The sequence below is a fragment of the Apium graveolens genome, chromosome 9 (assembly GCF_009905375.1).
Source record: "Apium graveolens cultivar Ventura chromosome 9, ASM990537v1, whole genome shotgun sequence".
NCBI classification, from domain to species: domain Eukaryota; kingdom Viridiplantae; phylum Streptophyta; class Magnoliopsida; order Apiales; family Apiaceae; genus Apium; species Apium graveolens.
The window spans coordinates 189,101,320-189,245,498 of NC_133655.1; the positions used below are offsets into that span (position 1 = coordinate 189,101,320).

A 144,179-nucleotide genomic window follows, 5' to 3' on the forward strand; every position below is an offset into this window, starting at 1 on the left:
AAGTTGGAGAACACAAGATAATAGGACCCGAGTTAGTCCAGCAGACCAGAGAAATGGTGGAACTCATTAGAAAGAGACTGGTAGCAGCTCTGGACAGAAAAAAGAAATACGCCGACCAGACCAGGAAGGATAGGAAATATAAAGTAGGGGATTCAGTGTTATTGAAGGTATCTCCATGGAAAGGAGTGATGAGATTTGGGAAGAAAGGGAAGCTGAGTCCCAGGTTCATAGGACCCTTTGAAATTTTGAGGAGAATAGGACCTCTAGCTTACGAGCTCGCCTTGCCTCCTAATCTGCAACAAGTGCACAACGTGTTCCACGTGTCTATGTTAAGGAAGTACCATGTGGATGCGCGACATGTGATAAAATATGAGCACGTAGATTTACAACCAGACCTGACCTACATTGAGCAGCCAGTAAGGATAATGGACCAAAAAGAACAAGTGTTGAGGAACAAGACTGTGAAGCTGGTTAGGATCTTGTGGAGGAATCAAAATGTCGAAGAATCAACTTGGGAACTTGAAGACACAATGAGGAACAGATATCCCCACTTATTTTCTAATTGATTCCGGGACGGAATCCTTGGTACAGGGGAAGACTGTAATTACTCGAATTTTTAAGACTTTGTAAAAATGTTTAATGAATAGTAACCCTGACAGACGGGGAAAACTTTTTAGCCCACACTATGTTGCACATGAGAAAATGAGATTCGAAGTTATTATTATGATTATACGTACCAAATGAGTGTATATAAACGCTTTTAGTTTTCGAAGAAAATGAACTTTGAAAAACGATCATATTTACGGATCATCGAGGATTATGGGAATCACAATATAATTATGAATTTAAAACCCTACAGATTTATATCCAAGTACGATAATTCAAAACATAAGGAATGAATACGAAAGGATTTACGTCACGAACCGTTTACGAGAAATTATTACGAAAATGTTTAAGCGACCGAACAAACGCGTAAACGATTAAATAAACGTAACGCACTAACTAACCATGGTATAAAAGTAACCATGGTTACTTTATCAAATAGTAAGCTAGAGATATAGGATGATCAACCAAGGGCTAGAGAATAGTAAGCTAAAGGGCTAAGCTAATTAGCTTAGCTTATAAACTAGAAAGCCTAGCTAGATTTGTCCAAGGATTTGGTAACAAAAATCAATCCTAGGATATAAACTAGCGAATAAAAATCAATTACAAACTATCACTTGCATTATTTCCAAGAAGCGACCAAGGAAGCAACACAAAACTCTCTCTCTCTCTCCCAAGAACATCACCATTCGGCCCCTTCCCCTTAAACCAAGAATTCAAAATCAAAACACCAAGCTCTAGCCATGGATAAATCCTCCCATTAATTCTCAAGCTTAATACCACCTAAACTAAGGTAAGATAAATCTTTGAGCTCTTTTTATCAAGGTTTGATGGGTGAAATAAATTCAACAAAGATGATAGTGACTAGTGTGAATAGTAACTCTTCTTTGGTTTCTTGATTTTAATGGTTGTTTTAGGTTCCAAAAACCATACTAAGCACTCCAAAGACTTCACCATCATCAAGAAAACTTCTCAAGCTCTCAAGAAAGGTATAAATCTTTGACCCAACCTTACTTAAGATTTAAGTTCAAGATTCTTTTAGAATATAGTTGTAAACCTAGTTTTGATGGAAGTATTATTGTAATCTTGATATTTAGCTAAGTAGATTTAAGGTTGATTATTGTTGCCTCAAGAACATGATATTCTTGAGAGAAGTTAGTTTGATGATGATAATATGTTGATTGTTGGTGGTAGTATAAAGATTTAAGGCATAAACGAAACTCTGATCGTAACTGTAATCTCGCTAAAACGAACAAAACGTAACTTTAAGTTTCTGCAGAAAGTCCCGAAGATGTAAACTATATTATCTTTAAAAATAACCCTTGATTATGATAGACAATGTTATAAGGATATTTTAGGCGCTTGAATCGCTTGATTCCGATTTACGGATCAAAAGTTATGGCCGTTTTACTAAAAGTGATTTATGCGACAAAAACTACTACGAATTACGAACTTTGAAAATAAAAAGAATCAACTTAAAAATGTTCATAAATCATGAAATTTTTACAGAGAGTAGTATATTAACCTTCCTAACTTCCTTAAAAATTTCAAGTAAAAATATTGATTTTTCAATTTTATAAAAATACCGGAGCTGAGCCCGCGCGATTAGAGAAGCGTAGAATCCATAAGCGGAGCCGACGACGAAAATGAAAACGGATATAAGATACTTTGAAAAAGGAAGTGACCATAATGGGAATAAGGGCTTAAGGAAATAATAAGGGTAATATAAGTTGAGAGGGTGCATAATAAGTAGCGTGTAACACCCCCAGATCCGGGGTCGGGGATCCGGGTTGTCACGAGTTCTATTTCCCTTAATAACACTTAATCTTAATAAATAACGAACTACTACGTACTGTGACCCCACAACATACACACACACACCACAAGTTATAGTCTCAGAGATGAATACCAAAAATAACACAAGTCATTTTATTCCACAATTATAAGCCATTACACCTCAAATGGGTTTCTAAATAAATTTACATTTCTTTGCCATTATTACAATTCATAAATATACATAAATCTGGTACATCAGAAGTTGAAAGCCTAGCCTATTGGTAGATCCTACCTCGGCTATAACGGCATCAACGCCTACAGGAAACTGCGGAACGTTTCCTAACCGCTTGCGAACCGGGAGCTTGGTCATGTTCATCTTTTCTATCTGTTGTTGTGTGATGAAAGAAGAAAGCAAGGGTGAGCAACAAGCCCACCAAAATAATATGTATAATGATTAACAATATATGAGCATTCTCATAGTACTCATGAAAGTCTTGGTCAAGAGGAAATGAACCAAGCTGATATCTTAATGCGACCAAGTCGCAAAATATTCAGTATATATATATATATACTTTTCAAAATCTTTGAATACTCTGCCATGCATAATACACACATGGCTCCAGTTTATAACTGTATAAAAATATCATTGCAAGGTGATCTCATATATCTACCCTTGTCTCAACGTTTTTTTGAAACCTTTGTCATTCATAAGACAATCATTAACTAGATATAAGTTTAAAAGATGAAGTTACAAGATACTCCAATATACTTATATCTTTTCCGAATACTACTTGAACTACCACCGTTCAATGTATAAATAGTTCATCCCATAGATTAAGCTACAAGACAAAACTTGTACAGAATCAATCTTTAAAATATCATCAAAATAAAATGAAGTTACGAGATATTTCATTTGATGCAAACATCATTTTAAAAACCGTTCCCTGCCAACACTCAACAATCGCCCAACCGTAGCCTTCCTATCGAAGTGCTCTGGGTAGTGTTGCAGAAATATCCAATTGGATGATAAACTCATTACGGGAGTTTTGTCGCGCCAGGAAGACCACTTACGATGATCAGTCGCAGTAGTACAACCCCACCATTTTCTACATTTAGAGGAGAACATGTCGGATTTACTTGTCAACCGAACACTGGACTCCTAAGGAATGTACCGTCTTGCGGAACTTCCAGGCCATTTGGGCCCATAATATAAGGCTGGGCCGGCGCCACTCGACCACTTACACCACTCCTAGTTCAGATGAAATCCATGACTCTGAAACGTAAAGCTCGTCCCCACTTTCCCCAAGTAGAAACTTGTTGATACGGCTCCACCAAGAAGTCGTATCTAGTTTGAAAGGAAAACTCACCGATATTTCCCAGGCGATGCCTGTTATGGATTAACTTGTTCCAAGAATTTTACTTCCCGAGTATTGGGTAAGTAATCAAAACTCTTTTATCAAAATAGCAACCTGGTTGCGAATATAAAACACACCACAGAGCCGGATCCCTCAGGTTTTGAGCGAATATTTAAATCCCCTTTGAAAGGAAGATCTTAAATATATAAAAAAATGAGTTTTGGGGTCCGCTCTAACTTTTAAAATCATTTTGAAGGCTCGCAAACATTTTTAAGAATGTTTGGAGTATTGCTGATTTAATGGAATAAATCAGTCCCAAATTATTAGAAAATATCCGAATATTATTATTTAAATAATATTCTCATAATGAATAATCTTTATAATAATAATTGAAGTAGAAGTTTTAAAACTTATACTTGCAATGAATATTAAATGACCAAAGATATACTTATACGAAAGTACTATCTTTATTTGAATAATCAAAAGTAAGTTTGATTATCGACACATTATTCTTTAATAAAATTAAGAATAATAATTAGTAAATAATCGGAGTCATAAGTCCTCGAATGAATATTCAAAATAATATTCAATAATAAAATAAACGGGGTCATAAGCCCTCGAATGAATATTCAAAATAATATTCATTAATAAAATAAGGTTATCGAATAAACCTTATTTGATTCATAGTTTTTTTTAAAAACTATTCATATATATATATAAATATATATATTATACTCGGGAGCATCGACTCCCGATTTTAGAAAAATGTTCACCTTTGGGTCCCCTGTACTAAGGGTATATGCAAATTACCGCTTATCTCTAGCATAGGTATTATCAACTGAATCAACAGATATATGTATCAAGAATACGAAACAGGCATGCATATATACCATATCACATGCTATAATATATCGCAAGAATTTGCTAAATAACCATTATGCATCTATCACAAGATAATGCATGTACAAATGTATACATCACAACAACAGTATAACGGATAGAAAACTTGCCTGAGCGACTGGGGTTACAAATGGCTTGGGACGAGTCTGGTAACCTATAAACAACATATAAGTTGGAATTAAACCAAAGTCGCTTATGAATCTATACTTTAACCAATTAGACCCTAACGTTCGCTTTTGCGCTTAACGATTCACTTAAGTCGCTCGAGTACCCTCGGCTCCACCATTTTTAATAAATTAACCATTAGGGGTTTTAAGGAGATTCTTTCGCGAGTGTCTTACCAACTGCCTAATACACTTTACATAAATGTTTCATACTCCAATTAGTCCTTTAAGGTCTTTAACCTATGTTTCAAAGTAAGGCAAGGGGTAATGGTTCGTTTGCGAAATGCCGTTACTTAAAACGGTCGTTTCTCCTAAACCGTACATCGGAATCAAACGAACTACATATCAAAACGAAGCTCGTAACATGAACTATCTAATCATGGCAATGGTCAAAACCTAGAAGTGAGTTCACGGGTCCTAATGTTAAGAACAAAAACAGCCTAAAGTAACTCGGACATTACGACGGCTATGTTTACGCGATTACCCAAATTTAAACCACTCCAAATCATCTCACAATCAACTCACAATCGACAACAACTCAAGATACACATCAATGCTACTGATTTCAGTCATAATAAGCTCAAGGATCCTAATCCAATCATATATTATAACACCTCTAAATTCAACTAAACTACTTAACAATTAAGCTCGAATCATGCTTATCATTCAAATTACTACTCATCCATCCAAACCATCTCCAAACTTCAACATTCAACTTATTACTAAAGGGTGTGAAGATTTATACCTTTCTTGGAGGGTGGAAAGTTACTAGGGAGCCTCAAAGAACCTTGATCTATCCTTATATAACCTTGATCTTGCAAATGAAATCAAGAAACACAAAGTTAAAATTTGAAAACACTATTCACCCTAATCTTTGGTGAATTAATTAGCTATGAATCCATTTGAATAAAGAGCTTAAAATCATACCCAAGCTAAGTTATGAAATGTAGAATCCATAAAACAAACCATGGAATTTATGCTTGAGTGGAGCTTGGACTTTGGATTTTTCTTCCTTGCTTTTTCCTTGAAAGCCGAGAGCAAAGATGAAGAATGGTGAAATAACTTTGTGTTTTGGTGAAATGATTTGTTGGTTGGTTGATTTTGATTTATTTTGTTTTGTTTTATTACCTTTTTCCATGGTAACTTTTGTGTGGTTCTAATTCAACCAACAACACACTTGCTTTGGTCATGCTTATGTCACTAAGTGATGTCACCCTCCCACCTTTGTCCTCTTCTTATTGGTTTGATGACATAATCCCCACTAACCTCTTTGATTAGCTTCTAATTACTTGCCTAATGACCGCTGATCTGTTATACGGTTCGCTTAACTTTCGTTTTCGTTTATCGTTTGAGGGATCATACCTGGGATCTTATTACTTGGGTTTCCTTAACCTTTCTCAATACATTATATTCCTTTTATGATCCTCTCTTATAATCCTTGAATTTAAATCATTTTTATCATGTTACCTTATACTCAATTCTTTCTGTATCTGGTAGATTTCCGAGAAAAATCAAAGTGTTCGGATTTGGATTCTGACGATCTTTACATACACTTAAATACCACATAGAGTACTAATAATATCCCAGAAGATCACTAAAAGAACCCATAAATAGTGTGGCATGAAAAGTTTTCTTATTCAGCATAACACTATTCATAAGGGTTTCAAAAATTCCAAAATTTGGGGTTATTACATAGCGCATGAGTGCGAGTCGCCGTAAATTAGAACGGGACCTAACAAAACGAATTTTGTTTATGATTATAGATTTCAGAGCGGAACCTAAAGCATCCTTCACCTCGAGATACCCAGGAAAGTTTACGGACCCAACTCCATTTACTGTTGTGTTGTGAAAGGATTCTTTTATTATCATTGCATAAATACCATGCTTGCCATGATACGTAATAATTGACTTTTTCACATAATGTAACGATTTTATACGATAAGTATATATCGTAAAATGTTTAATTCCGCTTTAAGCGTGCCGTATAATTATAAGACCGAGAGTCAGTCGGGATTTTAAGATAAAAACTTGGGAATCATTCTGGTGATATTATAGGACAATTAAAAGTCCATATTAGTACATTTTAAGGGACTCAACGTCCACTTAAGAAATATTAAATACCTCGAACTTATATTAAAACGATTTCCAAAGACCGTATTCCCTTAACTATAATTTATCGTTCGAATAATAAATATTTATTAACTATTCATTTATTATGGAGGAAGTATTCTCCAGTGAATAATTATTTCAAACTCGATTAAATATTAAAGATTATTATATTACGTAAACATAAATTAGTTGAGAAATATTATTTTAAATATTCTTTTAAAGTAAACTCATTCGAGGTTTAATTGTTTATTGATAAATATTTAATTATTTATTATTTATTAAATAATTTATTTATGATTTAAAAATCATAAAACCTGATTAAAATACTTTCTGATTTTCGGAAAATCATTCGAATAATTTCAGAACGTCGGAGAATATTATCTCGACTTATTTTAAATATTTTGATCTTAGTTTCAAAAGAAACTCCCCCTTATTTACCTATCTGTTGACAACGGTCAACTCACATCCTTAGTACTTCCTCCGAAAACTTTCGGAAGTACATATATATATACATATGAGGTAAAGATGTGCCTATCAACAAGCAAAACGCTTTCGCAACAGAATGTTCGGGTAGAGAGAAAACATCAACACATACTTAATGTCGGCAAAGCATTAATGTTTCAGGCTAATTTACCTCTTACTTTTTGGGGGGAATGTGTATTTGCAGCAGTGCATTTAATAAATAGAACTCCATCAGCTATTTTAGAAAATAAAACACCATTTGAAGTTCTATTTGGGAAACCTCCTAATTTTGAATAAATGAGGGTGTTCGGTTCTTTTTATTTTGCATACAATCAGGAATCAAAAGGTAATAAATTTACACCTCGTGGCAGGAGATGTGTTTTTGTTGGATATCCCAACGGCAAGAAAGGGTGGAAACTATACGATCTTGACAAAAGGGAATTTTTTGTTTCTCGTGATGTGAAATGATACGAAAATGAATTTCCATTTGAGAAGAAAAAATGCGAAAATCTGGGTGAAAGTTCAATACAATATAATGATAATGTTGGGACAGATGCTGAATATTTTGAGGAGTTGGACAATAGGTATGTAATGCCTAATGCAGATGATAATCAGGTGCATATGGAAGAGGATGAGGCTGCTGACATGAACTGAACATATGCTGATTTAACTACAAAAACTACTGAATTGAGTAGGCAGCAACAAGAGGGCAACATTATTCCACCAGAAAACACACCAGCAGCAATTAATGTCCAGGCAACCCAAAATCAGCTTCTCAAACCGCTGATTTAGACAATGTGGAACCTGAATTAAGTCGGGGGTTACGTGATAAACGACCTTCAAGATGGCTTCAAGATTATGTGGCACATAATGTACGGAAATTGAGTCATATCCTAAGTCCATCCGCTTCTCCTGGATCCTGAAGTACACAATATCCTATAGCACATTTTGTGAATTCTGAAAAAATTTATGCACGACACCGTATATTTCCAGGCCCGATCCTTAGATTTTTGGGGCCCTACGCAAAATATTAAATTTGGGCCCTTTTAATAATAAGTACGATAAAAATTTTCTCGTATATAAAATAAAATTACACCCGAGTAGCAGCATACTGAGTTACACATATTAAAACATTATAAGAAATGGGTTCTACGAGCTTTTCGTGATGCAAAATCATTAATAATAACATCAACATCAATATTTTCTAGAATTTCCTTCTCGATTGATAAAATTGCAAGCCCATTCAACCGTTCTTGTGACATTGACGACCTCAAGTAGGTTTTTATCAACTTTAACTTTAAAAAGCTTCTTTCTGCTGATGCCACAGTCACCGGAACCGTTAGAAAAATTCTGTAAGCTATTGAAGCATTTGGATAGCAATCTGCAGATTTCACAAACTTAAGAATTTCAGTGGCTGACATTAGTTTATTTGGCAAAATAGATTGCAAAATTTTCAATTCAGAGTAAAGATCATGTTGATCAACATCTGATGAATCTCCGTGAGAAAAAGTAGAGTGAAAATTAGCACACCTTTCTCTCAATTATGTCTCATTCAATGACTTTAACTTGTCTGAGTTAAATAGAAATCGAAAAATACTTTCAAAATATTTTAGCTACTCAAATCTACTTTTCAGAGAAGTAATTGCCATATAAACAACCACCAAAAAATATTCAAGTCTAAATAATTCTTCAGGTGATTGACATTGTTCTTCCTCTTGATTATTTTCATCAAAATACTTTTTCCTAATGACACGACATTTTTTAGGAAGGGCAGGCTCCACATCCATTTCAAGTGCAATACTTTTAGCAATATTCATACTAGAATCATAACCTTCATCTCTAAACTTTTCAAAATATGACACCATTCCTTCAACTTGTTCTATAGTGGTGTCCAGACACATGGACTCAGATTGTAATTTCTTACTCACCTTATTTATAACAAATAGAATTTTATACCAGATAACCATTCTAAGCAAAAACTTAAAACTCCCAAGTGCATTGTACAAAGATTCCGCTTCACTTTTGGACTTTGCGTCATTACCACAAGAATCATATAACAATGTTAAAGCCAATCTTAATTTAGGAGCCTGAAATCTAATAGGTTTAACACTTTTAATTCGACTCTCCCAACGAGTATTTGACAAACATTTTAAAGTAAGTTCAGGAACATTGTCAAGCAAAATTTTCCATCTTTTTGTAGAACCATAAAATAATGTATATAAGCGTTGAACAATCCCAAAAAATGAAATTGCTCTGGTGCAAGAATGTGTCATGTCACTAAGAGCAAGATTCAAACTATGACAAGAACAAGGCATATATAATGCTCTAGGATTTATTGCGAGTAAGCGTTTTTGTACACCTTGGTGTTTCCCTTTCATATTAGAGCCATTATCATAGCCTTGACCTCTTACGTCATCAATATTAAGATCAAGAGACTCTAAAATATTTGTAATTCAATAAAAAGTCCTAATCCTGATGTATCATCCACCTTTAAGAATTCTAAAAAATACTCCTCAATTTTAATTTTTTTTGCTGACATATTCACACATCGAACTATTAGAGTCATATGTTCTTGATGAGCAATATCAGGAGTACAATCTAGAATTATGGAAAAATATTTTGCCTCTTTTATTATTTTAATTATAGAACTTTTCACACTATTGGCCAGGAGGGAAATCAATTCATTTTGAATTTTATATCCAAGATAATTATAATGAATTTCACGATTTTGAATGCGTCTAACATGGTCTTGCATTATAACATCAAATTCTGCAATCATTTCAATTAGTCCTAAAAAATTGCCATTACTATTTTGATATAATTTTTCATTAGATCCTCTAAATGCCAAGTTATGAGTAGCAAGACATTTCACAGCAGAAAAAATTCTAAATAATACTTGCCTTCATCGCTCTTTCTCCTTTGTAATCGCTTCCTGTAAATTTTTATTGTTTCATTTTTATGTAGCCTTGCTCTCATTTCATTCCATGTGAACATATTATTCATCTGTTCAGTACTGTTCTCATGTTGTTTAAGCCTCTCACTAATATGCTTCCAATCACGTAAACCCTCATTTGCTAGCAAACTTTTGTTAGTAGCAGATTTAAACAACTTGCAACAGAAACAGAACACTTTGTCAACATGTTTAGAATAAAGCAACCATTTTCTTTCGCTAATTTCACCATTATTTAACTTCCTAGAAAAGTAAGTATACGAGAAATGCCTATTATTATCATCAAGAGGATAATCAAGATTTGATTCTCTTACAGACCCTTTTTCAATTATAATGTCTCTTGTTTTATTATCAAGATTAGTCCAACTACTAGGATCGTAAACATTGACATAAGCTATTTCTTGTTCCTGATCACTAACATTATTAGGAGGAGCTTGCTCTATCTCTGGTCCTATATCCTTGTCAACATCAAAAAGATTGTTGGGAATCTTTGAAGCATCATTTCACAAACCAGGGTCATTTTCAACATTAGTGGCGTCATTTGAAATATTAGTTTCATCATTATCATTAATAGTATCACCTGAATCCTTAACTGGGTTATGAGTTGAATTTTTAACAACAAATCTATCAATAGCCCCTTGTTGTGATTTTACAAACTGTAAGGCATATGTCATAGCCTATTTGTATATTCGAGGATTCAACTCAACTCAAATAAGAATGTAATAAGTAAATAGTGGATCTACCGTCAAAGAGATCTCGCAAAGTAATATATGTCAAAGGATTCAGAAACAAGGTGCATCTACAGACTTGAGGAATTAATTCACTGGAAGAAGTTCAAGAAATTGATCAAGCCTCAGTGATATAAATCAATGTTGTGGATTTAATCAAGTGACAGAGATCTCGTCAGAGTATCAATTAATTACAAGGATTTAGTCTGAAGAAAATCAAGAGTATCAAGGTCAAGACTTGAAGAAACGTCACGGGAGTTAGTCACTCATGAACCAGACAGTACATCGAGTGTCAACAATGAAGTGGTGGAATTGATTCATAATTGACAGTGATTTTCAGAAGATTTTCAGAAGAATGGTTGCTGCTCAAGATTAGTATTAATTCTCTATTAATTAATTAAGTCATATATTTTAATTAAGAAAATAAATTATATCTGCAAAGATTAATTTATTGATTAATTGAATTAATTGATTAATTAATTCAGAATTAATATTAAGGATTTTCAGAATTTAAATTGGATTAAAATCTATTTAAATTCAACAAGACAATCTGATTGTACTAATATGACAATCGGTATGACAATTGATAGTCATACCGAAAGTCATGCTAGTACAAACAATTGTCTTGCCGAAAGTTACACTGGGAGGAGGATAGTCTTGCTAGTTCATTCTGATAGTCTTGCTAGTTCATTTGATAGTCCTACCGATTGTCTTGCTGAGCTCAGGATTGTCATTCCAGTTCATTCTATTCGGTTGTTTGATTAAAAAGAAGCAGAAGCAGAACACATTCACATATCCAGAACACAAGTCAAAACAAGAACACAGCAGAAAAGAAAAAGAAGCAAAATATTTCATCCTTCATCTGCAAATTTCAAGATCATAATTTCTAGTTTATAAAGTTAAATCCAAACCACTAGAAATCTTTATCTTGTTCTTGTGTAACAATCTAGCGGATCAAAATCCCTAAAACTTAATCTCAAATCGCGTTTAGCATTTGATTCTAATTATTGCAAAAATAGAAAAAGTTCATGTCGAATTTATTCTAAATTTGTGATAATTAATTTGAGATTAATTCCTTGTAATCGATACAGTTGTTGTAACACCTTTCAAGTTTAATAATATTTTTATTTAACTTGAATTTTGTTTCACATTTTTTATTCCGCATTTATTCGATTATTCGGTACTGTTTGTATTCAACCCCCCTTCTACAAACACATTGGGACCTAACACAAACTCTTCATCAAGTTTTCTCTTTTTTCTTTTTGCACTTCCAGATAAATGCTTTTTAGGCAACATTTCAAATTGATAAAACAAATAAATCAAACACTTAAATCAAGTAATACAAAAACTAGAGAAAGAGATGATAACACTTGGATTTAAGTTATAGTGTACACAGAGATTTGGAGATTTGGGAAGAACTGATGAAGCAGCCAATTACAAGATTGAAGTCTGAATCATCCCACAACCACCAGTCAATCACCGTCGGATAGAGCAACGCCAATACTAATTTGTTCGAGAAAAAAGAGCCTGAATTTTCCAATCTCAAAATCCTCCGTTAATTTCAACTGATTGAATGCACTACTCAAATGGGTGTTGTATCTATTTAAGTAACTGAGAAAATCACCCGTTGCCATAGTTAATAGAAATTAGGATATCAAGATTGATTGTAAACAACGGTTTGGTTTATCGGAACTATTGAAAAATTTTAATGGGTTTAATGCGGATGGTTGAGGTAAAAAAACCCTGGATCTTGGTTGGAGAGAAGGTGAAGAAACTGGGTTGTATTTTGTGTACTAGGAGACATACACTTTTTTTTTAACTATTACTAGTACTACAACACCTATAAAATTTTGGGTCACCATGTAGCTATGGGCCGTAGGCCATTGCCCCTCCTCTAAACTACCCTCAGGACCGGGCCTGTATATTTCTTGTAGCTGTGCTTCGTGGTCATGTGCCTCGCAATTTTAATGAAGCAATAAAAGACTCAGGGTGGCGTGATGCAATGTAAAAAGAATTTATTGCGTTAGAGGACAATGAAACTTGGGTTATGGAGGCATTATCACCTGGCAAAAAGGCTCTCGGTTGCAAATGGGTCATGCTGACGGACAAATTGAACGTCTAAAAGCCCGCCTTGTAGTCCTTGGTAATCATCAAGTTGAAGGTATAGACTATAATGAGACCTTCGCGCCGGTTGCTAAAATGGTCACCGTTCGTGCATTACTTGATGTAGCAGCTGCGAAAAATTGGGAACTTCATCAGATGGACGTGCATAATGCCTTTCTTCACGGTGAACTTGATGAAGAGATTTATATGAAATTGCCTCCAGGTTTTAGTGTCGATAAGCCTAGCATGGTATGTCGTTTAAAAAAATCTTTTTATGGCTTACGGCAATCCTCGAGGTGCTGGTTTGCTAAGCTAGCGGCTTCTTTAAAGAATTATGGTTTTCTTCAGTCATATGCAGATTACTCTCTTTTTACCCTTCAACAAGGAGATGTTCATCTTAATGTCCTTGTTTATGTCGAAGATTTGGTTATATCAGGCAATGGTTCTTCCGCCATTGCATCCTTAAAGAAATTACTTAAGTGAATGTTTTCATATGAAAGATTTGGGCCACTTAAAATATTTCCTTGAAATTGAAGTAGCTCGTAGTTCCAAAGGATTTTTTTTTGTCAACGCAAGTATGCACTTGACATTATTGCAGAAACAGGTCTACTTGGAGCACAACCATCTGGATTTCCTATTGAACAAAACCACAAGCTGGCCCTTGCTACTGGTCTGTTCCTTGATGATTCGGAGAGATATCGATGCCTAATTGGACGCCTAATCTATTTATCGTTCACAAGACCTGATTTGGCATACACGGTACACATTCTCTCTCAATTTATGGAAGCACCTCGTAAAGAACATTGGGATGCGGCTATTCGGGTCGTACGATACTTGAAAGGATGTCCGGGACAAGGAATTTTATTAAAGTCAGAATTTTATTAAAGTCAGATTGTGATCTCTGTCTAACCGGTTGGTGTGATTCCGATTGGGCCAGTTGTCCGTTGACGCGACGTTCCCTTACAGGTTGGATTATATTTCTTGGTTGTTCTCCTGTGTCTTGGAAAACAAAGAAGCGACAAACTGTATCTCGTTCATCTGCAGAAGTTGAATATCGTTCTATGGTTGCAATTACTTCCGAGTTGAAATGGTTGAAAGCTTTACTTGGCAGTTTGGGTGTCGAACATCCTCGGGCAATGAACCTCTTCTGTGATAGCAAGTGTTCCTTGCATATTGCCCAAAATCCGGTATTTCATGAGAGAACGAAACATATAAAGGTTGATTGTCATTATGTTAGAGATGCAATCCAAGATGGAATCATTAATACTGGTCATGTGTCTAGTAACGAGCAGCTCGCTCGCTGATATCTTGACCAAAGCATTGGGAAAGCAAAAAAAAGATTTACTTACTAAGCAAGCTGGGCATTTGTGATCCGCATGCTCCAACTTAGGGGTGTCAGGAAGGCCCATGTACATGTTATTTATACATATCGATTACTTATATTAGGCCCATGTCAGTAAACATAATGAGTTGGGCTTAGATCGACATTGCACAGGTATATGTACGATTGACTGATTAGAATGACAGATAAGGAAAACTAATTTTCCCTTCAAACTTCGTCACAGAGCTATTTGAAAATTTGAAGGCAGATGAAAGCATTGGGTGGGCAGTTGATCCAAGGGAACTCTCAGCCACAATGTTAAAGTAGTGAGTGAAGATTTTTTTGTATATCTGTGTTTCTATAACAATTTTCTGACATGGTTCCTCATTTGGTCTCATGACAGAAATAAGATTAACCTCAATGAGATATCACATAATTCTGCAATTGGTCTCGTTAAGAGGGCACTTAATACTGGAATTCTTCTTACAGATGTATAACATTTCAGGGCATTCACCTAAAGGAGAAGTCATGAAAATATGTGTGTATGCTAAATGAAAGAGTAGTATGTATGAGCTGTAGTATCTACCAAACTAATGAACATGGTAATAAAATTTTATATGCCACTGTATCTGTTGGATGATGATAGACATATCCCTGGATATAAAAGTTTCTTATGTCGCTTTTGTAGAGTTTGGTTACTCGTAATGAACTTATTATGTTTCTGCTTATTAAAAAAAATAGTTAAATATCCATATCTGTCCTGTTTGTTGTGATTCTGATGCATATATTAAGTTATGCTGATACATTTATCTCTTCATTTTACTGCATATCCATACTAGGATGAGTTTTAAATCATAGTTGGTGCAGTTTCACGCATCCTTAAAATGTTCTCTGCTGTTAAACTATTTAGCATCACTCTCAAATAAGTACACCTGCCAACTGTTTCCCTGTATATTGCTTAAGATATCAGCATACATGCACATGATTTACTGAATCTGTGATCACTTCTGCAATCTCTTCTCTCTTAAACCTACCATTCTCAGCTCTCTCAACCTCTTGTCCAACCCCAAACTCCTTCATCACTGAAGCATTGAATGGCTGGTCAGGCATGCCTATGACTGAACACCAAAGATCATGCTCTCCATTATCGAACCCCATCCACAATGCCTAACTAATTCTCCAGTGCTCGTAAGTTTTTGTTTGGAACCCATCCCCACCATGACAAGTCCTCTGTTCCCACCTTATCAAGAAACCTCAAGGGAACTCCCTCTTCAAGCTTCATGTTTTCTCCCAAAGGAAATCTTACAACCCATAAGCAATCTCTCGTATTTCATCCTTAGATAGAAATACTCGCTTCCAAAGGAAACAAAGAACTGAAGACTTATTCTTTTTGTCCAGATATTGGATTTTCTCTGTACGGTCATCTCTATCTTCTAGCTCTATCTTCTAACTCACTGCTGGAACATGTGCTGTGAAAATGAGGAAAAAATTGTTGAGCTCATAAGAAACTGAACTGCTGGAACATTATTAGACAGGGCAATATTATAATCTTTTAAAAACGACTTGTCGGTATGATTAAACAATACATTCTCCGGCCAAGTATTAATATCCTCTATCTGAAAAGACAAACATGAGAATTTTTAAGAGATTCTAATTCTTCGATTAAACTCGAACAAATTTTACACAACCAACATGTAATATTAATATTCTTGGATTGAACGCCTTGATCACAACCAGAGTTGAGAAAAAGCATTATGGAATTATTTTGCATGAAAAGATGTGGAATCAAAATTCAGCAACTTTAGTTTGATCAAAATAACAACCAGTAGTGTATCCATCAGGAAGAAGAGCCAGCAAAACTGAACCTTTAGCTCCTTCCTCTACTGTCAATGTTCCAGTGTGCCAATTTATGTCGGTATCCACATAACCTGGATGTACACAATTTATGCACATATCCGGATATTTCTTTGCAAGAACTCTGGTATACGCGTTGAGAGTTGCCTTTGAGATGCTGTAAGCTGGCAACATCATCGACCATCCATTCACTTCAAGCATGTCATTCTTCAGATCAAGGAAAAACCTATCTACTATCCCATCGATTTTCTGTTCAGTTAGAGTTTCAATATCACCAAGTTCTTTTCTTATCTGCTCACTCGGGATCCTCTGCACAAATCATTAAAATTTGTTAGAAATATCTCAAATGTTGGGTATTCTTGGTGTTAGCAAAGCCATACATTAGGCATTTGTCATGATGATAACCTAAATGCTTACCCATAATTCACCCCGGAGGGAAGAGACGTTAACTACCCTTGCTCCAGAAGGGGAAAGCTTTAGCAGTGGCAGAAGTCCTTCTGTAACTCTCTTCACCCCGTAGTAGTTAGTGTTCAGGCATTCTTTTGCCTTATCGTAGCTTGTTTTAATCACACCTTGAACCATGTTCTTTGCTTGGCCTGAGAGCTGTTTAAAAAAGCAACAGAGCAATCACAGATAAGTTCGTGTCTGTCAAATGTACTTAAATAGATTAATAATGATAGCAACATATTTACCCAAGATGCAGGATCTATTTTCATTGCTCTTAGGCTATCTTCATCAACAATCACTCCAGAAGCGCCAGCATTGTTTACCTGCAAAATCACGTATCATAAAAATACTAGACCAATAGTAAGGGGCATAATCTGTACTAGTTCACCGCTCTTTCTTGATGACACAATACAATTACAAGAATTTGGTTTCAAAATGTGTTCACCAATACGATTATCAAGTCAAGTTACACAAAGTACTGATCACACCGCGATGGAAAGCAGGGCGCGCTGGCCCTTATTGATGCCAAGACCAACAACCCCGTAAGGACTACATCCGTAAACGTGGAGTCATAATAACATTACTACTAACCACGACTTCTTGGACTCTTGATTTACTAAAAGGAAAAAAGTGAAAAAATGACAAAAATAGCCAATTTTATAAAAAAAATTACAAAAATGGTCATTCCGAAAAAAGTGGCCAATTTTATACTATTGAGTACTCCACTGAGTTGGGTATCCCAATTTGTATAAGATACTCCGCTAATAGTTGGGTTCCACATCGGCTAAAGTTGATTGGTCATTTTTGTTAATTTTATTAAAAAAATAGGCTAAATTTGTCACCCGAAAAAAGTATCATACCAAAATATCAAGTCTTCCGAATTTTGCACAGATGAAATCGGCCAAAGAGTGGACACTGCTGGGATCTTGAACATCAAGCTGATGAAAAATAACATTGGGCAAAGCCAGTGATGCCACAGCATCAGTTCCTCTCTTCTCATCTCTGGCTGTTAATATTACAGTTACCCCTGCTGCTGCTGCTAGCTGCCTCACTGTCTCAAGTCCAATCCCCTTGTTTGCTCCTGTCACTACTGCATACCTATGTGAACACATAATAATATATAAGTTGTTAGTATTATGGATCATGAGATTTGAACGCGGTCAGAGGTAATCGTAATGAAATTCCAATACAAAATGTATCAGTGTCTCGTTCTCATTCTAATTTCTTAGTAGTATTTAGATCTGGGCATTTGGAAGTAAAGTAGATTCTTTTGTGTACCTTTCAGTTGCCTCATTTGCATGAACCACCATTTTTGCTGCTGAACTTTGAAGGAGACTGAGATTTTTGTTTTTGCTTGTACCTTGGTCAATGAATTGATAAGTTGTTAAAGTGTCTTTATCAAGAATATGATATCCTTATCATTAATATATACTGAAGGCCTGTAAAGATTCCAGTTATTCAAATAAAAATTAAATTGCACAAGTAAATGGTAGTCTCAAAATGCATGCACATGTTCAAATCAGGCATCTTTTTCACGACAGGAACTTGTGCCCTACCATATTGTACTAAAAATGATATTTATTTGCAATTCAACGAGGTCTTGGTGCAACTTGTTACCCATTCACTTAGCACAATTGTAACTTAATTGCTTGATTTGATATGAAAATTTGATTTGTTAGTCCCCTAATTTCGTCACTGGAATTCAGTTTTTTATTCTAGTTAACACAGAAGATTTATTAGCAGAAGAATACATAAACAGAGACCTCTTTCAGTATATTAGCTAGAAGAATACTTACAATATCTGTTTTGTGCACACTGAAACCCGGTGGAGAAATTTCTTGTAGTATTGTTTTTCGTTTCAAAAAAAGTAGTTCGCTGCAACACATTGGCGAAATACGTGTGCGAGAGAGAGAGAGAGACATAAAGGGTAACACAAACAGAAAGCAAGATATATATATACCTAGGATGACAGTGATATTGCTTCGTAATAAGCTTCACCGACTGAAGTATATTCATCATCGATGCCAATGCGGCATATAGCATCAAGCATACATTACAGCCCATACAAAAATGACTGTTTGTAAAATAATATACATTGGAATATTCTGAATTTAAACAACTTTATTCAATTATAAATTATAATAGCATGTTTCGTAGATATTTACAACATCAGAGTCATTCTTTCACTAGAGTAATACATATTTAAGACAGCGGGGAATGGTAATTGGTTCTAATCAACAAGGTTTAGCATAAGATATGATGGGGTACTCCCAAGTAACACATTCTTTCACTTCTCTAAAGAGACCCAGGACGGTATTTTAGGTACACAGGCAGATCAAGTAAATGATCCAATGTCAATGTCTAGTAATCCCATAGATAAATACTAATAAAATCTCTCTTTTATGTTTACAAAATTTAATATTACCTCTATGAAGAACTAGAAGTTTTCTTTTTATGTAATGGTCTCAAGTTTTGCTGATGACATTAAATAACTTCAACTATTTATGACACTCCCTTGATGTTTAAAAATACTAAAAGTGATTCTAGTCAAGGAAACAAATCCTGCATATCAAGTATATCAGCAAGGACTCCAGCTGCTGTAGTGTCATCGCCTGCTCCAGCGCCTTGTAGAACTAATGGCTGTTGATTGTAGCATCGACTGTATATTTCCAACTGTAGTATATAAAAGAGATTCAAACAAATATCTCAGTTCAAACCTTTAATCACCAGTTCTTGGAAGATGCATATCTCAATCATCATCCAAGTCGGGAGAAGGGTAACTAAAATGTCAAAAGTTACATCATTAAGTTCCTGCTCAAAGAACTTAATGACACTCTTGATGAGGAATATCGAATATGAATAGAAAGAACTGAATGACCGTCCTTGTCAGGATGACCATTAAGATTAAAAAATTGCAGTCATAGCGAGAGAAAATGGAAGGAGAGATGCAAGTATCAAACATGAAAATATCTAAAGCTCACAAAGAGGGTTCATACCACATTGTCACTTCCTCTTAGCCTACCCAAAGCAGATTCTTTAGGAAGCTCTCGGATTCCGACTTCACACCTAATCAAAGTGAAACAGATTAACACATGCAAAAAAAAGGATATTTTCATAGTCACAAAAGTCACCCCTCTATTTCCATAAGCATATCATATAAACACCATTTTTGCTACAATGTAGTATACACCATAGACATATACATAGTGTTCAGCTAGTCTTTTAATTAACAAGTCATACTGTTACATAAAATAGGTTATATTCCTTCATAATACCAACTTTCCAACATTGTGTTTCTTTAGGGAAAAAAAATACCATCAGCATACACCTCGTAGAAGAAGACTTATCATATCAACTTTGTTTCATATTCATTTCTCTCATCTAATAAAACCGGTGTTCTACATTCCAGGTCACAAATATTCCTTGCTCCTGATTAGACAAAATAACTTTGATAATTCTTGAGCTGAAGCCACCTCCTTAACGAGCAAGCATCAGGTAGAGTTGAGCAAAAAGGCAGAAACATAACAATTAAGATGTTATGGTTCTCTCATAACATGTGAGTTGTAGCCATGAATTATATGGCATGTAGACTAACATAAAGGTTTAGCAAGTCTTCACATAAAGATGGCCAAGATATTGATTACTTGACCAAGGTAACCAGTTTACTGCTATGCTACTACTACATTAGAACATAATGCCACATATACCAAACATTTCTTAACAAAAAACAATGTGAATAAAAAATTCACCAAGTCTTATTGTATTAATCTAGCCGAGGGACGACTAGTCGAGATAGTGATTATAAATGGAAACAATGACCAAAATTAATGGATTTCAGAAATTTTACCTTCTTTTATTTAAGTGGCTACTGACTGTGTAATGGTACAAGCTTCTGTCTATATATATGAAGTTATCTGACAGGATTTTTTCTTTATTCTTACCCTTCTGCGAGATATATATACTATAGTGTCAAGGGTGTCAACCATGTTAATTGCATATGCTTTTGTAATGTAATAAGCATTGAAAAATGCAAAATATCAAACAGTGTTTATTGGGCCTAATTTAGGCAAGAAAAAAGTATAACAAACTTGGCATATGTATTTTATCTCTAGTCGACTGATAAAAGCTAACTCAGTCAGTATTTCATGCAAAATTGGGTTGTTACACGTTATTGTACACATTGTATAAGCTAGTTTTTTGACATCTGTAACAATTTTGCCACAAAAGTGCAAAAATACCTGGAGTCCTTAATCACACAAACATAACGCAGCGCATTCCCGTTTGAAGAAGCTTTTTTAATTTTATCTTCAATGTGCTTGTCAAGCAATGGAAGGCCATTTTCCAAGAAGTCATTCACGGGCATTACATTGGGTCCCATATCCTCAGGGAAAAAGCTCTCAATCTGCAAGACGCAATATACCACATTACAATACAGTAATTATTGTGATATGTGAGTAGAACGTAGAAAAAGTCAAGTTCACTTGGACATTAATCACCTTAATGCTGTCCATGTTAATACGAAACCCAAGAAGTCGAGCAAGGATCAACGCCTGTTTACAGTAGCAACAGAAGGATGTTATACGACAGTTCCTGAGATGTTAATGGGCTACAACTATATGGTAATTGCATATTTGAAATTTTTTAATAAATCGCATGTTACAAGTTAGCATTGGTATATCTGCACTGAAATTCAGATAATACTATCATTTGCTGGGGACTTCTCTGCACTATATCAGTATGAGAAAAATTAGGAGGGATAGTTGAATATTATAATATTTATAACACTCTCCCTCACATGAAAGCCATTTTTAGGGATTAAAGAGTAGATCACTGGGAGCCATCTATACGGAAATACTCAACCTTATTATCCATATTAAATTTTGTTGAAAATAGGCTGCCATTGAGGTTTGAACGCGAGACCTTTGCACTGATAGCATGTTCAGTTAAAAGCTCTCCCAAAGCCTCGAGGTTTTAGGAGGGCTTATCTGGAGCATATTAGAGCATCTACAATAGTGGTTGCCAAGGGGTTGCCAAATCTTATGTGGCATGGCACCCTTGGTTGCCAACCTATTGGAGTTGTATGGTTGCCAAGAGGTTGCCTACCAAGGTAGTCAAAACTTGGCAACTTCCTAAAATGGTTAAATTACATATACAAATGCAAAAAGTTTATATCAGTAATGCCTTTTTTAGTTTATGAGCCATTTACAATTTAATTTAAGGGACCACATAGGCAACAATTAAAGATTGCTAACTATTGGAGTAGAATGTTGTCAAGTTGATATAAAATTGAGTGAAAATAAAATATTAATATATATGATGATTTGGCAAAGTTGGCAACTAGCTTGGCAACCCCTTATTGGAGATGCTCTTATAGCTTGAACCATATTTTAGAAAAATTATACTATGCACCACAAATCACAAAGGACTGCATATGTACTCAGTATCATAACCAAGATATAACACCCTTTGCACATTACTACTATTAGGTTCCTCTACAACCATTTGGGGTTAAAGCCTAGTTGATGTGAATCTACAGGATCTGCTGCTGGATAGATACATGTGGGGATAAATCGTCCTGAATCCTGATAGTACTGGAGTACTATTCAAATGTTCAAACATCATCGCAACAGCGGGGTCTGTCAAATTGATTGCAGATACTTAAATTACTTGCATAGAAGTTATGAACCCCCTCTTCGTCAAAGTAATTCATACTAATAAAGCACTTAAGTTGCTACTAAGGGTAGGTTGATAGCATATGCTGTAAAGCTATGTTTACCGGACTCTTCAATTTTCCTCGAGTACCCGTGCCGGAAATTCAACAATCCGACATGGACACTTATTTTAGGCCAAAAAAATATAAAAATTTAAAAGTGTAGCCGAGTCTGACTATCTGACTCTTGGACATGTATCCATATTGGACACTTCTAGCCAGGTCTGGATAACAACGCTGCAAAGCCTTCTATCCAATAAGGCAATTGAAGATTTTGCAAATGTATTCTTCACCAACACCGCGGAATTATATACATATATTATTAGAGCATCTCCAATGGGGGTGTTAAACCAAGGTTGCCAATATTGTCAACTCATCAATAATATTAATATATTATTATCTCTTTTTTCAATTGTACTTTTGACACCATTCTTATCAAAATTTACTCCAACAATTAGCACTCAAAGTTGCAAAACTATTCATATACAAGTATAATTTAAAATAGATAGAAAGGTACATGTCTTTATTAGGACATATGACATTGTTTCCATTTTGGGAGGGTGCCAAAAGTTGGCTAATTTGGTTGGCACCCCTAAGCCTCCAATGGGTAGCCAACAAGGGTGTCATGCCACCTCATGCCACATGGCATTTTGGCACTCTTTTTGGCACCCCCATTGGAGATACTCTTAGTTTCTACAATAATGTATCCACGGATACTTCCTTGCCCTGGTTGTCAAAGATAAAGCTAGAAGTTCTGCAAATTATCTGCCATTGTCATTTATAACGGAAAGTATTGCATTGGTAAACACAATTGTTTATATAAATAATTAATAAAAGTTGAACTAAATCCACAACAGGTTAGGAATAATTCATTAGCTCTATAATTTTTGGGAGTCATTTCAAGGCTGGGCATAAATAAAGATAGATGTGTTACTATCTAAATTTTCCATCAAAACCAATCTAAAGGAACTGGAATGATTGCTTAATCTGATTTCCATCATAAAATAAATTCATGTGCATGAACCTACAAATTTGGAGAAGCATTTATACTGAAACCCAGAACTGAAAAAAATCAGGATAGTGCATCACAAACCTTTCTTGCAACATCCATCCCACTGAGGTCATCACGAGGATCTGAAAAGTAGAAATTAAAACAAGTGTCTCTATATAAATTCAAAAGGAGAATAATCATAATGATTTAATATGAACCAAACTATCCTACAGAGCGCATCTGACTTTTGACCAAAAGATGAGACTTTGGTCTCAGACCAGCTGTATTTATTCAATGTATGCCAAGGACTTCATAAAGGTATTTATCTAAAAACTGCACTACCACCTTGCATCCTGTCAAAACAAATCTGACAGCTACAACAAATTTGAAGCGAACCTACCAGAACATGCTAAAGGAGAATAAACCCCAATTACATTTAGTTTCAGAGTGTGCTTATTACATTCTTTTTCCCAATTAGACACTATAGTCTACATATCATAAATAATAAACACATCCAAGTGCAAACAAAACAGTAAAGAATAATAAAGCAATTCCGGATGATATAGAGCAGAAGCTTTATACAAGTGCGAATATATTCCTGACATCTAATTGATATTATAGAGAATACAAAGACATCTACAGACAAACATCATTTGCTTTTCCATCTATAGCTTCTTTTGTTGAGTAAACATCTTTTATTATCCACTAAGCCTTACTTAAAAGTGTCAGGTAAAACCTAGAGCTATCAAAAGGAGACACATCAACAATTGGATTTCAACACAAAGAAATCTACAATTTACATAAAAACATGTTTGTGTGTGTAGATATGCATATTCACAAGAAAACCTGAGTTGTAAAAAAGATCTCAAAGCTGTACTGCAAAATGTAATTTGACCTGGTTCAGTGTAGCCAAGATTTTTAGCAGTTCTAACGACTTCACTGAACAGCTTTCCGTCTTCTACCTCACTCATGACATATCCCAATGTACCTATTAGTTATAGTTATAACATAATTAGCTATTAGTATTTCAATATGTTAATACTAGTGGTGTTATACTGTTATAAAATGTATTTACATGTACATGACAATAAGTGCAAGATAATCTGGTGTAAAACATAATACAAATTTCAGTCTTAAGAATTGATACCACTCAAACTACCGATAATACGGTTAACTGGATCTCCAGACGAAAGAACACGGTTCAAGGATGCAATGACAGGAAGTCCTGCACCAACCTAAAAAATTATACATTCAGAATTTCCTTCACAGATATCGTCTATATTAGATATGTTAGGAAGAAAATGTGTTATTAGCAAAAAAAGGAAGAAAATGTGTTCCAAATTGAAATTTGATACTCCCAATTTTGTTGAGAGATGTAATACTTAAGCAAGTACGCGCAGAACTATTGTAACCATCAAATTAAGGGACAAACAAAAGAAAGGACCAAGAAGGTACTTATAACAGGTCAATAAAATACTCTATAGACTGCAAAGGCAGATTAACAAATATCTGCGCAAAACACACAAAATGGGAGAAGTAAATCTGAACTCCGCACAGAAAAAGAATGAACATATGATCTCAAGCAAGCAAATTTTGTATAGAACAAAAAAAAAGACTTAAAAAATTTGTGACTACGTGTAGTTATCTAATGAATCATCTAAAAAAAGCATGTACCAGACACATGTGCGGGATACCATATTGCAGTAAAAAGATTGGAGTAATTTATTTATTTATTTTTAATTTCGAAAAGAGTGCTCTTTGTAGAACAGAGGAAATATTTGCCATATATACAATCTTTACTGTAAGCAACTAATGATAAAAAATGATACTTGGCCGTTTACATAGGGCTCACCACAAGCTAGTGAAATCAAGTTCAATTTTTTAACAAAGACAAATTGGTCTCTGTACAGATGTCTTGATTTTTTGCATTAGACTTGTTAGTTTAATCTGACAGAACAACATATGACCTCTACTTCGAAAAAATTAACCTGTATGCGCTAGTACTAATGACACCTGAAATAATCAAAAACCGTCTTAATAGTAAGTGCATATGTTCTCCCTGTAGTCATTCCAGTGTGGTACAAAGGTCCGCTCACCGCTGTTCCATCTGCTTTCTTAAAACTATGATAAAAGTAGGCAATGGTCATTTAATTTTGAAAAGCCTTCTTTCTTTGAAAGGAAACTAGTAAGCAGGAACTTGAGAAAAAAATAAGTCTTGTTATGACTATGTACTTCCGAAAAGAAGTTAAACTGAAAGACACCTAGACGATGACAATGTGATAAATGTTATGTTATCTTAGTAAAAAAAATAGAAAATTAGTGAAGAAACCAGCAAGACAAAATTTTTCCGAAAGAGTAGACAACGGGGAGAAATTAAAATGTAGATACTTTTTACTGGGGATTGACCCTGATAACGGTATGTATTTGCAGTTACTAAAACCCTTCACCGAAACACTCCTAGACAGGGTAAAAGATATTTATATATATATATATGTGGGGGGGGGGTAGCACTCCATGGAGAACCCTTTTATATAGAGAACCGTGGAGAACACATTATTTAAAAAAATATATAATATATAATATATTTCATTTTTCATCATATATAGTTACAAATTTTAATTACCAAGTTAAAAAACGAAGTTACACACTTTTTTCATTTAAAAAATCATTAAAATTTAATGAAAAAGTTTAAAGTGGTTCTACAGTAGAATCACACTTATTCAAAATTATTTCAATGTAGAATCAAATTTAAAATCAAATTTTTTTTTCAAATTTTAATTGTTAAATTTTTTATTATATTCAAATATAATTATTATTCTAGATTAGCATCGAATTTTATATTTTTTGAAATAAAATTTTACAATTTGTGATGAAATTCTATAATAAAATCAATGTTCTCCACAGCTCTCCATATAAGAGGGTTCTCCATTTAGTAATGGCCTATATATATATATAAAGAGAGAGCTCAGAGAGAGCTACAGACTCCAGGTTTGATACTAATACCAAAACTTTTGCACTAATATCCATCTTGTAGCATTTTCGTAAACTGTTTCTTCAAGTATAAGTTATTAAACTAGATCAATACAAAAGATAACCTACAGTAGACTCAAGCTAGATCAATACAAAAGATAACCTACAGTCGACTCGTGCCGAATGCGACGTGGATCCCTAAAAATCTTGTCAAAATCTTCCTGCAAAAAACATAATACAACCATTATTAGTTAAACGCTAAGAAGCAGGGACACTTGGGTCGCTGCCGAGTCCCCGTGTCGGATTCTCGGACACGCGTATGCTCGTATCGAACACACATATTCTTCCATGATACTAATATGAAATTTTATCTTTAGAAATTGTAGTTAAAATCTATTTCAGTAAACTGCAGTTACAAAATTAAGTATCCATGTCTATTACTTACTACATAAGTATTGATTATCGTATTCATTTTTGCATAAACTAAAAGATTTTACTTGTATTTTTGTGTTTAGATTCATTTTTCAAGCAATTTCTGGTTTTCTTAGTAAGTTTTATTATGTTTAACAAGAAATATATACAAATTTTTTGTTTATTTTTCCCGTGTCCCGCCGCACCCGTATCCCCATATTTTTATATTTGTCGAATTCCCGTATCCCCGCACTACGCACTCCCGCACCCGTGTCCTTGCTTCCTAGGTTAAAGGTATATGCAGACTCGTGCAAAAATTTCAATGGTCTATTGTGCAAAAATTTCAATGGTCTATTGCAAAGCATATTTATATTCTGCACACATAATGGGTTCAAATAATTGTCTGAAATTCAGTGGTTGGTACCAGTGAAGAACTAAGAGGCCTTTTATTGGCAAGCACAATACAGCAACCCAAATCAACCACTTGCTTTAGTACTCCAATAGTCTCTAAGCTAGCAGAGCAATCAACTATTGTCAAACCTGTCATATTACAAACTCATGTTAGAATCTTCGTGTAATAGCATGCTAAAGTTAATATTAGTCTACATAAAATGATAATGTGCCAAAATTTCTATATTATACATCACTGATACATTAGTTTTATTTGCATGCCGAAAGAATTGATAGGTAGAGAAATTGTCCACAGACCTTTTGATTTACCCAATGAAGAAGCAACTTCAATGATTTTGATGGTAGCTTCTGGACTGGAATATACTTGATGTTCACCTACAACAACTAACCAGTTTAGAAAGCACTAAAGAAAAATGAAAAACGAAATTGCTAAGCAATTACAGTTGGTCAGCTATCCATCTAGATGTTTAGTTTATTATGGTTTGGTGTGATACACTTGAAACCGATAAAATTTTGAAATAAATAAAATAAAAAAGCAAAGATCCATACATAAACAAACATGATTTTTGCTTATAACATGCGTCCAAGTGTGATGGATGGCAACTTATAACATATATTCCCTCCGTCCCTCCCAATTGTTATCGTTTCTGGGAGAGTGTCTGACACGCATTTTAAGATGAATAAAAAGTATAGTTCTATAACTTTTTTTAAAAAATTTATTTTTCTGAATAAAAGTTTAAACATTCTATTTTTATTCAGAAAAAAAAAAATTAAAAGTTATAGAACTATATTTTTTTATTCATCTTAAAATGCGTTCCGGACACTCTCCGAGAAACGATAACAATTAGGAGGGACGGAGGTAGTAGTAAGAAAAAAAAGAGAAAAGGAGCATCATAATTACCAGAAGAACTAAGTGTCACCAGAGAAGAACTATTCGATTTGATCCAGCAAACTTCTAACAATTTAGCATCATCCAGCTCCATGGTGCAGACATCTGATGCAAGAAGTAAGGATTTACTATCACATACCCCCACAACTCGCAAGCGCACTCCCTGTAACTCCAGTATAATATGTTGATAAAGCAATATTCTTTTGAACTATAACCTAACTTAAAAACTAAGAGGGAAAAAGATAAATCGAAATCCAAGACATACTTTCACGGCACATTAGCTGAAGTGGTAATTTGTTTAAATAATTTTTTTTAATTTCAAATATATCTTTTTAAAATATTGCACTTGAGCAATATAAATTTCAAATTAGTTAAAGGAGATGGTGTTTCCACGTCTTACATGGTGGGAGTAATGATAGGGGGAAACCATTGAAAGTTGGTAATTTTTTTGGAAGAAAAAAAATGTTCTCAACCTCTGTTCTCTCTGATCAGTAAACTTCATATTCCTCCTAAATTTATTATACGACCTCCTAAATTTTAGATAGTAGGAGTACAATGTCTCACAACCAAAAAACAAACCCTGAAATGAGATGAATTGATTAATTAATCCTATTATTATCTAAAAAAACTTGTTAATTTATATATAATTCCATTAAGAAAATACTTATATTATTTTAATCAAATATCAGCCAACTCTAAAACAGCACTAATGGTTACAACCACCGAAATTTCCATCCCTAGTTAAAAACATCATTTTCACTCAATTGTGCTTGATCAAACTGGTTGCAATAGTGGAGCTGAGTAAAACAGCTAAGTATTTTGCTGAGTAAAAAATTACGAAATGTGCAAATGAGGTATCTTCAAACCCTTGGGCTATAATACAAGTGGAAGTAGCTGAATAATAATAATAATAATAATAACAATAATAGGAATACAGAAACATGAATTATACCTTATTGGCATGAAGAGATCTGCAAGAAACAATGTGATGGATTAATTCGACACCAACCCCACCGCAACCCAATAAAATCAAAGGTATTAGCTTCTTCATCCTTGTTGCCCTTTCTCACTCCACTCCACTGCCCCCTCCCCCGTCTTCAAACTTCAATACTTTCAAACCAGTCCACCCACCTCTGTTCACAGACTATTTGGGCTTTCACCGTCTGGGATTTCGATAAGCCCTGAATTCAAATGGACAGACTCAAAAACTAGGCTGCTAAGAAACAAACAAATGGGTCGGTCCAAGATTAGTAAAAGGGTAAAAGTAGAATTAACCAATAGAATTAGGGGATCCAGGAAAGTTGGGTCGGTTCGATAATTTTAACAACCCGGTCTATTTAATAAGAGTTATAAAAATTTCAACCCATTAATCTCGAAAAAATTATAAAACTCAATCCTAATAATTGTGTGACGGTTGGGTTGCTTAGGGTTGGGTTGATCTGGTTGTAAGAACAATATAATGTCAGAATCATATAATTAAAAGTGTCATGATACATAATTTTTAGAGAGATGGACCTAAATATCATCTTTTTAGAGGAAAATGCCTAAATTGTCATTTTTGAGAAATAAGGCCCAAATTGTCATTTTGTAACTGTACATAATATTGCGTTTTGTTTACTACCTAAACGTTATACGAACTCACGTTTTATTGTTCTTTTAAAATAGAAAATTTTAAACATGCCCAACATCATCATATAGGAGCCCCGAAACTCAACTCATTTAATTTGTCGTGCTTCAGACGATTTCTCCTTACTGTTTCCTTCGTGTTCTTCTCATCTTCATCCCTCGTGCTTCAGACAATTTCTGATATGTTGGATTCTTCTGCTATGTATTGGAATTGAGACGAATTAGGGTTTATTTTTGTTGATCCTCATAAATCATGGAATTACATGTATAATTCCTTTTGATGTTCTATGTATTTTCTTGTTTATTTTTTGTTTATCTGCTTTCAATATGTTTGGATTATTAGATACAATTAGTTATTCTGTGTTATTATATGCAATTAGTTAATCTGTGTTTTCCCCTTTTTAATATATTTTCTTACTAAATATTTTAGAGTGAACAGTAAATACATACTACTGCAAATCTAATGGCATTAGTTGTTAAGGGGTTTGTGAAGCCCCAGTATAATACTTGATTTTGGTGTCTAGTACCCAATGACAATCCCGCTTAAATGATTTTGCAATGACTAATCATACTAAAACTGTAGCAATGTATAAAAAAATTGTAAGACCAGTGCCCAAAAAGAGGAGCAAGTAATCATGTGAAAAATTCTGAAAACTCGAAGTTGTATAGAAGCCTAGTTGCTTTCTGACCAAACTATATTTGCTACTCCCATGGAGTCTGATGCATTTTCTGGCAGCACGATTGTAATATCTGGGACATAGCGTGTAATTATTTTTATTGATAAATAATTATTTCATGATTATATTGTGATTTTTGGTGAATTATCTGATGATTGGTGTCGTTATGTGGATGTTTATATGTGGTAAAGTATAAGTATGTTAATTTCATTATGTTCAGAATAAAATATAGATAATTAAGGTATTTTTCTGGTAATTTTTGGAGTATTATATGATTTTATATTGATTTTTGAATTTATTAATTATTTTCTGAATAATTACAAAAATATTTTCTAAAGCCGGGAATCGTCCAACCTCAACCGTTTTTACAACCCGAAACTCTTCCGAAAACTCCTTCCTAACCTAATCTGGTAATTCCAGACATTTTCCATGTTTTGACTTTTTCGATCCGGATTACAGTTTGACCCGTGAGCGGCCCAGCGCAAAATTTTCGATACGGTAATCCTTTTCGATAACATATCTTCGTACAAAGCGTTTTATAAAAACCCGATTTTGATAATTATCCAAAACAGGATAATGCTTATCTGAAACAGAATAATTCTTATCCAAAACATGATAATGTTTATCCAAAACGTTATCCGATAGGATCGTTTTTATAGTTAATTAGTGGCTAGAAAACGTATTTATCGATCCAACACGATCCAGAACGTACCAATATTCCGTAAATATAAATAGCCCTTTTCTTATTTCATTTCACTCGTATAATCATAATCAGACAGTACAAACCAGTAAAACATGGAGAAACCCCTAATAAAATGTCGCGTTCTTGAAAATCAATCGCACAAACGAAGGCGTTATCGAACTTCGATTCGGGCGTGCAATATATCAAAACGAAGCTCTTGAAAAACTCTTTCTGAATCAACCATCCATTTTTGTGCAGAAATCAAGAGTAAGTGAGGCATAGAAAAGAAAGCCAGTGATCGGTATATAGAACTGAAATGTAGAAAAAGAAAGCAATTGATTGATGAATAGAAGTAAGGCATGGAAAAAGAAGGAAAGTAATTGAAAAGTAAAACTGTTAGATGAGTACAAGTAAAGTTGGAAGTCATCTGTGACAAGGCAATTACTTCTGAACCTTTCTTCGAGATATATTACAGATGTTTCTGAAATTTCTCATAACATGTTGCTAGTATTCAAAATAAATCTTTTTTATACTGCAGGCGCTTTAAACTGTTCAACCTTGAACCCTGATCATATCATTGAACTTGAGTTGTAAGCTTTATTTCTTGTAAACCACCAACGGTTGATTTCCCAGATATTAAACCATACAAATACAATACTACTCCACAAATACTTACATACCATAAACCAAGTATTTCAACAGAATTTCTTGAGCATACGGAAACTTATACACCCTGGAATACCCTATCACATCAAAGATCAATACCATGTAGTATCATTGAACCATTATTCTTCAGATACTTAATTCTTCATCAGGCTTGAAGTCGTTCTTCATATTTACATCTTGATACACCCTGGTGATACCTGTGAAATATTTTATGCTCTGAGATAAATGTTTTATCAATGTTAATCATAATTCTATTTTTATTGAATTGCAATGATTATTATATTGAATTGGTTTAGAATTGGATGGTTTTATAAATGTGGACCAGATTCGTGGTCAGACCATATTCGTGGTCATATTAGGCCAATGCGTGCCTTGGATCCAGTATATAGAGCAAATATGGGAGTCTTACTCGGGGTTAGTGCGTGACTGATCAGCAGCCTAACCTTGGTTTTTAAAAATGAAAAGAGAATATCCAATTCTATTCATTGCTTATCAAGAAACTTGATTCTTCTGAATCATTTCAATTGATCATTGTTGAACCTCATTTATTGCTATTATGACTTGCTGAGCTAGTTAGCTCACTCTTGCAAATCTGTTTATGTTATTTTATAGTTGAAAAGGAAATTGTTGGTAACAGGATTCTCAATCCAGTATGCAAGCTAGGATTCCAGGATAAGATGGACCGAGTTAGCAGGAGCTTTATAATGTAGATGAGTTATGTAAGATTGTCAGAATGATATCATTATCAGTTATAAGCGGAACTAGTTGGGATTTGGTACGATGTAATAAAAGTTAAGGTTGTGGCTTGTTTTCATACTTTAACCTGTTGCGATCCATGGTTATGGTAATTAGGGTCTTTACATATATTACTTTCATAAGCAGGTATATATATTGAGTGTGTATGTGTTGTGAAACCCAAACTTCTGACCCGGGTTTGGAGGGCGTCACAACGATCCAAGACTCTGACTCAAACTTCATGTAAAGACAACTATGTAATTTACATATCAGCTAATTATTAATAAGTTTTGTAAATATTATTAATACAAGGTATGGATCTCAATATGGTATAATTCGAAATTAACAGACTAAGAGCAATTGTAAAGATCAGAGCTATAAAACAATCTTGTTAGCTCAAGGAAACTACGTGATTTTAAGCACATTTATTGACTCGAGATCTTTTCCATATTCTTTTTATATTCCTACTAGCTTAGGATCTTTATCTACTTGTAATACTCTTGTTTACTCAGACTCTTTAAATAATCTTGTTGATTCAAAATAGTTCATATGTTAGGTCCATGCAGAGGGTAAGAACTATCCCAAGTTCAACAAGATAATCTCAAGTTCAAAAATATGAACATTAAGAATTTTTAGTAAAGAATTATGAACTATCGCTATAATGACAAAATTTTTAAAAAATAAAGATTAAAAAAGGATATCGTGTGCCATCATAACTCATCGAGAGGACAAGCTTTGGCTGCTAAAATTATAGCGCATGTCATACTAAGCACTCATAGTAATACTAGAAGCCCATGCTTGAGATTCTTCGCCATCACCTCAAAGTACCTTGCCTGCTAGAACTATTATGGTAATCAAACAAGTTTAAGTTGATTATGATGATCTCTCTTCCTTTCTGGGAGTCTCAATATATACCGTGTGCATAAAATCTGAATATATTATATGAAGCTAATCTTGACCAAAAATAGAAGGTAATCTGTTTGTTTGTAAATTCATAATTGTAACTTGTAAATTTGCCCCCACTCCAGCAAATTAATATGTTTTTCTATATTAACTTGTAACTTGTTTCTTGGTTTGGCATTATAATCTGTTTTCTGGTTTTCCTAGTTCAATGGATTCTAAATTATGAAATTTGCATTGATGTATAGCTATCAATGGCACAATAGTTTTTGTACTGATTATTTAATATGGTCATTTATCACAGTATAATGATTTAATATGCTTGCAAAATTAGAGTAGTTAGTATTTTATATTTTCATTTTTGTTGGTTTATTTAGTTTATAGTCTATATTGTGCAAAGTTTTGTGAATTTTTCAAGATTTACTAATATCGTAAATGTTTGCACGATGTGCATCCGGGCCTTGTTAACCCTACCCTTCTTCATCTTCAGGCTTCACATAGATCTTCAGATATTTGGAGGTTAGGTGGTGGTGATATGTTGAAGTGTCGGTGTAAAAATCCTAATAATCAAATGATCTTTCACCGCTGGATCTTCATATGGTCCCTTTACTTCAGTCTTGGTTTCTATGGTATGGCTCGGGTGGCATTTTTACAGCTTGATTGGAGTCTCATATCAGCTCTTGTTGAGAGATGGCGGCCATAGACTAATACTTTTCACTTGCCTATGGGAGAGGTCACTATTACTTTACAGGATGTAGGTATTCTTTCAAGGCTTCATGTTGATGGTGATGTTGTTATTTCTGATGTCACCCCTGGCCCTGGTATGAGTTGGCCTACTTATGTTGGTGAGATTTTTGGTAGCACTCCCGATCCGAAGAAAGACATGAATGGATCAAGAGTTCGATTGACCTTTATTTCTTCATGTGCTCCACCACATTTACCACATGACGCATCAGCATGTGATATTCGGTTTCAGGTGTTGTGTTATCTTGTTCATTTGTGTGGTGGTGTACTTTTTACTGATTATTCGGGAGGTCTCTTCCATTCCATATTTCTGCATTTTCTTCGTGACCTAGATATATGTGGAGATTATGCTTGTGGGCTGCAGTTCTTGCATATTTGTATAGGGAGTTATGCAAGACAAGCAAAAAGGACGTTGATGAGGTAGCTGGTTGTCTGATATTGTTGCAGTTATGGGCATGGGAGAGATTGCCCACTCTTGCTCCCATCCTCACCTTTGTTCCTTTATTTGATGCTCATTTCTAGGAGGGTCAGCCTACAGCTCCACGTGGATTCTGGTAATTTACCATTGTTTAATATTTTTGGGTTCATTAATCCCCAAATTGGGTTTTAGATGATGTTTAAAAGAACTTGATATGATACGGAAAGGGTTAGGGTTTAGGGTTGTTAGGAACATGTTGTAGGCTTTATGATACTTCACCAAAATACCTTAGTAGATTTAATTAAGTGTGTTTGTAACTATTAACGGATAACCACACTTGTTCATCCGTTGATAGAGTAGCTTATGTTTAAATAAGTTTTTGTAGCACATTACTGTATACTGTAATGTCTTAGAGAATTAGAGGTTGTAGAATATTCTAAGTCATGTTGACTACTAGAATGATATGCAAAATAGATTGGCTAATTATAAATATTAGATGTCTTGTAATTTTGCATAAATGAAATTGTGTCAACTGATATGAAAATACTTTCAACGGATGATTCTTTAAGGCTTCGACGGATGACTCAAGATACTATCAACGGATGATCCAATAGAGATTAAATGAATAATCTACAAAGTCTTAACGGATAATAAATTCAAATTGCAGTTAATAGTGACTTGACAGTCACATGGGTTGATTGTATACAAAAGGAATGTGGCAGCCTATTAGAAGGTTTATGAGAACAAATAAGCATTTCCATTTCCATGCTTACTTGAATAAATACAAAGATGCTGGATAGAGAGATGAATAAATATGTGATTAGACTTAGACATTTTTTATATATTTGTCTTTTTCATATGTAACTTGGTGATATATAAACCAAGAATAGCAAGTAGATAATAATAAATCGATTGAACTGAGAAATAGAAAAAGCTACATATGTCAGGAATTTCTCTGTTCTTTCTTTGTAACTTTACTTGTAAGCAGCTGTGTGCATTCTTGCATCACAGAATTCTCAATCAATATATCTCTGGTGGAAAAGATCAATCCACCAGAAAGTTTTTAAATCTTTATGTTTAATTACTTGTGTGTTTTGAATACTTATATATTTCATTTCCGCACACTTGCATATTCAAACAAAGATATATTTTGGTAAAAACTTTTCTTAATTTCCAAAAAAAACCAAGAATTACATTCAACCCCCTTCTATAATTCTATTGTTTGATTGTTTGAGAATACCAATTGGTATCAGACCAAGATCTTGACACACTAAGAGTTTAAAGATAAAAATAATTAACAACATGAGTAGGAAGGATGTTGGAGTGAAGATTCCTTTTCTGGACAAAGACAACTATCACCATTGGAAGGTGAAAATGCACCTGCATCTTCTCTCTCAAGATGAAAGGTATGTTGATTGCATTGAGAAAGGCCCTCATATACCTCGCAGAGCTGCAACAGACGTTGGAGGAGCTGTTGACAATGAGTAGACAATTCCAAAGCCACAATCAGAATGGACAGATGAAGACATTGAGCAAGTGCACAAAGATAAAAAGGCTATTAACATTCTGTTCAATGGTCTTGAGGGAGATATGTTTGACAATGTCATCAACTACAACTCTACTAAGGAAATTTAGTATACAATTCAAATCATATGTGATGGAACTGAACAAGTGAGGGAAAACAAGATGCAAATTCTAATCCAGCAGTATGAGAACTTTTATTATGAAGATAGTGAATCTTTAAGTGACATTTTTAGTAGATTTCAAAAACTACTAAATGCACTGAAGCTGCATGGAAGAATCTACCAGAAAAAAGATTCAAACTTGAAATTCCTTAGATCTCTACCAAAAGACTGGAAGCCTGTGATTATCTCCCTTAGAAACTCTCAAGTTTATAAAGATTTTACTTTGGAGAGAGTGTATGGCATTTTAAAAACTTATGAGCTTGAGTTAGAACAAGATGAGTAGTTAGAGAAAGGAAGGAAGAAAGGAGGATCGATTGCATTGGTAGTTGAACAAGAGAGAGTGAAAGAGATAAAGGTTGAAGCTGTGGAATCTGCACCAAACTCAAGGGTTTGTAAAAGCAACGGAAAAGGGATAATGGCTGAGCATGAAGACCATCTCAATCAGGATGAAATGGAGGACATTGAATGAACATCTAGCTTTCCTATCAAGAAAATTTGCCAAGCTCAAATTCAAAATGAATTTTGGAGCAACCAAGCCAAATATAAACATGGTGGATAAATTTAAATTCAAGTGTTTCAAATGTGGCTTGGGTGGTTGTGGCGCCCTCCAAACCCGGGTCAGAAGTTTGGGGTCCACACACACACCTTAATTATAACCTGCTTATAACAATAATAAAGATAATAATAATATATGCAATGACCCTACTTACCAACCACCACGGACCGCAACAGGTTAAAGTATGCACACAAGCCAAACATACTAATATATTACAAACCGTTCAAATCCCAACTATTTCAAATTCAAACTGAGTATTAAATATTATTACAAACTTTTACAAACTTAAATTATTCCAAAAGAAGCCTACTAGCTCAGCTTTCTCAACCTGAACCCCTAGCTCTCGCGCTGGACTGGGGATCCTCTTTACCAACTGGTTCCTTTTTAACTGGAAAGAATATAAATAACATCGCACAAATGAGCTAACTAGCTCAGCAAGTCACAATGACAAAACTGAGAATAATGATCATCAGGTTAATATGGTTATGATATCAAGTGAACAATGGATTATGATTTAGAATTGGATATTATACTTTTAATTTAAAACCAAGGTTAGGCTGCTGATCAGTCACGCACTAACCCCGAGCAAGGCACACAGCATTGCTCTAACTACTGGATCCAAGGCACACATTGGCCTAACTTGACCATTATATGGTCTGACCACGAATCTGGTCCATAATTTTATAAAAACAATCCAATTCTAACATAATAACAGAATATGTAATAATAAACAATAATCGAAATCATTAACAACAATATATGTTTAACAATGAAAGGGTTTCAATCCTTGTAAGGATCAACAAGGTACTTTCAAAGCTGGAATGCTGGGTAATGAAAGAATTGGATAACAAAGGAAACAACGTTTCAAGATTTCAAGGATTTGGTCTTTCAAAGCATAAGATATCATGGATTGAGTATATAAAAATTCAGTTCAGTGTCTGGTATTTAGTTTGTATGTATTTGTGGAGTAGTATCGTAGATTTGTGGTTCGTGTTTGGGTATACAATAATCAATGGCTTAGAAAAAATATGGTTCATAGCTCAAGAACAATAACTGAAATCAGGATTTAGGTTTCCGTGCTTCAAAGCACTTGCAATGTCAACAAGACTATCAAGAATTACAATATCTCGAGAAAGTTCAGAACACTTGCCTGATATTAGCTTACTATCCTGCACTTGCTTTCAATCACAATCGTCTTACTCCTCAACTACCTGTTTCCCTTTCCTACACCTTGCCTCTTCTGCTCACATATCATAAGCATCTATCAATCAACAACTCACAGGATTCTATTCAACACATACTTCTATCTACCCTTCATTTTACCCAAATCCGATTAACGGATTGAAATCTATGCAATAACCAAGTAAACACCGAATATATAGACCGATAGTCAAACAACAGGTCACGTATAACACATAATACATCACGTAATCAATGACATATCATCTATAAAGAAGTCTCGGGTCATAAATATGCTTTCGGGTATTTAAAATGATTTTTAAAACATTTTTCGGAATTAAAACGGGTCGTTGGATCAATTTCGGGTTAATAAACAGGGTTCGGTTGGCCCATTCTGGCTCCGAAATAATTTTAGAATAATTATCGAGCCTTGGAAATAATTTAGAATAATATTTTAAAGCTCGAAACTATTTTTCAGAATTTTTAAATCATTTTTAAATAATTAAATCTAATTAAATAACTAATTAAAATCAATTAATAATTAATTAAATCAATTAATCAATTAATTTTCGAATTAATTGACTAATTAATCAATTAAAAATTAACTGAAATTAATTAACTAATTAATTCAGATTTATTTGTGAATTAAAAATAATTTTCGGAATTAAAATAATAATTTTTAGAATTTTTAGAAATTAAAAACGAATTTTTATAATAAAAATAAATAGGAAATATGATTTTTAAACATTTTTAAAACAGAAATCCAATTTTTGCAAAGTCTGGAAACTACAGGGACCAAACTGCATCGTTTTCAAAACTGCAGGGACCAAACTGCAATTTTGCAGTCTAGTCGCCGGAAAAAGTCGTGAGTGGCCGGAGAACATGTTCCCGACGTCCTCACCCCACCAACACCTCCAGATCACATCTACAGGTTACCAGGAACACAACCATGCAATCAAAACAACCTAACAATCCCTGAGTTGGCCGGAATTTGGCCGTGAAGTTTTCCAGTTTCCGGCGAACATCGGAAAACTTCAAAACACAACTCCCTTCTCTACAGACCTCGTTGGTTCATGAAACTTATACGACTAGATTGCAAATTTCACAGAGAACACAACCCACTATAACACAACATCAATCTATCACAGAATAAGAAACCCCCAAATTTCAATTAAGAACATTCATACGGGTTATAAACCCTAATTTTGAAATTCGAAAATTAAACTCAAATTTGAACATGTTATTGAACTCCAAATCAGACGTATGACATATGAAAATCATCAGGAAAACAAGCTCTACAACATGCAATCATCAAATCATACAAACAATCATCCGAACAAAAATTCATATTTTTAATAAAATAAATTCGAAAATAAATAAATTTTTAGAAAAATAACCTTGATTTCTGCAGTGAAATAAAGCTCAGAATCTGATAGAACACCTCAAATCCTTCGTTTTGGTTACTCAAGCTTTAAAAACAGAGATCGGTAACGCCTTCGTTTTGCTGTTTGATTCTTAGAACAGTTTATGTAATTAGGGTTTTTCTCTGAAAATTATATAATTAACTATCTGCAAATGATTTTGATACGAAAAAAGGCTATTTATAATTACGGAAAATTTGTATCCCGTTGGATCATTCCGGATATAAAACAGTACGTTTATCTGTAAAAACTGATCCAAACGGTATCGGTTTTCGGGATAATTATCCAAATCAGTACAATTTGTACTGCGGTCTTGGTCTCAGCGCCTGGTTACACGTATTACGAAGTGATAATTGGGATAGTTTAATAAAAAGCTCCCGTTTATCGAAAATACGGGTGTTATTGATTTACCGAAACGAACATTGTATCAAAAATGTTGTGCCGGGACCCGCGCAGGACAAACCGTAAGCCGGATCGAAAAAGTCGAAACATGAAAAATGCTCGAAATATTACAATTAGGTTAGGAAGGAGTTCTCGGAAGAGTTTCGGGTTACAAAAACGTAACAACGGTTGACGTCGGTTGGTTCCCGTTTTTATAAAATAGATTTTAATTATCCGGAAAAAGATTTTAGAAATTTCATATGATTCTTATAAATCCATAAATCAACATAAAAATAATTAGGAAGATATGACAATTATCTATATTTTATTTTGGACATATAAAAATTAAAATACTCAATTAATATTATTTTTGAATATTCAAGTACAGATAACACTTAACAATTAACTCACAGAATAGATACTGGGCACACATAATAATATCAAAAATAATTACACGATATATCCCGGATATTACATCCTTCCCCTCTTAAAAGGATTCTGTCCTCAGAATCTCCTAAGAAAACAAATGAGGGTATTTTTCTCTCATATCATTTTCTAACTCCCAGGTTGACTCTTCAACCTTTGGGTTTCTCCACAATACTCTTACTAACTTTACCACTTTATTTCTCAATACTTTCTCTCTTGCCTCTAGAATCTCTATCGGACTCTCTACATATGATAAATCTGCCTGAAGCTCTATTGGCTCATATTCTATTACATGCCTGGAGTCTGGATTATATTTCTTGAGCATCGATACATGAAAAACATTGTGAATGTGCTCCATGTGCGGAGGTAACGCCAATTCGTAAGCTACTTTGCCAACGCGCTTTAGGATCTCAAAAGGTCCGACATATCTTGGGCTTAGCTTCCCTTTCTTTCCAAACCTCGTTAGTCCTTTCCATGGTGATACTTTCAGTAATACCAAGCTTCCTTCTTCAAATTCCATGTCTTTCCTTGATTGGTCTGCATATTTCCTCTGACGATTTTGAGCGGCTATTAATCTTTTCTGGATAAGTTCAACAACTTCCTTTGTCTGCTGTACCAGTTCAGGTCCAAGTATCTTGCGTTCTCCTACTTCGTCCCAATATATGGGAGATCTACATTTGCGTCCATAAAGGGCTTCATAGGGTGGCATTCCAATGCTGGCATGATAACTGTTGTTGTAAGCAAACTCTACCAGAGGTAAATGTTCGTCCCAACTTCCTTTGAAATCAATAGCACAAACACGTAACATATCCTCGATTGTCTGGATCATTCTTTCACTTTGGCCATCCGTTTGGGGGTGATAAGCTGTACTCATATTCAGTCTTGTTCCCAAACATTGTTGAAAACTCTTCCAGAATCTTGAATTAAACCTTGGATCTCGATCAGATACGATAGACACTGGAACTCCATGACGAACTATAATTTCTTTTAGGTACATATGGACCAACTTGTCGAGCGAAAATCTTTCATTTATAGGCAGAAAATGAGCTAACTTGGTAAGTCTGTCCACTATAACCCAAATGGCATCATGATAAGCCCTTGTCCTTGGTAATCCAACTATGAAATCCATGGTAATATGTTCCCACTTCCACTCTGGAATCTCCAATGGCTGTAGCAATCCGCTTGGTCTTTGATGCTCTGCTTTAACTCTCTGACAGGTATAACATTTGCTAACCCATTCCGCAATTTCCCTCTTCATATCTGGCCACCAATAATTCTTCTTTAAATCTTTGTACATTTTGGTACTCCCTGGATGGATGGAATATCTTGAACTATGTGCTTCTTGTAAAATTTCGTTCTTTAACTCCGTCACTGGTGGAATCCAGATTCTAGATGAAAATCTCAAAATGCCTTGATCATCCTTCTGCGTGCATAATTCTTCACCTACCAAACGATTTATATCTTGATCCATTACATCTTTCTGACATTTCTTTATTTTCTCCAACAACTCCGGCTGGAAAGTCATACTGTACACTTTCGCTTCCTCAGGTTCACAAACTCTAATTTCCAATTCCAATTTCTGAAATTCCTTATATATATCCTCATGTACTGATAACTCATTTAACTTTTCCTTCCGACTTAACGCGTCTACCACCACGTTCGCCTTACCGGGATGATAATTAATCGAGCAATCATAATCCTTGATTAATTCTAACCATCTCCTTTGCCTCATATTAAGTTCCTTCTGGGTATATATATATTTCAAACTTTTGTGATCTGTGAAAATCTCACACTTTTCTCCATACAAATAATGTCTCCAAATCTTCAAAGCAAAAACTATAGTTGCTAGCTCCAAGTCATGAGTAGGATACTTTTGTTCGTGTGGTTTTAATTACCTTGACGCATATGCAATCACCTTGTCGTGCTGCATAAGAACACATCATAATCCTTTGTAGGAAGCATCGCTATAAATTACGAAATTCCCTTGATCGTCTGGAAGTGACAAAACAGGTGTCGTGATTAATCTCCGCTTCAACTCCTGGAAACTTTCTTCGCACTTGTCGTTCCATATAAACTTTTCATTCTTTCGTGTAAGCTTTGTTAATGGTGTGGCAATCCTTGAGAAATTCTGAACGAATCGTCGATAATATCCTGCCAATCCCAAGAAACTTCTTACCTCAGTGGGTGTTCTCGGTCTCTCCCAATTCGTAATTGCTTCGATCTTTGCCGGGTCCACTTTGATCCCTTCATTACTGACTATGTGTCCTAAGAACTGAACTTCCTGTAGCCAAAACTCACACTTCGACAATTTAGCATATAACTTCTTTTTCCTTAAAATCTCTAAAGTTGTCCTTAAATGTTCCGCATGATCCTCCTCCGTCTTTGAATAGATCAAAATATCGTCTATAAATACTATAACGAACTTGCCCAAATATTCCTTGAAAATTCTGTTCATCAGGTCTATAAACGCTGCTGGGGCGTTGGTCAATCGAAAAGACATCACTAAAAACTCGTAATGTCCATACCTTTTTCTGAAAGCTGTCTTTGGTATATCTTCTGGTTTGATCTTCAGTTGATGATATCCCGATCTTAAATCGATCTTGGAGAAATACTTGGCTCCCTTCAATTGGTCAAACAAATCATCAATTCTGGGTAACGGATACTTATTCTTGATTGTCAACTTGTTGAGCTCCCTATAGTCGATGCACAGTCTCATGCTTCCATCTTTCTTCTTGACAAATAATACCGGGGCTCCCCACGGGGATACGCTGGGTCTGATTACTCCTTTCTCTAACAATTCCTGCAATTGCTTTACTAGCTCTTTCATCTCAACAGGCGCCATTCTGTACGGGGCTTTGGATACTGGTTCTGTTCCAGGTGCTAAGTCGATCGCAAATTCAATTTCTCTATCTGGAGGAAGTCCTGGCAATTCGTCGGAAATACGTCTGGAAATTCATTCACTACTGGGATATCTTCAAGTTTTGCTGGCTCCTGACTTTTGTCAATCACGTATGCTACGAAATGCTCGCATCCTTGCCGTAGTAACTTCTTGGCTTGAATCATCGTTAAGAACTTCTTTACTTGTTTCTGACCTTTGAACGTTACTATTCTTTCGTCTGGCGTTTTCACCATTACTTTCTTATTTTGACAATCTATCTGAGCATCATGCTTAGATAACCAATCCATCCCTAATATCACATCAAATTCTCCTAACTTAAATGGTATCAAATCTACACAAAACTTACTACCAGAAATCTCAATCTCACAATTTCCACAAACTTGGTTCACAGTTACACGTTCTTGATTTGCTAATTCCACAATCATTATTTCATTTAAGCACTCAACTGGACAGTTTAATTTACTAACAAAATCTTGTGAAACAAACGATCGAGTTGCTCCCGAGTCTATTAACACTTTGGCACATAAAGAATTCACATTAAGCGTACCTGCCACGACATCCGTATCCTGGATAGCATCCTTCACTGACATGTCGAAAACTCTAGCCCTCGGAGTCTCATTCACTATTGGGTTAGATCCCATAATTCTCAATGCATTACTGACTGGGGCTGGTGTCTTGCAATCCCTGGCCACATGTCCTGGCTTCCCACATTTAAAGCATGTAAATCCAATGACTGGAACCTTCACAGCTGGATTCCGGATAGGCTGATCCTTATTTGCTGGCTGATTTCGGCACTCCCTTGAATAGTGCCCTTTCTGGTTGCATTTAAAACATACCACATTCAACTTGTTACAAACTCCTCCATGCTTCTTTCCATAAACTTGACAATCTGGAAAAGTTAATCTCAACTGATTCGGCTGATTCACATTAGCTGGACAATTGCCCTGGCCTCCGTCTCCTGCATTTCGTCTCCTGAAATTAAAATTTCTCCCTGGCTGAAACTTGCCCTTCTTAAAATTTGGAAACTTCCCTGTTTGTGACTGACCTTCACTTCCCTCAACTTTCCTTTTCTTGCTTTCCTTATCTTTCTGGAACATCTCACTCTCTGTCTCTGCGATCATAGCCTTCTGTACAACCCCGGCATAGGTATCCAATTCAAAAATAGCTACCTTCCCCCTGATCCATGGCTTCAAGCCTTGCTGGAATCTCTTAGCTTTCTTTCTGTCAGTATCAACATACGATGGCACATACCTTGACAATTCCTCAAACTTCCCCTCATAATCTGTTACCGACATATTCCCTTGCTTTAACTCTAAAAACTTCAGCTCCATTTGATCCTGAACAAACTGAGGAAAATACTTTTCTAAAAACAATTCCTTGAACCTTTCCCAACTAATAACATCCGTGCCTTCCAATGTCTTCACCATTTCCCACCAACAGGTGGCCTCATTCTTCAGATAGTAACTTGCAAACTCAACCTTTTGTTCCTCTTTCACTTTCACTAAGGCAAATGCCTTTTCTATTTCCTTTAACCAAACATTTGCTTCAATTGGCTCTAAGGAACCCTTGAATTCTGGTGGGTTTATTGCCTGAAAAGTTTTGAAAGTTACCTGGGGATTGGTCTGTCTTTGTTGTTGTTGTGCCAGGTGAACTGTTTGTTGGGCCAAGATTTGAAGAATCTGGGCTATTGCTGGGTCCATGGGTCCTGGGTTCACATTCTGGGTTGTATCATCTTGGTTATTATTGTTGTTGGTTTCTTCATTCTGGGTGTTGGTGCGGGTATTTCTTCTAGGAGGCATTTTCTGTAAAGAATCAATCAATTTATTTAGCTTTTGAATCAAATCTTTGTATAAAAGAAAGGTTTTGTAAAACAGGAATATCTCTTTTTAAAAACAGTTGTAACTAAGTAAATTGCATGCTTCTTTACAGGATATAAACAGTTATGGAAAACAGGGTACATGGTATCACAGGGTATACTAGTGCAATAAATAAGGTAAAGTAAAACAGGTGCGATAAAGTAAATGACAATGTTGGAAAGGAAAAAGGTACTGATATATATAGATCAAAAGTTTTAGGTAGTACAAGCGTAAAGACGCTTCGAAAGTCAAAGCAAAATGGGTACAACAACCTACTCACTAGTCAGCATCGCTAGTCTATAAATACAACTCAAAAGTCTTCTGATACACACTACACACTACTGTCCATACTACATAACCATACAACACTGCTCAGTATCTCCATCTCTGAATCTCTAACTCAGCTCCAAGGAAACTCTGGTCCTGCCAGCCTCTCAAAGTCCTCCATCACCTCAGTAGCCCAGCCCATCAGTGCATCAGGGCCTCTGCCAGGTAGTGTAGCTCCATGTAGCCTAGCCTCAAGAACCCTCCGTGTCACATGAATCTCCTCTCGAAGCTCCCTCACACCACGATCAACATCTGTAGTCCTGATGATATGCTGTAACTCTCTGATCTGAGCCAACAAGGAATCACGCTCCAATATGAAAGGCCTCATACCGGTAATAAGGAACTGGGGGCAATGTAGACTGGAATGGGGCACCCGCTACTGAATGCCCAGTGGAATCTGAATCAGCTGGTGGGGGTCCTCTGACAGGTTGCCTCATGCCTGGAGGTGGAATAGCCTGCAATGGTACGGGCTGCAACACCGGTGGAGGTAGAATAGCCAATGCTGGTGGAATCACAGGACGTGGATCCGATGCTGGTGCTCCAACTGAAGGCTCTGAGTGATCAGCTGATACGGGAACAAAAGAGTCGGCCATCTCTGCTATCTGAAATTATATCGTAATATAAGAATCTCGTACCACGACGCAAACTATACTAATACCGGTTATACCATAACACTCAACCTCTCGACGTTCTATCATCCTATACCTTACTTCTAATCCTAACCCACTACCCATTCCCGTTAACCTAGGCTTGTGTCAGTGACTTATAACCTGTAGCTCTGATACCAAACCTGTGGCGCCCTCCAAACCCGGGTCAGAAGTTTGGGATCCACACACACACCTTAATTATAACCTGCTTATAACAATAATAAAGATAATAATAATATATGCAATGACCCTACTTACCAACCACCACGGACCGCAACAGGTTAAAATATGCACACAAGCCAAACACACTAATATATTACAAACCGTTCAAATCCCAACTATTTCAAATTCAAACTGAGTATTAAACATTATTACAAACTTTTACAAACTTAAATTATTCCAAAAGAAGCCTACTAGCTCAGCTTTCTCAACCTGAACCCCTAGCTCTCGCGCTGGACCGGGGATCCTCTTTACCAACTGGTTCCTTTTTAACTGGAAAGAATATAAACAACATCGCACAAATGAGCTAACTAGCTCAGCAAGTCACAATAACAAAACTGAGAATAATGATCATCAGGTGAATATGGTTATGATATCAAATGAACAATGGATTATGATTTAGAATTGGATAGTATACTTTTAATTTAAAACCAAGGTTAGGCTGCTGATCAGTCACGCACTAACCCCGAGCAAGGCACACAGCATTGCTCTAACTACTGGATCCAAGGCACACATTGGCCTAAGTTGACCATTATAAGGTCTGACCACGAATCTGGTCCATAATTTTATAAAAACAATCCAATTCTAACATAATAACAGAATATGCAATAATAAACAATAACCGAAATCATTAACAACAATAAATGTTTAACAATGAAAGGGTTTCAATCCTTGTAAGGATCAACAAGGTACTTTCAAAGCTTGAATGCTGGGTAATGAAAGAATTGGATAACAAAGGAAACAACATTTTAGGGTTTCAAAGATTTGGTCTTTCAAAGCATAAGATATCATGGATTGAGTATATAATAATTCAGTTCAGTGTCTGGTATTTAGTTTATATGTATTTGTGGAGTAGTATCGTAGATTTGTGGTTCGTGTTTGGGTATACAATAATCAATGGCTTAGAAAGAATATGGTTCATAGCTCAAGAACAATAACTGAAATCAGGATTTAGGTTTCCGTGCTTCAAAGCACTTGCAATGTCAACAAGACTATCAAGAATTACAATATCTCGAGAAAGTTCAGAACACTTGCCTGATATTAGCTTACTATCCTGCACTTGCTTTCAATCACAATCGTCTTACTCCTCAACTACCTGTTTCCCTTTCCTACGCCTTGCCTCTTCTGCTCACATATCATAAGCATCTATCAATCATCAACTCACAGGATTCTATTCAACACATACTTCTATCTACCCTTCGTTTTACCCAAATCCGATTAACGGATTGAAATCTATGCAATAACCAAGTAAACACCGAATATATAGACCGATAGTCAAACAACAGGTCACATATAACACATAATACATCACGTAATCAATGACATATCATCTATAAAGAAGTCTCGGGTCATAAATATGCTTTCGGGTATTTAAAATAATTTTTAAAACATTTTTCGGAATTAAAACGGGTCGTTGGATCAATTTCGGGTTAATAAACAGGGTTCGGTTGGCCCATTCTGGCTCCGAAATAATTTTAGAATAATTATCGAGCCTTGGAAATAATTTAGAATAATATTTTAAAGCTCGAAACTATTTTTTAGAATTTTTAAATCATTTTTAAATAATTAAATCTAATTAAATAACTAATTAAAATCAATTAATAATTAATTAAATCAATTAATCAATTAATTTTCGAATTAATTGACTAATTAATCAATTAAAAATTAACTGAAATTAATTAACTAATTAATTCAGATTTATTTGTGAATTAAAAATAATTTTCAGAATTAAAATAATAATTTTTAGAATTTTCAGAAATTAAAAACGAATTTTTATAATAAAAATAAATAGGAAATATGATTTTTAAACATTTTTAAAACAGAAATCCAATTTTTGCAAAGTCTGGAAACTGCAGGGACCAAACTGCATCGTTTTCAAAACTGCAGGGACCAAACTGCAATTTTGCAGTCCAGTCGCCGGAAAAAGTCGGGAGTGGCCGGAGAACATGTTCCCGACGTCCTCACCCCACCAACACCTCCAGATCACATCTACAGGTTACCAGGAACACAACCATGCAATCAAAACAACCTAACAATCCCTGAGTTGGCCGGAATTTGGCCGTGAAGTTTTCCAGTTTCCGGCGAACATCGGAAAACTTCAAAACACAACTCCCTTCTCTATAGACCTCGTTGGTTCATGAAACTTATACGACTAGATTGCAAATTTCACAGAGAACACAACCCACTATAACACAACATCAATCTATCACAGAATAAGAAACCCCCAAATTTCAATTAAGAACATTCATACGGGTTATAAACCCTAATTTTGAAATTCGAAAATTAAACTCAAATTTGAACATGTTATTGAACTCCAAATCAGACGTATGACATATGAAAATCATCAGGAAAACAAGCTCTACAACATGCAATCATCAAATCATACAAACAATCATCCGAACAAAAATTCATATTTTTAATAAAATAAATTCGAAAATAAATAAATTTTTAGAAAAATAACCTTGATTTATGCAGTGAAATAAAGCTCAGAATCTGATAGAACACCTCAAATCCTTCGTTTTGGTTACTCAAGCTTTAAAAACAGAGATCGGTAACGCCTTCGTTTTGCTGTTTGATTCTTAGAACAGTTTATGTAATTAGGGTTTTTCTCTGAAAATTATATAATTAACTATCTGCAAATGATTTTGATACGAAAAAAAGGCTCTTTATAATTATGGAAAATTTGTATCCCGTTGGATCATTCCGGATATAAAACAGTACGTTTATCTGTAAAAACTGATCCAAACGGTATCGGTTTTCGGGATAATTATCCAAATCAGTACAATTTGTACTGCGGTCTTGGTCTCAGCGCCTGGTTACACGTATTACGAAGTGATAATTGGGATAGTTTAATAAAAAGCTCCCGTTTATCGAAAATACGGGTTTTATTGATTTACCGAAACGAATATTGTATCGAAAATGTTGCGCCGGGACCCGCGCAGGACAAACCGTAAGCCGGATCGAAAAAGTCGAAACATGAAAAATGCTCGGAATATTACAATTAGGTTAGGTAGGAGTTCTCGGAAGAGTTTCGGGTTCCAAAAACGTAACAACGGTTGACGTCGGTTGGTTCCCGTTTTTATAAAATAGATTTTAATTACCCGGAAAAAGATTTTAGAAATTTCATATGATTCTTATAAATCCATAAATCAACATAAAAATAATTAGGAAGATATGACAATTATCTATATTTTATTTTGGACATATAAAAATTAAAATACTCAATTAATATTATTTTTGAATATTCAAGTACATATAACACTTAACAATTAACTCACAGAATAGATACTGGGCATACATAATAATATCAAAAATAATTACACGATATATCCCGGATATTACAGTGGTCATTTTTCCAATGAATGCAAAAACCTGATTTTTATAAAAAGAAATTTGAGCATGTGGACTACAATAAGAAGTACTTTGAACTGCTCAAACAAAAGGAAAGGGCTTTTCTGACTCAGGAAAATGACTGGGCGGCTGATGGGGTAGATGAAGATGAAGAAACAAGTTATGTCAATCTTGCCCTAATGGCCAAATCAGATGAAGCAAAAGTCAGTTCTTCAACCAATCAAGTAATCACTACTAATCTAGCACACCTTTCTAAAGATGAGTGTAATGATGCTATAAATGACATGTCAACAAAATTATATCATTTGCGTGTTACACTTAAATCACTCACTAAAAAAACACAAAAATTAAAGATAATAATTTGTTTTTAAGTGAGAGGAATACTGTGCTAGGAACTCAATTCGTTGAGTTTGAGAAACTGAAGATAGAGTGCAAGATTGCAAAAGATGAATTGACTGAATCTTTGAAGAAAGAAGAAATATTAAGAAAGTAGCTTGAACGAGAGCAAGAAGTAATCAAGGCTTGGAAATCATCAAGAAATGTAAGTGCCCAAATTGCTAAGGTTCAAGGTATAGAATCATTCTATGAAGAAGTCTGGAAAAAGAGCAAGGAGAAACTGGATCCTCTGTTGGTAAAAGGATTATCAACGGATGTGGAATCAACATATGATGAAGTTTCCGTCGAAAGCCAAAAGGGATTATCCGTCGAAAGACAAGGATCCATATATGTCGATTGAAAAGAAACCAATCGGCAAAGCTAAGCTAGCTAAACTCAATGAGAAATATGGATCAGTTTTCAAGAACTTTGTTACAGGAGAATCAAGTCAAGTCAAGGAGAATAAAAGAGTGAATGTGGGGCATCTGTCAATTAAGCAACTGAATGACAGATTGGAGAAAATTGAGGTCAAGGCAGATTCCAAAAGGAAAAATAACAGGAATGGGAAAGTAGGAATTAACATACATAATAACTACAAACCTGATAAATATGCACCTAGAAAAATCTGTGTTAAGTGCGGTAGTGTTAATTATTTTTCTGTTAATTGCAAATCTGCTATGCCTGCACCCATGTCTATACCTCCCTCATTTCCCAACATGCCTACAATGCCTATGAATGTCATGCCTGCATAAAATTTGAATGCACAATTTGCTAATATGCCATTTGTAAAAAATCCTTACTATGCTGCATTCAATATGCCTCAAATGACATGTAGCATACCATACTGGAAATAACATGTTTGCACATAATATGCCATTTCATGTTAACCAACATGTGCATGATAATTCTACAATTATGAATGGTTTTCAAAGCCCTACTCTAATGACCAAGGTTGAATCTCAATCACCTAAGTTAAGTGAGAAAAGCCCAAGAAACCTAAAAAGAAGGCTAACAAGGCAGAACCTAAGGAAACTTGGGTACCAAAATCAACTTGTTTTGATTTTGATGTGTGCAGGGAAACAAAAGGAATCTTTGGTATCTGGATAGTGGTTGCTCAAGGCACATGACTTGAGATTCTTCCCTGCTTACTGAGTTCAAGGAGAGAGCTGGACCAAGTATTACTTTTGGAGATTGTAATATCCGGGACATAGCGTGTAATTATTTTTATCGATAAATAATTAATATGTGATTATTCAGTGATTTTTGGTGAATTATCTGATAATTGGTGTTGATATGTGGATGTTTATATGTGGTAAAGTATATGTATGTTAATTTTATTATGTCCAAAATAAAATATAGATAATTATGGTATTTTTCTGGTAATTTTTGGAGTGTTATATAATTTTATAATGATTTATGAATTTATTAATTATTTTCTATTACAAAACTATTTTGTAAAGCCGAGAATCATCCAACTTCAACCGTTTTTACAACCCGAAACTCTTCCGAAAACTCCTTCCTAACCTAATCTGGTAATTCCGGACATTTTCCGTGTTTTGACTTTTTCGATCTGGATTACGGTTTGACCCGTACGCGTCCCTTGCGCAAATTTTCGATACGATAATCATTTCGATAGATCAATGAAACCCGTATTCTCGAAAGGTGGGATATTATTACATTATTTTCATATAAAGCGTTTTATAAAAAGCCCGGTTTGGATAATTATCCAATATGGGTATCAAATAAGATCGTTTTGCAGTTACTTAGCTTCTAAGTAACTTATTTTTCGATCCAAAATGATCCAACACGAACCAATATTCCATAAATATAAATAGCCCTTTTCTTATTTTATTTTCTTCGTATAATCATAATCAATCAGTAAATATATAGAATTTACAGAGAAAACCCTAATTATTCGCTACGTTCTTTAGAATCAAATTCCCAAACGAAGGCGTTATCGAACTCCGATTCGGGCGTGCCATATATCAAATCGAAGCTCTCGAAAAGTTCTTTCTGAATCAATCAACCATTTTAGTGCGGAAATCAAAGTGATTTTCTTATTTATTTATTTTAATTCGAATTATTTAATAATTAAAATATGAATTTTTGTTCTTGATGTTGTTTGTGTGATTTGATGCTTGAATCTTGTAGATAATTTTATCTTGGTCATTTTGGTATATTATATGATGAATTTGGAGTTCAATAACATATAGAGAAGGGGATTTGATTTTTGAATTTCAGAAAATAGGGTTTATAAGTTTGAATGTTCTTAATTAAATTTGGGGCTTTTTGATTCAAGGGTTATTGATTGATTTTGATGATTGGGATAGGTTCCTTATATAATTTGCAATCGATTCATATATTTACCTGTATCAAACGATTGCTAAATCGTTTAAGTCGAAATTTTGTTTTTTTTTATTTGTTTTTAATTTCGATTTTTCTGATTATTGATGAGATGATTGTTGATTTTTATCTGAGAAATAGATTGTAGGTAAGCAGAGCTTTAATTTGGTATCTAAATTGATGATTTTGGAAAAGATATGAATGATTTTTCGATTTTGCCGGAATTCAATCGGATTTTGATCGGATTTGCTATTCGACCGATCATCTGTTGACATGGGTTACACGTAAGAATTTCTGGGAATATAGGGAACGATTTTGCATAAAAAATGATTTTATTTGACTGGGTTATGGGTTAATTATGGCTCGTCGGAGTCTCGCCGGACGTCGGCCGGATTCTGGAGAAACCTAGTTCCGGCGACGTGTTCATTGACCACCGGCGAGTTCCTCCGCCCGTTTCCCCGCCGTTCAATTGAGGTTGAAGACAACCCTTCCCCTAAAACTGTTTCTGGAATTTTTATTTAAAAATAATTCAAAAATTCTGTTTTTAATTTCTAAAATTCATTTTTATTTCAAAAAAATTCATTGTTTATTTCTGAAAATTGTTTTTAATTCTAAAATAAATCTTAATTAGTTAATTAATTAATTTTAGTTGATAATTAATTATTTAATTAGTCAAATAATTTAAATACTAATTGATTAATTAATTTAATTAGTTATTAATTAATTTTAATTGATTGTTTAATTAGATTTAATTATTTATTTGGATTTCAAAAAATTCCGAAAAATAGTTTCGAGCTTTAAATTATTATTTTAAATTATTTTCAAGGCTTGATAATTATTCTAAAATTATTTTAAAGTCAGATTCGGGTGTTCTAACCCTATTATTTAATTATAAAATTATTCAGAGGTCCGTTTTAATTCCGAAAAATGTTCAAAAATTCGTATTAAATACCTGGAAAATCATTTTGACCCCGAATCTTCTTTGGAAAATTATTTTGATTGAATATCTTGCGTGCTACGTGCTACATTCTATCTGATTGATGTGTTATATACTTATGTGGTTATTGATTGACGGTTTTTGCTATAACTTTCAATCAATAAATCGGATTTGGGCAAAATGAATGGTAGATAAAAGCTTATGACGTCTATGTGACGATTATAATAATATGAAATTAAATATTCAAAGATACTTGTGATGCTTAGCAGAGTAAGCGAGACATAGAAAAGAAAGCCAATGATCAGTAAATAGAACTGAAGCGTAGAAAAAGAAAGCAAGTGATCGATGAATATAAGCAAGGCATAGAAAAAGAAGAAAAGTGATTGATGAACAGAACTGTCAGATGAGTACAACTAAAATTGGAAATCATCTGTGATAAGGAAAGTACTTCTGAACCTTTCTTTAAGATATATTGTAAACATTTCTGAACTTTCTCATAACATATTGCTAGTTTTCAAAATAAGTCATGTTTTATATTGCAAGCACTTTAAACTGTTCAAACTTGAACCCTGATTATATCATTGAGCTTGTGTTGTAAACTTTATTTCTTGTAAAAAACCAACGGTTGATTTCTCAGATATTAAACCATGCAAATACAATACTACTCCACAAATACATACACCCCATAAACCAAGTATTGCAACAGAATTTCTTGAGCATACAGAAACTTATACACCCTGGAATACCCTATCACATCAAAGATCTATACCATGTACTATCATTAAACCATTGTTCTTCAGATACTTGATTCTTCATCAAGCTTGAAGCCGTTCTTCATATTTACACCTTGATATACCGTGGTGATACCTGTGAAATATTTTATGCTCTGAGATAAATGCTTTATCAATGTTAATCATGATTCTGTTTTTATTGAATTGTAATGGTTATCATATTGAATTATTTTAGAATTGGATGGTTTTATAAATGTGGACCAGATTTGTGGTCAGACCAGATTCGTGGTCATAGTAGGCCAATGTGTGCCTTGGATCCAGTATATAGAGCAAAGTTGGGAGCCTTGCTCGGGGTTAGTGCGTGACTGATCAGCAGCCTAACATTGGTTTTTAAAATGAAAATAGAATATCCAATTATAATCATTGTTTATCTAGAAACTTGATTCTTCTGAATTATTTTAATTGATCATTGTTTAACCTCAGTTATTGCTATTATGACTTGCTGAGCTAGTTAGCTCACTCTTACAAATCTTTTTATATTTTCAACAGTTGAAAAGGAAATTGTTGGTAACGAGGATTCTCAGTCCAGTGTGCGAGCTAGGATTCCAGGTTAAGTTGGATCGAGCTAACATGAGCTTTATATTGTAAATGAGTTATGCAAGATTGTAAGAACGATATCATTATCATTTGTAAGTTGAACTAGTTGGGTTTTGGTGTGATGTAATAAAAGTTAAGGTTGTGGCTTGTTTTCATACTTTAACCTGTTGTGATCTGTGGTTGTGTAAAGAAGGGTCAATGTATATAATATTTTATATACAGGTTTATAAATTGAGTGTGTGTTGTGAACCCCAAACATCTAACCCGGGTTTGGAGGGCGCCACAGAGATGACCGAAAAGGGTATACTGTGGGATATAGCTTGATTTCAAAAGACAATGTCATCATTGAAGAAGTTGCTCTAGTGGATGGACTCAAACATAATCTTTTGAGTGTAAACTAACTATGTGATAAGGGCAACTCTGTAACCTTCAATTCAGAAGCATGTGTCGTTACAAACAAGAAGAACAATAAAGTGGTTCTTACAGGTGTGAGAAAAGGAAATGTGTATCTAGTTTACTTCAACTCATCAAATATAGATTCTATCACTTGTCTTTTCAATAAAGCAAGTCAAGATGAAAGTTGGATATGGCACAGGAAGTTGTCTCATTTGAACTTTAAGATTATGAATGAACTAGTCAGGAAAGACCTAGTAACAGGCATTCCTCAAGATGAGTTCTCAAAAGATGGATTGTGTGATGTCTGCCAAAAGGGAAAACAAATCAAGGAATCATTCAAAAGGAAGCTTGAATCTGTAATTGAAGAACCACTGCAACTATTGCACATGGACTTATTTGGACCAGTCAAGGTGTTTTCAATCTTAAAGAAAAGATATTGCCTAGTGATTGTGGATGATTTCTCAAATTTCACTTGGATATAATTCCTCAAATCTACAGATGAAGCTAGTGAAATTATTATCAATCATATAAGGCAAGTCAATAATCATCCTGATCTCAAACTTGGAAGAATCAGGAGTGACAATGAAACTGAGTTCAACAATTCTACAATGAGATTTTTTTGTGAAGAAAATGGGATCATGCATGAGTTTTCAGCAGTAGGACTCCACAACAAAATGGAGTGGTGGAAAGAAATAATAGATCTCTTATTGAAGCTGCAAGGACAATGCTAGAAGAATGAAAATTACCAACTTTTTTCTGGGCTGAAGCTGTAAATACTACATGTTACACTCAGAATATTTCTTTGGTCAATCAAGTAAAATGCATGACTCCTTATTAATTGTTCAAGAACAGGAAACCAACACTAAACTTTCTTCATGTATTTGGATGCAAATGCTACATACTAAGGAATTAAACTGAGCATGGATAGTTTGATGCCAAAGACGATGAAGGTATCTTTGTTGGATATGTTGTTGGAAAAGTATATAGAGTCTACAATCTAAGAACTAACATTGTTATGGAATCTGTACATGTTGTGTTTGATGATAAGAAGATTGAAGGATTGCAAGATGAAGGTTTCCATGAAAGCCTCAAATTTGACAATGTTGAGATGAACTGTGATGATAGTGATGATGAAAGTGATCAAGAAATAATTTCTAAGGAGTATGCAGAAAAATCAGCAATAAATGAAGCCCTGAATTCTACATCCGTTGAAAGACAAAGTGTAGCATCCGTGAAAGACAAAGTGTAGCATCCGTGAAAGACAAAGTGCAGCATCCGTTGAAAGACATGGCTCATCATCCGTTGATAGACAAACTGCATTATCCATCGAAAGGCAAAATTCAACATCCGTTGAGCCATCAATAAGAGTTGAAAGTCATTTTAGATCACATACAAAAAGGACCCCAACCTCAAGTCAATGATACATAAACTTAGGGGGAGTTTCTTTTAATCAAAATTCAGCCACACATTAAGACAACTTTGAGGCGTCTTCATCTAGAACTAATCTACCACAATAAAGGAAATGGACTAGAGATCACCCATTTGAACTTATTATTGGTCATGCATCTTCAAGAGTGCAAACAAGAAAAGAAACTCAAAATAAATGTGTATATAGCAGCTTCCTGTCACAAGAAGAGCCAAAAAAGGTAGAAGAAGTTTTGTTATATCCTGATTGGGTTCTAGCTATGCAAGAGGAGCTAAACTAATTTAAAAGGAATGGAATATGGAAGATGGTATCCAAACCATCATGCAAAAATCCTTTTAACATCAAATGGGTATTCAGAAACAAGATGGATGAGAATGGTATAGTCATAAGGAACAAAGTCAGAATGGTTGCTAAAGGATATTGTCAATAGGAAGGCATAGATTTTGATGAAATTTTTGCTCCTATTGTAAGACTTAAAGGTATCGGAATTTTTCTACCCTACATAACCCATGCCAATTTCAAAATCTATCAAATGGATGTAAGTGTGCCTTTCTAAATGGAGATTTGGAGGATGATGACTATGTCAGTTAACCTCCTGGTTTTGAAGACCACAAATTTCCAGAATATGTATACTATCTTCTGAAAGCACTCTATGGATTGAAGCAAGCACCTAGAGCCTGGTATGACACTTTGTCAAAGTTTCTTTTAGAAAATAATTTCACAAGAGGTATTGTTGATAAAACTCTTTTCTTTAGAAATGTTAATGGCTCTGGCATACTTGTTCAAATTTGTATAGATGATATTATCTTTGGCTCTATAGATGGAAAACTTTGCAAAAAGTTTGCCAAACTAATGCAAAGTAAATATGCAATGAGCATGATGGGTGAACCAACTTACTTTCTTGGTCTCCAAGTTAAGAAAATTAGTGATGGAATATTCATTAGTCAAACCAAATACATTCATCATCTTTTAAAGAATTTTGACTTAATGGATTGCACATCTACAAAAACTCCTATGGCCATTGCCACTAAACTTGAGATAAACACAATTGGAAAGTCTGTGGATATTTCAAATTATAGAGGCATGGTAGGTTCACTTTTATATTTAACAATCAGTAGGCCAGATATAATGTTTTCTACTTGTCTTTGTGCTAGATTTCAAGCTGATCCTAGAGAATCTCATTTAGTAGCTACTAGGAGAATTTTCAGATATCTCAAAGGAACGCCAAAACTTGACATTTAGTATCCTAGAGATTCTGGTTTTGATCTAATTGGTTATTAAGATGCAGATTATGCATGTTGTAGAATAGATAGAAAAAGTACAATAAGAACCTATCAGTTTCTAGGAAACAAGCTAGTGTCCTAATTTAGTAAGAAATAAAATTCAGTTTCTACTTCTACAACTGAGGCTGAATACATCGTTGTTGGTAGCTGTTGTGGACGGGTCTTATGGATGAAAAATCAACTATTGGATTTTGGTCTACATGTGGACAAGATTCCAATTTTATGTGACAACACAAGTGCCATCGCCATTAAAGAAAATACTGTACAACATTCAAGGACAAAACACATTGACATCAAGTACCATTTCATTCGAGAACATGTCATGAATGGTATTGTGGAACTTCATTTTGTTCAAAGTGAGCAGCAACTTGCAAACATCTTTACCAAGCCACTTGATGAGTCAACTTTCACTAGGTTGGTAAGTGAGTTAGGTTTGCTTAATTATTCCTAAGTTATTTTGATGTCCAAGCAATTTATAATGCAGCCATAAATAAATTTAATTTTTCCTAAAGAGATGAAATTTTGGCTAAGTCAAAATTTATATCTCGACGGATGTTCATTATTCGTTGAAAATAAATATTCATTGAATTCCATTATCTGTTAAAATTCAAATATATTTCCAGGTACTTTATATCTCGATGGATACTTGTTTAATCTATATCCGTTGAATTTCTTAAATCATAGCCATTAATTCTATACCTTATCCGTCGAACTTACTTACAGTATGTATGTATATGTCGATGGATAATCTTTAGAATTTCTACAGTTTACTTTATTTTTAAACGGCTATGTTTGGAAATTTTCATTGGGTACTTTATTGTACTTATAATTATTTATTTATTTATTTATTTATGAGATAGTATAAAATCCTCTTTTACTTTTCATTTCATTTTTTATCTTTCTCATTATTTTCAAAGCAATTTTACTCTCTTCATCTCTAAAAACCCTTTTTCTCTGTAACTGCTTTCAATCACACAAATGGCACATGTCGTCAATATTATGTCTCAGTCTGGATTTGTATATGAGAAGAACAACTTTGTGGCACTGGTGGAAAAGAATATTGCTGCTTCTGAGGACTATCACAAGATGATGGACTTTATTCACAACTGCAAACTAAGCTATGCTACACTTAAGTCTCCAGTAATCTATTGTGAAATTATGGAGCAGATCTGGACTACGGCTGTGTACAAATCCAAGGACAAAACCATTTCCTTCTCTCTTAACGGTAATGATTACTGTATTAACTGTGATGAAATACAAGCTTGCTTCCATTTGCCTGAAAATAATAATAATGTATTGCACACCGACACTGATGTGAGCACCAAGATTATGTCTATGGGCTATTCTCTAAATCCTGCCAAACTAGGTGAGATTAGGAGAATGGGCCTTAGAAAAGAATGGAGCTTTCTCTGTTATTCTTTTATAAAAGCATTTTCTGGTAAAATTAGCAACTTTGATGCAGTTACTTACTCAATGGTTAATATGCTTTATATGCTTTTGAATAACAAGTACTTCAACTTTAGTAACTCTATCATGATAGAATTAAGATATAAATTAAGAGATATTAAGAAAAGGTCAAACAACATATACTATGTTAGGTTCCTTATGATGCTAGAAAACCATGTTTCTAAGGAACTCTTGATTGAGAACCCAACAAATAAGCTTGATTGTTGGGTCCAAGAAAAGAGGGTACTTGCTGATTTGAACATGAACAATCTTCATAGTGAAGTACCTCTCAACTATCTACCAATCATGGGGGCACCTTAGGGAAGTGAGGTAACTGTTTTGTGACAACTCTTTCCCAACCTCCAGTTTCTTTGCATTCAACTATGGCTATGGAATCTGTGACTGTGACCAAACAAATGCCTACCCAAGCCACAAAACCTAAAATTTCAAAATCCAAATCAAAGAAACCCCACTCTAGTTCCTCTCAAAAGAAACTAGTTTTAAAAACTACCAAACACATGAGGGGAGTGTGAGGGTGGTAAGCAAGATGAGGGACAGTGTGAACATAAAAGAAGCCCTAAGGATAAGGTGAGTGAGGTTAGTGAATCCCAGCCTAGCCACACCACAGTCTCCCAAAAGGCTATGGTGATTAATAAGGAAAGTAGCAAATTGCTAGTTGCATCCTCCCAAAAGGATGTAACTATTGAAAATATCTCATCTCCAAGAGCACAGAACAAAAGGGATAGGGACACTACGGGCCAAACTCAAACCTACATTAGAAATAAAAAGTTAAAAACTTTGGTGAAGTCACAGGGTGCACACACAGTGCCAACTGCAGTCAAAGACTCAGTTACTGCACCATCTCAAACTCAAATTGATGTGGCTCCAATAAATATTGAGTCACAACCAAATTCTCTTACAATTGAAACACCTCACACAAACAATTCTCCCACAAACTCAGTGGATGTGGATATGATAAACACATCAATTCCTGATTCTCCATCTTTGAAACTCATGGAGGAGCCAAAATCTAAAGCAAGTGAGCATCATCTTATTGATGATTTGTTGGCTCACTTGCCATTTATTTCTCCAAATACTAATGAGTCGGTGCATACAAATCTCAAATCAATCCCCACAGACTCAATTGAAGTTTCAACTCCTAACCCTTTCATTTCTACCTCTTTGACGAATATTTCTCATCCGTTGATCGGTGATTGTCCCTCGATGGATATGCCTAACAACAGTCATCTATTGATATTCACAACTGCTATCTCGACGGATGTCTCTCATCCGTTGGAAGTCTCTACATAACTTAAAATTTTAAAGCTTGTGACTAGTGTAGATGACTTAGTAGTTGTACAATCACTTCAAGGATTGAGGGAAGGGAGTGATATGAGTGAGAGGCTGGGTTGCTCCCAGGAAAAAAGAGAGGAAAAGAGTGAACACATGCATGCTATTTTTTTCAGCACGCCAAAAGAAAGTGAGAGGAGTTCCACCTTAGATAGTGAAGGTGAGGGTGTGAGGGTGGGTAGCCAAGGGGAGCCCTTGATGCAAAAATAGAGAGAAAATAAGAGAAAGACATGTACAGAAGAATGGGAAGATCCCACTGCTAGTGAGTTAATGGATGTCAATGATGCAGATAAAGAGATACTATTTCAGCAAAAATATCAAGTTGTTCTAGATTCTGTCTCTTTTGATGCTAATGCATTTACTCACCCTATTCCAGCATATTAGTTTCTAGATGAATAGGGCAATGAGGATGCTGAGAAGACTCTCAATTTGGTACACACTACAGCCTCCATGCTAAGGGCAAATGATGCAATTAACTCTCTTCCACCTACAGTTAGTGATGATCTTGAGTTAGATTCTGGTGACTCTTTTGGGGATGACTCTATTGAAGAAGATGATGATGATGATGATGATACTGACATAAACATAGGGGGAGATGCATGACCAAGCTCATCCAAAAGCACTCCAGCCTAGATGCTCACCAAAGAATGCAGTGATCATCATTTTAAATCCACACAATTCAAGCTTATTCATGAGACTCAAACAGCCATCCAAGCCGCGACTAATGCCAATACCAAATATCTTCTACGAGCCCATCTTGATTCTCTGCAACTGCATAAAATACAATCTCTAAAAAAAAGTCAAGATGTGGATGAAATCAAGAGCATAATTGAGAAAGTAAAAAAGGACATCAATGAAAGAATGGAGTACAAACTTCCTGAGTAAAAAATGAAAGACATTCACCAGAAACTCAGGAAGGACTTTGACTTAGGTAGTAAGATTGAAACATTGGACTCAAGGCTGACAGCAATGGAGAATTCAATTACTAAGGTGTTTATCAATCAAGTGCATCAGACACATCTTCTTCAAAAATTGGTGGCTGCTCAAACTTCAACCCCGACATTACTTGATGATAACAAAAAGGGGGAGAATGATGTACATGTCCAAGTCATTAAGGTAATAGTTCCAGTCATTACCTTCATAAATCCACCAATATTGGACATCATTGATTTATTCAACATGGCAGCAGCTGAACTCAAGCTGAAAGAGCAACATAAGAAAATTGAAGAAAGAATTGAGAAGGTAGGGTTTAATCAATTGGGTTTTATATGATGTTTAAAAGAACTTGATATGATACGAAATGGGTTAGGGTTTAGGGTTGTTAGAAATATGTTGTAGGCTTGATGATTTTTCACCAAAACACCATAGTAGATTTAATTAAGTGTGTTTGTAACTATTGACGGATAACCACACTTGTTCATTCGTTGATAGAGTAGCTTATGTTTAAATAAGTTTTTGTAGCACATTCTTGTATACTGTAATGTCTTAGAGAATTAGAGGTTATAGGATATTCTAAGTCATGTTGACTACTAGAATGATATGTAAAATTGGTTGGCTAATTGTAAATATTAGATACCTTGTAATTTTGCATAAATGAAATTATGTCAACTACTATGGAAATACTTTCAACGGATAATTCTTCAAGGCTTCGACGGATGACTCAAGATACTATCAACGGATGATCCAATAGAGACTCAACGGATAATCTACAAAGTCTTAACGGATAACAAATTCAAATAGCAGTTGATAGTGACTTGACAGTCACATGGGTTGATTGTATACAAAAGGAATGTGGTAGCCTATTAGCAGGTTTATGAGAACAACGAAGCATTTTCATTTCCATGCTTACTTGAAGAAATACAAAGATGTTGGATAGAGAGATAAAGAAACATGTGATTAGACTTAGACATTTTATTTTATATATTTGTCTTTTTTTATGTAACTTAGTGATATATAAACCAAAAATAGCAAGTAGATAATAATAAATCGATTGAACTGAAAAATAGAAAAAGCTACATCTGTAAGGAATTTCTCTATTTTTGCTTTGTAACTTTACTTGTAAGTAGCCGTGTGCATTCTTGCATCACAGAATTCTCAATCAATATATATCTGGTGGAAAAGATCAAAACACCAGAATTTTTTTAAATCTTTGTGTTTAATTACTTTGTGTTTTGAATACTTATATATTTTGTTTCCGCACACTTGGATATTCAAACACAAATATATTTTGGTAAAAAGTTTTCTTAATTTCCAAAAGAAACCAAGAATTACATTCAATCCCCATTCGGTAATTCTATTGTTAGATTATTTGGGAATAACAAGGGTTTGTGGTTTAGGGCCTTTAGGCCCTAAACAACAAACCCTAAACCCTAACCCTTTCCGTATCATAAAAAGTTCTTTTAAACGCTTCTAAAACCCAATTTGGGGGATCATGGACCTAAACCATGGATCCTAAACCCTAATTTCATCGAGGGTTTAGGGTCGTTAGGCCCTAAACCTTAAGAACCGGACTTCATTTTCATGAGATTTTAATTTAACACTTTTTAATATTTAGGGTTCATTAATCCCCAAATTGGGTTTTAGAAGCGTTTAAAATAATTTAATATGATACAAACTTTAGTTTAAATCTTAAACTGAGTGTTTATTGTAATGTGATTATAGGTGGCTTTATGGTCATTCCTACACTACTACGGGTGGCCATACCCTCCCTTTTATTCAGACGTTATTGGATGGGTTTGGACCATCCCAGTTCATATGGGAGCCTTACCCTCTCGATGTCATTGCTGATCTTCCAGCTTATTGCTTGACTTGTGAGCGTATTTGGCGCTATCGTGGGCCTTTGATATGTATATTCATTGTGGAGATTCATTGCTCTGATATAGTTTCTAGACAGTTTGGGCTCGTGCAGACTATTCATGTTGATGTTGTTTACTCAGAGGCAGAACATAGTACAAACTTGAGGGGCAATGACAAAATCAGATGGATTCAGAAACATGCAGCTAGTATCTCTATATGGGTGCATCGTTTAGATCATATATTTGTTGGAGACTCGATTGTTGCTTAGAGTGCAGTGCCCGAGTACGTATTTAGAGAGGACAGTTAGATCCATATCTCGTGTTGGTGCATTTAATCATCGCATTATAAGTTTTCTTCTTGTTAAATCAGTTTATTGTATATGTTGTTTTGCTTTCATAGTTTCATTATAAATGCTTTAGTAGTTCAGTTATTTAATACATGAATCTTGTAACATGTGTATTCCTTCTTTGTTGGTTTTTAGGGTCTTATGTTCAGGTAGATATTTGAGCGGACACAGGATGTTCTTCCTGACGTGTCTCATTTTACTGACCAATGTTATGATTTTGTCAGAGAGTACACATTACATGGTTTTGGTGAGATGCCTGTGGAGGTTCGTCGAGCTAGGCACTTGGAGGAGAGGCAGCAACTGGCCCGTCGAGCTAGACGCGGAGGTGCATGAGCTGCTGGTGGTAGACGAGCCAAAGTACTGGTTAACGATGATCCTATTGCTATAGACCTTGGAGATGATCGTCTACCATTACATACTTATTCTCATGATGTGCCTGAGTCATCTACTCATGCTCGCACTGATCTTATAGCTACAGATCTTGGGGATGGTCGGGATCCTCCTATACGTGTTTCTGTCGCTGATACTGTTAGGTAATGAATACAACACAGTGGGGTGAATGTGTTTTGAATTTTTTTAGGGCTTTTTGAATGTTTTTTAGTTGGTGAATAAAGCAGATACGAAATGCAGCAATATTATGTTAACTGAAAATAAACAGTGCACACAATATTTTAAAACTCACATAATTTTATATTAAAATCAAGCTAGTGTTTTGCTACAAATCTTGGGTTCCTTGTAAGTAAAGAACTCAGCTTCTTCCTTGAGAGAGTTATCTCTAAAGAACACAGGTTTACATAGCATGCAATAGAATGTACTAAACCCTACTCTAAGTTATCTCTAAAGCTTTCCATTTCTGGATTAGTGTATCTTTACAAATCCTGTGAATCTGTGACTTTCCTTTGTCAGTTAATCTTGGCCTTTGATCTTGTACTCTTCAAACTGCTTTTGTAGACTTTTCAATATAAATGATTGTATTGTTTGTTGATTGATAATATTGAATATTTAACTTATTTGCATTATGTACTTGAGCTTCATATCAAGATCTCCAGTTTGATCTATAGAGAACTGACATCTCGATAAGTATAATGGCATATCGAGATCTCTTAATTCTCTATAAGTGTTTTGACTTGTCGAGGTCTCTGAGTTCTCGAGGTAACTTTGACTTGTCGAGGTCTCCAAAACTCTGCATGTAGAAATGACTTGTCGATATTTTAGAGATCTCTATGGGCATATTGACTTACCGATATCTCTGAGATCTCTAATGAAATATTTGACTTTTCGATATCTCCAATCTTCATGTCTTCATTTGAACTTGTTGATATTTCTAAGTTCTCCATATGCAAAGTGACTTGTCGATATCTTCAATCTTTATATCTTCATTTGACTTGTCGATATCTCTGGGACTTCTCGATAGGCCAATTTGGACTTCTCGATAAGTCATTCTGGATTTCTCGAATGACTTCTTTATATGACTTGATCTGTGACTTTTAGATATCTTGACTAAGAATGTGTTTCCAAACACAGATTTATTCAACTCCAAGCTTTTTCACAATTTCTCTGAGGCATGATCTTCTTGATCTTCTTCTAGAGTTTATTCTTAAGCTTGAGACTGTTTACATAAATATACTCCAGTCTAATCTTTGACATTTTTACAGACTTAAGTAATACAATACAAAATATAAATTTAGATTATCAATCAAATAATTCTTAGGGCTGTCAATTTGACTTAGTCTTGTTATAGTACATGCATGTCTTGCACAACAATCTCCCCCAATTTGTGAGAAGATTGCTTATCACAAATTCATGCCTGGTAACAAGACTAACCCCAAGTTACAAAGAAAAATAAAACAATACATACAAAATTGAAAAAATTACAACTTTTATACATTGAGTAATTACAAGAGTTTGAAAGTTATATTCATCACACAAATTTCTCATAACTAGTTTTGTGTCTAATGAAGACCTTAAAGTCTACAAGTACTTGCAATTCTTCTATGATTTGAGTCCCTCTTAGAGCTTCCACAAGCTTGAGCCAATCATCTAATGGGTAACTGTTCAAGTAACCAACTCTAACTCTTGAGAATCTGCCAACTTTAATGTTCAAAAAATATCCATACTTGGAAATTCTGCTCATCCCCTTTGCCTCGTGTTCTTCAGATCTTTGCTCAAACATTTATATCTCTTCAATATATTTCCTTTCCCTCTCTTCTCTTTTAGCCTTTTCTTTTTCTCTTTTTTCTTCCCTTACTACCAACCATATAGCCAAAACAAGACCTCCATGCCATTGTTCCAGTATCCTTATCCTTCAGTAAGATGATCACCTTTTTAATCTCTGTGGTTGAAAATATGTCCATTAGATTTTTGCCAAGTAAAGTTTAAGAACCATCCTAATAGTAGATTCTAACTTTCCTCAATGATACAACCCAAACTTTGACTATTTCTCCAGATAGTTGTTGAAAATAATCATCATCTGTGATGCACCAGTTAGAGGTGGAAAATCATTTTGAGTAAAACAGTTCCAGATGGCCCTCTCAGTAACTTGCAGTTTCTTTGATTTTCTTCCAATAGATTTGAAATGAATTTTGGTTGGTGACTTGAATGAAGATAGGTTTGAAATTTTCTTTAGAGAAGTTTGGCTTGAGGTGATTGGTATTTTCAGTATGGTGTTTGCAGTGTGTTTGTAGAGAAATTCAGGCTTAAAGGTTAGAGGTGGTAGAGTGTTTGAGTTTGTTTGCTTAGAGGGTTGAGCAAGTTGAATTTGAATTGATTGGACATTTTTCTTATTTCTTAAATCATCCTCTTTCTTCTTTATTCTCTTCTCATCTCCTTTCTTCTCATCATTTCCCTTCTTCTTAGCAACTTCCTTGCTACCAGTTGCCTTAGAGGATGGACTTGGATTTGATCTATAAGGTTTCTGATAATCTTTCTTCTACTCATCATCATCCAAATTATCCTTATTAATTTGTGTTAGGTCACACACATACTGTAGAGGGGGGGTGAATACAGTGTATAGCACAATCAAATCGAACTTTAATAACTCAAGTAACAGAAAACAAACTTTATTGAAACAATAAACTCTGTTACAGTATGGAACTGTTCTATCTCAGTGATGAACAAATATCACGAGAGCTGCTAGGGTTACAATGAATAATCTTCTCGATTGTGATAACACTTATAATGTAAACCTTATGTATGTGTTTATATAATACACAGTTACAAGATAATCGCTAATTGATATGGAACTTAATTCTGCTTCCTAAAATATATCAATCAGATATCTTTTCTTCCAAGTATTCTATTCTTCATAGAATTCCTTCTTCATGCATATCTCTTCTTATGTTTGTCTCGATCTTCTTTCTTTTAACCAGCTGCCTTCCTTATCTGAATGTCCTTCAGTACTTAAGTTCTGATATCCATCTTCTGATGATTATCTCCTGATAATATAAGTACTGATATCCTTAAGTCCTGACTTCCAGTAAGTACTGATTTATCCTGTTTAAGTAAGATCTTAAAACTAAACATAAATCACATTAGCCATGACATTATCAAATATATCTAACAATCTCCCCCAACTTGTAAATTAGCATAATATACAAGTTTAACAGATATTTGATGATGTCAAAAACATTAAGTACAAATGCATGAGAATTTGACTAGATAACTACAACTTACAGTCCTTAAAGCTTTACCAATCTTTAACTTCTGATAACAACTTCAGTCTGTATTCATATCAGAATTTAAGTAGTTGTACATCTTGACTTGGCTTCATATTCTGATCTCTCTGATGTCAGGAGTTGTTCTGAGATAGTTCTTCAACAAACATCTCTCAGCATATCTAAGTTCATCAACCACCCTCCTTTTAGCAACTTTAAGTTCTGCAGTATCTTCACCAATTTGAAAGATTGCAGCCCTGAGATCATTAATTCTAGCTTTCCTTATGTCCTGATCCAGTCTGATCAAATATGCCTTGTCAGACTCAAGATTGAATTCCACAGCCCTGTAACCCAGAAAGATAGTTATAATCTTAGCAGAATTGGGCTTCATCTCAACAATATCACCCTTGTGATCTCTGTACTTTAGATGATATGAGCTGTCAGACTTAACAGAATAAAGCCTTTTCTGCTTCTGAATTTGATTCTTCAAAAAGTTTGCAGCACTTTCTGTTATTTTGTCATTCACTTGAAGTAAGAATAATACATGTTCCAGCTCTTCAAAATACTTCAGTGGAATGGCATTTTCCCTTATATGATAAACCCTACCATCTATCATGAAGTACAACAAGATGTGTTCTTTCAAGTAGGTATGGTAAACAATTTGTACAGATTCTAGTTGATTCAATCTCTCAGGAGTTGCTCCAATACCTGGTTCACTTAAGGAAGTTGGATCATTGGTTGTGTTCTGTATTCTTCTTTCATCAGCACTTCCCAATCCAGTTTTATCTCTTGCTTCCTTTCTAGTAACCACTCTTGCTTCAAAACCACTTGCAGCAGTCTTCAAAGGTTGAGTCTATTTGGCTTTAGTGAATCCTGGTAGGAGTATCTTTGAAGGTTTAACATGAGCAATGTCAGAGGTTTCCTTTGATATATCTTCTGATATCAAGTTAACTTGAGCTATGTCAGAGGTTACTTGCTTCTTTGAGATATCAGAACTAACTATCTCTTGACTCTGAACAACTTGAGCCATGTCAGAGGTTATCTTAGAAATTTTTCTTGAAGTCAGAGTAAGATCAGCATCTTCATCAGTAATTTCTTCATTCACAGGAGGCACATAAACCTTGATAGGTTCACCAACTTTCTCTTTGCCCTTGGACCTTGTATCTATCTGCAGTTGTGATTTAGCTTTGGTTGCTTCATAATTTGTCCTTTCTTTTATCACAATGCCTTTGAGTTTTGGAAGTTTCTTTTTATTAGAAGCTTCAGATTTAGATTTGACTTTTTCTGATTTAAGTCTAGCTTCTTCTTCCATCAGACTCTCCAAGTCCATTCCTGGATTTTCCTTAAGAAATAACTGTCTTGACATTTCTTCATCAAGATCTAAAAGTTCATCAGAACTTATCCTTTTACCAGTAGCAGAAGTAATTTTTTTTCCAGCATCAGAACTTGTCCTGTGACTTGTGATTTTAGCTTTTCTTGATGAGAAACCTCTACCTTGACTATGACCTCCACCCATTCCAGAGTTTCCCTAGTCATCTTTTTCATCATCCTTCCCTTTTAGTGTCTTTTCTGTTTTGCATTTGGACTTAATTACTTTCTCCCCCTTTTTGGCATCAGGAGGTAAGAGAAGAGAGCAAGCAATTCCACTGAGGCTTGGATTTCATCAAGTTGAGATTGCTGAGAAGCTTGATTTTTCAAAATATCATCAATCTGAGATTGTTGTTTCTCTTGGGTCTTCTCAATATAAGCAACTCTATCAAAGGTAGGTTGGAAGAATTTTTTCTTGTCAATTTTCTGAACTTGTTCTTGCTTGATTAATTCTTCCTGAATTTTATGTAACTCTGCATGAGTAGTTGAATGGAGACCTTGCAGATGTTTAGTACTCAATGCAGTGACTCGAAGCTGTGTTTTGAAATCATCAGTAATTAACATCTCATCAGCTTTTGTTAAGTGCTCAGCAAGATTCTCTGCAGATGGAACACAGGTAACTGAGTTCCATTCCTTAGTCCACTCCTGTCCTGCAGGAGTTTCACTCCAAGGCACTGGTGCTTCCCTTGTAACAAACTTCTTAAATAATTCACTTTTGTGAACAGTTTGCTGAGGTGCATGTCCTGAAGGACCTGCTTCATCATTATCTGTATTTGGAGCAGCATCACCAGTATCATTAGCATTTGTAGCATCATAACTTACAGAATCAGCATCTTCTGATAAAACAACAGTATGAGAAGCAATTGAGGCTTCAGCATCATCCTCTGAGTGCTGATCTGGTTCCAAGTTCTGATCAACGTCCATATCCTGATGCTCACCTATATTCTGATCATCAACATCTAGATACAGAGAAGGTGTAGTAGACAATTCTGGAGTTTGAGTAGCATCAGTAATAGGTGTTGTTGATGGATTAATTGCTGTTGGAGCTTCTAAGTAAAGTACCTCAGGCACAACCAAGTTCTGAATATCAATTTCAGCACTTGTGCCTGGATCAACAGGAGATACAGTCTTATGTACAGGAGACACAGATGGTGTGTTGACCTTTTCTGTAGCAGCTTCATGAGTTGGAGTTAATGGAGAAGCAGTGGCTTCAGCAGATTCTGGTTCTTGTGAGATCAGAGATTCCTGATCTCCTTCCTTAGCTGCTGCTTCCTCATCATCTGAAACTGGCCTTTTAGCTCTCTGTTTCTTGTATCTCTTTGAAGGTGGGGATTCCTTGGGAGGTTCAACAGGAGTCATTTTTCTAAGCCTTTTGAGAAGCTTAGATCCCCCAATTCCAGAATCCTTCTGAGAAGGAACTTTCTCAGCTTCTTTAACAACAGGTTCTGATGAAGAAACCTGTTCCTCACTATCAGACTCATCTCTCAGAACAATCCTCCTTCTCTTCTGTGGTGTTTGAGAAACAGTCTTTGTCCTCTTGGGCTTGGAAGATGAAGGCTTCACAGTAGGTGCTAAGGATGAAGGTTGAGCCGTCTGTGAAGTTGAGAGATATGATTTAAGATATGTTCTGAGGGAAGGTTGAGGAATTGATGTATGAGTGGTATGTTCTGATGGTTGCTGTGGTGTTTGGGTTGTGGTGGTGGGTTGGACATCAGGATAAACAGATCTATAGGTTTGAGGATCAGCATTTACCAAGATCTGTTTTACAGATTGAGGAATCTGTAAAGGTCTAACCACCTTTTTCTTAAGGTCAGCAATTACCAAGTCATTAAAGGCTCATTTTGCAATTTTGAAAGGTGGAGTTAAGTCAGTGGTAGGTTGGGGTTCATCAGCACAACATAAATTATATATATGCTGACAAAATCTAGCAAAGTAGACAACATTCCTATCTTCTGTCATCCTATCCCTAATAAAACCTATCACAGCATTTGCAAAATCAAAATAAGTTTGGTTAATAATAGCATACCCGATGTGCTGACTCATTATAGGAATGGCATCAAAGTTGGAACACTTATTCCCGAAGGCTTTAGTGATGCAGTCGAAGAAGAAGCTCCATTCCTTTCTGATATGAGCCCGTTTCAACTGTCCAAGCTTAGCCAAACTCTGCTCATACCCCAAACTTGCCATTAACTCTTGTAGAGCTGATTCCTCCGGTGTTGAGAAAATACAGCCTTCTGGTAAATGTAAGGCCTTGCGAATTGTACCAGGAGTTACCACATGTTCAATATCATCCACTTCAAAAAAAATGCTGGGAGTACCATTAGCACCACCATTGTCAAAATGCCCAGTCCGCCAAAACGTCAGAACTTGTTGGCTTGAAAAGACTGAAGGCTGGGTCAATGCATACCCAATTTCACTGTGTGCAAGAAGATCTTGCACAAAATGTAACTCAGACGGAGCTTCAGCATGATCGAGAATTGCAGCATAGTTTTTTGGAACGAACTTAGCTCCATCAATGATCAAATCCTTAGGTGCCATGAGAATAATTGAAATTTAAGATTTGCCTGTTAGGTATTTGATAAAATGTCTGTATGAAAAACCAACGTCAGGAGATGAGAGAGAGTAAAAGCAAAGAAAGAGAGATAAAGTGTAAAAGTAAATAAAAGATTGCATAATCTTCTCTCTCTCTTACTTATACTTGGTAAAAAAAATATAACCGTTGGACACCTGTCAGACATGCAGCAATAATGAATAGTTAATGGGCACGGGAAAACAGTAATCATTACTTACCCACTTACAGTTTTTCAAGGAAAAACTGTTCCACTTACCCAGTAATTCCATTAATTGAGGTAAATCAGTTTTAATTCAAAATTTAAACTGTTCCCACTTATTCAATTATTTTCACTACAACACCAATATTTCGAAAAAAATTCGAGTGTGAGAATGACCAAAATAAATCAAATAAACAAGTACTGATATTTTAAGGTCAGAACTTAATTTAAATCAAGAATGAAATGGTCATCAGAATATAAATATATCAGGATTTATCAGTGCATTTAAATTACAAACATCTCAGAGACAAAAACTTGCAAAAAGTAGAAATTCCATTAATATATTAAGAGAATACATTCATGAAATTTAAATTACATCAGAGCATTACAAGATTGTCCTAAGCTTCTAAACCTAACATCAACAGCCTTTGTCCTAGCTCAAGAAGTAGGGCAAAGCTGACGATGAAGAAAAACATGAAGAAGAAAATAAGTTATTTCTTCTTCCTACTCTCTACAAAAAGAATAGCGAGTCTGATGATTCACTCTTGATGGCGGAGAGCTTCCAGCCTTTCTTCCTCCAATTGATCCAGATGGCGATGGTAGTCCATGTAAAAGAACAGGAGGTGGGTGAGAACCTCCTGAGGAACCGAGTCCCAAATCTCATCAGGAATGACAGTGACGTGCCATGCCTCACAGCTCAGCTCCATGTTGAAGGTTTCATAGTTCAAAAACATATTGTAGTTGACCATGATTGTGTTGGTATGAAGAAAAGGAGAGTGAGTTTGTGAGAAAAGAATTGATGTATAGGCTGATGTGAAGTGTTGGTTTATATAGGCAAGAGAATGCCAGGAGACGCAAGGAAATTTAATACTAACAGGTAGAAATAATTCTACCTCGTCTCCCAAGACATGGAAGAAGAAAAACAGTCATTGGAAAGGTAAAACAGGGTTTAATGCGCACAAGAAACAAGTAAAAATTACTGTGCATGTACGTGTACCACTATCCCTAATTATATTGACTGTTAATATTCCGCCCCAACATATTCTGATTTAAAATGAGTCTGATTTTAGAGTTTATCCACAAATAAGTCAAGTAAGGGATCATAATTTAATATCAGAACTTAGACTTATATCAGAACTTAACAGTCATCAGAACATGATCTCTTAACTCGAAAAATGAATGCCTATCTTTGTAATTCTTCACACAAATTCTGATATCGATTCTTCAGAACTTAATCATGAGAACGTTCAACTAGATTTGTCCTCAGAATTTATGCAATCTGACACATAAACTGTTCATCTAAAATAATATAGATCACCAAAGTAATTTTCATCATTCATATGGAGTGTTAGTGTGTGCATTAAGCTAAATATCAGACAAAGAGTAAAGTCTGATTCACTTCAGTACATCTTAGAAATAAGGCATAACTAAAACTTTACTAAAAATCTGTCATTATTCTGAAGCCTACTATTGAATGAGTTCATGCTTGAGTCCACCTCAACTGTTTTGTGCTAATTTTGTGCATCTTTTTAAATTCCATTTTACAGTGGCTTCTCAGTGTAAGTGAGTCACGACTGCTTATCAGAATTTATGCTATTATCAGAGTATTTCTCCAGTAATCATAGAGTGTGAAAAGTCACCAAGAAAATATTTTGCTTTTCTGATGCATATTACTTAATACCAGCAATGCACTTGGGTCGTCCCTTCCACATTTTTACTCTAGACCTCAAAGGAGTACCTGATTTTTATTTCTTTTTCTTTACCTTTTTCTTTTGATAAGTGATGTTTATCAGCACTTAGTACATTCAACAGATTTACTAGCATCAGAATTTAACAGAAGAGAGGTATCATTCTAGTTTTTGACTTAGTAATAAGATAGACAAAGTAAACTCAACTAAGCTCAATATTAGAATTTGCTTGTGTCAATAGATTTCCACAGAAATAATTACTTCTAACATGGGATCTCTAGTGTATTGAAGACTACTAGGTCAGCATCTAGCACAGGTATCCTCATAGGATTGAATAGTTACATAAACAGTCATATCACTATCAGAGTTTAGAAAGTCACATCAGAAAACAGTCAGTACTTAAGCAATTTTCAATTAAGCACAGAATACACAAAGAGAGTATTTTCTGTAAATACTGAGCATAAAGTCTGATACATCAGAACAAAACTAAGCAGATTTAGAGAAAGAACCTGAAACCATTCCAAGTTCATTTACCAATCTTGTAAAAGTAGCTTCACACAATGGTTTTGTGAAGATATCTGCTAGTTGTTGATCTATTGGAACAAAGTGCAATTCCACTGTACATTCATCCACATGTTCCCTTATGAAGTGGTACCTGATGCTGATGTGCTTTGTCATTGAGTGTTGAACTGGATTACCTGTCATAGTAATAGCACTTTGATTATCACAGTAAATAGGGATTTTAAAATATGTTAACCCATAATCCAGTAACTGATTCTTCATCCAAAGAATCTGTGCACAACAGCTTCCTGCAGCAATGTACTCTGCTTCTGCAGTTGATGTGGAAATTGACTTTTATTTCTTGCTAAACCAAGAAACTAATCTGCCTCCAAGAAATTGGCAGCTTCCATTTGTGCTTTTCCTGTCAATTTTGCAACCTGCAAAATCTGCATCTAAGTATCCTATTAGTTTAAAATCTGATTCTCTGGGATACCACAATCCCAGATCAGCTGTTCCTTTAAGATACTTGAAAATTCTTTTCATAGCTGTTAAGTGAGGTTCTCTTGGATCTGCTTGAAATCTTGCACAAAGACAGGTAGCATACATGATATCAGGTCTACTAGCAGTTAGATAGAGTAGAGAGCCAATCATACCTATGTAATCAATAATATCTATTGATTTACCAGTATCCCTGTCCAGTTTTGTTGCAGTGGCCATGGGAGTGGATGCACTTGAACAATCTTGCATTCCAAATTTCTTCAGCAAATTTCTGGTGTACTTAGTTTGACAAATAAAAGTGCCTTCTTCATTCTGCTTGACTTGAAGGCCCAGAAAATAGCTAAGTTCCCCCATCATACTCATTTAATATCTTGACTGCATCAGTTTGGCAAACTTCTTGCAAAGTCCGTCATTTGTAGAACCAAAAATGATATCATCAACATAAATCTGGACCAAAAGTAAGTCCTTTCCATGGTTGAGGTAGAACAGTGTTTTGTCTATTGTTCCTCTGTTAAATCCACTTTCCAGAAGAAACTGAGCTAAAGTCTCATACCATGCTCTTGGAGCTTGCTTAAGTCCATAAAGTGCTTTATCAAGCCTATAGACATAATCTGGATATTTGGAATCTACAAAGCCTGGAGGTTGTTCAACATATACTTCTTCCTCCAATTCTCCATTGAGAAAAGCACTTTTCACATCTATTTGAAAGACAATAAACTTTTTGTGAGCAGCATAAGCCAAAAATATCCTTATGGCTTCTAATCTAGCAACTGGTGCAAATGTTTCATCATAATCAATTCCCTCCTATTGAGAATATCCTTTTGCAATCAGCCTTGCCTTATTCCTTGTAATTATGCCATCACTATCAGTTTTGTTTCTGAATACCCACTTTGTACCAACAACAAATCTGTTCTTTGGTCTTGGCACTAGGGTCCAGACTTTGTTTCTTTCAAATTCATTTAACTCTTCCTGCATTGCTTGCACCCAATCAGCATCTTGAAGAGCTTCTTCCACTTTCTTTGGCTTTGTCTGAGAAAGAAAAGAATTGTAAAGACATTCACTTGAAGTAGCTGTTCTAGTTCTGACACCGGCATCAGGATTTCCAATTATCAAATCAGGTGTATGTGATTTAGTCCACTTCCTTGCAGATGGAAGGTTTTCTCTAGAACTGGATGCTCCCCCATGATCCATGCTGTCTTCATTAACATTTTCTGATGCTCCCCCTGAAACTATGCTCTTTGAGTTGGATTCTTCAGAATTTAGATTTTCAGAACTATCAGAACTTGGCTTATCAGAACTTGACGAATCAGAATTTGAAGAGCCAGATGTATGTTCTGATGCTTCTTGAGATGTGGCTAGATCTTGAGTATGCTCCCCCTGCATAGGCGCATCTTCCTTTGGCGTAGTCACCACAGTTTCAATAACATCAGAGTTTAATCCATCAGAGTTTGCAGTATCAGGATTTAGATTGTCAGGATTTTCAGTATCAGAATTTGAGTCTTCATTTTCAAATCTCAGCTGATCATGATCGATAAAATCTTTAAGTCCAGTAATCTTCTTATCATCAAAAGAGACATTGATAGATTCCATGACCACTTTTGTTCTCAAGTTATAGACTCTGAAGGCTTTTGTGGAAAGTGGGTATCCAACAAAGATTCCTTCATCAGCTTTTAGATCAAATTTGGATAGCTGTTCAGGATGAGTCTTAAGAATAAAACACTTGCATCCAAATACATGAAAATACTTCAGATTTGGCTTCTTTTTCTTCACCATCTCATATGGTGTCTTTCCTTGATTGTTAATGAGTGTTGCATTCTAAGTAAAATAAGCAGTCTGCACAGCTTCAGCCCAGAAATAGGTTGGAAGCTTTGCTTCATCAAGCATTGTACGTGCAACTTCAATGAGAGTTCTATTCTTCCTTTCAACAACTCCATTTTGCTGTGGAGTTCCTGGAGCAGAAAATTCCTGCTTGATTCCATGGTTTTTGCAGAACTCTTCCATTATCAAATCCTTGAACTCAGTACCATTCTCACTTTTTATTATCTTCACCGAGTCCTTGACCAATTTATCCAGTTGCTTGACATGATCAATCAAGAGAGATGCAGTTTCACTTTTTGTGTGCAAGAAATACACCCATGTGTATCTGGTGAACTCATCCACTATGACCATAGCATATTTCTTCTTTGCAATAGACATGACATTTACTGGACCAAATAGATCAACATGTAGAAGGTGATATGTAATATCCGGGATATATCGTGTAATTATTTTTGATATTATTATGTGTGCCCAGTATCTATTCTGTGAGTTAATTGTTAAGTGTTATCTGTACTTGAATATTCAAAAATAATATTAATTGAGTATCTTACTTTTTATATGTCCAAAAATAAAATATAGATAATTGTCATATCTTCCTAATTATTTTTATGTTGATTTATGGATTTATAAGAATCATATGAAATTTCTAAAATCTTTTTCCGGGTAATTAAAATCTATTTTATAAAAACGGGAACCAACCGACGTCAACCGTTGTTACGTTTTTGGAACCCGAAACTCTTCCGAGAACTCCTTCCTAACCTAATTGTAATATTCCGAGCATTTTCCATGTTTCGAGTTTTTCGATCCGGCTTACGGTTTGTCCTGCGCGGGTCCCGGCGCAACATTTTCGATACAATATTCGTTTCGGTAAATCAATAAAACCCGTATTTTCGATAAACGGGAGCTTTTTATTAAACTATCCCAATTATCACTTCGTAATACGTGTAACCAGGCGCTGAGACCAAGACCGCAGTACAAATTGTACTAATTTGGATAATTATCCCGAAAACCGATACCGTTTGGATCAGTTTTTACAAATAAACGTACCGTTTTATATCCAGAATGATCCAACGGGATACAAATTTTCCATAATTATAAATAACCTTTTACCGAATTTTATTTCGTATCAAAATCATTTGCAGATAGTTAATTATATAATTTTCAGAGAAAAGCCCTAATTTCTTAAAACTGTTCTAAGAATCAAACAGCAAAACGAAGGCGTTACCGATATCTGTTTTCAAAGCTTGAGTAACCAAAACGAAGGATTTGAAGTGTTCTATCAGATTCTGAGCTTTATTTCACTGTAGAAATCAAGGTTATTTTTCTAAAAATTTATTTATTTTCGAATTTATTTTATTAAAAATATGAATTTTTGTTCGGATGATTGTTTGTATGATTTGATGATTGCATGTTGTAGAGCTTGTTTTCCTGATGATTTTCATATGTCATACGTCTGATTTGGAGTTCAATAACATGTTCAAATTTGAGTTTGATTTTCGAATTTCAAAATTAGGGTTTATAACCCGTATGAATGTTCTTAATTGAAATTTGGGGGTTTCTTATTCGGTGATAGATTGATGATGTGTTATAGTGGGTTGTGTTCTCTGTGAAATTTGCAATCTAGTCGTATAAGTTTCATGAACCAACGAGGTCTGTAGAGAAGGGAGTTGTGTTTTGAAGTTTTCCGATGTTCGCCGGAAACTGGAAAACTTCACGGCCAAATTCCGGCCAACTCAGGGATTGTTAGGATGAATTGATTGCATGGTTGTGTTCCTGATGTTGTGTAGATGTGATCTGGAGGTGTTGGTGGGGTGAGGACGCCGGGAACGTGTTCTCCGGCCATCCCCGACTGTTTTCCGGCGACCCCCTGGAAAATTACAGTTTGGTACCTATAGTTTTGAAAACGATGCAGTTTGGTCCCTGTAGTTTCCAGACTTTGTAAAAATTGGATTTCTGTTTTAAAAATATTTAAAAATCATATTTCCTATTTATTTTTATTATAAAAATTCATTTTTAATTTCTGAAAATTCTAAAAATTATTATTTTAATTCCGAAAATTATTTTTAATTCACAAATAAATCTGAATTAATTAGTTAATTAATTTCAGTTAATTTTTAATTGATTAATTAGTCAATTAATTCGAAAATTAATTGATTTAATTAATTATTAATTGATTTTAATTAGTTATTTAATTAGATTTAATTATTTAAAAATGATTTAAAAATTCTGAAAAATAGTTTCGAGCTTTAAAATATTATTCTAAATTATTTCCAAGGCTCGATAATTATTCTAAAAATTATTTTGGAGCCAGAATGGGCCAACCGAACCCTGTTTATTAACCCGAAATTGATCCAACGACCCGTTTTAATTCCGAAAAATGTTTTAAAAATCATTTTAAATACCCGAAAGCATATTTATGACCCGAGACTTCTTTATAGATGATATGTCATTGATTACGTGATGTATTATGTGCTACATGTGACTTATTAATTGACTATCGGTCTATATATTCGGTGTTTACTTGATTATCGCATAACTTTCAATCCGTTAATCGGATTTGGGTAAAACGAAGGGTAGATAGAAGTATGTGTTGAATAGAATTCCGTGAGTAAATTATTGATAGATGTTTATGATATGTGAGCAGAAGTGGCAAGGCATAGGAAAGAGAAACAGGTAGTTGAGGAGTAAGACGATTGTGATTGAAAGCAAGTGCAGGATATTAAGCTAATATCAGGCAAGTGTTCTGAACTTTCTCGAGATATTGTAATTCTTGATAGTCTTGTTGACATTGCAAGTACTTTGAAGCACGGAAACCTAAATCCTGATTTCAGTTATTGTTCTTTAGCTATGAACCATATTCTTTCTAATACATTGATTATTGTATACCCAAACAAGAACCACAAATCTACGATACTACTCCACAAATACATACAAACTAAATACCAGACACTGAACTGAATTATTATATACTCAATCCATGATATCTTATGCTTTGAAAGACCAAATCCTTGAAACCCTGAAACGTTGTTTCCTTTGTTATCCAATTCTTTCATTACCCAGCATTCAAGCTTTAAAAGTACCTTGTTGATCCTTACAAGGATTTAAACCCTTTATTGTTAAACATTTATTGTTGTTAATAATTTCGGTTATTGTTTATTATTGCATATTCTGTTATTATGTTAGAATTGGATTGTTTTTATAAAATTGTAGACCAGATTCATGGTCAGACCATATAATGGTCAAGTTAGGCCAATGTGTGCCTTGGATCCAGTAGTTAGAGCAATGCTGTGTGCCTTGCTCGAGGTTAGTGCGTGACTGATCAGCAGCCTAACCTTGGTTTTTAAATTAAAAGTATAATATCCAATTCTAAATCATAATCCAATGTTCACTTGATATCATAATCATATTCACCTGATGATCATTATTCTCAGTTTTGTCATTGTGACTTGCTGAGCTAGTTAGCTCATTTGTGCGATGTTGTTTATATTCTTTCCAGTTAAAAAGGAACCAGTTGGTAAAAAGGATCCCCAGTCCAGCGCGAGAGCTAGGGGTTCAGGTTGAGAAAGCTGAGCTAGTAGGCTTCTTTTGGAATAATTTAAGTTTGTAAAAGTTTGTAATAATGTTTAATACTCAGTTTGAATTTGAAATAGTTGGGCTTTGAACGGTTTGTAATATATTAGTGTGTTTGGCTTGTGTGCATACATTAACCTGTTGCGGTCCGTGGTGATTGGTAAGTAGGGTCATTGCATATATTATTATTATTATCTTTATTATTGTTATAAGCAGGTTATAATTAAGTTGTTTGTGTGGACCCCAAACTTCTGACCCGGGTTTGGAGGGCGCCACAGGTTTGGTATCAGAGCTACAGGTTATAAGTCATTGACACAAGCCTAGGTTAACGGGAATGGGTAGAGGGTTAGGATTAGAAGTAAGGTATAGGATGATAGAACGTCGAGAGGTTGAGTGTTATGGTATAACCGGTATTAGTATAGTTTGCGTCATGGTACGAGATTCTTATATTACGATATAATTTCAGATAGCAGAGATGGCCGACTCTTTTGTTCCCGTATCAGCTGATTACTCAGAGCCTTCAGTTGGAGCACCAGCATCGGATCCACGTCCTGTGATTCCACCAGCATTGGCTATTCTACCTCCACCGGTGTTGCAACCCGTACCATTGCAAGCTATTCCACCTCCAGGCATGAGGCCACCTGTCAGAGGACCCCCACCTGCTGATTCATGCTTTACTAGTCATTCAGTCACAGGAGTACCTTTCCAGTTCTCTTCCTATCCTGTCCCATATCATCAGTTTGAGGCTTGCCTTATGGAGCAGCGATTCCTACAGGGTCAAATCCAGGAGTTATTGCATATCATGCGTACCAGAGAGATGGGGAGTGGTGAGAGGCGACTTAGGGAGAGGCTCCAGGCGTTTCGTAGAGCAGCTGCTGTGAGGATTGCTGAGGCTACACATGAGGACATCACCCCTGATTTCCTAGTGGAGTGGGCTAAGTGGGTTCTAGAGGAGCTTGAGGAGATAGGAGGTCCAGATTTTCCATGAGCCAGAGATTCTGAGATGGAGATGCTGAGCAGTGTTGTTATGGTTATGTAGTATGGACAGTAGTGTGTAGTGTGTATCAGAAGACTTTTGAGTTGTATTTATAGACTAGCGATGCTGACTAGTGAGTAGGTTGTTGTACCCTTTTTGCTTTGACTTTCGAAGCGTCTTTACGCTTGTACTACCCTAAAACTTTTGATCTATATATATCAGTACCTTTTTCCTTTCCAGCACTGTCATTTATTTTATTGCACCTGTTTTACCTTACCTTATTTATTGCACCAGTTATACCCTGTGATACCATGTGCCCTGTTTTCCATAACTGTTTATATTCTGTAAAGAAGCATGCAATTTATTTAGTCACAACTGTTTTCAAAAAGAGATATTCCTGTTTTACAAAACCTTTCTTTTATACAAAGATTTGATTCAAAAGCTAAATAAATTGATTGATTCTTTACAGAAAATGCCTCCCAGAAGAAATACCCGCACCAACACCCAGAATGAAGAAACCAACAACAATAATAACCAAGATGATACAACCCAAAATGTGAACCCAGGACCCATGGACCCAGCAATAGCCCAGATTCTTCAAATCTTGGCCCAACAAACAGTTCACCTGGCCTAATAACAACAAAGATAGACCAATCCCCAGGTAACTTTCAAAACTTTTCAGGCAATAAACCCACAAGAATTCAAGGGTTCCTTAGAGCCAATTGAAGCAAATGTTTGGTTAAAGGAAATAGAAAAGGCATTTGCCTTAGTGAAAATGAAAGATGAACAGAAGGTTGAGTTTGCAAGTTACTATCTGAAGAATGAGGCCACCTATTGGTGGGAAATGGTGAAGACATTGAAAGGCACAGATGTTATTAGTTGGGAAAGGTTCAAGGAATTGTTTTTAGAAAAGTATTTTCCTCAGTTTGTTCAGGATCAAATGGAGTTGAAGTTTTTAGAGTTAAAGCAAGGGAATATGTCGGTAACAGATTATGAGGGGAAGTTTGAGGAATTGTCAAGGTATGTGCCATCGTATGTTGATACTGATAGAAAGAAAGCTAAGAGATTCCAGCAAGGCTTGAAGCCATGGATCAGGGGGAAGGTAGCTATTTTTGAATTGGATACCTATGCCGGGGTTGTACAGAAGGCTATGATCGCAGAGACAGAGAGTGAGATGTTCCAGAAAGATAAGGAAAGCAAGAAAAGGAAAGTTGAGGGAAGTGAGGGTCAGTCACAAACAGGGAAGTTTCCAAATTTTAAGAAGGGCAAGTTTCAGCCAGGGAGAAATTTTAATTTCAGGAGACGAAATGCAGGAGACGGAGGCCAGGGCAATCGTTCAGCTAATGTGAATCAGCCGAATCAGTTGAGATTAACTTTTCCAGATTGTCAAGTTTGTGGAAAGAAGCATGGAGGAGTTTGTAACAAGTTGAATGTGGTATGTTTTAAATGCAACCAGAAAGGGCACTATTCAAGGGAGTGTCGAAATCAGCCAGCAAATAAGGATCAGCCTATCTGGAATCCAGCAGTGAAGGTTCCAGTCATTGGATTTACATGCTTTAAATGTGGGAAGCCATGACATATGGCCAGGGATTGCAAGACACCAACCCCAGTCAGTATTGCATTGAGAATTATGGGATCTACCCCAACAGTGAATGAGACTCCGAGGGCTAGAGTTTTTGACATGTCGGTGAAGGATGCGATCCAGGATACGGATGTCGTGGTAGGTACGCTTAATGTGAACTCTTTATGTGCCAAAGTGTTAATAGATTCAGCAGCAACTCGATCGTTTGTTTCACAAGATTTTGTTAGTAAATTAAATTGTCCAGTTGAAAGCTTAAATGAAATAATGACTGTGGAGTTAGCAAATCAAGAACGTGTAGCTGTGAATCAAGTTTGTGAGAATTGTGAGGTTGAGATTTTTGGTAGTAAGTTTTGTGTAGATTTGATACCATTTAAGTTAGGAGAATTTGATGTGATATTAGGGATGGATTTGTTATCTAAGCATGATGCTCAGATAGATTGTCGAAATAAGAAAGTAATGGTGAAAACGCCAGATGAAAGAATAGTAACGTTCCAGGGATAGAAGCAGGTAAAGAAGTTCTTAACGATGATTCAAGCCAAGAAGTTACTACCGCAAGGATGCGAGCATTTCGTAGCATACGTGATTGACAAAAGTCAGGAGCCAGCGAAACTTGAAGATATCCCAGTAGTGAATGAATTTCCAGACATATTTCCCGACGAATTGCCAGGACTTCTCCAGATAGAGAAATTGAATTTGCAATCGACTTAGCACCTGGAACCGAACCAGTATCCAAGGCCCCGTATAGAATGGCGCCCGTTGAGATGAAAGAGTTAGCAAAGCAATTACAAGAGCTATTAGAGAAAGGAGTAATCAGACCCAGCGTATCCCCGTGGGGTGCACCGGTATTATTTGTCAAGAAGAAAGATGGAAGCATGAGACTGTGCATCGACTATAGGGAGCTCAACAAGTTGACAATCAAGAATAAGTATCTGTTACCCAGAATTGATGATTTGTTTGACCAATTGAAGGGAGCCAAGTATTTCTCCAAGATCGATTTAAGATCGGGATATCATCAACTGAAGATCAAACCAGAAAATATACCAAAGACAGCTTTCAGAACAAGGTATGGACATTACGAGTTTTTAGTGATGTCTTTTGGATTGACCAACGCCCCAGTAGCGTTTATGGACCTGATGAATAGAATTTTCAAAGAGTATTTAGATAAGTTTGTTATTGTGTTAATAGATGATATTTTAATCTATTCAAAGACGGAAGAGGATCATGCGGAACATGTGAGAACGGCTTTGGAGATTTTAAGGAAAAAGAAGTTATATGCTAAATTCTCGAAGTGTGAGTTTTGGCTACAAGAAGTTCAGTTCTTAGGACACATAGTCAGTAACGAAGGGATCAAAGTGGACCCGGCAAAGATCGAAGCAATTATGAATTGGGAGAGACCGAGAACACCCACTGAGGTAAGAAGTTTCTTGGGATTGGCAGGATATTATCGACGATTCGTTCAGAATTTCTCAAGGATTGCCACACCATTAACAAAGCTTACACGAAAGAATGAAAAGTTTATATGGAACGACAAGTGCGAAGAAAGTTTCCAGGAGTTGAAGCGGAGATTAATCACGGCACCTGTTTTGTCACTTCCAGACGATCAAGGGAATTTCGTAATTTATAGTGATGCTTCTCATAAAGGATTAGGATATGTTTTAATGCAGCACGAAAAGGTGATTGCGTATGCGTCAAGACAATTGAAACCACACGAACAAAAGTATCCTACTCATGACTTGGAGCTAGCAGCTATAGTTTTTGCTTTGAAGATTTGGAGACATTATTTGTATGGAGAAAAGTGTGATATTTTCACGGATCACAAAAGTTTGAAATATATATTTACCCAGAAGGAACTTAATATGAGGCAAAGGAGATGGTTAGAATTAATCAAGGATTATGATTGCTCGATTAATTATCATCCCGGTAAGGCGAACGTGGTGGCAGACGCGTTAAGTCGGAAGGAAAAGTTAAATGAGTTATCAGTACCTGAGGATATATATAAGGAATTTCAGAAATTGGAATTGGAAATTAGAGTTTGTGAACCTGAGGAAGCGAAAGTGTATAGTATGACTTTCCAGCCGGAGTTGTTGGAGAAAATAAAGAAATGTCAGAAAGATGTAATGGATCAAGATATAAATCGTTTGGTAGGTGAAGAATTATGCACGCAGAAGGATGATCAAGGCATTTTGAGATTTTCATCTAGAATCTGGATTCCACCAGTGACGGAGTTAAAGAATGAAATTTTACAAGAAGCACATAGTTCAAGATATTCCATCCATCCAGGGAGTACCAAAATGTACAGAGATTTAAAGAAGAATTATTGGTGGCCAGATATGAAGAGGGAAATTACGGAATGGGTTAGCAAATGTTATACCTGTCAGAGAGTTAAAGCAGAGCATCAAAGACCAAGCGGATTGCTACAGCCATTGGAGATTCCAGAGTGGAAGTGGGAACATATTACCATGGATTTCATAGTTGGATTACCAAGGACAAGGGCTAATCATGATGCCATTTGGGTTATAGTGGACAGACTTACCAAGTCAGCTCATTTTCTGCCTATAAATGAAAGATTTTCGCTCGACAAGTTGGTCCATATGTACCTAAAAGAAATTGTAGTTCGTCATGGAGTTCCAGTGTCTATCGTATCTGATCGAGATCCAAGGTTTAATTCAAGATTCTGGAAGAGTTTTCAAGAATGTTTGGGAACAAGACTGAATATGAGTACAGCTTATCACCCCCAAACGGATGGCCAAAGTGAAAGAACGATCCAGACAATCGAGGATATGTTACGTGTTTGTGCTATTGATTTCAAAGGAAGTTGGGACGAACATTTACCTCTGGTAGAGTTTGCTTACAACAACAGTTATCATGCCAGCATTGGAATGCCACCCTATGAAGCCTTTTATGGACGCAAATGTAGATCTCCCATATATTGGGACGAAGTAGGAGAATGCAAGATACTTGGACCTGAACTGGTACAGCAGACAAAGGAAGTTGTTGAACTTATCCAGAAAAGATTAATAGCCGCTCAAAATCGTCAGAGGAAATATGCAGACCAATCAAGGAAAGACATGGAATTTGAAGAAGGAAGCTTGGTATTACTGAAAGTATCACCATGGAAAGGACTAACGAGGTTTGGAAAGAAAGGGAAGCTAAGCCCAAGATATATCGGACCTTTTGAGATCCTAAAGCGCGTTGGCAAAGTAGCTTACGAATTGGCGTTACCTCCGCACATGGAGCACATTCACAATGTTTTTCATGTATCGATGCTCAAGAAATATAATCCAGACTCCAGGCATGTAATAGAATATGAGCCAATAGAGCTTCAGGCAGATTTATCATATGTAGAGAGTCCGATAGAGATTCTAGAGGCAAGAGAGAAAGTATTGAGAAATAAAGTGGTCAAGTTAGTAAGAGTATTGTGGAGAAACCCAAAGGTTGAAGAGTCAACCTGGGAGTTAGAAAATGATATGAGAGAAAAATACCCTCATTTGTTTTCTTAGGAGATTCTGAGGACATAATCCTTTTAAGGGGGGAAGGATGTAATATCCGGGATATATCGTGTAATTATTTTTGATATTATTATGTGTGCCCAGTATCTATTCTGTGAGTTAATTGTTAAGTGTTATCTATACTTGAATATTCAAAAATAATATTAATTGAGTATCTTACTTTTTATATGTCCAAAAATAAAATATAGATAATTGTCATATCTTCCTAATTATTTTTATGTTGATTTATGGATTTATAAGAATCATATGAAATTTCTAAAATCTTTTTCCGGGTAATTAAAATCTATTTTATAAAAACGGGAACCAACCGACGTCAACCGTTGTTACGTTTTTGGAACTCGAAACTCTTCCGAGAACTCCTTCCTAACCTAATTGTAATATTCCGAGCATTTTCCATGTTTCGACTTTTTCGATCCGGCTTACGGTTTGTCCTGCGCGGGTCCCGGCGCAACATTTTCGATACAATATTCGTTCTGGTAAATCAATAAAACCCGTATTTTCGATAAACAGGAGCTTTTTATTAAACTATCCCAATTATCACTTCGTAATACGTGTAACCAGGCGCTGAGACCAAGACCGCAGTACAAATTGTACTAATTTGGATAATTATCCCGAAAACCGATACCGTTTGGATCAGTTTTTACAAATAAACGTACCGTTTTATATCCGGAATGATCCAACGGGATACAAATTTTCCATAATTATAAATAGCCTTTTACCGTATTTTATTTCATATCAAAATCATTTGCAGATAGTTAATTATATAATTTTCAGAGAAAAGCCCTAATTTCTTAAAACTGTTCTAAGAATTAAACAGCAAAACGAAGGCGTTACCGATCTCTGTTTTCAAAGCTTGAGTAACCAAAATGAAGGATTTGAAGTGTTCTATCAGATTCTGAGCTTTGTTTCACTGCAGAAATCAAGGTTATTTTTCTAAAAATTTATTTATTTTCAAAATTATTTTATTAAAATATGAATTTTTGTTCGGATGATTGTTTGTATGATTTGATGATTGCATGTTGTAGAGCTTGTTTTCCTGATGATTTTCATATGTCATACGTCTGATTTGGAGTTCAATAACATGTTCAAATTTGAGTTTGATTTTCGAATTTCAAAATTAGGGTTTATAACCCGTATGAATGTTCTTAATTGAAATTTGGGGGTTTCTTATTCTGTGATAGATTGATGATGTGTTATAGTGGGTTGTGTTCTCTGTGAAATTTGCAATCTAGTCGTATAAGTTTCATGAACCAACGAGGTCTGTAGAGAAGGGAGTTGTGTTTTAAAGTTTTCCGATGTTCGCCGGAAACTGGAAAACTTCACGGCCAAATTCCGGCCAACTCAGGGATTGTTAGGATGAATTGATTGCATGGTTGTGTTCCTGATGTTGTGTAGATGTGATCTGGAGGTGTTGGTGGGGTGAGGACGCCGGGAACGTGTTCTCCGGCCATCCCCGACTGTTTTCCGGCGACCCCCTGGAAAATTACAGTTTAGTACCTATAGTTTTGAAAACGATGCATTTTGGTCCCTGTAGTTTCCAGACTTTGCAAAAATTGGATTTCTGTTTTAAAAATGTTTAAAAATCATATTTCCTATTTATTTTTATTATAAAAATTCGTTTTTAATTTCTGAAAATTCTAAAAATTATTATTTTAATTCCGAAAATTATTTTTAATTCACAAATAAATCTGAATTAATTAGTTAATTAATTTCAGTTAATTTTTAATTGATTAATTAGTCAATTAATTCGAAAATTAATTGATTAATTGATTTAATTAATTATTAATTGATTTTAATTAGTTATTTAATTAGATTTAATTATTTAAAAATGATTTAAAAATTCTGAAAAATAGTTTCGAGCTTTAAAATATTATTCTAAATTATTTCCAAGGCTCGATAATTATTCTAAAAATTATTTCGGAGCCAGAATGGGCCAACCGAACCCTGTTTATTAACCCGAAATTGATCCAACGACCCGTTTTAATTCCGAAAAATGTTTTAAAAATCATTTTAAATACCCGAAAGCATATTTATGACCCGAGACTTCTTTATAGATGATATGTCATTGATTACGTGATGTATTATGTGCTACATGTGACTTGTTAATTGACTATCGGTCTATATATTCGGTGTTTACTTGATTATCGCATAACTTTCAATCCGTTAATCGGATTTGGGTAAAACGAAGGGTAGATAGAAGTATGTGTTGAATAGAATTCCGTGAGTAAATTATTGATAGATGCTTATGATATGTGAGCAGAAGAGGCAAGGCGTAGGAAAGGGAAACAGGTAGTTGAGGAGTAAGATGATTGTGATTGAAAGCAAGTGCAGGATAGTAAGCTAATATCAGGCAAGTGTTCTGAACTTTCTCGAGATATTATAATTCTTGATAGTCTTGTTGACATTGCAAGTGCTTTGAAGCACGGAAACCTAAATCCTGATTTCAGTTATTGTTCTTGAGCTATGAACCATATTCTTTCTAATCCATTGATTATTGTATACCCAAACAAGAACCACAAATCTACGATACTACTCCACAAATATATACAAACTAAATACCAGACACTGAACTGAATTATTATATACTCAATCCATGATATCTTATGCTTTGAAAGACCAAATCCTTGAAACCCTGAAACGTTGTTTCCTTTGTTATCCAATTCTTTCATTACCCAGCATTCAAGCTTTAAAAGTACCTTGTTGATCCTTACAAGGATTTAAACCCTTTCATTGTTAAACATTTATTGTTGTTAATGATTTCGGTTATTGTTTATTATTGCATATTCTGTTATTATGTTAGAATTGGATTGTTTTTATAAAATTGTAGACCAGATTCATGGTCAGACCATATAATGGTCAAGTTAGGCCAATGTGTGCCTTGGATCCAGTAGTTAGAGCAATGCCGTGTGCCTTGCTCGAGGTTAGTGCGTGACTGATCAGCAGCCTAACCTTGGTTTTTAAATTAAAAGTATAATATCCAATTCTAAATCATAATCCAATGTTCACTTGATATCATAATCATATCCACCCGATGATCATTATTCTCAGTTTTGTCATTTTGACTTGCTGAGCTAGTTAGCTCATTTGTGCGATGTTGTTTATATTCTTTCCAGTTAAAAAGGAACCAGTTGGTAAAGAGGATCCCCAGTCCAGCGCGAGAGCTAGGGGTTCAGGTTGAGAAAGCTGAGCTAGTAGGCTTCTTTTGGAATAATTTAAGTTTGTAAAAGTTTGTAATAATGTTTAATACTCAGTTTGAATTTGAAATAGTTGGGATTTGAACGGTTTGTAATATATTAGTGTGTTTGGCTTGTGTGCATACTTTAACCTGTTGCGGTCCGTGGTGATTGGTAAGTAGGGTCATTGCATATATTATTATTATCTTTATTATTGTTATAAGCAGGTTATAATTAAGGTGTTTGTGTGGACCCCAAACTTCTGACCCGGGTTTGGAGGGCGCCACATGATAAGGCTCAAGAATTGATGATTCAGTCTTGCTCTTGAATGAGGATTTCCTTTGTTTAGCCTTCTGACAAGAATCACAAAGGTCATCAGGAGCAAATACTGACTTTAGCAGTCCTCTCACAAGATCTTTCTTGACTAGTTCATTTATATTGTTGAAATTTAAATGAGAGAGTTTCTTGTGCCAATTCCAGCTTTCTTCAATTGATGCTCTACTCATCAGACAGATCGCAGAACCATCAACACTTGTTGAAAGCTTGGCTTCATAGATGTTACCACGCCTGTATCCTTTCAGAACAACTTTGCCTGTAGATTTACTTACAACTTCACAGTGTTCTTCAAAGAAATCCACATGATAATCTCTATCACAGATTTGACTAACACTCAGCAGATTGTGTTTAAGTCCTGAGACCAGAGCTACTTCTTTAATGATGACATTCCCAAGATTGATATTGCCATATCCCAATATCTTTCCAATGTTGCCATCTCCATAAGAAACACTTGGGCCAGCCTTCTCCACAAAGTCTGATAGCAGGGCTTTATTTCCATTCATATGTCCTGAGCATCCACTGTCCAGAACTAGGATGTTTTTCCTGTTGCCCTGCAATCACAAAGACCACTAATTATTAGTTTTAAGGACCCAGACATGCTTGGATCCTTTGGCCTTATTAGGCCTGTTAACATATGCAGCGGATTTAGCATCAGAGTTTATGTTAACATTTTTCTTATCAGAATTTACACTATCAGACTTTGAATTAGAATTTACACTAGAAGGAACAATGGTAACTTTCTTTAAAGAAGGTTTTATTTGATAATAATCATAGTACAAACTATGATATTCCTTACAAGTATAAATGGAATGCCATAAACTACCACAATGAAAACAAGGATTTTGTGGCTTATATCTAACAGACTGACTCTTAACTCCTGACTTTGAAGGTAATGAGTTTATGTTCTTATTCTTCCTGTAAAAAGAAGCCAGATGGTTAGAACTTCCACAGTTATGACACGTTTTCCTAGGAGCTTCAGGAATAGGCTTATAATCATTCTTTTATTCACACCTTCATTTACATTCCTATATTTCCTAGGTGATTTTACCTTATTTGCATTCTTAACATCTTTCAGCTTATGCTTAAGCTGCTTCTTAGTCATTAAGCCTACGTTTACTTCAGTTGTCTTTCCCTGTTTTAGTTTGTCATAAGTTAATTCCTTTTTAACTTCTGATTTCTCATTATCAGACTTTACAGCTACAAACTTAACAGGTTTTAACTTTGGCTTTTTTTTAACAACTACAGGCTTAATATCTACAGTTCCTTTATCATTCTTATCCTCTCCATAGCCTAAGCCCTCTTTCCAGTTTTCACTACTTAATAAATTCTGAGTTGTTCTGCCAGAGTTAGTCCAAGTCCTGATAATCTCTCTTTCCTTTTCTAACTCAGCTTTTAGAGATTCATTCATTTTAAGCACTTCATCCCTAACATAGAAAGCATCATCTCTATCTTTCTGAGCTTGATGGAACATGACTAACTCTTTTTCTAAATAATCATTCCTCTTTTTGCAAGCAAGATTTTCAGAAGTTAATATTTCACATGTTAAAGTTTGATCTCTATAACTAATAACATGGTTTTAAGATATCTTCTCAACTCATTAATATCATCAGTATGAAAGGCATAAGTAGTTTGAGGTACCTTTAATTCAGCAGCTTCAGAACTGCTTTCAGCACTTGCCTTATCAGCATTTGCCATCAAGGCATAATTCTCCTCACTTTCAGAATCTGAGATGTCTGTCCAGCTTTTCTTTTTTGTGACAAGAGCCTTGCCTTTGTCACTCTTCACTTTCTTGCAATCAGGAGATATGTGGCCTTTCTCACCACAGTTGTAGCATTTGACATTTGTATAATCTCCTCTATCAGACTTTCCTCCTCTGCCCTCAGATTTTCTGAAATTCTTCTTATCAGAACTTGTGCCTAACCTGGAAAACTTCTTTCCCTTCCTGAACTTCCTGTATGCAATCTTTGTGATTCCTTTCACCATAAGAGCACACACTCCATCATCCTTCATCAGCATCCATCTCAGGCAAGCTTTCAGATTCTGAGTCATCATCACTTTCAGAACTTGATGACTCAGTATCAGACTTTGTGAAGAGAGCTTTACCCTTGTCTTTCCTTGAGGTAGCTGTCTTGGGGGATTCTTCTTCAGCCTTAAGAGCAACTGTCCTTGACTTTCCTCCTTTCCTCTTGCTTCTTTGTTCCATCTCAAGTTCATGAGTCTTGAGCATTCCATAAATTTCACCAAGAGTTGTTTCATCAAGATTATAGTTGTCTCTTATTGTTGTTGCCTTCAAATCCCAGCATTTAGGAAGAGCTAACAGGAATTTAAGGTTTGAATATTCAAGATCATACTCCTTATTAACCAGTGACAAATCATTCAAGAGTTTGACAAATCTATTATATAAATCAGTTAATGACTCATTAGCCTTTGAGTCAAAGTGTTTATACTCTTGAGTGAGTATTGTCTTCCTGTTCTTCTCAATCGTATCCGTTCCCTGACATCTTGTTTCCAAGGCATCCCATATCTCCTTTGCAGTCTTGCAGTTTATTACCCTGTTTGACATTACATTATCAATAGCACTATGCAGTAAGTGTCGTACCTTAGCATCCTTAGCAATTGATGCGATATCTTCAGCAGTGTAATCACTCTTCTCTTTTGGTACAGACTTTGCTGCTTCACCTGCAACTGCAACAGCGAGCTTGGTTGGTTTGTGAGGCCCTTCCTTGATTCTATCAAGATATTCTGGATCTGTAGCTTCCAGAAACATGGTCATCCTCACCTTCCATATGGCATATTCAGATGGTCTCAATATGGGAACTCTAATAGTCTCATATCGACTTTGAATTTGTGTCTTTGGAGGTTCTTCAGCTTTGGTGGGCTTAGTTGGAGTTTCTGCTTCAGACATGATTGTGTTTGGATCTTAAACTGTTTGTGTGTTAACAGATAGGCTCTGATACCACTTGTTAGGTCACACACACACTGTAGGGGGGGGGGTGAATATAGTGTATAGCACAATCAAATCGAACTTTAATAACTCAAGTAATAGAAAACAAACTTTATTGAAACAATAAACTCTGTTATAATATGAAACTGTTCTCTCTCAGTGATGAACAAATATCACGAGAGCTGCTAGGGTTACAATGAATAATCTTCTCGATTGTGATAACACTTATAGTGTAAACCCTATGTCTGTGTTTATATACTACACAGTTACAAGATAATCGCTAATTGACATGGAACTTAATTCTGCTTCCTAAAATATATCAATCAGATATCTTTTCTTCCAAGTATTCTATTCTTAATAGAATTCCTTCTTCATGCATATCTCTTCTTATGTTTATCTCAATCTTCTTTCCTTTAACCAGCTGCCTTCCTTATCTGAACGTCCTTCAGTACTTAAGTTCTGATATCCATCTTCTGATGATTATCTCCTGATAATATAAGTACTGATATCCTTAAGTCCTGACTTCCAGTAAGTACTGATTTATCTTGTTTAAGTAAGATCTAAAAACTAAACATAAATTACATTAGCCATGACATTATCAAATATATCTAACAATTTGAGTTTTAGGCAAATTGGCTTCAGGATTACTCAGATATCTCCCTGACAGCTTGTTTATTTCCTCATCCTCAACAGTCTTGTACTGTTTAGTCTTCAAGTCAGTCTCCAAGATCATAATGAGCTTTTTGTTTTCCATGACACATTGCTTAGGAATTTGGAAGTGTTTGCAACGTTTGGTAGTAGGACAGATGTATGTTACTCCCTTGTTTGGCTGTAAATATGCTTCTGGAAAAGCAGCTACTTGAGCCTTCTTCAATTCAGTTAGCAAGAGAGAGCGTCTTCATGAATCACTCTGTGGACTTGATTTATTAGAATGTCCAATTCAGATGCCCTTCTAGTTACGAGATAGTTAAGGGACACATGTATACATCTGTCTACCCCTGAGTCATTTATGTTGACCACAATCCTTTTCTCCTGGAAATTATCCCTTGTCACCAAGATCACCCTTATAGAATTTATTGTCTTGTCTAAGGCCTTCTTATATGTGAAGAAGTTGTTATTTAGAGAATCCCTGAGAGCCTTGAGCAATTCATCAAATTCCCTGCTCAAACTATGTCCCTCAACTGCTTTGATGAGCCTCTCCATTCCAACATCAACTTCTTGAAGTTTGCTTTTGTTAGCAGCTTGAAGAACTTGGATAGATGATCTGAGTATCCTAGCCTCTATCTCCCCCTTAGTTTTGTTGGCATGCATGATAAGAGGTGTAGGGATTTCAGGCCTCACAGCTTCTAGAAGTGCAGGCAGGGGAATGTTGAGTGCACCCATGATGGCTCCCAAAGACACAAAATTCTATATTTGTAGATGCTTATGAGAGTCCACCAAGGTTTGAATATTAGCCTGTTGACTTTAAACCATGGGTGTGAGTTGGGAGACTTGATTTGTTAGAGACTCATTGGCTGACTGTAGAGTAGAGACCTAAGATTGAAGATCCTGAATTTGCTAGTTTGTTGATGTAGAGATGGGTTGTTGAGAGTTGGAAGAAACTGAGGTACCAAATGTGGCTTGCACAGCTTCCTTGATGCCTTCCATCAAAAGAGCAGATGGCTCATACCTGCTTTGATGAAGTCGGTCTAGCTTAAGTCTGGTGTCGTTAGACTTGGTGATGTGTTGTTGAACCACTTTATGGAAGGCTACAAAGGATTGCCGCAGATTTTTGATATTTGTATCTACTAAAGTCAAATCAAATCTTGCCATTTGGTCAGCAAAATGTTAGAATTTTGATTGAATCTTGACTTGTGAAGGATTGATTTCATCCATCTTCTCCCTTACCATCTTTTTGATCTTGTCTTGATGACCAGTCAAAGTCAATTCTAGTGCTTTACCAAATAGGTGAAAAGCTTTGATTTAAGCCTTATAGACTTCATTGACTACATCATACACTTCTAGTGGAGTCAGAAACTTGGAATTACTCCCCAAAATTGTGACATATTCCTCCCTGAATCTTGCGAAGACCTGATCCATCTCTAATGTGAAGTCTTTAGAGATCCAAGCATCTACATTTCCATCTTGCTCAGCTTCATTGACTATCTTCTGCTTTTATTTTTTAACTTCTTCATTGTAGGTATGAAGAATTTCCTGATAGTCTTGATTTGATATATCTGAAGTGAGTAGATGTTAAGTGATATTTGCAAGGCCTAACAGTTGGTCAACTAGAAGATCATCTACTGTGGTTGGTTGGGATTAGGCATTTTCTAACCACTGTTGGATTAGGTGAGATGGTTGTTGAGAAGGATTGGATGATGAAGAAATATATGTGGGTTGTGAGGTGGAGGGTACAGTTTCAGTAAAACCACCTGTGACAGATGTCACAGTTTGACTCACAAGGTGACATGTGGTTGTGACATTTTTTTGTTCCTCACTTGTGGTGGGAACCTCCATTGAAATTGGAGGGTAGATAACTAGGTTACTGTCATGTACTATAGTCTCAAACCCATATGTTTTTTTCAAAACACTGTCACTTAAAAGTGATGTACTTGCCTCCCCCATAGCAGGATCATTAGAAATTGATCTCCTAGCTTTAACTGTGAGTACAATCTCATCTAGGGTTTTCATGGGAGTTGTTCCCATAAAAGGAACCTCCAATTGAATTGGAGAGGATTTAGATAGCTCCCCCTCAAGAGTACTACCTTCAAACCTTGCAACATGTGAAGGTTGATTTGCACATGAAGGTGCATTTATAAGTGCCACATGGTCTTCTGTAAAAACTAATGAAACCCATGTGTTTGTATTGGTGTCATCAAGGTCTACCCCAACATGTAGCCTCTCACCAACTAAATTTTGGTTCTGGGTGGTGAACACAGATTCAAGAACTATGTCACTTAAAGTTGGTAGCACTTGAGAGTCAAATTTAAGTGCTTCATTGTATGAAGAAGAAATTTGAGAAATGAAAGTTTGGATTTTAGAATTGAGTTTTGGCATCTCCCCCTGAACGGATGAGGGAACTTCAAGAGATGTGCTCTCTTTCCGTGTGCCATCCTTGTTCCTCATTTCATACACTTGAATTTGTTCAAGTGATGGTGCAGACTCTTTACAAGATGCATTAGGGTGAATGCTTTGTTCAATAGAGACGCCCTTTTGGGAGGATGCCCCTAGAGTCTGTTTTAATCCCCGTTTTACAACTACATCCTTTTGGAATGATGCAGAGGTGGCTTGAGTGGTCAGCTCAGTTTGTTTCACCTTTTTTTATTGACCAAGGGTGACTCTTGTTCAGTTAGATCCTCACCACTCTCATTTATTATTGCTAAAGGTGCATGCTTTCTCTTCTTTTTACTCACTTCACCCTTTTGAGAGGGTAAAATGGTTGGTTGTCCTGTGTTTATGCTAAAAGAGATATGTCCTAAGTCCAATCATGTATGAGGATTTAGGAATAACTTTTATGTAATCTATTTTGATTTCATTAATATTAATAAAAGGCTTGTTTTGTTTTTATTGCGGGCTCTATCTATTTAAATGTTTAAATAAGATATACCACAGTTTAGAGTAAAGCTTTTTATGAATTGTGATGAGATCATAATAATGAGACCTAAAAGATGATAACTCTAAACTTAAATAGTTCCTGGTCGTAGGATTATTAACTGGTAATTAATAATCCGCAAAGATCGGTACATACTAAGCTTGCTTCATTATGAAGAATGTCTGTTCTCATAGACATTTGTGTGGTGACACTATAGCTAGTATGTAGGTGCTTATTATAGAATAAGTTCACTGAACATGACTCACACAGCTGAACAACTGATGGAGTTCACTCACGTGTCAGCAGTTGTTCATATAGTGATAGTTGTACAAGTATCCTTAGACTTGAGGTCATCATAGTCATCTTGTGTACACTGAACTATGCTTTGGTTTAGTTCTTAGAATCAAGGGACAATTATATGGGCTCTACTGGGTATAGGAATTTGTACACGAAGATAGTGTATGATCAATAAAGGATCTACCCCTTCCAGTGTAGGAAGAGAATGTTCAATGCTGATCCACTTATGTTAGTTCAGGAATCTCTGGCCAGAGTGAATGAAATTAGAAAGGAGTTTCTAATTTACATTAAATAGAACAAAGCATAAAGAATGGGAAAGCAAGTGATTAAATAAGATAGGCTTGACACAAGTTCCATGCCTTGTATTTAATCATGACATTGCAGGGTAGAAGGAATTAGTTGTATGGTAACTACTCACTGAATAGGTTCTTGGTATTCTAAGCAGTGAATTCATATTGTTAGGTCACACACACACTGTAGAGGGAGTGAATACAGTGTATAGTACACTCAAATCGAACTTTAAGAACTTAAGTAACAGAAAACAAACTTTATTGAAACAATAAACTCTGTTACAGTATGGAACTGTTACCTCTCAGTGATGAACAAATATCACGAGAGCTGCTAGGGTTACAATGAATAATCTTTTCTAATAATGATAACACTTATAGTGTAAACCCTATGTCTGTGTTTATATACTACACAGTTACAAGATAATCGCTAATTGATATGGAATATAATTCTGCTTCCTAAAATATATCAATCAGATATCTTTTCTTCCAAGTATTCCATTCTTTACGGAATTCCTTCTTCATGCATATCTCTTCTTATGTTTATCTTGATCTTCTTTCCTTTAATCAGCTACTGTCCTTATCTGATTATCCTTCAGCACTTAAGTTCTGGTATTTATCTTCTGATGATTATCTCCTGATAACATAAGTACTGATATCCTTAAGTCCTGACTTCCAGTATAAGTACTGATCAACAGTTAAGTACTGATTTATCCGGTTCAAATAAGATCTGAAAGCTAAACATAAAACATATTAGCCATGACATTATCAAATATATCTAAAAATCTCCCCCAACTTGTAAATTAACATAATATACAAGTTTAACAGATATTTGATGATGTCAAAAACATTAAGTATAAATGCATGAGAATTAGACTAGATAACTACAACTTACAGTCCTTAAAGCTTTTACCAATTTCAACTTCTGATAACATCTTCAGTCTGTATAAATATCAGTATTTAAGCAGTTATAGATCTTCGACTTGGCTTCATCATTTTCTGATCTCTCTGATGTCAGGAGTTATTCTGAGATAGTTCTTCAACAAACATTTCTCAGCATATCTTAGTTCATCAATCATTCTCCTTTTGACATCTTTAAGCTCTGCAGTATCTTCACCAGTTTGAAAGATTGCAGCTCTGAGATCATTGATCTTTGCTTTTCTCAACTCCTGATCTAGTCTTATGACATAAGCTTTGTCAGACTCCAGATTGAATTCAAGTCCCTTAATACCAAGATATGTTCTGATCTGTGCAGTATTAGGCTTCATATCAACAATATCACCATTGTGATCTCTGTACTTTGGAACATATATGCTGTCAGACTTAACAGAATAAAGCCTTTTTTGTCTCTGAATCTGTTCTTTTAAGTAGTTTGCAGCAGTCTCTGTTATTCTGTCATCCACTTGAAGTAAGAAAAGTACATGCTCCAATTCTTCAAAATACTTCAATGGAATGGCATTTTGTCTTATATGATAAACCCTACCATCTGTCATGAAATACAACATGATGTATTCTTTCAAGTAGGTATGGTAAACCATCTGTACAGATTCCAGTTGATTCAATCTCTCAGGAGTTGCTCCAATACCTGGTTCACTCAAGGAAGTTGGATCATTGGTAGTGTTGTGTACTCTTCTTTCATCAGCACTTCCCAATCCAGTTTTATCTCTAGCTTCCTTTCCAGTAACTACTCTTGCTTCAAAACCACTTGCAGTAGTCTTCAAAGATTGAGTCTGTTTTGCTTTAGTGAATCCTGGTAAGAGTGTCTTTGATCTATTTTCTGATATCAAGTTAACTTGAGCTCTGTCAGAGGTTACTTGCTTCTTCTGAATATCAGAACTTACAATTTCTTGACTCTGAACAACTTGAGCCATGTCAGAGGTTGTTTTAAGAACTTTTCTTGAAGTCAGAGCAAGATCATCCTTTTCATCAGTAATTTCTTCTTCCTCAGGAGGTACATAAACCTTGATAGGTTCACCAACCTTTTCTTTACCCTTGGATCTTGGATCTATCTGTGGTTGTGATCTAGCCAACGTTGTTTCAGTATGTGTCCTTTCTTTGATCACAATGCCTTTGAGTTTTGGAAGTGAATTTTTACCAGAAGCTTCAGATTTAGATGTGACTTTCTCTGATTTAAGTCTAGCTTCTTCTTCCTTTAAACTTTCCAAGTCCATTCCTGGATTTTCTTGAAGAAATAACTGTCTTGACATTTCCTCATCAAGATCTAGAAGTTCATCAGAACTTATCCTTTTACCAGCAGCAGAACTTATTCTTTTCCCAGTATCAGAACTTGTCCTGTGACTAGCTTGACTTGATGTAAACCTTCTACCTTGACTATGACCGCTACCCATTCCAGAGTATCCTTGATCATTATTTCCATCATCCTTTCCTTGCAGTGTCTTGTTAGTGTTGCATTTGGACTTAATTACCTTCTCCCCCTTTTTGGCATCAGCAGGTAGTAAAAGAGAGATAAGTAATTCCACTGAGGATTGGATTTCAGTAAGTTGCGATTGCTGAGAAGCTTGATTTGTCAGAATGTCATCAATCTGAGCTTGTTGTTTCTCTTGAGTTTTCTCAATATAAGCAATCCTATCAATGGTAGGTTGAAAGAACTTTTTCTTATCAATTTTCCAAACTTATTCTTGTTTGAGAAAGTTCTCCTGAATCTTGTGTAGCTCTGCATGAGTAGTTGAATGAAGACCTTGTAGATGTTTAATACTCAATGTAGTGACTCTAAGCTGGGTTTTTAAATCATCAGAATTTAACATTTCATCAGCTTTAGTCAAGTGCTCAGCAAGATGTATTGCAGTTGGAACACATGAAACTGAGTTCCATTCCTTAGTCCACTCCTGACCTGCAGGAGTTTCACTCCAAGGTACTGGTACAGCCCCGGTAACAAACTTCTTTACCAGTTCAGACTTAGGAAGAGTCTGTTGAGGAGTATGTCCTGAAGGACCTGCTTCATCAGCATCTACAGTTGGAGCAGCATCACCAGTATCTCCAACATTTGCAGCATCAGAACTTAAAGAATCAGTATCTTCTGATAAGATAACATAGTGAGTAGCAATGAAGGCTTCAGCATCCTCTAATTGCTGATCTGATACTAAGTTCTGATCAACAGCCATATCCTGATGCTCACCTAAAGTCTGATCATCAGTATCTTGATGCAGAGAAGGTGTTGTTGATAACTCTGGAGTTTGAACAGCATCAGTAACAGGTGTTGTGGAAGGATTATTTGTTGTTGGAGCTTCTAAGAAAAGTATTTCAGACACAACCAAGTGTTGAACATCAATATCAGCACTTGTGCCTGGATCAACAAGAGACACAGATGGTGAGTTAGCCTTGTCAGATACAGCTTCCTGAGATGGAGTTGATGGAGAAGAAGTGACTGGAGCAAATTCCTTGTCTTGTGAGATCAGAGATTCCTGATCCCCTTCCTTAGCTGCTTCCTCTTCATCATCTGAAACTGGCCTTTGTGCCCTCTGTTTCTTGTACTTCCTTGTTGATGTGGATTCCTTGGGAGTTTCAGGAACTGTCATTCGTCTAAGCCTCTTGAGAAGCCTAGAACCCCCAATTTCAGAATCCTTCTGAGAAATCTCTTTCTCAGCTTCAGAAACAACATGTTCTCTAGAAGAAACCTGTTCCTCAGAATCAGATTCATCTCTCAATGCAATCCTCCTTCTCTTTTGAGATGTTTGAGGAACATTCTTTGTCCTCTTTGGCTTGGAAGATGAAGGCTTCACAATAGGTACTGAAGATGAAGGTTGAGCAATCTGTGAAGTGGAGAGATAGGATTTGAGATATGTTCTGAGGGTAGGTTGATTAGAATGAGAGGTAGGTACTGAGGTTGATGGATTTTGGGTGTTTGGAGTTGGTTGGACATCAGAGTAAATAGATCTATAAGTATCAGGATCAACATTTACCAGGATCTGTTTTACAGACTTAGGAATCTGTAATGGTCTAACCACTTTTTTCTTAGTATCAGCATTTACCAGGTCATTAAAGTATCGTTTTGCAACCTTAAAAGGTGGGATTTGACCATAGACTGAGAAATCAGAACTTAGACCTATACCAGAACTTAACAGTCATCAGAACATAATTTCTTAACTCAAAAAAAATGCCCATCTTAGTAACTCCTCATACAAGTTCTGAGTTATAGACGTCAGAACTTAATCATCAGAACATGTAACTAGAACTTGTCCTCAGAATTTGTGCAGTAATGACACAATGACTATTTATCTAAAATAACATAGACCACCACAGAAATTTTCATCATTCAGATGGAGTGATTAGTGTGTGCATTAAGCTAAATAACAGACAAAGAGTAAAGTTTGATTCACTTCAGTACATCTTAGAAATAAGGCATAACTAAAATTTTGCTAAAGAGCTGTCATTGTCCTGAAACCTACTGATGAATGAGTTCATGCTTGAGTCCACCTCAACTGTTTTGTGCTAATTTTATGCATCTTTTGAAATTCTATTTTACAGTGGCTTCTCAGTGTAAGTGAGTCATGACTGTTTATCAGAATTTATGCTATTATCAGAGTATTTCTCCAGTAATCATAGAGTGTGAAAAGTCACCAAGAAAATATTTTGCTTTTCTAATGCATATTTACTTAATACCAGCAATGCACTTGGGTCGTCCCTTCCACATTTTTACTCTAGATCTTAAAGGAGTACCTGATTTTATTCTTTGATCTTTTTGTTTTTTTTTCTTTTGATAAGTGAGGTTTATCAGCACTTAGTACATTCAGCAGTTTTACTAGTATCAGAACTTAACAGATGAGTAGCATTATTCTAATTTGTGACTTAGTAATAAGATATACAAAGTAAACTTAACTAAGCTCAATTATCAGAATTTGCTAGTGTCATAGGGTTTCCACTGAAATAATTACTTCTTACATGGAATCATTTGTTTATTGAAGACTACTAGGTCAATATCTAGCACAGTTATCCTCATAGGATATAATAGGTACTTGAACAGACATATCACTTACCAGAGTTTAGAAACATATATCAGACAACAGTCAGTACTTAAAGACATTTATCAATTAAGCACATAATACACAATGAGATTAATTCTGTAAATACTGAGCATAAAGTCTGATAACACAGAACAAGACTAAGCAAATTTAGAGAAAGAACCTGAAACCATTCCAAGTTCATTTACCAATCGTGTAAAAGTAGCTTCACACAGTGGTTTTGTGAAGATATCTGCTAGTTGTTGATCTGTGGGAATAAAATGCAATTCCACTGTACCTTCATCGACCTGTTCCCTGATGAAGTGGTACCTGATGCTGATGTGCTTTGTCATTGAGTGTTGAACTGGATTACCTGTCATAGCAATAGCACTTTGATTATCACAGTAAATAGGGATTTTGAAATATGTTAACCCACAATCCAGTAACTGATTCTTCATCCAAAGAATCTGTGCACAACAGCTTTCTGCAGCAATATACTCTGCTTCTGCAGTTGATGTGGAAATTGACTTTTGTTTCTTGCTGTACCAAGAAACCAATCTGCCTCCAAGAAATTGGCAGCTTCCACTTGTGCTTTTCCTGTCAATTTTGCAACCTGCAAAATCTGCATCTGAGTAACCTATTAGTTTAAAATCTGATTATCTAGGATACCATAATCCCAGAGCAGCTGTTCCTTTAAGATACTTAAAGATTCTTTTTACAGCTATTAAGTGAGGTTCTCTTGGATCTGCTTGAAATCTTGCACAAAGACAGGTAGCATACATGATATCAGGTCTACTAGCAGTTAGATAGAGTAGAGAGCCAATCATACCTCTGTAGTCAGTAATATCTTCTGATTTACCGGTATCCTTATCCAGTTTTGTCGCAGTGGCCATTGGAGTGGATGCACTTGAACAATCTTGCATTCCAAATTTCTTCAGCAAGTTTCTAGTGTACTTCGTTTGACAAATAAAAGTGCCTTCCTCATTCTGCTTGACTTGAAGGCCCAGAAAATAGCTAAGTTCCCCCATCATACTCATCTGATATCTTGACTGCATTAGCTTGGCAAACTTTTTGCAAAGTTTGTCATTTGTAGATCCAAAAATGATATCATCAACATAAATCTGGACCATAAGTAAGTCCTTTCCATGGTTGAGGTAGAACAGTGTTTTGTCTATTGTCCCTCTGTTGAATCCACTTTCTAGAAGAAACTGAGCTAAAGTCTCATACCATGCTCTAGGAGCTTGCTTAAGTCCATAAAGTGCTTTATCAAGCCTGTAGACATAATCTGGATGTTTGGTATCTACAAAACCTGGAGGTTGTTCAACATATACCTCCTCCTCCAATTCTCCATTGAGAAAAGCACTTTTCACATCCATTTAAAAGACAGTAAACTTTTTGTGAGCAGCATAAGCCAAGAATATCCTTATGGCTTCTAACCTAGCAACTGGTGCAAATGTTTCATCATAATCAATTCCCTCCTATTGAGAATATCCTTTTGCAACCAGCCTTGCCTTATTCCTTGTAATTATGCCATCACTGTCAGTTTTGTTTCTGAATACCCACTTTGTACCAACAACAGATCTATTCTTTAGTCTTGGCACTAGGGTCCAGACTTTGTTTCTTTCAAATTCATTCAACTCTTCCTGCATTGCTTGCACCCAATCAGCATCTTGAAGAGCTTCTTCCACTTTCTTTGGCTCAGTCTGAGAGAGAAAAGAATTGTAAAGACATTCATTTGAAGTACCTGTTCTAGTTCTGACACCTGCATCAGGATTTCCAATTATCAAATCAGGTGTATGTGATTTTGTCCACTTCCTTGCAGATGGAAGGTTTTCTCTAGAACTGGATGCTCCCCCATGATCCATGCTATTTTCATTTTCATTTTCTGATGCTCCCCCTGAAACTATGCTCTCTGAGTTGGATTCTTCAGTATTTAGATTTTCAGCACTATCAGAACTTGGCTTATCAGAACTTGACGAATCAGAACTTGAAGAGCCAGATGCATGTTCTGATGTTTCTTGAGATGTGGTAGGATCTTGAGTATGCTCCCCCTGCATAGGTGCATCTTCCTTTGACGTAGTCTCCACAGTTTCAATAACATCAGAGTTTAATCCATCAGAGTTTACAGTATCAGGACTTAGACTATCAGAATTTTCTGTATCAGAATTTGAGTCTTCATTTTCAAATCTCAGCTGATCATGGTCAATGAAATCTTCAAGACCAGTGATCTTTTTGTCATCAAAAGAGACATTGATAGATTCCATGACCACTTTTGTTCTCAAATTATAGACTCTAAAGGCTTTTGTGGAAAGTGGATATCCAACAAAGATTCCTTCATCAGCTTTTAGATCAAACTTTGATAGCTGTTCAGGATGAGTCTTGAGAACAAAACACTTGCATCCAAATACATGAAAATATTTCAGATTTGGCTTCTTTTTCTTCACCATCTCATATGGTGTTTTTCCATGCTTGTTAATGAGTGTTGCATTTTGAGTAAAACAAGCAGTCTGCACAGCTTCAGCCCAGAAATAGGTTGGAAGCTTTGCTTCTTCAAGCATTGTACGTGCAGCTTCAATGAGAGTTCTATTCTTCCTTTCAAAAACTCCATTTTGCTGTGGAGTTCCAGGAGCAAAAAATTCCTGCTTTATTCCATGGTTTTTGCAGAACTCTTCCATTATCAAATTCTTGAACTCAGTGCCATTATCACTCCTTAAAACTTTCACAGAATTTTTGACCATTTTATCCAGATGTTTGATATGATCAATCAAGGTTGATGCAGTTCACTTTTTTTATGCAAGAAATACACCCATGTGTATCTGGTGAACTCATCCACTATGACCAACGCATACTTCCTCTTTGCAATAGACATGACATTTACTGGACCAAATAGATCAACATGTATTAGATGATAAGGCTCAAGAATTGATGATTCAGTCTTGCTCTTGAATGAAGATTTTCTTTGTTTGGCTTTCTGACATGAATCACAAAGACCATCAGGAGCAAATACTGTGTTTGGCAATCCTCTCACAAGATCTTTCTTGACCAGTTCATTTATATTGTTGAAATTTAAATGAGAGAGTTTCTTATGCCAATTCCAGCTTTCTTCAATTGATGCTCTACTCATCAGACAGATTGCAGAACCATCAGTACTTGTTGAAAGCTTAGCTTCATAAATGTTACCACGCCTGTATCCTTTCAGAACAACTTTGCCTTTAGATTTACTCACAATTTCACAGTGTTCTTCAAAGAAATCAACATGATAACCTCTGTCACAGATTTGACTTATACTCAGTAGGTTGTGTTTAAGTCCTAAGACTAGAGCTACTTGTTTAATTATGACATTTCCAAGATTGATATTGCCATATCCCAATGTTTTTCCAATGTTGCCATCTCCATAAGAAACACTTGGGCCAGCTTTCTCCACAAAGTCTGATAGCAGGGCCTTATTTCCAGTCATATGTCCTGAACATCCACTGTCCAGAACTAGAATATTTTTCCTGTTGCCCTGCAATCACAAAGACCACTAATTATTAATTTTAAGGACCCATACTTGCTTGGATCTTTGGCCTTATTAAGTTTGTTAACATTTGCAGCGGATTTAGCATCAGAGTTTATGTTAACATTTTTCTTATCAGAACTTACACTATCAGACTTTGAATCAGAATTTACACTAGAAGGAACAATGGAAACTTTCTTCAAAGAAGGTTTTATTTGATAATAATCATAGTACAAACTATGATATTCCTTACAAGTATAAATGGAATGCCATAAACTACCACAATAAAAACAAGGATTTTGTGGTTTGTATCTAACAAACTGACTCTTAACTCCTGATTTTGAAGGTAAGGAGTTAATATTCTTATTCTTCCTGCAAAAAGAAGCCAGATGGTTAGAACTTCCACAGTTATGACATGTTTTCCTAGGAGCATCAAGAACAGGTTTATAATAATTGCTTTTATTCACACCTTCCTTTCCATTCCTATTTTTCCTAGGTGATTTTACCTTGTTTGCATTCTTGACATCTTTCAGCTTATGCTTAAGCTGCTTCTTTGTCATTAAGCCTATGTTCACTTCAACTATCTTTTCCTGTTTTAGTTTGTCAGAAGTTGATTCCTTTGTAACTTCTGATTTTTCATTTTCAGACTTTACAGTTACAAACTTAACAGGTTTTAACTTTGGCTTTTGTTTATCAACAGACTTAATTTCTTCAGTTCCTTTATCTTTCTTATCTTCTCCATAACCTAAGCCCTCTTTCCAGTTTCCACTACTTAGCAAATTTTGAGTTGTTTTGCTAGAGTTAGTCCAAGTCCTGATAATCTCTCTTTCCTTTTCTAACTCAGTTTTTAGAGATTCATTTAATTTTAGCACTTCATTCCTAACATAAAAAGCATTATCTCTATCCTTCTGAGTTTGATGGAACATGACTAACTCTTTTTCTAAGAAATCATTTCTTTCCTTAAATGCAAGATTTTCAGAAGTTAATCTTTCACATGTTAAAGTTTGATCTCTATAACTAACAAACATGGTTTTAAGATATCTTCTCAACTCATTAATATCATCAGTATGAAAAGCATAAGTAGTCTGAGGTACCTTTGTTTCAGCAGCTTCAGAACTGCTCTCAGCACTTTCTTTATCAGCATTTGCCATCAATGCATAGTTTTCCTCACTTTCAGAGTCTGAGGTGTCTGTCCAGCTTTTCTGCTTTGTGACAAGAGCCTTGCCTTTGTCACCCTTTACCTTCTTGCAGTCAGGAGATATGTGGCCTTTCTCGCCACAGTTATAACATTTAACATTTGTGTAATCTCCTCTGTCAGACTTTCCTCCTCTGCCTTCAGATCTTTTGAAATTCTTTTTATCAGAACTTATGCCTTTCCTGGAAAACTTCTTTCCCTTCCTGAACTTCCTGTATGTAATCTTTGTGATTCCTTTCACCATAAGAGCACACAGCTTCATCATCTCCTCATCAGCATCAATCTCAGGCAAGCTTTCAGAATCTGAGCCATCATCACTCTCAGAACTTGATGACTCAGTATCAGACTTTATGAAAAGAGCTTTACCCTTGTCTTTCTTTGAGGAAGCTGCTTTGGGGAATTCTTCTTCAGCCTTAAGAGCAACTGTCCTTGACTTTCCTCCTCTCCTCTTGCTTCTTTGTTCCATCTCCAGCTCATGAGTCTTGAGCATTCATAGATTTCGTCAAGAGTTGTTTCATCAAGATTGTAGTTGTCTCTTATTGTCGTTGCCTTCAAATCCCAGCATTCAGGAAGAGCTAACAGGAACTTAAGGTTTGAATCTTCAAGATAATACTCTTTATCAACCAATGACAAATCATTCAAAAGTTTGACAAATCTATCATATAAATCATTCAATGACTCATTAGTCTTTGAGTCAAAGTGTTCATACTCTTGAGTGAGTATTGTCTTCCTGTTCTTCTTAATTGTGTCAGTTCCCTGACACCTTGTTTCCAGAGCATCCCATATCTCCTTAGCAGTCTTGCAGTTGATTACCCTGTTTGACATTACATTATCAATGGCGCTATGCAGTAAGTGTCGTACCTTAGCATCCTTAGCAATTGATGCTATGTCTTCAGCAGTATAATCACTCTTCTCTTTTGGTACGGTCTTTACTGCTTCACCTGCAACTGCAACAACGAGCTTGGTTGGTTTGTGAGGGCCTTCCTTGATTCAATCAAGGTATTCTGGATCTGTTGCTTCCGGGAACATGGTCATCCTTACCTTCCATATGGGATATTCAGATGGTCTCAGTATGGAAACTCTGATGGTCTCATACCGACTCTGAATTTGTGTCTTTGGTGATTCCTCAGTTTTGGTAGGCTTAGTTGGAGTTTCTATGTCCGACATGATTGTGTTTGGATCTTTAACTGTATGTATGTTAACAGATAGGCTCTGATACCAATTGTTAGGTCACACACACACTGTAGAGGGGGTGAATACAATGTATAGTACACTCAAATCGAACTTTAAGAACTTAAGTAACAGAAAACAAACTTTATTGAAACAATAAACTCTGTTACAGTATGGAACTGTTACCTCTCAGTGATGAACAAATATCACGAGAGCTGCTAGGGTTACAATGAATAATCTTTTCTAATATTGATAACACTTATAGTGTAAACCCTATGTCTGTGTTTATATACTACAGAGTTGCAAGATAATCGCTAATTGATATGTAATATAATTCTGCTTCCTAAAATATATCAATCAGATATCTTTTCTTCCAAGTATTCCATTCTTTACGGAATTTCTTCTTCATGCATATCTCTTCTTATGTTTATCTTGATCTTCTTTCCTTTAATCAGCTACTATCCTTATCTGATTATCCTTCAGCACTTAAGTTCTGATATTTATCTTCTGATGATTATCTCCTGATAACATAAGTACTGATATCCTTAAGTCCTGACTTCCAGTATAAGTACTGATCAACAGTTAAGTACTGATTTATCCGGTTCAAATAAGATCTGAAAGCTAAACATAAAACATATTAGCCATGACATTATCAAATATATCTAACACGTATTATCCGGATAGTCGCGATATGCTGAGAAGTATCCCTCACGATGTAGAATAAATATTGTAAGTCATATGTCATAGACCTATTTGTATATTCGAGGATTCAACTCAACTCAAATAAGAATGTAATAAGTAAATAGTGGATCGACCGTCAAAGAGATCTCGCAAAGTAATATCTGTCAAAGGATTCAGAGACAAGGTTCATCTACAGACTTGAGGAACTAATTCACTGGAAGAAGTTCAAGAAATTGATCATGCCTCAGTGATATAAGTCAAGATTGTGGATTTAATCAAGTGACAGAGATCTCGTCAGGGTATCATTAAATTACAAGGATTTAATCTGAAGAAAATCAAAGTGTCAGAGTCAAGACATGAAGAAACGTCACGGAAGTTAGTCACTCATGAACCAGACAGTACATCGAGTGTCAACGTTGAAGTGGTGGAATTGATTCATAATTTTCAGTGATTTTCAGAAGATTTGCAGAAGAATGGTTGCTGCTCAAGACTAGAATTAATTCTCTATTAATTAATTGAGTCATCTAATTTAATTAAGAAAATAAATTATATCTGCGAAGAATAATTTATTTATTAATTGAATTAATTGATTAATTAATTCTGAATTAATTCTAGGAATTTTAGGAATTTTCAGAAGTTTAATTGGATTAAATTCAAATCTTAAATCAGCAAAACAATTGAAAATGAACTAGCATGACAATCTGGATTGTCATACCGATTGTCATGCTAGGCCATTTTACATTGTCATACCGAAAGTTACATCAGGAGGGTGATTGTCTTGCTAGTTCATTCTGATTGTCTTGCTAGTTCATTCAGATTGTCTTGCTAGTTCATTCAATTGTCCTACCGAAAGTCTTGCAAGCTTAAAGGATTGTCATTCCAATTCAATTGATTCAGCTGATTGATTAAATAGAAGCAGAGAAGCAGCATATCATTTTTATCTCAATCAAAATACAAGAACAAAAGAGAGAAGACAGGAACAAAGAGCAGCCGCCTCTGAAAAATATTATTCTTCATCTGCTTTATTCAAGATCATAATTTCTAGATTGTAATGTTAAATCTAATCCACTAGAAATCTTTATCTTGTTCTTGTATATCAATCTAGCGGATTAAAATCCCTAGAACTTAATCTCAAATCGCGTTTAGCATTTGAATCTTTTTATTACAAAAATAGAAAAAGTTCATGTCGAATTTATTCTAGATTTGTGATAATTGATTTGAGATTAATACCTTGTAATCGATACAGTTGTTGCAACACCTTTCAAGTTTAATAATATTTTTATTTAACTTGAATTTTGTTTCACATTTTTTATTCCGCATTTAATTCGATTATTCGGTACTGTTTGTATTCAACCCCCCCTTCTACAAACACATTGGGACCCAACAATTGGTATCAGAGCCTTCTGATTAACGAACAAATCAAGATCCTAGACTTTTGTGATTTTTTAACTCCTTGAATTTTTATTTATTCAAAAATTCATAATGACTTCACATAAAGTTGGAACCGTTAAGATTCCACAATTTGATAAAGAGAATTATATCATGTGGAAGAAGAAGATGCTATTATTTTTACAAGTTGCAAATCCCAAATATTCAAACTTGTTAAAGAAGGGTATAAAAACTCCGATGGTTATTGAACCGGAGGTAATAATAGATGGTGTGGTGACTACTGAAGCTAGAACCTATCCAAAAGAGCCTGAAGATTTTACTCCTGCTGAGAAGGAAGAAGCCTCCTTGGATGCCAGCCTTCAATTAATATTAATTGATTCCCTTGATCCCTTGATGAACAGACATGTGATGAACTGTAAAAATTCCAAACACATGTGGGAAACTATTGAGGTGATTAATGAAGGCACAGAGGAAGTTAGGGAGAACAAGTTGGAAATCCTAACCTCTGAATATGAACATTTCAAATCAAATCCAGGAGAAGGAATTACTGAAGTGTTTGAGAGGTACAATGCGTTGATCAACAACCTGAACATCAATGGAAAGTATTATTCAATCAGGGAGGTCAACAAAAAGTTCCTTTTAACACTGCCAGCTCATCTTGAACATAGAATCACTGCCATTAGAGAAGCTAGAGATCTGAGTGAGATTTCTTTGGACAGGCTCTATGGAGTGTTAAAAACTTATGAGTTGGAGCAGATTCAACAGAAGGAAGTCTACGGGAAGGATAGAATGGTCAGCACATCTACTGCACTTGTAGCTGAAGGTCAACAACAACAACAATCTCAACAGTTAGAAAGAATGGTACAGTTTTCCAAGGGTGAGGAAAATGAGTTAGTAGCAGAATATGATCCTCCTACTACAAATCAATCAAGTGATGATTTTTATTCCTTGGAAGAGCTGGAGCAATTGGAAGATGAATCAATGGCCCAAATTGTCAAGAGATTCTCCCATGTCAGATTCAGGAGGAATCCCAAGCTTAAGTACAAGTCCAACTACAACAAATTCCAGAAAGGTGGATCTTCATCCTCTAACACCAGTAGTGGTGGGTACAAAACAGGGATGGTTGATCGAAGCACCATTAGATGCTATAACTGCAATGAGTTGGGACACTTTGCCACAGAATGTAGGAAGCCAAAGCAAGTAAGAAAGAACTCTGAAAGGGCTTATCTGGCAAAGGGAAGAAGCTGGGATGATACTGACAGTGAAGATGAAGATGAAGGAAATCTTGCTCTTATGGCTATTGATGGAAAAGCTTCATCGTCAAGAATAGAGGTAAAACTTTCTGATGCTGAAATGGTTTATCATCTAAGAGGTAACTTAGATTGTGCACGTCGTGATAATGAACTGTTAAGTTTACAGATCACAGACCTTGAGAAAGAGGTCAATGAATTAAGACTTGTGCACATTAATCAAGACAAATTAAAAGAACAGGTATCTTTTCTAGAGAATAGAGTTGACTGTTATAGAAAACTCGAAACTATTCTCAAAGACAAGATCACCGGTCTTGAGACTAAGGTTAGAGCCTACTTCAATTCTTGTTCGAAGGCTAAAGAGTTCTACAGTAAGCAAGCTGTTAATCAAACATCTGGAATAGGTTATGATTACAATGCTGCTATTGGAGAATTAGGCATAAACTCCCCTCCTCATGTCTGTGCTAAAGGGAGGGAAGTACCACATGTGCTTAAGGGTGTTGATGAACCCCTCTATAAAGCATCAATTGCTGAACCATTTGATGCGACCTCTTCTGTTATTCAAGAAGAAATACGTGCTGAGGATCATGCTTATGAGAAGATTGTTTCCAAGTCAAGTGAGTCGAAAGTTCCAGTCAAAGTTGTGAAAGCAACTGAGACTAACTCAGACACACATGAGTTGGATAACAATAATGCCATGTCTACCATGCATAAATTGCCTGATGTTAATCACTCTCATAAAGCATGTGGTGTTGCTAATTGTATGTCTTGTGCTTTTAATATGATGTATGCTTATTTTAATGGTAAGTATGTGTCTAATGATAAGACTACTCCTCGTCAGCATGTGAATAACAAGAAGCATGATAGGTCTAAGACTGTTAGTCCTTCTAAGGCTAGAAAGGAGACATTTATGCCTAAGCTTAAACAGAAATTTGTTAAGGCTGTTTACAAGGTCAAATGTTCAGTCATTGAGAATGTTGAGATCGTTAAAATTAAAAATGTTGTTTTGTCTGACAAAGGACAGTTCTACAAGTATGCCGGGCCCAACCAAGTTTGGGTTCCGAAGAAGGTCTAATCCATTTGTAGTGCAGGGCATTAAACAAGTATAACCGGTAGTGTGGATTCTTGACAGTGGATCATCAAGACATATGACCGGAGATAGAGCCCTGCTATCAAATGTGGTTGAGAAAGCTGGCCCCCTGATTACCTTTGGAGATAACAGCAAAGGTTTATCTGAGGGATATGGCTGTTTGCAAGCTGGGAATGTTATCATTGTAATTTTGTATATCGTGCTAGGTTATTATCAGGAAGCAGTATCTAACATATAGCACCAGTGACGAGACTTGAGAATATTATGACATATCAGACACCTGCTGCACATTACACTTGGAATTGTACTCTAGTAAGATGTGTACAAGTGTACTCCTGTTTGGTGAGTCAAAAGAGGAAGTCAGTGCACCACAGTTCATGGACTTTGCAGCTGCAGATCTATTGGACTATGCAATCTCTTCTTCACAATCTCACTTTAGGTTGGTATGAACTAGTATACTGCTCAAGCAATCGTCAAGGACATGGTATGGCACTCTAACAGAAGTTGTAATTTTATATGAACTAGTAGAGTCGTCATAATTATGCAACATAACAATTAGTATCTAAAGTACTTGACAAGTATCGGTCAATGATATCTTGTTAACATTATGTTGCAGATATTTGTAAGATTTTGACATGAATGAGAATTACTTAGACTTTACCCTAAGTGATCAATGTTTTATCAAAAACTCATTCATATTGAAAAACAAAATCAAACTTCTTTCTACATTAGTGATTTCTTATGTCATGTAAAATCTTTTGAAATCACTATTGTAAATCATTTTCTCTCTATTACCATATGTTCTATGATACAGGTTCAGTCTCCAATGACTTTCTTTCATTGACAGTCATGAGGTTGAAAATCCACAACGTCTATCCCAGACTGTAAAAACAAACACAAAAACAGAACCAACCAACACTCTTTTACCACTAAAAGTAGTATGAATGAGCGTGAGGGAGATAGTGCCTAGTGCACCACATAAGGAAGGTTCTGTAGTCAACCCAGTAGCTCTGTCTCCTACATAGATGAGTAGTATTTAAACCGAGACAACTGCTAGCCCCCATACATCTTCTCAAAAAGATGTAATGGCTGAAAAGGCACAAAAACAGTTACTAGATTCATTCTCTCAACAGGGTGAGTCTATTGAATTTTGCCTGTCGGCCAAGGTATCCGATGTAGTGTCACCACTTCAAACATAATCAATTCTTGATGCACAAGGAGAGGTTACACACACAAAGGATGAGTTGACGGAAACAAGAGTTTCGACCATTTTAAGGTCAGATTCGATTGTTCAAGGTTCGTTAGTGGACCAATTGCCTTTACAGGTGTTAGGAGAGGATACTGATCCAAAAGCCATATGTCAGTGGTCAGTGTCTACCTCCCCAGGCTTAAATCCCCTGGATGCATCTGCGGATAGTGGATCTGACATAGGTGCAGATCGGCAACTTGTTGACAATGATTCAGATATTACCTGATGAGTCACAAGGAAGTGTCTTCACAGACATTAGAAGGGAACTTTGATCTTTATGCTAAAATCGTTGGATCATTGTTTACCTTCCCAGAATTCAAATCTGGAACCCTAAAAGGGAAAATAGCAACTTGTAGATTATGACTCAGATTTATCTGACGAGTTTAACAAGGATGGGGATTTGCGAACTCCCATTGCACCACCTGTGACCTCCTTAAAGGATGGCTAAGGTGATTTTCCTTGCAGGTACAGCTGATTTTTGGAGCTATGAGAGGAGTGATACACTTGTGAGAATGAGTGTAAACACGAGTGGAGAGAAGAGTGAAACACATGTGAGGTACACTAAACAGAATCACACACTCACAGTGAGGAAGAAAGAGAAACTACTTGTTATTTCTTTTCCAACCAAGTGAAATATGAGAACTCCTTCAGACGACGGCATACATTCCTTCTTTAAGAGGGAGATAAAAGCTTAAGAAATAGTTTGGAGGATTCCTCAACTAAGGGGGAGAAATAGCAAGGAGGAAGAAAAAGATCCTAAAAATGTACACTACACCACACCATTGTTGTTTGTAACTACGGATCCTATTGTACGGGAGAGGTGGTAAACACAAGGTGATTTCCTAGTAAGGGAAGAAGCAGTTAAGGGAGTACCATTGGTTTTTATCTGCGGATCCTATTGTACGGGAGAGGTGGTAAAACGAAGGTGATCTTCTTTAATCAGTTGATTCTCATAGGGGGAGAAGCAAGAGATATGGGCTTCTCAACAGGAAATGTGGTTGTACAAATGAAGATGGAACTACTTGAAGATATGTTCAGTCAAGAGGAACATCTACTTGGAATCTGGAAAATGTTAAATCTAATCCAGAACTTTTCTGCTATTTACCTTGCATGTATGTTTATATCTTTTTCTTATTTGTTAGTTGAGTTATCCTCTAGGTATTTGTGTGTTATTGTCTAACAAACAAATAGGGGGAGATTGTAAGTCATATGTCATAGACCTATTTGTATATTCGAGGATTCAACTCAACTCAAATAAGAATGTAATAAGTAAATAGTGGATCGACCGTCAAAGAGATCTCGCAAAGTAATATCTGTCAAAGGATTCAGAGACAAGGTTCATCTACAGACTTGAGGAACTAATTCACTGGAAGAAGTTCAAGAAATTGATCATGCCTCAGTGATATAAGTCAAGATTGTGGATTTAATCAAGTGACAGAGATCTCGTCAGGGTATCATTAAATTACAAGGATTTAATCTGAAGAAAATCAAAGTGTCAGAGTCAAGACATGAAGAAACGTCACGGAAGTTAGTCACTCATGAACCAGACAGTACATCGAGTGTCAACGTTGAAGTGGTGGAATTGATTCATAATTTTCAGTGATTTTCAGAAGATTTGCAGAATAATGGTTGCTGCTCAAGACTAGAATTAATTCTCTATTAATTAATTGAGTCATCTAATTTAATTAAGAAAATAAATTATATCTGCGAAGAATAATTTATTTATTAATTGAATTAATTGATTAATTAATTCTGAATTAATTCTAGGAATTTTAGGAATTTTCAGAAGTTTAATTGGATTAAATTCAAATCTTAAATCAGCAAAACAATTGAAAATGAACTAGCATGACAATCTGGATTGTCATACCGATTGTCATGCTAGGCCATTTTACATTGTCATACCGAAAGTTACATCAGGAGGGTGATTGTCTTGCTAGTTCATTCTGATTGTCTTGCTAGTTCATTCAGATTGTCTTGCTAGTTCATTCAATTGTCCTACCGAAAGTCTTGCAAGCTTAAAGGATTGTCATTCCAATTCAATTGATTCAGCTGATTGATTAAATAGAAGCAGAGAAGCAGCATATCATTTTTATCTCAATCAAAATACAAGAACAAAAGAGAGAAGACAGGAACAAAGAGCAGCCGCCTCTGAAAAATATTATTCTTCATCTGCTTTATTCAAGATCATAATTTCTAGATTGTAATGTTAAATCTAATCCACTAGAAATCTTTATCTTGTTCTTGTATATCAATCTAGCGGATTAAAATCCCTAGAACTTAATCTCAAATCGCGTTTAGCATTTGAATCTTTTTATTACAAAAATAGAAAAAGTTCATGTCGAATTTATTCTAGATTTGTGATAATTGATTTGAGATTAATACCTTGTAATCGATACAGTTGTTGCAACACCTTTCAAGTTTAATAATATTTTTATTTAACTTGAATTTTGTTTCACATTTTTTATTCCGCATTTAATTCGATTATTCGGTACTGTTTGTATTCAACCCCCCCTTCTACAAACACATTGGGACCCAACAAATATGATTAATTAATTAATCATATTTAATGAATTAGAGAATTTATATAAATAATGATAAAATAGTTTTATTATTATTTATTTCTACTACCGGCTTAATATTGAACCTACAGAGTCACACCATAAATGAGAATGATTTAATGGTGGAGGAATTAATTAATAATGGCTGATAATTATTTATTTATGAAATAAATAATTAATTGGCAAATTTAATAATTGATTAAATGAGATTTAATTGATTATAAATTAATTAAGAAAATGTTCTTAATATTATTAATTAAGAATTTAATTTTTGGAAATTAAATCAAGTGAGAGAATTATTTCTAAAGAGTTTAGAAAAAGGATTAATAATTAAAAGGTGTTTTATTATTAGTGAGAATAATAAAGGGTTAATAATAATAATATTTTATGGAAAAAATTTCAGCTGATAGTTTTGCCTATAAATATACTATTATAAACCCTATTTTTGCCTCAACCAAAAAGATTTACAAAACCCTAATTCTCTCCATCTCCTCCTCCTTCATTACATCGTTTTCTTAGGGGATACCGGTGGAGTGCTTCACACTTGAGGAGTAGCTGCTAAGGATCTCCGTTCATCGTTCTTGGATCGCTATTAAAGACCTCCATATTTCCATTAACGTAAAATTTCTTAAGGTAAACATACTGAACTACGAATTAAATATTATTTTTCGCATGGATCCTGCGGAGGGTTTCAGTTTTTTTTTAAGATTAAATTTATGTTTTCGCTGTGTTTATGTGCTAAAACCCTTCAATGGCATCAGAGCTACTTATGAAAAGTTTTTAATTCATTTATGTGTTTAACTGTTTTAGATATATGAGCATGTACGTGATTCGCCATGATTTGATGTTGATATAATATACTTATATATGTATGGTTTTGAATATATGATATTCATGTGAGTTGTATAATCATAAGATGATTATGTAATCTGTATATATACTGATATATACATGATTTATGTTTGTTCTAATTATGAGAATCATATTAGATACGGATTCTGAATTGGCAGCTGCAGATTTGCTGAAATCTGGTTCTGGTGTCCGATTACGCAAATGAATACCCTATTCCATAGGTAAACGAGCGTCTGAACAAAACTGAACGACTCGTCTGTAAGGCGTTTGACGTCGTTTACTGCCCGTAAATAGTGATTCTTGTTTTTCTGATTTGATTTTGATTTTTCTGATTTTTGTCATATTTTCTTTTTATGATTAGATCATGGATAATATGATATGTTAAGATCAGATTATGTGTTTTAACATGCTTTTATGTGTTGTATGAGCATGATGGATGGTTATGGCCTTTCGACCTTAGTGTAATGGTTTTGGTTTTGGTTTTAAATACGACTTGGATGTCGTCAATCTTTGTAATCATAAATCTCGAATGTAACTCGAGTTATTCTTATAAGTTCATTAGATTAGTTTTACTTTCAATCATGTAATGTAATTGAATACTCAAGAAGGCTATCCAATGGAGGTGATACAAAGAAGAAGACGAGGCATACAAGAAGTCTAAACAAAGAAGAAGACTTATGTAATAAGTAGTTGTATTTATTTCCATCACCATATTAGATTGACCTTAATCTTTATCATGAGCTTGATAAAGATCACATATGATGGGGCCATAACCAAACACATTTACTTTATTGCACTTTACATTTACTTGTTTATTTAATTTTATATATGAGATATATGCCTATGTTTACCATGCGATGATAGATTTAGGTGAACTTAAATCAATATAAGGCGTGCTCTAGAAAATCTAGAATAGGAATCGTTTCTTGCCTTAACAATAAATATTATGAATACGATCATGAGATTCTTGTGTTTATGAAACACGTAATTGAATATGAATTTTCAATATTGAGAGAAAGGATGATTCTGTCAACAACAAATTTCTATCTGTAAGAAAGGGTTATTAAGTGACGCCTCTTGACAATGCTCCACCCGATCTGGGAATCATCTGATTATCGATTATTGATTTGAAATATTTAATTTAAAAGGAAGAATCTCTTTATAATATGATTATGATTGTAACGTAATATAATCCCTCTAAAATTAAATAATATCAAGTAGTAATTGGCCAATGACACAACGGGCTTGTGTCGGTCATAGCCTTCCAACATGGTAGAAAGTGGTTCTTATTTTTAAATCATTGTCGTTTCGTGCTACAGCCGAGGGCTTTGATTTCGAAATAAGAAATACTTGTTTATTACATAGAGATGTGTACATTGAATTAGAATCTAAAGGTCGGTACGTGCTACAGCCGTGGGCCATTGGAGACTGATTCAATTGTACGAAATGTTGGGTTAGACTTGACTTAGAATATTGAGTTTGTCGTGCCACAGCCGTGACTCAGTTATTCAAGAGGCTAAACTTATATTAGGGAATAACATAAGATGTAATTGACAAGAGTTGTCTGCCTATTGAACATCACATGACGTTTCGTGCCACAGCCGAGGTTGTGTGATGGAATGTAGGATCCCTATTCCCACTAGCATTATGAATGCTTAATTTTCACTTAGGGGGTTGAAAAAATTAGATAAACTAGTGGGAGACACTTATGAATAAAGACCCGATTCATATAGTGTTTTGAAATGAAATTGAATATTTGCTAAGTGTTGTTATGTGTTTATCATTTACAGATTTACTATATTCCTCATGTCTTCTGTACTATCACTCCGGAGCATACTAGATGCTCACAAGTTGACTGGTCCTAATTTAGCTGTTTGTTTTCACTATAACAAGTTGGGGCACTGGAAGAGGAACTACAAGGTTTACCTTGCAGAATTGAAGAAGAAGAAGGGTAGTAAGACTACCGCTTCTGATTCAGGCATGTTCATGATCGAAGTTAATATGTCACTAGGTTAAATTTCTACTTGGGTATTAGATACCGCCTGTGGTTCTCATATTTGCAATTCGTTGCAAGGACTAAAGGGAAGTAGGACTCTTGAAAAAGATGAGGTGATTCTACGTATGGGCAATGGAGAAAGGGTTGCGGCCATATCTGTAGGATCATTTAGTTTACATATGCCTACGGGCAAGACTATTATTTTGAATAATTGTTATTACGTTCCCTCTATTGTGAGGAATATTGTTTCTATTCCTATGTTGGATGTGGATGGTTTTTCATTTATTATTAAGAATAATGAATGTTCTATCCTTAGAGATAATGTTTTTCTTGGACGTGGCATTTTAAATAATGATCTGTATGTATGTGACGTAGAGCATGATTTACTTCAGATTGAACAAACTAATAAAAGAAAACGAGATGATGAAAATCTGGCCTATTTATCGCACTGTAGGCTAGGTCATATTAGTGAAAATAGACTGCGGACATTGCATAAGGAAGGGTTACTTGACCCCTTTGATTTTGAATCATATCCTACATGCGAGTCTTGTCTATTGGGTAAAATGACCAAATCTCCATTTAGTGGACATGGAGAGAGGGTTGCAGATTTGCTATAATTGGTACACACAGATGTATGTGGACCAATGTCTACGCAATCCATGGGTGGATTTTCGTACTTCATTACTTTCATAGATGATAGATCTAGATTCGGATATGTGTATTTGATGAAACACAAGTCTGAAGCCTTTGAAAAGTTCATTGAATATAAACATGAAGTGGAGAAACAAACCAAACACAGTATTATAACTCTTCGATCAGATCGAGGTGGTGAATACTTGAATGGAGAGTTTCTAGATTATCTTAAAGAAAATGGTATAGTCTCCCAGTGGACTCCTCCATATACTCCACAGTTAAATGGGGTATCTGAAAGGAGAAATCGAACTTTGTTAGACTTGGTTCGGTCCATGATGAGCTATGCGAATCTTCCAGTATTCCTATGGGATTATGCATTGGAAACCTCAGCATATTTACTGAATAGGGTGCCTTCCAAATTTGTTCCTCAAACACCATATGAGATATGGAATGAAAGAAAACCGAGTCTTAAATACGTTAAGATTTGGGGATGTCCAGCTTATGTCAAGAAAGTTGACCCAGATAAGCTGGAATCTCGATCCGTAAAATGTAATTTTGTGGGATATCCTAAAGAGACTTTGGGGTATTACTTTTACACCGATCATCGGGTATTTTTCTCCAGACATGCTACCTTCTTGGAAAAGGATTTTATCCTTGAAGGAAATAGTGGGAGCAAAATTGAACTTGATGAAGTTCAAGAAGCACAAACTACTACGGATCAAGTGGAAACACCTGTTCAGACTGAACAACCTTCTGTGGAACAGCTCATTCGTAGGACAGGGAGAGTGTCTCGCCAACCTGAGAGGTATTATGGCCTTGTCATTGAGAATGACAATGAGTTGTCAATCATTGATAATGACAACCCTGTGACCTATAATGAGGCTATGAGTAGTGTTGACTCAGAGAAATGGTATAGTGCCATGAAATCTGAAATGGAATCTATGTATACCAACCAAGTATGGACTCTGGTTGAGGCGCCTGAAGGTGTTAAGCCTATTGGGTGCAAGTGGGTATACAAAAGAAAGATTGGAGCAGATGGCCAGGTGGAGACCTATAAGGCCAGGCTCGTGGCAAAAGGATTCAAACAAAGGCAAGGGATTGACTTTGATGGAACTTTTTCGCCTGTAGCCCTGTTAAAATCAATTCGGATTTTGCTTGCGATTGTTGCTTACTACGACTATGAGATCTGGAAAATCGACGTGAAAACGGCCTTCCTCAATGGGGAACTTGAGGAGGAAGTGTATATGACACAGCCAGAGGGTTTTCTTTCCAAGGGAAATGAACACCTAGTATGTAAGCTGCTACGAACCATATATGGTTTAAGGCAAGCTTCTCGTAGATGGAACATCCATTTTGATGAGACAACCAAAGAGTTTGGTTTTATCAAAAACATATATGAACCATATGTCTACAAGAAGGTTAGTGGGAGCGCGGTAACATTTCTTGTATTGTATGTGGATGACATACTTCTTATAGAAAATAATATATCGATGCTACAATCAGTCAAAGTATGGCTATCAAAGAACTTCACCATGAAGGACTTGGGAGAAGCATCCTACATTATCGGTATGAAGATCTATAGAGATAGATCTAGAAGAATGATAGGTCTTACCCAGGGTACATACATCCAGACCAGAAAGTGCTTAAAAGGTTTAGCATGGAAAACTCCAAAAGAGGTCTCATACCGATGAGCCATGGAGTGTCCCTTTCCAAAAAAATGTCTCCTAAGACACCTGAGGAAAGAGAGCGTATGATTAAGATTCCTTATGCTTCAGCAATATGATCTATCATGTACGCGATGTTGTGTACAAGGCCTGATGTTGCTTATTCAATTAGTGTGACGAGCAGATATCAGTCCAATCCAGGTGAAGACTACTGGAAAGCAGTGAAAAACATCCTTAAGTACTTGCGAAGGACTCAGAACATTTTTCTTGTTTTTGGTGGTGAATCTGAGTTGAAAATAGAGGGTTATACCGACTCTAGTTTTCAATCAGAAAGTGATAGCAAATCCATGTCAGGGTATGTGTTTACTCTGAATGGTGGTGCAATTCAGATTATTGAAAGAGGAGATGTCAACGTCGAGAGAGTTGACACACATAACAACGTAGCAGACCCACTCACAAAGCCACTTTCTTAGAGTCACTTTGATCGTCATAAAGACAAGATGGATATTAGATACTAGAGTGATTGGCTTTAGTACAAGTGGGAGATTGAAAGAGATATGTCCTAAGTCCAATCATGTATGAGGATTTAGGAATAACTTTTATGTAATCTGTTTTGATTTCATTGATATTAATAAAAGGCTTGTTTTGTTTTTATTGCGGGCTCTATCTATTTAAATGTTTAAATAAGATATACCACAGTTTAGAGTAAATCTTTTTTATGGATTGTGATGAGATCATAATAATGAGACCTAAAAGATGATAACTCTAAACTTAAATAGTTCTTGGTCATAGGATTACTAACTGGTAATTAATAATCCGCAAAGATCAGTACATACTAAGCTTGCTTCATTATGAAGGATGTCTGTTCTCATAGACATTTGTGTGGTGACACTATAGCTAGTATGTAGGTGCTTATTATAGAATAAGTTCACTGAACATGACTCACACAGCTGAACAACTGATGGAGTTCACTCACGTGTCAGCAGTTGTTCACATAGTGATAGTTGTACAAGTATCCTTAGACTTGAGGTCATCATAGTCATCTTGTGTACACTGAACTATGCTTTGGTTTAGTTCTTAGTCTCAAGGGACAATTATAAGGGCTCTACTGGGTATAGGAATTTGTACACGAAGATAGTGTATGATCAATAAAGGATCTACCCCTTCCAGTGTTGGAAGAGAATGTTCAATGCTAATCCACTTATGTTAGTTCAGGAATCTCTGGCCAGAGTGAATGAAATTAGAAAGGAGTTTCTAATTTACATTAAATAGAACTAAGCATAAAGAATGGGAAAGCAAGTGATTAAATAAGATAGGCTTGACACAAGTTCCATGCCTTGTATTTAATCGTGACATTGCAGGGTAGAAGGAATTAATTGTACGGTAACTACTCACTGAATAGGTTCTTTGTATTCTAAGCAGTGAATTCGTATTATCCGGATAGTCGCGATATGCTTAGAAGTATCCCTCACGATGTAGAATAAATATGATTAATTAATTAATCATATTTAATGAATTAGAGAATTTATATAAATAATGATAAAATAGTTTTATTATTATTTATTTCTACTACCGGCTTAATATTGAACCTACAAGGTCACACCATAAAAGAGAATGATTTAATGGTGGAGGAATTAATTAATAATGGCTGATAATTATTTATTTATGAAATAAATAATTAATTGACAAATTTAATAATTGATTAAATGAGATTTAATTGATTATAAATTAATTAAGAAAATGTTCTTAATATTATTAATTAAGAATTTAATTTTTGGAAATTAAATCAAGTGAGAGAATTATTTCTAAAGAGTTTAGAAAAAGGATTAATAATTAAAAGGTGTTTTAATTATTAGTGGGAATAATAAAGGGTTAATAATAATAATATTTTATGGCAAAATTTTCAGCTGAAAATTTTGCCTATAAATATACTATTATAAACCCTATTTTGGCCTCAACAAAAAAGATTTACAAAACCCTAATTCTCTCCATCTCCTCCTCCTTCATTACATCGTTTTCTTAGTGGATACCGGTGGAGTGCTTCACACTTGAGGAGCAGCTGCTAAGGATCTCCGTTCATCGTTCTTGGATCGCTATTAAAGACCTCCATATTTCCATTAACGTAAAGCTTCTTAAGGTAAACATACTGAACTACGAATTAAATATTATTTTTCGCATGGATCCTGCAGAGGGTTTCAGTTTTTTTTTAAGATTAAATTTACGTTTTCGCTGCATTTATGTGCTAAAACCCTTCATATGCTTCCACAGGTACAGGGACCATTAATGTACTAAATTCAACATTAGACCTCATGTCAGGCATAGGGTAAGGGTAAGTCTTAAATCTCTCAATCATATATGGAGTGAGTTTAAGACTTACAAGTACCTTATTTTTAGTAGTAAGTGAACCACACAGATGTTTGGACACTTGCTTACAATTGCCTATTTTAGTCATGTTTATATCATTAAACATATGAAGGTCATGCACTTTATGATTTAAAGCAGACATTATAAATCTAGGCAGAAAATTTTCTTTACCTCTTACTGTCAAAAGCATTATGAACCTGGTGTTAAGCTCCTCCATGATAAGATGACCTACATTGAGGTGTCTGTTATGGGCCATTGAGAACACCAGCTTCTGGACAACACTAGAGATATTGTCATACCCTGATAAACTTCTTGTTCAGGCTAGCCAGGTTGATTGCTTCACTATAATTGATGAAATCCATGAACTCAGCTAGCTCATCCTGTGTTGGAACCTCCATCAAGTTTTCAGTTGGGATGCCCAAAGCTACATTGACATCTTCTTCAGAAAATTCCACTTGCTGGCCTCTAATGGAGTAATTGACCACAATAGATACAGCCTGGTTTTCATGCACCACAGTCCTTACAACAACGGTGTTCCAAACATGCCCAAGAACATCCAAGTACAGAACTGGATTTGCTGTCAAAGCACCTGCAAAATAGGTTTCAGAAAGAAACTTCATAAAATTTTTGAAAGCATCAGGAGCCTGATTTGCATCAGTAAAAGCAAGGTAATTGGTGCCCTCCTTTGGGATGAAAGGTGTATGTTAGATATATTTGAGATGTCATGTATAATATGATTCATGTTTAGTTTTCCAGATCTTAACAAACAGGTAATATCAGGACTTACTGAAATCAGGACTTACTGAAATCGGGACTTACTGGAAGTCAGAACTTAATATCAGAACTTAAGGTCATATCAGAACTTAAGTGCGGAAAGACTTACAGTTAAGGGAGGAAGCTGATTTACAGGAGAAGATCGAGACTAAAACAAAAGAAGATATGCATAGAAAGAGTTAGAAGACTGGAAGACTTGTAGAAAATATCTAATTGATATATTTTAGGAGACAGAATTGTATTCCATATCAATTAGAAGTTATCTTGTAACTGTGTACTATATAAACACAAACTTAGGGTTTACACTATATGTCTTATCATTATCGAGAAGATTATACATTGTAACCTAGCAACTCTTAGTGATATTTTTTCATCACTAAGAGAGAACAACAGTTCATATTGTAACAGAGTTTATTCAATATACTTGATCTTTGTTACATACTTGTGTGAAATCGATTTGATTGTATAAACACTGTATTCAACCCCCTTCTACAGTGTTGTGTGACCTAACAAGTGGTATCAAAGCTTTTCTGTTAACACACATACAGTAAAGATCCAAACAATTATGTCTGAAGAAGCACAAACTCCAACCAAGCCCACCAAAACTCAAGGAACTCAAAACACTCAAACCCACAGTCGATATGAGACTATTAGGGTTCCCATACTGAGACCTTCTGAGTATCCCATATGGAAAGTGAAGATGGCTATGTTTCTAGAAGCTACAGATCCAGAATACCTTGACATAATTAATGAAGGACCAAATAAGCCTACCAAGCTCTCTGTTGTATTTGCTGATCAACCAACAAAGACCATACCAAAGGCGAAAGGTGAGTACACAGCTGAAGACATCTCATCTATTGCCAAGGATGCAAGGGTAAGGCATTTGCTGCATAGTGCCATTGATAATGTCATGTCAAACAGGGAAATTCATTACAAGACTGCAAAGAAGATATGGGATGCTTTGGAGACAAGATGCCAGGGAACTGATGCAATCAAGAAAAACAGGAAGACTATACTCACTCAAGCGTATGAGAACTTTGACTCAAAAGCTGATGAGTCATTAACTGATTTATATGACAGGTTTGCCAAACTGTTGAATGATCTGTCACTGGTGGACAAGGAATATGATCTTGAAGATTCAAATCTAAAATTCCATTTAGCTCTTCCTGAAAGTTGGGATTTGAAGTCTACTACCATAAGAGACAACTATGACCTTACTGAAACTACTCTTGATGAAATCTATGGTATACTCAAGACTCATGAACTTGAGATGGATCAAAGGAGCATGAGGCATGGAAGAAAGTAAAGGACAAGTGCTCTTAAAGTTGAGAAGTTATCTCCTAAAGTTGTTATCTTAAAGAGGGGAAAAGGAAAGGCTCTCATCATAAAGTCTGATTCAGAGTCATCATATTCTGATGATGATGATTCAGAAACTGAAAGTTTACCTGAAATGGATACTGATGAAGAGATGATGAAATTGTGTGCTCTTATGGTGAAGGGTATCATAAAGATAGCCTACAGGAAATTCAGAAAAGGCAAGAAGTTTTCCAGGAAAAGTGGAAGTTCTGATAAGAAAGGATTCAGAAAGTCTGAAGGTAAAGGAAAGTCTGACATAGGAGATAACTCAAATGTCAAATGCTACAATTGTGGTGAAAGAGGCCACATATCTCTTGACTGCAAGAAAGGAAAAAGTGACAAAGGCAAGGCACTTGTCACAAAGAAGAAAAGATGGACAGACACTTCAGATTCTGAATATGAGGTGAACGATGCCTTGATGGCAAATGCTGATAGCAGTCCTGAAACTGCTGAATTGAAGGTACCTCAAACAACTTATGCCTTTCATACTGATGATATTACTGAGTTGAGATTATATCTTAAAACCATGTTCATTAGTTATAGAGATCAGACTTTAACATGTGAAAGATTAACATCTGAAAATCTTTCTTATAAAAAGAGAAATGATTATTTAGAAAAGGAGTTAGTTTTTCTTCATCAAACTAAGAAAGAAAAAGATGATGCTTTGTATGCTAGAGATGAAGTGTTAAAATTGAATGAATCTCTAAAAGCTGACTTAGAAAATGAAAGAGAGATTATCAGAACTTGGACTAACTCTGGAAGATCAACTCAGAATTTATTAAATAGTGGAAACTGGAAAGAGGGCTTAGGTTATGGAGATGAAAAAGGAACTGAACAAATGGAGCCAATTGTTGTTAAACAGACTGCTAAGCCAAGGGTAAATCCTGTTAAGTTTGTAGCAAAAATTATAAATTCTGATTCTGAAAAGATGAAAGAATCTAGGACAGAAGTAAAAGAAAAATCAACTTCTGACAAATTAAAACATGATAAACCAGCTGAAGTAAACATAGGCTTAATGACTAAAAAGTAGCTTAAGCATAAGCTGAAAGAGATTAGAAATGTGAACAAGGTAAAGGAAGCTAGGAAAAATAGGAATGGAAAGGAAGGTGTGAATAAAAGCAATAATTATATGGCTGTTCCTAATGCTCCTAGAAAGAAATGTTACAACTGTGGAAACTCTAACCATCTTGCTTCTTTTTGCAGGAAAAATAAAGATATAAACTCTTTATCTCCTAAATCAGGAGTTAAAAGTCAGTCTGTTAGGTTTAAGCCACAAAATCTTTATTTTCATTGTGGTAGTTTATGGCATTCCATTTATACTTGTAAGGAATATCATAGTTTGTACTATGATTATTATCAAATAAAACCTTCTTTGAAGAAAGTTAGTATTATTTCTTCTAGTGTAAAGTCTGATGCAAAGTATGATACAAATTCTGATAAACAACATGTTAGCATAAACTCTGAAACTAAATCCGCTGCAAATGCTAACAAACTTAAAAGGCCAAAGGATCCAAGCAAGTCTAGGTCCTTAAAACTGACCAATAGTGGTCTTTGTGATTGCAGGGCAACAGGAAAAACATCCTAGTTTTGGACAGTGGATGTTTAGGACATATGACTGGAAATAAAGACCTGCTATTAGACTTTGTGGAGAAAGCTGACCCAGGAGTTTCTTATGGAGATGACAACATGGGAAAAACTCTGGGATATGGAAATATTAATCTTGGGAATGTCATCATTGAAACTGTAGCTCTTGTCTCAGGACTTATACATAATATGCTAAGTGTGAGTCAAATATGTGACAGAGGTTATCATGTGAATTTCTTTGAAGAACACTGTGAAGTTGTAAGCAATTCTACATGCAAAGTGGTTCTGAAAGGTTATAGGCATGGTAACATTTATGAAGCCAGACTTTCAACAAGTTCTGATGGTTCTGCAATCTGTCTGTTGAGTAGAGCATCAATTGAAGAAAGCTGGAATTGGCACAAAAGACTCTCTCATTTAAATTTCAACAACATAAATGAGCTAGTAAAGAAAGATCTTGTGAGAGGACTCCCAAAATTAGTATTTGCTTCTGATGGCCTTTCTGATTCATGTCAAAAGGCAAAACAAAGAAAATCTTCATTCAAGAGCAAAACTGAATCCTCAATTCTTGAGCCTTATCACCTACTGCATGTTGATCTATTTGGTCCAGTCAATGTCATGTCAATTGCAAAGAAGAAATATGTTATGGTTATAGTGGATGAGTGCACAAGATACACTTGGGTGTATTTCTTGCACAAGAAGAATGTAACTGCATCTACTCTAACTGATCATGTCAAAAAGCTGGATAAATTGGTCAAAGATTTTATCAAAATTATAAGAAGTGATAATGGCATTGAGTTCAAGAATTCAATCATGGAAGAGTTCTGCAAAGAGCATGGAATTAAGAAGGAATTTTATGCACCTGGAACTCCACAGCAAAATGGAGTTGTAGAAAGAAAGAACATGACTCTCATTGAAGCTGCACGAACTATGCTTGATGAAGCAAAGCTGCCAACCTACTTTTGGGCAGAAGCTGTGCAGACTGCTTGTTTTACACAGAATGCTACACTCATAAACAAGCATGGAAAATACCATATGAGATGGTGAAGAAAAAGAAGCCAAATCTGAAATACTTTCATGTATTTGGTTGTAAGCATTTTGTTCTTAAGACTCATCCTGAACAGCTGTCAAAATTTGATCTAAAAGCTGATGAAGGAATTTTTGTTGGATATCCACTTTCCACAAAAGCCTTCAGAGTCTATAATTTAAGAACAAGGGTTGTCATGGAATCTATCAATGTATCTTTTGATGATAAGAAGATTACTGGACTTGAAGATTTCAATGATCAGGATCAACTGAGATTTGAAAATAAAGATTTAAGTTCTGATTCTGCAAATTCTGATGGCTTAAATCCTAATCCTGTAAGTTCTGACGGGCTAAATTCCGATGTCATTGAAACTGTGGTAACTACACCAAGGGAAAATGCACCTGTCCAGGGGGAGCAAGCTGAAGATCCTACGACAACTCAAGACTCTCAAGAAGCATCAGAACCTGTCACTGGCTCTTCAAGTTCTGATTCATCAAGTTCTGATGAGACAAATTCTAATAATTCTGGAAACTCTGATTTTTCAAATCCTGAAGGATCTAACTCAAATTCTGAAGTCTCAGAGAGCATAACTATATGGGGAGCATTAGAAAAAGCTGATGTAGACAGCATGGATCATGGGGGAAGATCCAGTTCTAGAAATCAACTTCCATCTACAAGAAAGTGGACCAAATCATATACACCTGACTTAATAATTGGAGATCCTGAAGCAGGTGTCAGAACTAGAACTGCAATATCAAATGAATGTCTCTATCATTCTTTCCAATCTCAGACTGAACCAAAGAAAGTGGAAGAAGCTCTTCAAGATGCTGATTGGGTGCAAGCAATGTAGGAAGAGTTAAATGAATTTAAAAGAAATAAAGTCTGGACCCTAATGCCAAGACCAAAGAACAGATCCATTTTTGGCACAAAATGGGTGTTCAGAAACAAAACTGACAGTGATGGCATAATTACAAGGAACAAAGCAAGGCTGGTTGCTAAAGGCTACTCTCAACATGAGGGTATTGATTATGAAGAAACATTTGCACCAGTTGCTAGATTGGAAGCCATAATAATCTTTTTGGCTTATGCTGCTCACAAAAAGTTTAAAGTCTTTCAAATGGATGTGAAAAGTGCTTTTCTCAATGGAGAATTGGAAGAAGAGGTATATGTTGAACAACCTCCAGGCTTTGTAGATTCAAAATTTCCAAATTATGTCTATAGGCTTGACAAAGCACTTTATGACCTTAAGCAAGCTCCTAGAGCATGGTATGAGACTTTAGCTCAATTCCTTCTGGAAAGTGGATTTCACAGAGGTACAATGGATAAAACACTGTTCTACCTCAACCATGGAAATGACTTACTTTTGGTACAGATATATGTTGATGATATCATATTTGGTTCAACAAATGCCAAACTTTATGAAAGGTTTGCAAAGCTAATGCAGTAAAGATATCAAATGAGTATGATGGGAGAACTTAGCTATTTTCTGGGACTTCAAGTCAAGCAAAATGAAGAAGGTACTTTTATCTGTTAATCTAAGTACACCAGAAATTTACTGAAGAAATTTGGAATGCAAGATTGTTCAACTGCATCCACTCCAATGGCCACTGCAACCAAGTTAGATAAAGATACTGGTTTATCAGTAGATATTACTAACTACAGAGGTATGATTGGCTATTTACTATACTTAACTACATGTAGACCTGATATCATATATGCTACCTGTCTTTGTGTAAGATTTCAGGCTGATCCAAGAGAACCTCATCTAATAGCTGAGAAAAGAATTTTCAAGTATCTCAAGGGTACAGCTGATCTAGGATTGTGGTATCCTAGATAATCAGACTTTAAGCTAATAGGTTACTCAGATATAGATTTTGCAGGATGCGAAATAGACAGGAAAAGCACTAGTGGAAGCTGCCAATTTCTTGGAGGCAGATTGGTTTCTTGGTTTAGCAAGAAACAGAAATCAATTTCCACATCAATTGCAGAAGCAGAATATATTATTGCAGGAAGCTGTTGTGCACAGATTCTTTTGATGAAGAATCAGTTACTGGATCATGTGTTAGAATTCTCTAAAATACCTATTTACTGTGATAATCAAACTGCTATTGCTATGACAGGTGTAATATCTGGGATATATCGTGTAATTATTTTGCAAATAAATAAATATTATGCATGTTCAGTATTTATTCTGTGAATTATTTGTTAAGTGGTATATATGTTTGGATGTTTAAAAATAATATAAATTGAGTATTTTAATTTTTATATGTCCAAAATAAAATATAGATAATTATCATATCTTCCTATTTATTTTTATGTTGATTTATGATTTTATAGGATATTTATGGATTTTATAAATTCATTTTCTGAGTATTTATAAACTATTTAATTTAATCGGGAACCAACCGACGTCACCCGTTTTTACATTTTTATAACCCGAAACTATTCCGAAAACTCCTTCCTAACCTAATTGCAATATTCCGAGCATTTTCCATGTTTCGACTTTTTCAATCCGGTGTACGGTTTGTCCTATGCGGGTCCCGGTGCAATATTTTCGATACAATATTCGTTTCGGTAAATCAATAAAACTCGTATTTTCGATAAACGGGATCTTTTTATTAAACTATTATAATTATCACCTCGTAATACATGTAACCAGGCGCCGAGACCAAGACCGCAGTACAAATTGTACTGATTTGGATAATTATCCCGAAAACCGGTACCGTTTGGATCTGTTTTTTTAAATAAACGTACTATTTTATATCCAGAATGATCCAACGGGATACTAATTTTCCGTAATTATAAGTAGCCTTTTCCATATTTTATTTCGTACCGAAAATCATTTGCAAAAAGTAATTATAGAATTTTACCGAGAAAATTCACATATTCATAAAATCTTCTGAAAATCAAACCAGCTTTTGAAGGTGTTATTGATCTTTGTTTGGAAAGCTCGAGTAACCAAATCGAAGAGTTTGAGGAGTACTATCAGATTCCAGAACTCGTTATACTGCATAATCAAAGGTTGATTTTATATATTTTTATTTATTTTCGAATTATTTTGATTAAAAATATGAATTTTTGTACGGATGACTGTTTGAATGATTTGATGCTTGCATGTTGTAGAGCTTGTTTTCCTGATGATTTTGATACATTATATGACTAATTTGGAGTTCAATAACATGTTCAAAATTGAGTTTGATTTTCGAATTTAGAAATTAAGGTTTATAATTCGTTTGAATGTTGTTGATTGAATTTGGGGGTTTCTTATTTCAGGATAGATAAATGTTCTAAAGGGGTGGGTTGTGTTCCTTATGAAATTTTCAATCGATTCGTATAAGTCTTGCAAATCGACGAGGTCTGTAGAGGAGGGAGTTGTCATTTGAAGATTACGTCGAGCTCGCCGGAAACCGGCGAACTTCTCGGCCAATTTTCGGCCAACTCAGAGATTATAGGATGATTTGATTGCTGATATAAGTTCCTGGTGGTATGTGCTTCAATTCTGGAGCTTGTGGTGGTGTGACTGTACCTGGATCGCCTTCTCCAGCGAGACAGGGTATTTTCGGGCGACTGAACTGCAAAATTGCAGTTTAGTACCTAAACTTTTGGGGACGATGAAGTTTAGTCCCTGTAGTTTCCAGAAGTTGCAGAAATAGGATTCTTGTTTATAAAATATTTAAAAATCATATTTCCTATTTATTTTAATTATAAAAATTCATTTTTAATTACTAAAAATTCCAAAAATTATTATTTTAATTCCAAAAATTATTTTTAATTGAAAAATAAATCTGAATTAATTATTTAATTAATTTTAGTTAATAATTAATTAGTTAATTGGTCAATTAATTCGAAAATTAATTGATTAATTGTATTTATTAATGATTTAAAAATTCCAAAAAATAGTTTTGAGCTTTAAAATATTATTTTAAATTGTTTTCAAGGCTCGATAATTATTATAAAATTATTTTAAAGCCAGATTTGGCCAACCGAACCCTGTCTATTGCTTTAAAATTGACCTAACGACTCGTTTTGACTCCGAAAAATGTTTTAAAAATCATATTAAATACCCGAAAGACTGTTCAAGACCCGAGATTTCCTTATAAATGATATTTCATTGATTGTTTGATGTGCTATGTGCTATATGTGACTTGTTTGTTTGACTGTCGGTCTATATGTTCAGTGTTTACTTGTTTTAGCATGACTTTCAATAGTCGGATTTGGGTAAAACGAAGGGTAGATAGAAGTGTATACTGAATAGAATCATATGAGTGGAGTATTGATAGATACTTATGGTATGTGAGCAGAAAAGGCAAGGCATAGAAAAGGAAACAGATAGTCGAGGAGTAGGAGATTGTGATTGGAAATTGGTGAAGTATAGCAAGCTAGTACCAGGCAAGTGTTCTGAACCTTCTCGAGATATAATGTTGATAATTGATAGTTCTGTTTTATATTGCAAGTGCTTTGAAGCACTGAACCCTAAACCTTGATTCCAGCTATTGACCTTTAAGCCATAAACCTTATTCTTTCTGAACCATTGATTGTTAAATCCCCAAATACGAACCACAGATATACGATACTACTCCACAAATACATGCAAACTAAATACCAAACACTGAATCAGATTGCTTACATATTCAAACCATTGTACCTTACGCTCTAAAAGACCAAATCCTTATAACCTTGAAACTTTGATTATTTTGTTATCCATTTCTTTCACCATTTGATGGCCATATTTTATTTATGAAGATTGAAACCATCTTATTATTGGACATCCAATGTTGCTTATGATTTTGTTTATTGCCTTGCATTGTTTATTCTGTTATTATGTTAGAATTGGATTGTTTTATAAAATTGTGGACCAGATTCGTGGTCAAACCATATTGGTGGTCAAGTTAGGCCAATGTGTGTCTTGGATCCAGTAATTAGAGCAGAGCTGTGTGCCTTGCTCGGGGTTAGTGCGTGACTGATCAGCAGCCTAACCTTGGTTTTTAAAATGAAATTATAATATCCAATTCTAAATCATTATTCATTGTTCACTTGATACCATAACTCTTTTCACTTGATGATCATTATTCTCAGTCTTGTCAATGTGACTTGCTGAGCTAGTTAGCTCATTTGTGCGATGTTGTTTATGTTCTTTTCCAGTTAAGAAGGAACCTATTGGTAGCGAGGATCCCCAATACAGTGCGAGAGCCAGGGGTCCAGGTTGATCGAGTTAAGCTAGCTGGCAGCTTTTGGAATAGTTTAAGTTTATAAAGTTTGTAATAATGTTTAATGTTCAGTTGTAAGTTTGAATAGTTGGGATTTGGGCATTTTTAATAAGTGTGTGTGTGTGGCTTGTGTACATACTTTAACCTATTGTGATCCGTTGTAGTTGGTAAGTAGGGTCACTGCATATTATTATTATCTTTATCATTGTTATAGGCAGGTTATAAATAAGGTGTGTGTGTGTGGACCCCAAACTTCTGACCCGGGTTTGGAGGGTGCCACAGGTATGGTATCAGAGCTACAGGTTAAAATTCACTGACACAAGCCTAGGTTGACGGGAATGGGTAGAGGGTTAGGATTATAAGTAAGGAAATAGAAAGATAGAACGTCGAAAGGTTGAGTACGACGGTATAACAGGTATTAGTATAATTCGTCTTGTGATTCGAGACCGACTTTTTCATCCTCGTACCAGCTGATCACTCAGAGCCCTCAGTTGGAGGACCATCTTCAGATCCACGTCCTGTTGTTCCACTAGTGTTGGCTATTTTACCTCCACCTGTGTTGCAGCCCGTACCCCTCACTACTAGAAAAAAGGCCTTAGACATCGGTTGTGGACTGATGTCTTTTAAAAATCAAACCGATGTCTTTGCATGTGATGTTAAATGTAGGGGCCTTTTACATCGGTTGTGAGCCGATGTCTTAAAGCATATTTGACATCGGTTTTAAATTCATTCTGATGTATTTTTCTTCAAAGTAGTCCTTTACTATGACTTCAATGCTGCAATAACATGAAATTTCTATCAGATTAAACATATTATGTATAGGAGAAAACAACAAATTAACATCAATCTTCAAATCAAGCCGATGTGTGTTTTATTGTATAACATCAGTCACTATATAGTACCGATGTGCAATGTTTATTTAGACATCGGTTCTGTAAGTGAACTGATGTCTTTACTCTATTTTTACATCACTTTATACATTTATATGATATTTATTCTTTGATTTTACATCAGTTTTAAACTAACAAACTGATATGTGTGATTGCTTATGACATCAGTGATTGCTTATGACATCAGTGCCATAGTGGCTTTCATATAAATGAACTGATGTCTTTACTATATTTTTACATCACTTTTTGTATTTATATGATATCTATTCTTTGGTTTTACATCAGTTTGAAACTAACAAACTGATATGTATGATTGCTTATGACATCAGTGCCATCGTGGCTTTCATATAAAGGGATGTGTTATTTGCTTATTATTAACATCAGTTATTTGGCTTAGTAAAGTGATGTCTGTTTTGATTTTTTTCCATGAATCACCTGCTTCATTAAAATCCCCAAAAATCAAAATGCCAAACCAAAATCACAAACCAAAATCATAAATCTAAGTTACCAATACCAAATCTAAGTTACCAATACCAAATCTAAGTTACCAAATCAAAAATCCATGTCGAAAAACCATACGTACATTAATTTACCAATTGCATCATCATTCAATAATCCAAACCAACTACATAGATAAACCCAACCATATATTAACATCTACATAAGTCATCCCAACACCAAATCATTCAATGTTTCCTCCACGTCAAAATAAATGAAAGTTCAAATACTTAAAGCAAATTGATCGGTGCAACACAAGTCTAGCTAGCTAGAGTCAAAATAAGCCAAAGTTCGCTTACTTCAAAGAAAACGATATGTCCAAGATTTCAAGCTGCAGATCATCAGGGCCTTTTCACAAGAAGGACTCAATATAGTCTAATGTCTGAAATCGAACCTCATCAAGCTCATCTCTGGAATAAATTACCTTCCGATTCTTGGCAGCCCACTGAATACTGTAAAACACGATAATTATAATGAATCCAATTGCAACTGACATATAAACCAACTATGCATTGAAGTAGAAACAAATACCTTTTTCATAAATGACATTTCGGGGTCCATGACAATCTCTTTCATGTAATACATAACTATATATCCAAATTCAGTCCCACCCGGCTGTTTAGGACATCCCTGTTTAACAAAAAAAAGATTAGTTACTAAATTAAAGACTGGTCTGAACAAGCAGTAGCGCAAAGTCAGAAGTGCACCGACATGAATGCAGAAAATAAATAAAACTTACCGGAATATATATGATACTCGGGGCTTTGTTTCCCCTTCTAGCCTGAATGTTGAAAGCAATCACCGCTCTGTCCACTTAGCATTGTCAATAACGTGAACTGATCGATATCAATGCCATAATGAAAAATTGAAGAGAAAATAGTGTAAATATAAACAAAAATACTTTGATACGGCTTTTTCCAACTCTGGAAAAGCAGTTGCACGAGGTAAAGGATTTTAGTATGAAAATCTCGCCAGCCCATATCACAACTAGTATCCAGTGGCAACTGTTTTTATAAAAAAATTAAGAAAACAGAATTACTACCAAAATCATACAAATTATGATTTTGAGCTATATAAATAAATAACCAAGTGAAAATACTTAATATAATTACCCGCTATTATGTGGCATTAAAAAGAGACGATCAGGATTGCCCTCTTTCAAACAATTAACCAAGTTGTTTTCAAAATCGCTGTTCAGGGTAAATGTGGCTCCCGAATCACAAAAAGCAAATAACTCGTGATTGTTATTGCCAATAACCACCGAATGCAAGTACCTACATTGTAAATAAAAAAATGCAGCAAACAAGAATACGCGAGACATCGTACAAGAATGAAAAGATAAGAATAAGGAAAAATAATAATACTCACGCCATGTATGTACATATTGCTCCTTGGCCAATCATTTTAAACTCGAGCAGGTGGGCAATGTTTTCATGCAATATAAAAATTGTTTTCACAACACCAAACACTTCAGCATCACATGGAATTTAAATCGAGTTTCCAGTGGACTTCATGAATGTTGTCGCATGTTTATACAACAAACGAAAGCGCTTTGGAACATTTTTATTGGTCTCAATTTTTTCAAACAAGGACTGTACTTTCTGCAACTCAGTCACAGGTTGCTTTCCTTTTCTTTTACTTTTCCTCAAATATATTCATAAAAAATTTACAGAAAATCTATAGCAAAATTCAAACCGATTCCAATTTAGATTTATTTTTTCTTTAATTTATTTAAAGATTTTTTAGCAACAAATAAAAGAGAACATATCTCGCATATTAATTAGTTACATACCGCAGTTGGGGCATTTGGGAAAAAGATCAAGTCCCGTGGCCATGAGACGTGGGAGCCAACAACTTGATCTACTGTCTTAATTTCACCCACTACTGGAATAGGAATCTTGGCTTGTCCTTGAATTGGCCCATTCACCGATACACGGGCAAAACCAGGCTGTATCGGCACGCCATGTACAGACTTGTTCATGTCTTCATCGTCAAATAACAAGCCAAATGCCACCTTGTTTTCTAAGGTGCCTACTGCCAACTCACATTTTCGAGGGCCCTACATACATTTATTTTAAACATATAATTTTGCATTAAACAACTATTGGCTATGGTGGGAATAAAGAAATTAAGTTTAGATGAACTGAAAAACATACAAGCTATATTCAGTTATTTTACCTTATTTTCTGGGGGAATATGTTTCATGGAAATAATATCATCATCAACCAACAATGGCTCCAGCTCCTTTGCAGCCCCTAGATTAGCTTTCTTCAAAAAAATTTCTTCACAACTTGCTTTATCTGAAACCATAGGCGATGAAATTTTTGTTGCACTAAGCATGGCCTTTAATTCCGCTATCTCCTGCCGTGTCTTCTCCATCTCCTTCCTTGTCTTCTCCAACTCTGCATCCCTTTCTCGATCATGAGCCAATAATTCTGCTTTGGTTACTCTACATCTTTTCCCGTTTGGTAAATTGAAGAAAATTGACGGAGGGACAAATCCTCCAACTCCTCGAACCCTTCTTGAATGTTCAGGAGTTTGCAAGGCCATCGTCAACACATCATCACTTCCCGAAGGAATGAATTCCCCCTTGCTTTGCAACTCCAGTAAGGTTTCCTATCACAAAAATATAAACATTAGAATTAAAATTGCATGAATAATGTGTGTGTACTATTTTTGAACAAAATACTCACAATTCTTTGTCCGATCTCAGCAAGTTCTGGATCAACCTCCTCATAATCTTTTCCCTTACGAGCCTTGTGCCACATTACAGCCCTATCAGGTTCTTCATCGGTAGGCAAATTTCCTTTCTTTTACTGATAAAAATGAAGAAAATTTAAAAATATGCAGATATAGCTACTCACTTTAAGAAAATTCACAGTTTCTTAATTGGCACTTACTTCTTCTTCCATTAATCCAACATAGCCTTTTCTAGACAGGCAATGAGAATATTTCCGATTGTTTGCAGAAAGGGGGATTTTCCATGGTCGTGTCTCCTAATTCATCGTCGTTGTACACCTCTTGATAGTCTCGAGTGGTAGAGGCTAATACAACTGACCACTTCGGATCAACCGGATCTTCAATATAATACACTTGTTTTACCTGATCTATAGATACATACTTATCTTTCTTATGGCCTTGTCGACTTAGATCGACAAGTATGAACCCGAGATCATCCACCTTTATGCCCTTGTCATTGTCAGCCCAATTACACAAAAATAATGGGGCCTTGAATGCATGATAATCAAGCTCCCATATCTCTAGGATAAAACCGTAAAATGTCATCTCATTCTCTATGGGATTCAAATCCTTGGCACTAGACACTTGGACCGTATTAGCCACTAAAGACACACCACTATTCTGAATAACCCTCACATCATCATGTTCCTTTGTAAAGTATCGGACCCCGTCTACTAGATAACCTTCGTAAGTCATTACGGAAAATGATGGTTTTTCAGCTATCCATCTTATTGTATCTGAAACACCTCCTGGATTCTCTATCATTTCACTACTGACCTATACATTTTTCACAAACAAATTAAAAATTAATTCATATTTACTACGGGGAGCCAATAAAGTAGGCAGAAAAGGAAAATTTAATGAAACTAACTTTTTCTAGAAACCAATCTGCAAAAAGCCGATTGTGCTCTCTCAAGGGCCAATGAGTACTTTTCTTTTTCCCTCGGTGGATACTCTGTAGATACTCATTATGCATTTTCATATGCAGGAAAGTCATTTATTGTCCACATTAAAATTCCTTTTAAAGTGAAATATGATTTAGTATAGGCATCATACACATTCGGTACACCCTCCCATAACTTCTTTAAATCATCAATAAGCGGTTGTAAATAGACATCAACATCATTACCAGGTTCATGGGGACTGGAAATCAAAACTGTTAACATCATAAACTTCCTCTTCATGCATAACCATGGAGGAAGATTATAAGTTACTAAAACTACGGGCCAACAACTGTACCTATTGGTTAAACCATTGTTATGCGGGTTTATACCATCTGCCGACAAAGCCAAACGAATATTTCTTGCCTCACTGCCGAATGCAGGCCACCCATAATCTATATTTCTCCAAGAAGGAGAGTCGGCTGGATGCCGCATCTTTCCATCTTGTATTTGCTGCTTTGCATGCCATGTCATCAGTTCAGAAGTAGAAGGAGATTTATACATACGTTTAAATCTCGGAATAATTGGAAAATACCACATTACTTTTGCAGGAACATACATCCTTATTTTACCATCCTTTCCCAACTTCCACCTAGATAGACGGCACTTAGGACACTCGGAAGCATCAGCATGTGCACCCCGATATAGGATGCAATTATTTGGACATGAGTGAATTTTTTCATATTCTAGGCCTAAGTCAGACAGGGTTTTTTTTGCTTCATAAGCATTAGGTGGCAGCACATTATCCTTAGGAAGGAGAGAGCCAACAGAAGTGAGTAAATCTGTGAAAGGACTATCACTAATTCCAAACCTTGCTTTCCAATTATGCAATTTTAGCATCGACTCTAACTTCGTACATTCACTACCCTCAAACAAAGGTTGTTCAGCATCCGCCATAAACCTTCTAAACTGATACAATTCATTGTCATACTCACCCGAATTATATGCAGCATCACAAACATTGACAGTTTCCGATACAGGGGCAGGGGCAGGGGCAGTTGTATGTGCAGGGGTTGGAGCGTTGCAAGTACTATTGACCGATGACCTAGTCCCACACCCTTCTGTATGCCAAATCCAATCCAAATACCCTAAACTAAAACCATTATCATACAAATGACCCCTGATAATCTTTACGGAGAATTTTTTAAAGTTAACACATCGTTTACAAGGGCAGGGAATTCTTTTAGGATCACGAGAATTTTCCTCAGCAAAAATCAAAAACTGTTCCACCCCAATTTCATATTCGAGTGTATCCCTATCTTTGAAAATCCACGACTTGTCCATGTTAAGAAGGAACTACCTGATTGTTAAATAAAATGTCAAATATCGTAGTAACAAAGGCTACAAAATAGTAGTCTATAATTGTAATTCACCCCATAATATGGATACAATTTAGATTATACTTTCGATTCAAGTTCTTATTAACAAAGACTAAGTATAACTATAACATTATCATTAATAAATATTTTAATTTACTTATAATTATCACATCATCCACGTGTTTAAGTTGTTAACAGTTAGTTATACTCAATTAGACTCTAATATTCACTAATGTTTGCTATTATAATACTAGTATATTAACTCTAATTAGAGCATCTCCAAGGCAGGGGAGCCCTTGTGAGACATTTTTACACAATATAGTATTATATTAACATATAGCTAATCCTACTGCCAACTTCATTCGAGCATAAAACCTTATACATGCAACAAATTTTAAATAGCTATCAGTTTATATTATTATAGCCAACTATTATAGAGAGTATCGTTGGAGATGCTCTTAGACTAACAACATAGAAGCCTAAAAAGTTGATCTAATATTCAATAAACATACACTCATACAACTACTTGCTTATATCTAATAATATACAAGCCTAATAATTTCACCTAATATATCATATTAGAATTCATGTAAATGCCTTCATGTTTACAGGGGATATATAAATACAGATATACAGGGGACATAAACAACTCATATACAGGGGACACAAACTCATATACAGGGGACACAAACATTTGTACTTGTACACATATATAAACATAACAACAACTCACACAGTTAAGCATACATATATGCATGCACACATACAACTATAGATATTATACATGCTGCCAAAGAAAACTCTAATGATACTTTAATTAAACTCTAATCGAACAGAAACATATACCTAATTTAAGATCCAAATAAATCGAATCTCAAAATCGAATAAAAACTCATACCTAATTAAGCACAAAACTTCAAATAGCTAAGCTCCAAAGCACCAAGAACCAAGCTCGAACAAACACCTCCAAAGCACCAAGAACCAAGCTCGAACAAACACCAAACCCCAAATCTGTTCAAGAATAGAAACAAAGAAAATCAAAAGATCAATCGAATAAAGAAACAAAGAAAGGGGGTTTACTGTACTTGAAACTTAATCTGAAATTGAGATGAAAATTGAAGGAGTAATTGAAGACGGGGTTAGTTTTAGGGTTACGTTTGGATAACAAAGGGGGAAGAACACTACCGTTTCTCTCGTTTGTCTAAATGACAGTTTATATTTTCAGTTTTATGTTTTAATGTTTTTAGTTTTATATTTTTTAGTCTTTTATTTTTTTTAGTTTGAAAATTTGGACAAGGCCCGTATTTGTTTGGGAGGGGAATAAAAATTAAGGGGGAAAGTTATGGGGGGGGGGAACTAAAACCAAAATATTTGGCTTAAGGCGGGGAAAAAAGAGGGGTCTCGTGCATAATTTTTTTTAATCTTGTCCTAGACATCGTTTTCAAAGACAACTGATGTCCGAAAAATATAAAGACATCGGTTTCTGTTTTAGTGATGTAAAAAGTAGATTTAACATCGGTGGTTTTCTTAACTGATGTCTAAGGTGCGATGTCTAATCCTGTTTTTCTAGTAGTGCCTGCAGGCTATTCCACCCCCAGGCATGAGGCCACCTATTAGAGGACCCCCACCTGCTGATTCAGGTCTTACTGGTCACTCAGTTACATGTGTACCTTTTCAGTTCTCTTCCTATCCTATCCCATATCATCAGTTCGAGGCTTTCCTTATGGAGCAATGATTCTACGTGGTCAGATTCAGGAATTATTACATATCATGCGTACCAGAGAGGTTGGGAATGGTGAGAGGCGACTCAGAGAGAGGCTCCAGGTGTTTCGGAGAGCAGCTGCTGTGAGGATTGTTGAGGCTACTCATGAGGATATCACCCCTGATTTTCTTATGGAGTGGGCTAAGTGGGTTCTAGAGGAGCTTGAGGAGATTGGAGGTCAAGACTTGCCATGAGCCAGAGGCACAGAGATGGAGATGCTGATCGGTGCTGTTGTGGTTGTTTAGTATGTACAGTAGTGTGTAGTATGTATCAGTAGACTTTTGGGTTGTATTTATAGACTAGATCTGCTGACTAGTAAGTAGGTTTGTTGTACCCCTTTTGCTTTTACTTCCGAAGCGTTTTAACGCTTGTACTGCCTAAAACTTTTGATCTTTATATATCAATACCTTTTCCTTTCCAGCATTTTCATTTACATTACTGCACCTGTTTTACTTTACCTTATTTATTGCACCAGTTATACCCCTGTGATACTATATACCCTATTCCCTTAATTGTTTAAATTCTGTTAAGAAGCATGCAATTTACTTAGTTCAACCGTTACAACTATTTTCAAAAAGAGGTATTTCTGCTTTACAAAACTTTTCTTTTATGCAAAGGATTTGATTTAAAGGCTAAATAAGTTGTTTGATTCTTTACAGAAAATGCCTCCCGGAAGAAATACCCGCACCAACACCCAGAATGAAGAAACCAACAACAACAATAACAACCAAGATGATACCAACCAAAATGCAAACCCAGGACCCATAGACCCAGCAATAGCCCAGATTCTTCAAATCTTGGCTCAACAAACAGTTCACCTGACTCAAGAACGACAAAGACAAACCAATCCCCAGGTAACTTTCAAATCTTTTCAGGCGGTAAACCCACATAATTCAAGGGTTCCTTAGATCCGATTGAAGCGAATGTTTGGTTAAAGGAAATAGAGAATTCGTTTGCTTTAGTTAAAGTGAAGGAAGAACAGAAGGTGGAGTTTGCAAGTTATTATTTGAAGAATGAGGCCACCTATTGGTGGGAGACTGTGAAGACATTGGAAGGTACATATGTTATTACTTGGGAGAGGTTCAAAGAATTATTTTTAGAAAAGTATTTTCCCCAGTTTGTTCAGGATCAGATGAAGCTGAAGTTTTTAGAGCTAAAGCAAGGAAATATGTCGGTAGCTGATTATGAAAGTAAGTTTGAAGAGTTGTCGAGGTATGTGCCATCATATGTAGGTACTGATAGGAAGAAGGCCAAGAGATTCCAGCAAGGTCTGAAGCCATGGATTAGAGGGAAGGTAGCCATATTTGAATTGGATACCTATGCAGGAGTTGTACAGAAGGCCATGATTGCAGAAACTGAGAGTGAGATGTCACAGAAAGAAAAGGAAAGTAAGAAGAGGAAGTTTGAAGGAAATGAATGACAGTCACAACCAGGGAAGTTTCCAAATTTTAAGAAGGGCAAGTTTCAGCCAGGGAGAAATTTTAATTTCAAAAAGCAAAATGCAGGCGATGGAGGTCAAGGCAACCGTCCAGTCAATGTGAATCAGCCGAATCAGTTGAGGCTAACTTTTCCAGATTGTCAGGTATGTGGGAAGAAGCACGGAGGAGTTTGTAATAAGTTGAACGTGGTTTGTTTCAAGTGTAATCAGAAAGGGCACTATTTGAGAGAGTGCCGCAATCAGCCAGTGAGAGAACCAGTAAACAAGGATCAACCTACTCGGAATCCAGCGATTAAGGTTCCAGCTTGTTAGATATATTTGATAATGTCATGGCTAATATGATTTATGTTTAGTTTTCAGATCTTACTTAACAGGACAAATCAGTACTTAACTGGGAATCAGTACTTATACTGGAAGTCAGGACTTAAGGATATCGGTACTTATATTATCAGGAGATAATCATCAGAAGATGGATATCAGAAGTTAAGTGCTGAAGGACGTTCAGATAAGGACAGTAGCTGATTAAAGGAAAGAAGATCGAGATAAACATAAGAAGAGATATGCATGAAGAAGGAATTCTATGAAGAATAGAATACTTGGAAGAAAAGATATCTGATTGATATATTTTAGGAAGCAGAATTATATTCCATATCAATTAGCGATTATCTTATAACTGTGTAGTATATAAACATAGACATAGGGTTTACACTATAAGTGTTATCATATTCGAGAAGATTATTCATTGTAACCCTAGCAGCTCTCGTGATATTTGTTCATCACTGAGAGGTAACAGTTCCATACTGTAACAGAGTTTATTGTTTCAATAAAGTTTGTTTTCTGTTACTTAAGATATTAAAGTTCGATTTGATTGTATTTTACACTGTATTCACCCCCTCTACAGTGTGTGTGACCTAACAATTGGTATCAGAGCTTATCTGTTAACACACATACAGTTAAAGATCCAAACACAATCACGTCTGACACAGAAACTCCAACTAAGCCTACTAAAACTGAAGAACCACCAAAGACACAAATTCAGAGTCGGTATGAGACCATCAGAGTTCCCATACTAAGACCATCTGAATATCCCACATGGAAGGTGAGGATGACCATGTTCCTGGAAGCAACTGATCCAGAATATATTTATAGAATCAAGGAAGGGCCTCACAAACCAACCAAGCTCGCTGTTGCAGTTGCAGGTGAAGCAGCAAAGACTGTACCAAAGGAGAAGAGTGATTATACTGCTGAAGATATAGCATCAATTGCTAAGGATGCTAAGGTACGACACTTACTGCATAGTGCCATTGATAATGTAATGTCAAACAGGGTAAACAACTGCAAGACTGCTAAGGAGATATGGGATGCTCTGGAAACAAGGTGTCGGGGAACTGACACAATTAAGAAGAATAGGAAGACAATACTCACTCAAGAGTATGAACACTTTGACTCAAAGTCTAATGAGTCATTGGCTGATTTATATGATAGATTTGTCAAACTCTTGAATGATTTGTCATTGGTTGATAAGGAGTATGATCTTGAAGATTCAAACCTTAAATTCCTGTTAGCTCTTCCTGAATGCTGGGATTTGAAGGCAACAAACAATAAGAGACAACTAAAATCTTGATGAAACAACTCTTGATGAAATTTATGGAATGCTCAAGACTCATGAACTTGAGATGGAACAAAGAAGCAAGAGGAAAGGAGGAAAGTCAAGGACAGTTGCTCTTAAGGCTGAAAAAGAATCCCCCAAGGCAGCTACCTCAAGGAAAGACAAGAGTAAAGCTCTTTTCACAAAGTCTGATACTGAGTCATCAAGTTCTTAAAGTAATGATGACTCAGATTCTGAAAGCTTGCCTGAGACTGATGCTGATGAGGAGATGATGAAGCTGTGTGCTCTTATGGTGAAAAGAATCACAAAGATTGCATACAGAAAGTTCAGGAAGGGAAAGAAGTTTTCCAGGAAAGGCACAAGTTCTGATAAGAAA

At 35.5% G+C, this 144,179-nt stretch overlaps 4 protein-coding genes across 5 annotated transcripts; 1 reads left to right on the plus strand and 3 right to left on the minus strand.

The window, feature by feature from the left end:
- Positions 1–8,982: 8,982 nt before the first annotated feature.
- Positions 8,983–10,822, minus strand: LOC141685794 (uncharacterized; the record flags this gene model as incomplete). The annotated part of the gene is made up of 4 exons (XM_074490880.1): positions 8,983–9,804; positions 10,026–10,204; positions 10,279–10,409; positions 10,524–10,822. Coding segments are annotated over 4 exons (1,431 nt in total), but the record flags the coding sequence as incomplete, so codon positions are not given.
- A 5,342-nt stretch (positions 10,823–16,164) lies between these two features.
- On the minus strand, positions 16,165–18,973 carry LOC141687408 ((+)-neomenthol dehydrogenase-like). Its single transcript, XM_074492659.1, has 6 exons — positions 18,569–18,973; positions 18,051–18,132; positions 17,633–17,870; positions 17,018–17,095; positions 16,743–16,928; positions 16,165–16,634 (listed from the first exon to the last, which is right to left on the minus strand). Exons 1-6 carry the CDS (start codon positions 18,834–18,836, stop codon positions 16,257–16,259), a joined length of 1,230 nt encoding a protein of 409 aa, XP_074348760.1. The 5' UTR covers positions 18,837–18,973; the 3' UTR covers positions 16,165–16,256.
- A 42-nt stretch (positions 18,974–19,015) lies between these two features.
- On the minus strand, positions 19,016–29,421 carry LOC141687409 (homoserine dehydrogenase). 2 transcript variants are annotated; one of them, XM_074492661.1, is made up of 12 exons: positions 29,107–29,421; positions 28,167–28,259; positions 27,563–27,640; positions 27,279–27,394; positions 26,611–26,664; positions 24,621–24,708; positions 24,369–24,461; positions 23,576–23,616; positions 21,269–21,322; positions 21,011–21,174; positions 19,769–19,838; positions 19,016–19,445 (listed from the first exon to the last, which is right to left on the minus strand). In XM_074492661.1, the coding sequence occupies exons 2-12, from the start codon at positions 28,246–28,248 to the stop codon at positions 19,320–19,322; spliced, it is 966 nt and encodes a 321-aa protein (XP_074348762.1). In that variant the 5' UTR covers positions 28,249–28,259; positions 29,107–29,421; the 3' UTR covers positions 19,016–19,319. The 2 variants fall into 2 exon arrangements, with proteins under 2 accessions (XP_074348762.1, XP_074348761.1); XM_074492660.1 differs by having other exon boundaries at positions 28,167–28,317; positions 29,107–29,413.
- Positions 29,422–34,164: 4,743 nt separating this feature from the next.
- LOC141685795 (serine/threonine-protein phosphatase 7 long form homolog) lies at positions 34,165–64,112 on the plus strand. Its single transcript, XM_074490881.1, has 4 exons — positions 34,165–34,604; positions 63,095–63,449; positions 63,729–63,900; positions 63,964–64,112. The coding sequence occupies exons 1-4, from the start codon at positions 34,165–34,167 to the stop codon at positions 64,110–64,112; spliced, it is 1,116 nt and encodes a 371-aa protein (XP_074346982.1).
- The last annotated feature ends 80,067 nt before the right edge of the window (positions 64,113–144,179 follow it).

What these genes read in the sequence shown, in the direction of transcription:
- LOC141687408 (XM_074492659.1), bottom strand. Translation starts at nt 18,836, where the DNA reads ATGGGCTGTAATGTATGCTTGATGCTATATGCCGCATTGGCATCGATG. An exon ending in GCAAATGAGGCAACTGAAAG is followed by an intron (nt 17,871 to 18,050) that starts GTACACAAAAGA and finishes GTGTTCACATAG; the next exon opens with GTATGCAGTAGTGACAGGAG. An exon ending in TCGGAAGACTTGATATTTTG is followed by an intron (nt 17,096 to 17,632) that starts GTATGATACTTT and finishes GTGATTTTGCAG; the next exon opens with GTAAACAATGCTGGCGCTTC.
- LOC141687409 (XM_074492660.1), bottom strand. Translation starts at nt 29,205, where the DNA reads ATGAAGAAGCTAATACCTTTGATTTTATTGGGTTGCGGTGGGGTTGGT. An exon ending in TTCATTGGGTAAATCAAAAG is followed by an intron (nt 27,395 to 27,562) that starts GTCTGTGGACAA and finishes GTAATATGACAG; the next exon opens with GTTTGACAATAGTTGATTGC. An exon ending in TCTTGGCTACACTGAACCAG is followed by an intron (nt 23,617 to 24,368) that starts GTCAAATTACAT and finishes TCTACTTTTCAG; the next exon opens with ATCCTCGTGATGACCTCAGT.
- LOC141685795 (XM_074490881.1), top strand. Translation starts at nt 34,165, where the DNA reads ATGGGAGAGGTCACTATTACTTTACAGGATGTAGGTATTCTTTCAAGG. An exon ending in GCAAAAAGGACGTTGATGAG is followed by an intron (nt 34,605 to 63,094) that starts GTAGCTGGTTGT and finishes ATGTGATTATAG; the next exon opens with GTGGCTTTATGGTCATTCCT. An exon ending in CCGTCGAGCTAGACGCGGAG is followed by an intron (nt 63,901 to 63,963) that starts GTGCATGAGCTG and finishes CTATTGCTATAG; the next exon opens with ACCTTGGAGATGATCGTCTA.